Source organism: Dreissena polymorpha, chromosome 3, assembly GCF_020536995.1.
Source record: "Dreissena polymorpha isolate Duluth1 chromosome 3, UMN_Dpol_1.0, whole genome shotgun sequence".
NCBI lineage: Eukaryota > Metazoa > Mollusca > Bivalvia > Myida > Dreissenidae > Dreissena > Dreissena polymorpha.
Window position 1 is genome coordinate 68386909 of NC_068357.1, and position 144179 is coordinate 68531087.

A 144179-nucleotide genomic window follows, 5' to 3' on the forward strand; every position below is an offset into this window, starting at 1 on the left:
GCACCAGTACTGTGTTTAAAGTCGTTTATTTTAGTTGTAGTTCGATTTCATTGAGCTGTTGCTACTTAAATAATTATTTGTTTCCATATGAGATCTCATACACTTATTAATAATATCTACATTTGACGAAACTCAATACGCAACCTCGCTAAATGTTTGACATACGAAACAAATTCACTTCGTTCCGCTCCAGTGATTATTCAGGGACTTATTTCCTCTTCATATTGCTTAAACATTGTCTTTTTTAAATTTCCGCTGGAAATAACATATTATCCGAATTGTGCTGGAATTTATAAATGCATTTTAGTATTTCATTCCGTATCATTGCTTTAATAGAGAGTAATTCATATTTGAATTATAATTAGTTTCTTTGTGAGTTCTCGGGCACTGTGATCAAATTTGAAAACGTTTCTGCAGCACATGATGGACATGCACACTTTTTACATCATTCAGCTCTCATGACGGGCCTGTTTAGTGGTTTTGATCCGAGGATCTAACAACGAGTTATTGGCTAAAGTCCTTGTTCCCACAATATATACATAGATGGTGACGTCACTACGTAATTGTCACCTCTATACTAATACGCATCACATTCCCCTGGTTTAGGGAATTATGCTTCCGCCAAAGTAGTTCTGCGATGGAATGAAAATGTTTATAATGAAAGAAAAATAGTTTTTGTATTGTGTGTTAAAAACGGAATGTTGTTTAACCCATTAATGCCTAATGGACTCTCCCATCCTTCTAAATTGTATCAATTTATTTTCAAAATTAGGGATGTCTTGTATATTTAATTCTATATTTAGAACAATTCTTAAAGAAATTCCTTTAAGCAAGCAGCGTAGACCCAGATGAGACGTCGCATCATGCGGCGTCTCATCTGGATGTACGCTGTTTGCAATGTCCTTTTTTCAGGACTCTAGGCATAAATGGGTTTAAGAAATGTTATTTAATTAGGTTTAAATGTGATTTTGAATCTCTATCAAGACTGATAGCGATTATCAGATGCACGATAACCTGACCTACTTTCGCTTTCACTTTTACTCGTAAAAGAAGTGCTACCCACAATTCCTTTCGCGTTAGTACACAGGTCAGTAAGACCGATGTGTACACAGTGCTTGTTAATCCCATGCTTTCAATGAGCCCGTACATTTACGAACAGTTCTATCGGGGAACATTCATCGGTTTCACCGATGTTTTTGTTATAATTGTTACTATACTTTAATTCGTTTTTGTTTCAGATGGCAAACTAAGGACAACATAAATTTATTAACTGTGAATATGTATATCCAACTGAAAATCGTACTCTGAAATAAATATAGCTATGAGTAATGGTATCTTTCTCGACATAAACACTTCAATAGATTTCGACAAAAAAACGTATACCAATGATTATAAAGAAGTATACAGTATACAAAGAAATTTATTTGAATTATTCGACATATGACACAAACATGTCCCCTACCGTTATTTTAAACAAGTTTATTATGGGTTTCCATTCGGCCTAATGTCCGTCCATCTGATCGTCCGTCCGTCTGCCTGTCCGTTTGTACAAAAAATGACCGGATGTGTTTGGTTTTGTGCACTTATAAAGAGCAATTTTACTATTATGAAATCGTTCGTTTTTAACAAAGGTCAAAATTGTATATGACTGTTACTGCAAAAACCTGAATAACTTGAATAAAAAATATATTTCAATACAAATGTGGGTACAAATATTAAAAAAATATAAACAGTTGTTTTTCATGACACTTAATTTATTTAAAGGTAATGGTTAGATAACTGCTTCAATACTAAATACTGCAATTACTAAAAAATGTTCACAACAACAAGTGTTCGTGTCATAAATGCAAATATCCGTTCGATAAAAATTTAACAATTTCAGTGTTTGCCACGGAGCACTACGATGATCTTTTCTTGTGTGCCTTCGACACATGCGATAGGAATAATGACTATTTACAGAGTCAATTTGCCTAGGCTACCAGTCAATGCATTTTGGAAGTGTTGCGTTAAATAATCCGAGCCATTAACGCCAGTGGGGTATTATCGACTTGGTCGGTAAAATTAAATTGAGATAAAATTTGAACAATATTTTGCATATCCGTTAATTAAGTGTCGAGTAAGTAACGACTAATTGTCATTCTTGAAAGAAGTTGACATTAGTATTCATGGAGTTTAGAACATATCTGCCCAGATTAGTATTTCATGAATTGAACAACTTAATAATACTGTGCGTGACTTCATTTTTTTTCTTCTTAACATTTTGTTTAATTTATATTGAAAAATATGTATAATACGTTTTTTTCCACATTTTATGTAAATTCATAAATATGGGACAAAATCGTACAAACCCACTTTAAACATGATAGATATGTTCCATCATGAAACTTTTACCTATTAAACCATTTCTTAAGAGTGTCTTTTATATTAAAGTTGATTTGGAAATATTCCAAGTCGTCAATAATAAAAGTTGGAAAAACAATTCATAACGAATTTATAAATTTAAATGTGGATGTCACGCCTGGAAATGCAGTCCTATATTGTTAAAGAATTAATTTGTTAAATAAAACCGGAACCAGTTTAAGAGAGATTATTGCCATATGATCATATTGTATTATCTCTTGGGTGACCTTGGCGACAACTCGTCCGAATACCTGGACCGATTGGATATTTGGACGTAGATATGGACGTACGGATGGACTTCAGAGATGATTATCATAACGTAGAACAACACATCCACATATTGTGTTTAGCTTCTTATCGAATAGAAAACCACATGTATATAAAGAAAAAATGGACGTAACCATCTATACCAGTGAGTTATGACTAAATAGCTTTTGAACTAAAAAAGATAAATTAACGCGTTTTTACTCCCACGTTCGTCAATACATGTACATACAATCTCCGTACCTCACATCTGCCATGTCTTCAACTCAGGTTGGTGAACAAATATTGCGCATATTTCTAGTAATGTTTACTGTACGAATTAAAAGTTGTGTTGTCAATCAGTTTATGACAAACTCTATTTCCAATGTTTTAACATGTCTTCAGTTTTATTTCTGTATTTTCACATTCTTTTGTTGTTATTTTGAGTGTTATGAACTCTTAAATACAAATATTTTTTTGCATATCAGATTTCTGCCTCATGTTTTGAAGGGGCAAATCTGACGATTCTTAAACACGCCTACCAATCATTGGCTCACGCATGCAATATTTTTTCAATATACAATTTATATATTGTTTATGTATTGATATATTTCAATGCATAAGTATATTTTAATGTGCTGTTTGGACGAAATGATTATTGTACGCGTTCGATATAACGGCACTTCACACAAGTGTACAAGAATTAAGACTTGTACAAACGATAAATGCGAAAACAGCTCTAGTATTATATGTCACATTATGTTTTATAATTTATAATTCCTAATTTAATTGTCCCCAAATCGTATTTTGAGTTAACCATGTATCCCCAGATTTACAGAGTGTCAGAAATATATCGACGAATTTCAAAGTTTAGTCGCAAATGTATTATTATTTTATTTTTGATAGTTTTGATGTTTCATAACGAATACATGTATTACGTTTCCTATGTTTAGTAATATCACAAATAGTTTTTGTACAACCGGATGCTATATAGGTTAGTCAATCTAGCCGTAAATAGCATCAAACCTCGAACTAATTGCAAAAGAAATGTTTTTTTTTGCATTTTGATTAAGGATAATATCTAAATAACCACAGGAAAAAAGTTGCAGTCTGAAATATGGTGGGAAATGTCGTAAAATTGTGTTTTAGTATACCCCGTGGCTGCAAAATATGGCAACATTTTCTGATGGACACGAGGTAATCCACCATTGTCAAGCAATGAAGAAGGGATACTGCATAGCTCGTGTTTGAATATTGATGACAGATATTCCACATATCTATCAGCCACTACAGTTAGTCTTTGAAAAAGAAGCTGAGGATCTATTTGTATTGTGCCATCGGTGACCTTCAGGGACATTTTATCACGCATCGTTATTGCTTGTTTCGATCTTTTGTATTTTTTTCTGTCATATTGCTAACGATGTCTTGCCCTATCCTATTTGCAGTTTCAACGTTCACTCTTCCGTCAGCCGTAACACCAGTTTCGATGTTTCTTAAGTTTGAGTCCGATTCATCAAACGGTTAATGATTATTCAGAAAGCGTACTATTTCTTTAGAATCCCGTTCATCTCTGGTGGACCTTGACTTTCCCTCTTCTTTATGTGTATCACTAGTCTCATAGTCAGTCTTCGAGAATTGCTGTATTGCATTGTTCATTTCGGCGTTTGCTGGCATTGACATAACCCACAACGCTCTTTGTTCTTCTGTCATACCCCGTCCTCTTGTTAAGCCTCCTGAGGTTTTCAACGATTTTAACACTTGTTCTATTGTTAGATCTGTTGACACCAGCCCAATATCTGTCACTACGGATAATGCAATGGAATCCATCGAGATATTGCTGATAAACATCAGGATTCACCTCTTCCAGTTTCATCATTTTCTGTAGGTAAATATCAGCCGATTTTGAATACAAATTATTGCCCGTGGCTGCAAAATATGGCAACATTTTCCTAAAGTGTTTTGAGATGACATATCCAATCCCCTGTCCTTTCGGCACTTATGAATTGTTGCATGATAGAAACCATATCCATGTATTGGAACCACAATGCTGATGTCTTGTTGTGATTCAATTTCATCCTGACAGCCATCAAGTTCTCTTGAATCTCTTTGATCATGGATCTCTTTTAAACTATCACTTTTGAACACATCGTCTTTCGATATTTGATGACTTTGAAGTGTTCATCATACAGGTCATCCAGATGGTCTAGTAATTCGGCTTTGTGAGAAACGCCTGGTAGCTCGGAAAGGATAAGATCTGTATCCGAATGCATTGGTTGTTCCTCATCACATCTCTTTGTTTCATTAATCTTCAGTTGATTTGGGAAAATTGTAATTTCATCAGATGATTTTCTTTCTAAAATTAAGTCTACTCCAAATGATTTTGAAATTAGTAGCGCATGAAGTGCATTGTCGACAAGAAAGTGTCCCCTGGTTGCTCTACTAACAGCCTTTCCCGTCATCATGTGGGTGACAGCATATCCAGCATAAACAGTTTGTAAATCATCTTCTAGCCCTGAGCCGGACATAAAATTACCAATACAGCCGAGAAAACTCATCTGGGTGCTTTCACAACCTTAGAACTACGTGCTTCAATCTACTTTTGCTGTCACCGCATTCTACTATGTGAGTTGCCTTTTGAAATAATGGTTGGTCAAAAGTGAGTACTGGAATAACATTGTACCTATGAGCTTGATCTGTGACGAAATGTAAAGTAGAATGTATGCATAATATATAACTTGCATCCATGTCAATCATAGGCAGGAAAGTGATTTCCCGGGGTATGTGCAATTTCCAGGTCGGTCAAACAAGTGCATTAAACCAGACCAACTAGGTCTTGATGGTTTCAATGTCTAAATAACTTTTGAAAATGCATCAAATTGTCCATGATGATCATCACTGGCACTTTTTAATTCGAGAGTTTCTATGTTCTGAAATTGCATTTTTTCAAGTTCATTATTTCAGGAACTTTGAAATATTTTATGTCAATCTGTCCCAGCCTCTTTAATTCTTTTAAAGATATATCTGATCTTGGAATCGGCATACACAGCTTTGAGCCTGGCGTGGTGCAAGCTATGATACCCATCCCGTGAAAAGTACCACTGCCATCTTATGTTGCTGTGATATGGTCCACATTATCTGCAACAAATTGGAGGAATTTCTCTGGAAAGTACGTTTGTATGCTCGTATTAATAGAGGCTGCCGCAGAGGATTCAAAATTTTTTACTTCAGAATATGATGCACAAAATCATAGATTACACAATAGGTTGACCAAGAACCGTGTAGCGAAATGATGGTGCAGTTGAACTGCTAATCCTAATTGTAAAGGAGCAATAATAGTCCGTGGTCTACATGACTGCATTACAGCTTGTCCTATTGAGGATAACTTCATCTCAACTTCTTTTCAACATAACATTGTAATCAGGATAAGGCGGAGACTTTCCGGAACAAAATTCTTGTTTTCCTCAGAAGAAGTTAAAGCTGAAAATGTTGGATACAATTTCTTGTTTGGTTGTACAAGATCAATGTCATTTTTGATAATTTTAGCTGCAGCTATAAGCACCTTTTGTCTTTTTGCCTGCTCTGAAACTTGGGATCCTGATTTTGCTGTTTCATATAAAATTTCGTCTGCAGTTTGTTCAAGCGTCAAAGTGTCCTCTTTTCCAGTAATAGTATTTATTGGTAGCTAGCTTTTCCCCAAAATGGTCAATTAATTTCTTCTTTAAATGTTTACTTGAATAGGTTCTTTCTCCACATTGCTCTTCCATAACGCAAACAGAATCTCCAAGGGAAAATACACATCCAACATTTTCCTCTATAAAGGAAACAACTGTTTTAAAACCCTCATCCGTATCTATACAGTCTGGTCTACTTGCAAACTTTTTACTTGGACTTGCCATGCAATCTGCAAACCGTTTAGGAATAGCGCGGTTAGTTCTGAAATTTACATTACAGTTTTGAAGATACAATGCATCTGCTGCTGGTAGGTCAATCACTGATGCAGTTCTATGGATTATTTCCCGTGACCACTCATCATCTCTTTCAGCACATTTTTCCTTTATTTTTTGAAAGTCAAAAGTGCGAACGGCATAAACATCAATGCTTCTTTTTTGTTTGTGATTTTTGCATCTTTCCCACAAAACAGACATTTGTTCTTTAAATCAAATGAATAGGAGGACCTTGTTCATGCAGAAGTCTTATTATTAGTTGGTTCTTGTTGTTTTACATTTCGTGTATGAATGTATTGTCTACGGCACTCCGTATGTACTACACACCCTTCAATAACATAAACGTTACATTCTTTTCTTCTTAAACAGGCTTGGTTTACACTTGTAGCTCCTTTTTCTCCAAGTTTTACAGTTGATGCTCCATCCAAATGCAGGTCACAAATAGCGCAATTGGGAATCTCCATCTGAAATGTAAAATATGTATTTGTGTAATAACAGATTCATCTAAACGCAGTTTGTACACATATCCACATATTTACACGTGTTTCAATTGTCAATGAAATTCTTTCAGTTGCAGCAATATTGTTTGCTCAATAATGAAGAAATTTGTGATAATCACAAAAATCTCATATGACATTATGTTTTAAGTGCACCCTATTGACATAATGTTTTCAAATGGTGTATGGTACTTGGCGAATACAATTTTATGCAGGGTAAAAATAAATTAAATCACCAAAACTGTTTTTTAAAAACTCACTTGTATTTCCTTTGATTTAGAAGTCCATGACTTGAAGAGCAATGAAAACCCACACAGACCAGGCATGCCATCTACCTGTAAAGGATAAATTAACACAGAATAAATAAATAAAGCTAAAAAAATAAAAACATATTTATACCAAAATAATCTTTATTTTATGTACATTTTGGTACTTCGACGCTTCCGTACTTTTATGCTGCAAAATATCCGTGTGACGTCATTGATTTAAGCGAACATATTTTCTTTAATGAAACACAGTTTATCTCGCATTTTTTTTCCGGCGTAAGCTGTATTAAGCCAGCTTTTCACCTTACCTGACCTTTGTAAGTGCCCAATAAAATTCAAATAAAATTTCCCGCGGCTAGGTACGAATGAATACACTTCATTTATTCCATTGGCTGATTTGAGTATACCACCAGAACATTGGAAACATATCCGCGTCTTTGTAACACTGTTGTACTGCATGAAACAATTTTATTTCTAATGAAAAGGCTTAATAGATAGAACAGTTTTACACTCAATTCTCGACATCAATACAGTTTGTGCGTGCACCTTTTATTTTCAGAGAATTACCAGCGCAACGCGTTTATACTTAAAGGCTATGTTCTCATATTTAGTACTTACTTTCATATTCTTGTCAACATGTTAACATGTAAAAGTATAAAGAGCAGTGGAAGCGAGGCCTCACTTTAATACATTGCATTTCAACCCGCGAGGTATCGGGTCAATTCGCGGCCAGTGTACGAATGTCAGAGTTTATATACAGGTCATCACCGGAGTTCGCGGCCAGTAAAATAATAGTTATATAATAAATACGATATCCGTGAACCAGAAATATGTAGATTCTTAATGTGTTTTCAACAATACAATGATAAATATTATTTTTGATTAATTTAACAATAATTATTCCACCATATTGACCAATGTATTAAGCATGAGCGCGATGATTATCGATACTGTTAATAATCGAATCAAATAGCAATGCCCGACAAACCACTAAAACAGGTTTGTTCGAAGAACGCGCCTATAAATACGGATACTTCTCGTGTGGCCGGTTGACTCGTATGTTTTAATTTCACTTCCATTCTTCTTTTGGTTTTCTGTTTTGTATCTATAGGTTTATGACCAGCAATATGTAATAATGTAAAATAAGCCGCGAAAACTCCGCGTAACATCCCGTACTGCGTGTGATGCAGCTAAGAACTGCACAGAAAAAAGACATTCGCTATCCTTGATCTCATTCATTGAACTATCAACGCCGTATATCTTTTTTAAAGATATTTCTTGTTAAATACTACAAATGTTTCCTTTCATAGTATATGCAAGCAAGATTCATGTTAAATATGGGTTTATATCTATATTTGCTCTTTGTCATAAAATCAATATCGGCGAAAATATAATAATATTCACCAAATATAATCGCTAATATCTCATTTAGCCCAACGTTCTCAAGTTTCTTTTTTTTCATAGTTCATAATACATAGGTAAGCTATCGTTAAGAGGCAAATATTAATTATTTTGCAATTAGTTCGAGGTATAGTTGTAGATTGCCTAGCCTATTAGGACATCGGATATATTTAAGCAAAATCATTTACCAACATAATTGCAGTTGTACGTATATTTTCAAATATGACCCCGATATTCTGAGCATATTGCACCCACTCCGTGTACATCGAAGCTGTATGTGCTTGTCTTACAAGAGAATATCTGCATCATATTAGTTGTATTAACATATTTCTGAAACTAATGCACCATACATTATAATTTTAGTATGAAAATAGTCGTACACTCGACTTCATTCGGGAACACGTCCGTTGTACGTATTCGGCTCAGATAACCATTCTCCATCCACGTCACCAACCTATTATTCTATTTATCATGTCACATTTACATTTACTGACGGATATTCGATGAGATCACGTGGTAAACAACCCTTATAACTTTTGGTTATTAGGTAACCTAGTTATTCTATTTATCATGTCACATGTACATTTACTGACGGATATTCGAGGTCACGTGATTGACTTGCCTAATAACTGTTTGGTTATTAGGTAACGTTGTTACTTTAGGTTACCTCATAAAAAGTAGTCCGTCACCGGAGAGCGACTGACCGATATTCGAGGTCATGCGGTCAACTAGCCTAATAACTGTTGGGTTACCTGGTTATCAAGCTGACTTAAAGGCATGTGACAGGATAAATTCCAATACGACCCCAATATTCTGAGCCTGAGTGTGTCTGTCTAATAAGATAATATAATCAAACTATCTTAATCATTTAAGTTGTATTTACATATTTCTTAAACTAAGGCAAACACATATAAAAATGATTATTTATCATGTATTAAATCAGTTATTTTCTTTATGAGCACACGACTTCTTTCGGGAGCATGTTTTTGGATACAATGACATGAAGTATATTGTTATATTCTCAGACAAATACAATATGTAACATGTATCAAATCTCGGTTTTTACTCGTGCCGAAAACATATAATTTATACTCGATGCTATAATCAAAAGACTTCCAACAAGAGACAAAGTCTTATTAACAATATAACAACTTCGTTACGCGCAGAACTGGTTGATGCTGCAAACAAAACATATGAGCGGTTTTAGGTCACGCAATTGGAAAATGTGCAGTGTATTTGTTGTCATATTTTTTTATTAGCCAGAGTTGGATGGCATCAATACTAAAACCCTAGAATCATTTTCATTATTAAGTTTAAGAAAACAGACTATTCTTAAAAACTGAAGTATTCATGAACTAAGTTAATTTTAATTACAACTTGGTATATACCGTTTCGGTTTACATAATTCGATAGATATAACATGTTCTCAATGACATTATTAACAGTGGAAGCCGGTAAACATTCGAACGATGAACGTTATTTGTCTTGAACCCGAGTTTAAGGAATTAATGTGCAAACGGCACTTTGAACCCGAGTTCAAAGTCTCTTAACTATATAGTTTAACTGTTAAACCGTGGTTTAGGGAAATAATGTGCATTTCGCTCGCCATATAACTTAAGGAAAGATGGGCAAGCGGGTGTCAAACGTCAACCACCAGCATCAGCCTTACCACTTAAGTTGCAAATTGCAGAACAAGACTGACTTGAGCTCCTGAAAATAAATTGATTGTGGGAACAAAATACTATTTGCAGGTAGAAACATTCGTAACACGCAGCTTTGCACAATGACTTAATTGATTAACACTTCATTGTTACAAGTCTTTTGACAACTAAACAAGTAAGGCTATAATTACGGTAAAAAAGTAAGTGAGGAATTCCTGATATATTAAACAACATGTTTATTCATTCGACAGCTTAATTTCTTGAGTTTTGTTACGCTGATGTGAAAGAAAGATATATAATATTTATATTAAGTTTGACAATTTTTCATGGATCGATCGTTTGAGTCATAATATGTAAATAGACTGGTTTAATTTACTTAAATAGAATCGTCGCTCTGATGACCAAGATTCTAGACTGCTAACTCTGCAAATTAATTTGAGGTGCTGCCTGTCATGAACATTTTCCATTTGGAAATTCTTACTGTAAATGTAAGAAAAACCTTGCACCCGTGAGGTAAAATATACTTTCGGTGACAGGTACTATAATAACGGTAGAGTAGTTTCGTGTTACACTTACAAGAAATAACTAAATTATGTGTATTATGTACGTTATTACTTATTTGGATATATATTTGTACAATATAAATGGAAAACTGATATGGATTTCACTTGGAGATTTTCTTAACCAAATCTTTTCAACTAGACATGGGCTTTTTGGTAAAGGGTCTTTATGACTTAACATGCCGATTGCACAGTTTCACTCCTTAATATAATTCGGGCAATATCGTTTGGGTTGAGTATTTTTTTTTCTTGTGTAAGAACCAGCCTCAAATGCTGTAATTTAAATATGTATATACGTATATCGCGGTTTCACCATTTGCACATGCAAAAAGATGAAAACATACCTACCTGACATATAAAAACGTCCAATCGCCACTGAATTGTGTTATCGTGAGCTTGCACAAAGTGTAGTCAAATGATCCAAGCTCAGTTTTTCTTCAAACCATTTACTAACAGCCGATATATGCATTGCGTTGTGAAGGAAAAGTCACCAAGAGTACAGCATTAGGACGACCTTCCAAAAACAAAAGTAACACGACTTTTATTAGACATTAAATATGTGTTCGATGAATATGCAACTGGCATGTTTGTAACGTTAACCATCAAATAATTAGAGAATATCCAGTAAACTTTGAAAGATACGTTTCTTATATTACTACATTGGCCTTCTCTCATAACAAGAAATCCGTTTAGTTAAGCAGATCGGATAGTAATTATGCCCAAAGTAACTCAAATAACATTGAATGCGTCTTTTCTGATGCGGACGGCGTCTCAATAAAGACGTAGCAAATCACTGCTAATAACTGTATTCATCTCACAATATGTTTGAACATTTACTTAACATTTGTTCTTTTTGGGCAAAATGCATTTTGCTGTTAAGGACCAGAGTGCGAATTGCTTGATAATATTGGATCACTTCAAAATAATTATCAAGAAGGTACACTGACCATAGTTGAAGAACAGTGAAAACTATCTATCAAATGCAAGTACATTGCACTATTTAATATCTTTATTGAGAATAGTAACTGATGAATACTTTTGTCGAAAGTAAAATCACATATTTTGGACTCATTCTTGTCACAATAACCATATATCGTCAACACTACAAACTAAGTTGTGCTAAAATAACTTGGTAATAAATGTTCGCGAAATTTAGACTCCAGTTTCTGAAAAGTGCAATTCTCTTTCGGAGTAATATTACCGTGGAAGCTGTTAGATAACCATCATTAACCATCATACCCTGCTTAATTGAGCGGCAAAACCATCACTATAAGATATGCCGGGAGTTGTATTGCTGGTTGGAGTGCGACAGTCAACACAATATCATACGACAGCTTGATATACTGGACACTCTGATTAATCTAATCTTTTACTCGTATAGCACTGTGGGTATGTTTTTATACAGTTCTATTCCAATGGTAGAGTAATTTCCATGTTTTTCGTCTTTTTAAGTATTAATAATGCTCTTTTGTATTCTCTGATTTTGTATTTAATAACCAACATCATTTACTGAAAATAACCCAGAACAAAATCAAATTAGCTTGAAAAATGTCAAATGCTTTTTGTCGAAGTTTTTACTTCTTAGATGTAATTGGGTACAATGCAATAGTATTTTGATGTGGCGCAAAAACTGGTAGCATCCCAAGGCTATCGTTACAACGTTTTACCAACCTGAAAGCTTTATCATTCAAACAAAGGTGCTTAAAAGCTTATATTTAAAGGGGCCTTTTCACAGATTTTGGCATTTTTAAAACTTTTTCATTAAATGCTTTATACTGATAAATGTAAACATTGGATCGTAAAAGCTCCAGTAAAAAATCAAAAAAAAAATAAAAAAAGGAAAAGAACATTGCCCGGAGCAGGTTTCGAACCAGTGACCCCTGGAGTCCTGCCAGAGTCCTGAAGTAAAAACGCTGTAGCCTACTGAGCTATTCCGCCGAGTACACATTCTTGACGTATTGTATACCTTATATAAGCAATCTTCGTAGTTTCACAAAATTTAACGACAAAAACAGAACTCTCCAAATTATTCAATCGTTTCGCGTTGCAACGCTTTATATTTTTTAGGTTTTAAAATCGTCAAAAGATGCATATAATGGCTATATTAGAGCATGGTTAATGTTCAGTATTACTTTTTCCTCACAAATATCATAACTAAAACGAAAACTTACGAATCTGAAACAACTTTTTTCAATTTTGTCAATTTACCAAAGCGTGAAAAGATCCCTTTAACACATTTAAATAACCTTACAACTTAACGATTTCCGTTTATTTATTATGAATACATGCATAAAATAACACATTTAATTATACGAATTGAACTTTTTTTTACTATAACTCGCAATCATTGGATTATTTAACTATGAACACAAATAAATATAGCCATAGTCTGTGTATAACATTGCTACTTAAGGATAATATAAGAAAACTACAGAATACCGGTAGGGCCATCGTGATTACACATTAAAATCCAGAGGGCGATAATGCGATAGTACAATGGCGACGATGAGACAATATGACGACCGTGCGACAATGAGATGACGACAATGCGATAGTAAATTTGCGAGAATGCGAGAACGCGATAGTACGATGACGACACTGCGAAAGTGCGACAATACGATGGCGACAGTGGGATAGTACGATGGCGATAGTCATATCGCACTGTCGCCATCGTATTGCCGCATTGACGCCATCGTACTTTCGCATTGTCACCATCGTATTGTCGCATTGTCGCCATCGGACTATCGCGTTCTCGGATTCTCGCCCTTTGGATTTTAATGTGCAATCACGAGGGCACTCACGGTATTCCGTAGAAAACTCCATTTTTGCAACGTTGACCAGATACAACGTAACTTTGATGAGTCATTCTTAACAAGTGAGACAACTCGAACCATCTGGGAAAATTCAGTCTTACTAAGCGCTCATTCAACTTTCAGAATTACTATCCGACCAGTTATGTTGTATTTCCCATTTAAGATCAGGAACTTAAACTTCTGGGGACCGTCTTAGTTACACAAGTCTGTGTGTATTTGGGAGGTCTTTTTCGTGGTTTCGCGTTCCATTAGTGTTTTGTTTGTAATTCGTCAGATGAGGCAAAATACTGAGACGTCGTCTATAATGCTAAAGCGATCATTAGTCTGTGCAATGACGCTAAACTACTTTTTTTGCAAATAAGTTGTTACACATGCGCTAAATATAAAGCTTGTCTTTTATTTTATACACGAGTTTCTGTAAACGTTTATTAAATACTTCTCATAGTTTTGTTATTCAATTCGCACAATTCATCTGTCATAATTATATTAAATCATATTTTGGTGACTTTAAGTGTTATTTTAAACGTGTTTAAATGTAGACCGACTTGAATATTTTGTCGTATAACGAAAAACGAACGTCAGATGAACAAATACAGTGTGTCCAACCTTATAACTTATTTCAGAATGTGTTCTCCTATTTAAATGTCAGTGACTCTCTTCTGACAAAGCAGCATAATAATGGTCGTTCCTGTGATGTTATACCAATAATAAATCAAAACATATTTACGAAAGTAACACCAAATATAAAATATTCCAATCGCGAAGTTGTGTACTCGATACATAGGGAACGTGTCATGTTGTTGCACAATAATTAATATGAAAAAAATGCAACGATAACGTATAAGACTTTCAGGATCCATGCACGATAGCAAACAAATGTTGACAATCATATACACACACTTATAAACACTATTGAATTTAAAATGGAACGAACATAGGTCGCAATAATGACCGTGGTTACGTGACGTAGTCTTCCTTCTGTTTTAACGAAAATTAAAAACGACCCAATATACACAGTGAAGTTTATTTACAGGGACGGCATTTGTTTGGCGGCTGAATATAGACGTTACCAATACGTACTAATAACTTTATCGGTCTGGCAATGGTTATGTACGTTAAAATGACTGAATATAATCCGTTTGGACGATAGTGCGACTAGAATTGCTTCAGAAACTTTACGTGACACATTACCTATCCATGTCAAGCTTGATTTGGAAAACACGGTTGACAAAAAGGAAATTTAATTTCACCTTTCAAAAAATTAACCAACACAAATATTTAGTGAAATTAGAACATAATTTAAATAATAAGGTACTGTTATGTATTTGATTTTGATATGTCCAATGAGCCTGGCCAAATGGTTTCGTTTAAAACTCTTTTTTTTCACTTATTGAGCGATTTTCTATTATGAATAAACGCATATATGGACCTTTCTACTTCGTGTAAATACATATATCAGATGTTATTTAATATTCAAATAGTATCATATAGTGCAAGATGCATTTATTTCATGTGTCGACCAAATTAAAATATATATAACAATGAGTTCATATGAAATAGAATACAATAACTTAAATTTGGAAGCCGATAATGTTACAAAAGTCAAAGTAAGGAAGCAAACTTAATGGATCTCGTTTACAATGGGCTAATAAATAATGCAACATAATACACTGACAACACATAAGTAATGTTGCACGTAACGGCTTACATCGAAATATACATCCAAACACACGATTATCTTCGTTTTAATCATCTTGCACAGACACAAAACAGGCGTCAATTGTTTGATTCAAAGACATCAAAGCAAAACTTGTGTTATTGAATTTTTCGAATATCAATCAGCCCCTTAATTTGCCAAAGGAGAAAACCAGAGAACTGTTGACTACTATTCCAATAAATAACTTACAAGTTTCGTTATGCACTGTCCTATATTGCTCCACTGTGTTGCAAGGTTGCGATAGGGGCAACAGTTAATTCAATAAATATTTATGTGTATTGGTTACCACGCGCATGACATTCATCTATACCATATATTAAGATATGGAGCAGCAATGAATTGCATCCAGCCACTTAAATGAACTAATTTGTTAATGACTGACTCAGTCGACAGTACCGCTGGGCAGTTGGTATCCATCGAATTGTTGCAGTAACTTGATTTGCCTGTATTCGCCTAGCATAAAATTAATTGATGACGGTACTAAAAAGTTCTCAAGACAAATAATTATTTCACTTGGGTTTGATTAGATGATATATGTTTGAGGTGTGTTATCGGACATATAGTGGTGGTGTCCAAAGCATTTGTAATAGACTCTTTAATTCAGTTTAGATGTATCCTGCTTTATGTGTCTGAACTATTGTATACGTCACGATAACAATCTCTTGTGGTTGGGGGTAATATTATATCGATGTGTATGATATATCTTACATATTAAATGTAATTCTGATTTAGTATACAATGTAGGATGTATTAATTAATTTATTTAAATGATTTCATTTAAACAAACTATATACAGGAATAAAAGACTAGCATATGTTAATACGAATATTGTTTTGCTTTTTACGTTTCTTTAGTTAAATTGTTCCTATATTTACAGTTTTTTTTAGTGTCGCTAAAATGTTTATTTTGTTTGTTTGTTTTTGATATTCTTTCCAGCCGGTGAGAAAATCCTAGAATACAAAGAATTTACTGTATCTTTTTGTAACCCGCGATTTCGCGGTATGCAACATGCTTTCATGAAACGAAATGAAAATTGTTTAGCGGAATGAACCTTGTTTAAGAAGATCGAATAATCATATAAACCAAAGAGCGAATATGGATGCCTTTGTTATCAAGATTGCTTCAATATAGATATACATATCACATATATGACTATACATATAATTTCATCTGTTGACCAAGACGCGTCTTTAATAACACATTGCTTGTTCTCAATAGGCACAAAAGGATTTGATCTTTTGCGCAAACACCACGTTTATCAACGTTGAATAATATTTCACAATGCGAAACAATTCGACAGCACAATTTATATTAATCTCTTAAGTTTCATTTGGAAGTTATTAATGATATTATTGAAGAGCATGTTAAACTGAAACTATAATTTGCAAATTTCAATATTGCTTTTTCGATATTTTTTCATTTTATTGCGAAAAAGATTTTTTACAGTATATATATGCAGTACATTAAACACCAGAATTGAAAGAAATATAGCTGGTCGTTATTTTTAAAAGTAACGGATTAGCATTTAGTTTAAATCTATGTTTTAAGTTCGATTGCATCAAAAGCCGTAGGCTTATTGAAACGCTCTCGAGTCCGTATCCTGGGCCTAGCCTAGAACCAGTACTTGGTGTCTTTGTTGGGAAATCTTAAGAACGCTCCCTCAGTGGGGATCAAACCCATGACCTCCCGATCGCTAAGCAGGCACCTCATCCATAACACCATGGCGACCTCAATTGGCATTTACAAGAGGGATAACTAAGACGTGTGTCTTTTAATTAATTCTGTCTTTCTTTCATATTTACACTTTATGTTTTAAAACTATGAAACTCAGTTTTATACATTAAAAAATAATGAAAATCTAAAAGATTTCCACAGGTTTTTCTTTTTTTTCGAAAGACTGTGTGTATTTACCTGCTTTGTATTAAGCCCAATAAGTATATGTATGTGGACCTAGCATCATATGTTAAAATTGCAAAATACAAACACCGACACATTTGAAGAATGCTTTTGAAATGCGGTATGTGTAAAAATTTATTTAAACAAGATAAATGATATGAGGAAAGGAAATCAAATAAATAGATGTACCAAAGTCACAAATCCCTAAATATAGGCAATCCGAAGGGCATGGTTTTCATAATTTGCTTGGTGGCTGCTGCACTGTCATGGTTTAAGAACTTATTCATTATTCTGCTTTATTCGCCAGCCAGCCATTAAAAAATCCTGAGCAAGTTTATGATGATGGTTCTGGCAATTAAACGTTATATGATGACTAATTATTAGCTTCTACAGTGAATTGCTCTGATATGGAATTACATTTTATCAGACACTGGGGTCTTAGTAAGTGAATGGGAAATACTTAATGTCATTTGATGCCACGTGCTTTTGGCGCAACCGCTTTGAATGCAAGTTAAAAGAATCGAATGTTTTGTTTTGTTGTTACGTTTTTATTCTGAAAACATACAGTTTATTGTCATACAGACAAACATACCAGTTACTTCTTTGTGTTAACAAACAAAGCAAAAAAATACGACCGAACATACGTCATATAATATCTTTTCAGTCAGGTGAAATTTTCTTTCCGCATATTCTTCTAAAATCATAACACAAATTCCATAAAAATTCATTCCTCAAATTCATAGATCGGGTGATAAATATCTGTTCGTCCATGAACGACATCGTACTAAATTTGCACTGTATACAAAAAATATGTCATTCATTACACCAATTGTTATAATTTTTTGTGCTGAACAAAATCGATGTTTAATATAGATAGTGATCTTGAGATGTCTTTTTATTTGTCGTTTGATCTGTTCATTCGTTTGGGAATGAGTTTGTTCTTCACAAATGACGTGTCAATAAATATCTTTAACAAAATGTATGCTCAAATGCTGTTATCTTTGATGACTGTAGCATTATGTTTTCTAAGTAAAATTCTCATCTGTAAAATTATAAGATTATCATCGAACTAAAATGGAAATAGCCTTTTTCCAATGTAATTTCGAAACTTCATTTTTTATTTATTATGACCATGGAATGTCAATACAGTGTTTGTTGTAACATCAAAAGGCATCGAAGCTTGGACTCCGTGTAACGCCTCAGTAAACGTTTTCTTGCTTAATGAAATATTAATTTGAAACATTCCATTTTTTTTTACAAATATGCAAGCATACATAAAATGGTTCGAAAATGACAGGATCTCTGAAAGTTACTTTACGTTCTAAAATATTTCAGCAACAAAACGTTTATATAATCATAGTGAAATGTGAACAACACCCAAAACACCTTTGTAAAGCATAAAATAAAAGGCCGGCCCTTTTTTACTTTGTTTATTTTTCACAATTAAATACTTTTTCCATGAACGATACCGTTTTGAAACACATTGGAAGTCATTACCAAATGCCATCGCTAAGACAATGTTTTGATTCCAACATTATGTTTAAATATGTTGTGTGAAGAACGCAATTTCTGACTCCGATTGATGCTTGAATTTAAGAAACCACGACGTAAGTCTACTTGCTTTGAATGAGTAACAGCTTAGTATTATGATACTCTTAATGTTGACGTGTGTAACAACTACCTTGTATTGTGAATAAACGTTTTACTTAGAAAGCGTAAACTTCCGTTTCACCAAACCTTACAGCCGGGACAACGGTATATATTCCGTGGGTTCCGTGGGTTCCGTGGGTTCGGAACATTTAGCCGGATGTTCTGTTCATATCAGATTGGTATCCTGGTGGAATTTTATTTAATACACGTTTGTATGTGGGGTTTTATTTTTTATGATATTCATTAAGAATTTTTTTGACAAGACGTTAAGACATATCCTTGTCTCAAGAGTATTTTAATCATACCAGATGGGTATTTAAAACAATTCATTTAATAGAAAATCACGAGTATATGCAGATCAACTAACTAGATGTGAAGACCAGTGGTTCTTGCTTGTAAGATCTTTAAATGTAAATGTATATTTATAAATTCATAATAGTTTATTATATTTCAATGGTTTTTGTAATGCATATTTTTCTTTTTTCACTGGTTTCCATTTATACCCTGCTATCCCCATTTATCTTAATCAACTGATTTCGATTGATGTGTTTTTCATCCCAGTTATAGCAAACCTGTTCTTCAACTAGTTTCATTACATGTTATAGCATAATTGCTCTTGTAGCGCAGACAACAGACGATAAATGCAGCAAATTAAATAATAATGCGTTTTGGTTAAAACACTTCGTTTAGGAACGGAAAGTGTCGATCGAAAGCATAACTTTTTTTAGAGATTCGAAGTTTTATAAATACTCAGGATTTAGTAAAAATTGTTACTGGAGTTTATTCCCCGCCTTCGCACTTAATGCTTTGCTTGAAGAAAATGCAATGTATTACATATACCGACTGTTTTTAAATGTTTTGATTTGTCACTCTTTTAACTTCCCTATTAAGCCTTACTGACATGAATTCTTGGCTCGCTACAAGATGTGAAACAACCCCTATAAGAATCTCAATTATTCACTTACAAAATTAAACATCGATTTTCAATTCTGCGTGTGCTGCATACGTTTTGTGGTTTTATTGTGCGGCGTAGTTTGTGTGCATTCTAATTGAGAAGTTGTGTCCCTTAGTAATAACATTGTAATTTATAAACACAGTTTTTCCCGGGTTGTTAAAGTCAACGAAATTTGTTCAAAGTGCTTCTCCCTCACGATGTAAGTGCATTTTACAATATGTGTATTGTTGTGGCATTGATTTCGTACATTTTCTATGCTGTTATTTTGGAAATTGATTCACAACAGGTCAGTTCCATTTGTTCGTTTGCTAAAAGTACGGAAGGCCATATGGGTCACTTAAAACGTTATGCGAATTACATGTGTCTTATTTTCACGATGATAATGATGTTATGGTGAAACATTAAGTACATCTTATGATATATTCAGGTCATTGAATGTCTTTTTTATTTCTGTTGTAGCTTTTTACCCTTTATGACGTGGAAATACACTACCAAAGCGACTTGCGTGTGTTGTTTTTGTCAACGGGTTAATCTGTCTGCATTGCGGCAGAACAGTGAAAAGATCGTTGAAGCAAGCAAGTTCATACGACACCATGAGTACTGGAGAAACAGAACAAATAGAGACATTGAAACAAGAAGCTTTAGAAAAACTAACAGTTGGTTCAAATGCCTCAGGAAAATCCAGTCGAACAAGTGATAGTAGTTCTGTGGCCCAGAGGAAAAGTGCACAACGAGTGAAACTTCAATATATAAAGAAACAAGCGGAAATATTGATGAAGCAGGCAGAACTTGAAGCCAATATGATAGTGTTACAACAAGAAGGTAGCCACTGCTGAGGCAGAGGCAGAGGCACTTGCAAATCTGAGTCACTTGGGGCTTCATTTTGAAGTTGATGATCAAAAAGAACCAGATCGGACAGAGATGTACGTCAACGAACAAGCAAGATCTGTAATAAACTCTGGTTCATGTACGCCGATGCCTCGTCCTCCCTGTGCGCCCACAACACCAAGACAATATCACAATACTGGTGAACATGAAAAAGACAAAGTTGTTACATCATTGACTCAGTTCTTACTACGAAAGGATTTGATATTATCCAGACTTACAAACTTTAGTGATTCGCCGGAACATTTCGCCACCTGGAAAGCAAGTTTTGTAAGTGTTTCGAATGAACTTAAACTAAGCTCTTTTGAGGAAATGGACTTGTTAGTGAAGTTTTTAGGCCCCATATTATCAGGCTATGCAAGTTCGATTAGGGCATAAAACATCAATAACCCTGGAAGAGGAGTCATTAAGATATGGGAACGACTTGAAAACAGATTCGGGCAACCGGAGATGGTTGAAAGTGCACTGAAAATACGTCTCCAACGTTTTCCAAAGTTGACTGATAGTGACCATCGGAAGCTCTACAAGCTTAGCGATCTGCTGTCTGAAATCGAGTCGCTGAAAGATAATCTAAAGTATGCAACTCTTCTGTCATACTTCGACACATCAGCAGGCGTGATACCGATCGTAAGGAAACTTCCTGGATCAATCCAGGGGAAATGGACATCTCGTGCATCAAGATATAAACAGGACATACATGTGGCATTCCCCCCATTTAGCTTCTTCGTGAGCTTCATTGACGAAATGAGTAAGATGTTTAATGATCCAGGATTTGTCTACGATGAGCCGACGTTTAGAAAACATCCTAACTCGGTCGATCACCCGGTCAAAGTGTCTGTGAAGAAAAGTAAAGTGTTTGCCCAGAGTAAAGGTTGCAATCCCGAAATGGTGTGTCCTTTTCATAATTCATCGAAACACCCTTTAAGCAAGTGCAAGGCATTTACGTCAGCTTCTTTGGAAGCAAGAAGACAATTGTTGAAGGACAACAATATCTGTTTCAAGTGTTGTAAGAGCACCTCACACATCGCTCGTCTTTGTATAGAACATATCGAGTGAACGTATTGCGGTAGCAGCAGACATGCTTCGCCAATGCATGTTGATACGTACCACGACCTGAGTGAGACCTCCCCATGGCGGGGAGCAGGCCAAAGCCGAAGAAGTGTCAGCTAGATGCACAAAGTTATGTGGATATGGATTCACAGGAAGATCATGTTCTAAGACATTACTAGTAAGGGTGTTACCATCAAATCATCCAGAACAAGCGGTTAATGTGTATGCCACAATCGACGATCAAAGTAACCGGACATTAGTGAAAGGCGGTCTATTAGATACATTTAGAGACTGCAGTGATTCAGTGCCATACACCTTGGCGTCGTGTTCCGGGAGTGTACATTCGTCTGGCAGACGCGCGAAAGGATACACAGTTCAGTCATGGGACAAAACGTATACTTTGGCACTACCAACTATGATAGAGTGCGAAGAAATGCCAAACGAAAGATCCGAAATTGTGACTCTTGAAGTGGCAAAGTGTTACCCACACTTGAAAAGGATAGCCGAACACATACCCGTGTTGGATGACGAAGCGAATATCCAACTCCTTATTGTTCGTGATCTCATTGAGGCGCATCAGATTCAAGACCAAATTGTAGGACCGCCGGACACCCCAATGGCTCAGAAATTGAAGCTTGGTTGGGCTATTGTTGGGGAGGTTTGCCTTGGCAGGGTCCACAAACCTACCATGCTAAATGTGAAGAAAAATCATGTGCTTACAGAGGTCGGTCAACCATATTTGAGCCGTGTAGAAACAATTTTAAGATATGTGACACGAAGAATGGCGTGGATGATGAGATCTTTAAGAGAACTAAGGATGATAAAAAGATCGGATTTTCGGTGGAAGATAGAAAGTTTGTTCAACTGATGGACAGTGGATTCGAAAAAGCTCCTAATGGACATTGGGTAGCACCTTTACCTTTTCGTAATCCAAGACCCGAGTTGCCAAACAACCGAGACATAGCAATGAAACGCGCCCAGTCTCTCCATCGTTCCCTTGGTACCGATCCTACGAAGAAGGATCATATGATCACGTTCATGGGGAAGATCCTTGACAGCGGTGTTGCCGAAAAAGCCCCTACTCTCGCTGAAACTTCAGAGTGTTGGTACTTGCCACTCTTCGGAGTGTACCATCCGAAAAAACCAGATCAGATTAGGGGAGTTTTCGACATGTCAGCGCCTTATAAGGGTTTATCCCTCAACGACGTTCTTTTGTCAGGTCCAGATTTAGTGAACAGTCTGTTGGGTATATTGATGCGCTTCCGAAGGAATGCATATGCGATCACTGCTGACATAGAACAAATGTTCTACCAGTTTCTCGTGAAACCAGAACACAGAGACTACCTAAGGTTCTTCTGGTATGAAGATAACGAACCAGAACGTCCTATTATTGAATACCGCATGTGCGTACACGTCTTCGGAAATAAACCGTCGCCCGCAGTAGCGACGTATTGACTAAGAAAGACAGTAGAGAAATACGATGGATCTTCTGAGGTCAAGCAGTTCGTGTGCAGAGATTTCTATGTCGACGACGGATTTACGTCTCTGCCCACTGCTAACGCAGCAATTGATCTGTTGCGAAGAACACAGAAGGTCTAACAAGAAGAAGGAAAGCTTCACCTGCACAAAATAGCTTCTAACAGCAAAGAAGTCATGGAAGTTTTCAAGCCAGAAGACCTTGGAAAATAGTTCAAAGCACTTGATCTCGAGACTGACACCCTACCAATCACAAGAAGTTTGGGACTAGGGTTGAATCTTCAAACTGACTCATTTGTGTTTGACGTAACAGAACTTGACAAACCGTTCACTCATGGAGGATTGTTATCAACGGTCAATAGCATTTATGACCCTCTGGGTTTCTTGGTTCCTTTCACCATCATGGGTAAGATATTGCTCCGTGAGACCACGACCAATGTGACTGATTGGGATTCGCCATTGTCACCAGACCATAAGGAAGCCTGGCAACAATGGGCACAGTCACTGACGTCGTTCAGAAACATTCAAGTACCACGTTTGTACCTGGATAGATCCCTTGACCTTTCAGAAGATATCGAATTACATATCTTCAGCGATGCGTCAGAAAAGGCCATTTCAGCTGTGACCTACCTCTGTGACAAAACAACGGATGGCTGTTCGCGGTTTGCCTTTGTTCTTGGAAAGGCAAAGCTTGCGCCTACATTGGGACACACCATACCTCGGCTGGAACTCTGTGGAGCGGTCCTTGCGGTTGAGTTATGGGAATTAGTGACAGAAAACTTGGATGTAAAGCCATCTGTTGTAAAGTTCTATACCGACAGCAAGGTAACCTTGGGCTACATAGCGAATGACACTCGACGCTTTTACACCTACGTAGCGAACCGAGTAGAACGTATTCGCAGTTGCACAAATCCCGCGCAATGGAACTACGTACCAACTCACCTCAATCTTGCTGACAGTGCTACGCGCTACGCACTTGCAGATATTGAGGCGCGACTAGATGTCTGGCTTCACGCTTCACCAGAAGTAGAAGAGATGTGTATGCGAGGCGTTGAACCGAAGATGTTTCCTATGGTAGACCCGGACTTCGACAAGGAGGTTAGATGTGAAGTCCATGTGAAGGCTACTATCATTTCGGGGTTGGACACTAAGCGCTATGAAAGGTTTTCGAGTTGGAGTGTGTTTGTGAAACGTAACTCATTCCTTACACACATTGCAAAGAGCTTCAAAAGAGAAGGCTCATGCTATGGCTGGCATTATTGCGAGTCCTACAAGACAATTGACCGCCATCGTGAGTCGGAAATGATCTTACTGAAACAAGTACAACATGAAAGCTTTGAACGGGAAATCAAATGTCATCAACGACAAACGCCTTTGCCTACAGATAGCACGATACTTACCCTGTCACCTTTCATAGATGATTACGGTCTTCTGAGGGTTGGTGGTCGGCTGAACAAGGCCACTAAACTTCTCAGTGTGTCTGAAACCAACCCAATTATTGTACCTAAAGGTCACATCGCGATATTGCTTGTACGTGACTTTCACGAGAAAGTGAAGCACCAGGGTAGACTGATCACAGAAGGTGCCCTTCGAGGAAATGGTTATTGGATAATGGGGAGCAAACGAACTGTCTCCGCAGTCATTCATGGTTGTGTGAAGTGTAGAAGACTTCGAGGACCGATGCTACACCAACAAATGGCTGACTTACCACTTGATCGAGTAACCCCAGGCCCACCCTTTTCAGAGGTTGGCGTGGATACATTTGGGCCTTGGGAGATTGTCACCAGGAAGACACGCGGTGGTGCTGCCAACAGCAAGAGATGGGCTATCCTCTTCACATGCCTTACCACCCGGGCTGTGCACATCGAGGTAGTAGAAGAGATCAGTAGCTCAGCGTTTATCAATGCGCTACGCCGCTTTGTCTCGATCCGTGGACCTGTTAAGGTGTATCGCTCTGACAGAGGCACCGACTTTGTTGGCGCAGCGGACGAATTGAAAATTGAGACGATCAATGTTGAGGATCCTATCATGAAGAAACACTTGTACGACAGTGTGTCAACATGGATCTTCAACGCCCCGCACTCTTCTCACATGGGAGGGGTTTGGGAACGTATGATTGGAATCACGCGAAGGATTTTGGATGCGATGTTCCTGGAAGAGAAAAAGGGTTTGACACACGATGTCTTAACGACATTTTGGCTGAAGCATGCGCAATCATCAACTCCAGGCCAATCACGACTGTGTCCACCGATCCTAATGATCCTACTATTCTCACACCGGCCTCGCTCTTGACTTGGAAGCAGGACAACGAGACAGTAAACTTTGATAGCTTCAATTTGAAGGACATGTACAGAGCGTCATGGAAACATGTTCAATGCCTATCTGACATTTTCTGGAAACGTTTGCGCGAGGGTTATCTCCAGAATATGCAGACTCGTCGTAAGTGGCACAAACATCAACCGAACTTAAAGGAAGGTGACGTCGTCCTGATGAAGAACCAACAGTCCCATAGGAACAATTGGCCTCTTGCAGTTATCGTGAATGCGATTAAAAGTGAAGATGGACTTGCTCGCAAAGCAGAAGTTCGCGCTTGTATTGACGATAAGATTGTGACCTATACTCGTCCCATTTGTGAATTAGTTCTACTTGTGGAATAGTTCAGTTGATACACACGTTTTGTATTACATAACGTGAATAGAAGTTTGAACCAACGTAACTGTTTTGCCCAATATGACATTATTTGTGCCCATTTCATACAAAGTGCCTTTTCGTATATCGTTGTTATTGGCTGGATGTTCATGTTTTGTTTGAATGTATTTTTGTAATGCTGTTTGTAATCATTTTTAAACATTCCTGCAATGTTTGAACTTGATTTGATTTGCTATACTATTTTGTAGTAAGTAAATAGTGATGTCAGGTAGACATCAGACGGGGAGTGTGCTGCATACGTTTTGTGGTTTTATTGTGCGGCGTAGTTTGTGTGCATTCTAATTGAGAAGTTGTGTCCCTTAGTAGTAATATTGTCATTATAAACACAGTTTTTCCCGGGTTGTTAAAGTCAACGAAACTTGTTCAAACTGCTTCTCACTCACGATGTAAGTGCATTTTACAATATGTGTATTGTTGTGGCATTGATTTCGTTCATTTTCTATGCTGTAATTTTGGAAATTGATTCACAATAGGCCAGTTCCATTTGTTCGTTTGCTAAAACTACGGAAGGCCATATGGGTCACTTAAAACGTTATGCGAATTACATGTGTCTTATTTTTACGATGATAATGATGTTATGGTGAAACATTAAGTACATCTTATGATATATTCAGGTCGTTGAATGTCTTTTTTATTTCTGTTACCCTTTATGACGTGGAAATACACTAACAAAGCGACTTGCGTGTGTTGTTTTTGTCAACGGGTTAATCTGTCTGCATTGCGGCAGAACACTGCGCTTTGCATAATATACAAAAGAATAACACTTACCTTGCTTACAGGCAAGTTAAATCCAAATAATATTATTAGCACCAAGCTAACATCGGTATTTACATGTATTGAAGTCTTGTTTGTTGCTACAAAGATGCCATGGCCATTTTTGATAAAAGGGGAGTAATAAGTCAGCTCATTGAAATTAAAAGGTCAATATCAACTGTTTGGTTCATAGACAAGTCTATCTATGGTCAGTCTATGCCGATTATTATATCACTTAAATACAGTACCGGTAAAATAACAGAAAACATCAGGCAATTTCATCCAAATTAAGCGCAAGTTTATCTACGTCATTTCAAATGTTTTTTTTTCAATATGACACTTGCCGAATTAGCACCAAAAGTCTCAGAACACACCACATATTATTATCAAGGCTGGAATAATATTGATGTGCACACCAAACATTGTCGCCACATATTCCACGAGACCGGCAGGAAGTTTTTTTAGAAGTACGTGTGACCCCGAGACCGACGCGACATTTGTTAAGAGAAAAATACCTGTGATACCAAACGACTTACACGTTATTTGGTCACACATGCCAGTCAGACACACATGATGCTTGCGCCGTCGACCTGTGATTGTAAACCAATTGACCATCGCTTTGTTAAGGCGGTGTTATGTAAGCCCCAACGGCCAATTGAGGTCCGTAAAAAACGAGATAAATGTAATACAAAAGAAATACGGAAAGTATAGCAGTTGGTTTTTGGACCATGTAACATATCTATATTTGTTTCGCCCAAACGGCGTGATATTAATGTGTACACATTATTCACGTATCAATTGACAGTGGGCTAGGGCCTTCGTTGATGTTTGTATGAAAATGGTATGGATGTCGTCATGCTTCAACATAATAATCAGCCCATTGCCAACCCATGTGATCGTTTACATTCACGGGTTATTCAGTTTATCACTGTTTTTATACTAATTTCTAAATTTGATAAGTAATTATCCAACATTTACCGTCGGCAGTTTAAATGTTTTTCTTATATGCGATCATATATTGTTAAAATCGTTAACCGTTGCAACGTACCTGACGTACGCTGGAACAATGTTTGATGTCGTTCCTCCCTCCATCACAGTCTACGGTTTTGCAGACGACCACACCGCAAACAAACGATTCAAACCTACATCTTCTTTTGTTGAAAGAACTGCCATTCAAGAACTTGAAAGTTGTGCACTCGTTATTAACAACTGGATGAACGAGAATAAACTGAAAATGAACGCATCAAAAACTGAATTCATCATGTTCGACAATTAAATTAATGTCAATCTAAAGAAATAGATATTGCTGGTGACACTGTTAAAGCAGAAAAATGCATACGATATTTGGGTGCATATTTAGACGAAACACATCAAAATTAAGTGCCGTACAGCCATGTACAACTACCTTAAAATCAAAAACATAAGGAAATACTTAACAAAAGAAGCAACAGAAATACTCGTTTTGTCTTTGGTAATATCCCATCTGGATTATTGTAATCTCATCTTGTATGGAACAGCTCAATGCGAAATAAACAAAATGCAACGTATCCAAAACATGTGTGCCAAATTGGTACTCGGCCGATAGAAATATGACAGTTCAAAAGATGCCTTGTATGAACAACACCGGCTACCAGTAAAGGCTAATATAACATTCAAATTACTGAACTTCGTGTATAATTGTTCTGTTGGTAACGCGCCAAAATACCTTACAGAACTTTAAAAAGAAAAAGTACCAGCACGTAACCTACGATCTACCGTCTCGTATGACGGATGTTATGATGTGAAACGAACAAAGAGAAAAACTTTCATGGACAGGAGTTTCGGAGTTGTTGGTCCGAAACTGTGGAATGACCTTCCATCAAGCATCCGGACTTCCGCATCAATAAACATTTTCAAAAGATATTTGAAAACATTCCTCTTCAGAGACTTTTACAACCTATTTTAATTTGAATACCTGTGATTAAAAAATAATAATCGAGACTCAGTTGTACGGGCTTATTTGTCACTAGGACTCATAGGACCAAGCATTTAAAGAATTGTGCGGGCTTCTTTGCTCGAAAAGGATATTTATTGTAAAAGTGACTGGTAACCAAGAATCATTAGGGCTTCTTTGCTCAATGATTGAATTACATCAACCAGCTGTCTTTTAGTCATGCTTAGGCCTTCTAGCTGTGTCTTATAGTCACACTGTAATTTTAACCTTCAAGTTGTGTCTTGTAGTCACACTTGGTCAGTCTATTTGTGACTTGTAGTCACGATAGTTCAAATAAGGTTAAACCCAAAAGAAGTGTCCTTAAGTATGACAGGTGACCGGTAGCTGTGGGATCCGACAGCCAGTGTGCAGAAATATCCTTTTACGTATCCTTTTAGTAAATGAAAAACAGTGTCTTTATGTTGATAAATATTTGCTCATATTATCATTATAATTATTGTCTTTTCTTAAGTTGCTTACATAATTCTTATTTATATCACACATTTTAAGATCATTAATCCTTTAATTAATGCTGCATAATATTATCAATACCTCTTATTTTTTATCAATTTTATGTACATATATATGTTTTGTACAACGCCATTGAATATAATTATATAAATAGGCGTTTCATCAAATTAGCAAGTTTCAAGTTTTCAAGTTAACGAATTACTGATTTTATTATTGCAAGTTTTAAATGAATCCGAGAGCTTGTTACACAAAGCCAACTGTAACAAGATACGTATTGCGTATTATCAAGTGTGTTTGTTAACAGTCAATCACTGACTAACCAATACACCAATTGATGTGTTATTAAACATAATAACTGGCTAAGGTGTTTCTACAGTTGTTATTCAATCTAAGTTCTAAAGCTATAAACAACTATTTAACAAATAGTGCTTTCAAACAATACCAAGTCTGTGTATGCATAAGTAAAAGAAGTCTTCTTGGTAATGAAGCGATCACTAGTCTTCGCGTTGACGCTCATCTGTTTTTCTCAACCGCGCAATATAGTATATGTCTTTTAGTCCATAGATTAGAATCTGAGAATTTTCGTTCGAGGCTCCTCATTCACAATGTTTACATACATTGGAGACGAATTTCATAAAATGCAGCAAAAACTAATTAGCGCCCCGAGCCGATTGTGACGAAGATAGTTCGTACATATGTTGTGTGTTGTATGAATCGATATCGTTGCAGGAAATTAAAATGATCCATAAAACTGAATTTTTTTATTCACATCGTACATGCATGATGCACATGCTGGCGAATTCGACTGTACATACATTTTCGATTTCAGAATTAAATATCTGGCTTATTTAGCATTTTGCGACACATGTTCTTCTTAACTTTTATTTTAATTTATATTGAAATATATGTATAATAAGTTTTTAACACATTTTATATAAATTCATAAATATTTGACAAAATCGTGTACCCTCACTTTAACCGCATGGATTAAGCCTGTTTTTTCCAGGGCGCGGTCAACATACACGTGCTCGTTAAGAACCCAATAACACAATTGCAAAAACTTCCAATCGTTAAGTCTGTCTGCCAGTGTGCATCAACTTCCAAGATGAGCCGAACATGGCAGCTAAGTGTATACGCAACAACCAAATTGGCGGTATTATCATCGTGTCAATAGATGTGCGAGTCGAACTATATAATGGTATTCAATTTGATTCGAGATATAATGTTGTCAAAATTAAAATAAGCTATGAAAACTTATATTCAAATAATTATCAAAGAATCGTTATATTAATGGCTATTGGGGCATTGTTTTGAACATTACATGTTTCAAATAGTTTAGCTTATTCACTTAAAAAACTTTTAACATTGACCCAGATGTGGCGAGCGAAAAACAACGCTATAATTTAAGTCGACAAATGGAACATAAATATTCTGGAGATAAACATTCTGGAGATTATTCTATAAACCTGATTCAGCGAGAGCACATGTATAGCAACAAACGAAGTCGTGCTAAATAACTAGGCATAAAATAAATAGTAAATGGTATTGGTCTCCAAATAGACCTCTAGTTTCAGCATAATGCTGCATTAATAGATTCTCTGTGATAAAAATACACGTTTTGGTCTTGAACGTTAAACATGTATACTTTCAAAAATTAACAAAACCATCTCAAATGTGATATGTATTATAAAAAAATCAAACAATAAAATTCAAATATATTCATATTATGTATTAAATATACATGTTCAGTATATCAAAATACGTTTACGTACATGTGAAAACAGTGAATATTAACAATATCAACCCAATTGACATACAATCAAATCGATCTTGTGTAAACATTTACAAAAATCAACTAAATATTGCATTCAGCATAAAATTCTGGTCACACCAATGAATGTGAAGAATTATTTCATTTATGATCCGAATTCTTTATCATCCTGATTGAAAACCGGTTGGCATCAAATGCGCGAGTCAGACCCGTACTATTGTTCTTGGTCTGTCTTTATCCTTAGGTATCAAACATGCGCGTGACCTGTATGTAAAATGTTACCGCTGATCATACTATACTGGCTGTTATCGCTACAATGCTGACCGGGGCATAAAAAAATATTTGTTGCAAGTAGGGCAGTAAATATTTACATTAGGTAGTAGCTTTTATTCCGTACATGAGCTTGAGAGATCATTTGAATAGCTGCTACTTTTAATTTTCGTCTGGATTCTCTATTTACATTAGATAGTGTATCACTTGCCTAAAGAACGACCACCGTTCGTGAGTTTTGTTATTCCCGTACCTGTTTAAGGCTGTCAATCTCGACTTTGTAATGTTATGCTTCAATTTGTTAAGGAAAACATCACGTGTTGCGAAAGCTATTAATTAAATCACATACGCTATGATACACTATGTATATGTGAATGTTTTGTTTTGCTTTTGGGCTAGCATCGTAAAATATTTTCTCCGTAATGTGAGAACATTTACATATTTTCAATCGCGCAAACGCTCATAAATAGTGTATTTCTCGATTTACGGAGAAATCCTTTCGTTGTAGTATCCCAAAAGAACAGAAATATACACTAGGCCTATATTTGTTATTTTAACACTTAAAAGCTGGAAACGACAGTTAAGGCTGTTTTCCTATGAAATCCATTATGAAAGAGTATACAAGTGATGGATGGTCTAGTAAATAGAATTACGCTTGATAGTGGGCATCTAGCGAATTATCGTTGTATTGATATTCCTGTATTCATATAACGTAATTTTGATTGATAAAGGTTATATTAGGCACACTCCCATAATTTGTGTACTTGGGCAAGATGATTGTTGTCGATGGCTTGCTTTGGGATAAATAATAGTGGCGATACAATAATTTTGGTGCTTCAGTTACATTTTTCTTAGTATATGTCTCCGAATTAAAGGATCCAGTACGTTGGATGCCCTTGTGCTCTCGATTCAAATTGCATATTGAACTGCTTATATTTTACAATAAATATTGCCCTATTGACATTGTCGTACAAGGTGATTATTTTTATATTAGAATATGAGATCTTAATAAAACTGACTTCGCCTCAAAATGCCCATATTTATAAAAAAAATCTTTTAGAAACAATCTAGGAACAGCTTTTTGCGCTACCAGACCAAAGCCATTCAATTACATCAATTGTTATACTTATCTTTATACAGCTGCGTGATTGATGAGTCTTAACAGCAATATTAATTATGTGTTGTATAGTTGAATTGCACAGCATTCATAACTCTTGTTATTGCTCTTTCAACTTTATTATAATGGATTTAATGAGCTGGCCATACAATGTCTTCGTGCAAGCGTGTAAGCGTATAATAGCGTTACATCTTTTATTTGCCCCCAGCCACGTATCGTTCGCCCAATATCACATTTTGGTTTCCACTTACCTATTTTGTCGTTTACCCATGTCATCATTATGGCTGCTCCTTTCCACCCATACCACCTTACGGTAGCCAATTTCCACAAATTGAATGCCCCTTGCACCTTATCGGTATTATTGTAGTCTTTGCCATAGTGTTGGTTGATTCTTGCCATCTCTTAGCAATTTTTGGTTGACCTTTAGTTTTAACATATTTATTCAAACGAGAATGCATATACATATATACGAAACATACAACAATTGTTTACAAACAAGTTTGATTAGGATAAGAACGGAAGACTACGTCTTATAGAGTTCTTCTCCATAATGCTTATTTTAGTTGCATGTTTTAAAGTGATAGTATGGTTTTAAAGTGATATTATGGGCATTTTTCACTGTTGAATTGAGCTGAAAAGAATTAACATGTCAAAAGAGTTAGTTAAAATGTGGTTACTGACCAATTTTCGGCAACTCATCTTGCTACCAGTTGTTTATAAAAATATATTTTATATTCGATATATTACGTGACTCACCCAGTCCTCTAAGCCGAAATGATCCGTAAAATAAAAGTGTGTCTTTGTGTCGTTTGAACGAATCTGCACTAAAACTAAATTTAGGTTCACATCGTACATGCATGATCAGTCGTCAAACGAAAGAACGGTCGATATTCAAATGCATTATTTTTCTCTTTCCGGGATATTGTTTTAGTATGTTGATGCTGCATTAACAAATATAAGTGTATATGAACTGAAAACACCAAAAATAAACAACGTTCGCGATAGACACCTATAAACTGTTAGATGCCCATAATATCACTTTAAGCGAACATAATTGGTTAACTAATAAGTCGAATAAAATTGGATAAGTGCGATAAGAGGAAAAAAAGTAGTAGAGTAGATAAAGAGAAGACTTAGTCAAAGAAAAGGACTTATAGAGACGTTCTGAGGCAAAACTATGTTTCCAATCGTTTGCTATTGATAATATATGTGTTTACTGCATCAGCAATATTGGTATTAGTTTGATAGTTTTTCCTACCTTTAGACATTTAATTGCATCTATGACTTCTTCTTGAGTGATATCAATTGAATTTAAGATGTTATTGTAAGCGGTATGATGAGTATTAAGATCATGATTTGTAACATCGATTAAGGATTGATTTGCAAAATGTTTATTAATGATTTCAGCTGTGCATGTTTCATTTGTCTCAAATGTGTCTGAATGTTCATCGTATAGGGGTGGAATCGGTTTATTTGTGTTTGTAAACATAAAAGTGCGTAATGTTTTTCACCAGTCCTTAGCGCCGAGCTCAGGCGACTTAAGTTTATGCGCAATGTTCTTAAAGTATTCCAATTTAGAATTTCCTAAGAATAAGATAACTTCATTTCTCGCACGACGAAAATTTGACCAGTGCAGTTCGGTGTTAACTTTTTGAGATTTCGATATAATCTTTTTCGATGTCGATTTTTTTTCTTAATTTGAGTATTCATCCATGGTAGATCACGTGGACGTACGCATATTGTTTTGTTTGGGATGCACGACTTTGCTGTTTGTAAAATAGCATTAGTTATATTTTCAGAATATTTATCAATATCATCACATTTCAAAAGATGACATTGTGTTTCAGTAAAAAGGAGTCGTAACTTGTCGTAATCACCAATGTCATAACGCAAATATGCCGGTAGTAAGATTTTACTAATGGTCTTTTCAATTTCAAAATTCGAAAATGGGACAATGATACCGAATATTTTGGTCAAGCAAAGGTTCTCCAATTCCAGAGAATATTACATTGCTCTGGTCACTTGCAAAAATTAAATGAATAATTGAATATGTTTGCTCTGTGTGGTGAGTGTGTATTAGTTGTGTGAGATTAAATTGTTGACAAAGGTTTTCTAATTTTGATGATAACGTTGGTGCAAGGAGATTCAAGTTAAAGTCTCCTGTAATAATAACATCATTTATACATGAATCGCATGCTAACCGAAAAGAATCTTCAATTGCTTTCATATACGCTGAATCTGCACTTGGTGGCCTGTACAATACTCCAAAAAGAATTGATTTGTGTTAAGAGTAGTACGAGTATCTCAATTAATATTTTTGAAATATTCAAACATGTGCTTACATAACAAATTTAAAATAAACTCATGTTATTTTCATTTATCACGTACATTTACTACACTTTTTCGATCAACATCTCAATGTAATGAGTTATTTACCAACCTATAAGAGCGTTTATAGACAGCAATAAGTAAAGATTCTGCCGAAATGCATAGTTCTAAATGCAATCTAAAATGGTGATTTGTTGAACTGTATCAACGGATTGGCTCATAAGAAATGTTCTACCAACCGTACCAATTATTAGTATGCTATCTTTATTATTTATGAGCCCTTCAAAAGGGAAGCATATCTATAGAAGCCGCTTTTTAACTCCATCATAACTCTTATTTAAATGGAATTGAGTCTTCGTGAGTCCGATACAAATTTAACAAATAATTGTTTCCGTCCAGTACAATGTTTAAACCTACGTCCTTCCGTCCATCACACTGTTCGTGTCCTCGCGATATCATAAACTTAAATAATTCGAATATGATTTGACTTTATATGCATGTTTGTTTTAGGGTGGATTTGCGTACAGTATCAAGTCATTACGTTTAATAATATATTGCCTTTTTAATAATAAATTCTGATGCGGTTGATCTCGAAAAGACGGAAACCAATGATCCTAAGTTTATGACACTTTATATGCAGCATCTCTATTGTGTCGACGTGAGCATATTTTAAGTTTGTCTCATTCAGTGAGTTTTCATTATGTTATTTCCATTGAATGACCGTTTGTATCCTGATAAGACCTGGAGCAAAGATGAGCTTAGTTTGACGACACTTAATACGCAGCACACATATACATTTGATATACGCAAAGTGTCACGTCGTTGCGCGTTAGTTATTTCTCCTTCATAATAATATAACATTGTCTATTGAAATTTAACGTTTAAGCGAGAGATGCCAAGAAATAATGATCCGAATGTGATGACAATTTATATGCGCATATTGTCAGGTCATTCCGCATCAACGACTTTCGAGAGAGCCATCTATATTTGCATCTATATTTAGTGCGTCTTCGGCTTTCGGACACTAGTGATCCATATTTCTAGAACATTTAGAACGATAAGAAATAGAACGATCGTGACCAAGGAGCTGTACACTTTAAAGGGGCCTTTTCACAGATTTTGGCATGTTTTGAAGTTTGTCATTTATATTGATAAATGTTAACATTGGATACAAAAAGCTCCAGTACACAAACAAGAATAAAATTTAAAAAAGAAAAAAGGTAACCCTCAGCAGGGCTCGAACTACTGACCCCTGGAGTCCTGGAGTAAAAAGTCTAACATTTAGACCACTTGGCCATTCATCCGAATGCAATGCCAGAAGTATTTTATACTTTATATAAGCAATCCTCGTAGTTTCACAAAATATAACGACAACAACAGAACTCGCCAAATTATTAATTCGTTTCGCGTTGCAACGCTTTATAATTTTCTGGTTTTTAAATCGTCAAACGATGCATATAATGGCTATTTTAGAGCATGGTAAATGTTCAGTATTACTGTTTCCTCACAAATATCATAACTAAAACGAAAATTTGCGAATCTGAAACAACTTTTTTCAATTTTGTCAATTTACCCAAACGTGAAAAGGCCCTTTTAATGAAGGCCGTTTACAAGCAGAAACCGGGTGACAATATGCTTGAACAGAACCCGAATGACAAAATGATCGAGCAGAAAACGTCGTCCTTCCTTTCGGAACTTCGACACATGATATAGGAATGATGACTCGCTGCAGAATCGATTTGTCTGCACTACCAATTGAACACTGGCTGACGGATTAAATGATCAGCGTATCGTATTGTATTGTTGTGCTATGCATATTGCGCATTTGAGTCGCCTTCTGAAAAAACTGGGCATATTGCATGTGCAAGTGTCGTAAGATTAGTCTGTTTAGTCCGCACAGGCTAATCAGGGACGACACTTTCCGCCTAAATTGGATTTTTGCCAACAAGAGAATTCAATTTAACGAAAAATGTCCTAAAAACGGAAAGTGTCGTCCCTGAGTGGACTGCACAGGCTAATCTGGGACGACACTTTACGCACATGCATTATGCCCAGTTCTCTCAGAACGCGAGTCCTTTATATATGAGTCTCGCCTTAGGAAAATCGGGCTTAATTCATGAGCGTTAATTGTCGCCTCAGAGTAGACTTTGCCTTCCACACAGGCCTTTCAGGGACGACACTTTCAACTGTCATGTAATTTTCTGTTTAAGTGAAGTGTCTTCTAAACGAAAAGCCAGTGTAGACGGAAAGAAAGTGTCGTTCGCACGTGGGTTAAACAAGGTTTTGTCAGAGCGCGGCTCATTTGCTTATTCTGATCACACTACTTATTTTGTTATCAAAATTAAGTGGTTTTTCAAAGTGTAAGCATTAGTTCCTTGTCGTACTTCGTAACTGTCTATTTTACTTAAGATCGTATTCTTTGTTATGTGCAATGTTTTCTTAATATATGTATGCATATAATCATACGCATATATCTATTGGTATATCTGAAACTTACTTTTTGAATAGTGTCTTTTACACCCATTATTGCTACTTCTTCCTGTATTTGTGCGATGATGATCTGAAATATAAACTTAATGATGCTATATTCTTAAATCTTTTTCTATAAAGAAGGAATGTAGTTGACACTTGTTCATAGTTTCATTTCATCGTTCCTCAAAAAATTGTAACTCTTTTTCTCTGGTATCTTCAATATCATTGAGTAATTAAATGGTAATTAAATTGAATGCGTTTTAATTTCCTTTTATTATTGTTTAATTTTAGTTACAATGCTATGAGGTTTAATTTTATTTACACGTTCATGTATTATGAATATTGCTGGGCCAAGTGTGAGGTTGAGCGCTCCAAAACCGGTTTAAACCCCCAATGCTTTGCATTGACCGTTCCAAGGCGGTGACCCCAGCTTTATTCTTATTTGTGTTTATGTTGTTTTGTATTGTGCTGTATTGTCCGGTTTTGTACTGTTTTGGCAATCGGTCACTTGCCTTAAATAAAGGACCTACTAATTGTTTATAATAATAATTCAATACTACTCCAGCAGCTGGAGTTTCACTTCTTTATTTTGTTACCTGTAACCGATAGTGCATTTAAAATTGTATTTGTATTATTAAATCACATCTAACTTTCATAGCTCTTGATCACTAAAAATAGAAGGTATTGTGTTTACATTGTATTATTGTCTTAATTACTAACACATCAAATTTACTTGCTACTTATATATCTTGTTTACAGTGAAAAACAATATGGCGTCTTACTGGACTTACAGGAACATGTAGGAAGTTAAACACATGTGAATGGTATTAAGAAACGTATTTTATATAAAAGCATTTCCTGTTATTATTGGCTAATGTGAACATTGTTTCATAGTTACATTTTCTATGTCTGTTAATTCCGAAACACGCAAGAAAACCATTTCGATGGGATATTGCTTGTAAGTTGGTGAACAAAAATCCTATTTTAAATACCTGGACAATACTTAATCGAACACGTTAGAAATTGTTTATTTATATTTGTCCCAACATACGTTTTGCATTCATCATGTATCAAAACATGAGTGAAAATTATTGAATAATTAAATGCCGGATAATCACTATCATATACATTATTCCGATAAATATGAGTATCATAAATATATAGTTAGTATTATTATACCATCTCATGTTAGAAATCCGTTTTTCGTTGACACTAAAATGTTTACATATTTTGAAGAATTATATGTAATCAGACTGATGAGGTAAGACACAACAAATCGGCTTATCATTTATTTTCACTTATCATATAATCATATAATATAACTAATCGAACATTGTTTCAAATCATGTACATGATTCAAAAAAGCGTAACCATCAGAAGATTATTTAGTTATCATTTTGCAAATCTGACACGAAAATGTAGTTTTTAATCATGATTTTTTTCTCCAAATATTTGTAATTAATGTTTTTCTAGTAACATTGCGGTGGACGAAGTGTGCGATGTGAACAATGGTGACGAACAGCTTCTAACAAAATAACCCGAGTCGAATGTTTGGATGAAAAGACAGTTACTGTATTAAGTTGTGTTTTGTTTGCATTACGTCTTCAGAAACAGTTTAGCGTCAAGGCGAAAACTTATGATCGCTTTTTTAACTCAGTGACTTCTTTTCTCATACATAAAACAGATGTGTTATACAATTATACAATTGTTATATACAATTAAGAACACACACACGCGCGGACACATACATGCACTGCTATTTTTTGTTACATACATAGACACACCCACCGAAAATAGGCCATTATGGCTGTCTTAACTTTCAATTTCGTGTTTTAGACGGCCAAAGAATGGCAGCTCTTACTTCATACTAAATAGTTCATATCAATTTTCTTGTTTTGTTGGGTAACCGTAGCGGCAATCTAGCTTGCACTAGGTTGCCACAATGTACGTTTTGTTTTTTTATTAATGAAAAAAAAGTTACGCACACATGTATACACACACGAACATACAAGCATGCACGGGAGCAAGCATATACGCATAGACCAGAATCTTAAACAATAAATTCTCCTAAAATTGTTCCAAAAATTATGGCTAATGTAATTGCACTTTTTATGACCATTTATATGACGATCATCATTTAATTGTAGTTTGTTCAAACTGCGCTTGTTTGTTTGTCTTACTAATGGTTATCGAATAGAAAAGAATATTATATTTATATATGTATCGTTTAGATGTAGGCTAGCCAAACTGATTTGTGTTATGTACGTTTTTTTGCTTTTACAGTTGTGGCCGGTTAGGCAAAAAAACAACACTTTGTCACTTATTTTTGATGTTCCTCATGTACAAAACACAACACACATGCGCGCACCCACACACGCGCACACACACCCCCCTACACACACACGCACACACACACGCACGCACGCACGCACGCACGCACGCACGCACGCACGCACGCACGCACGCACGCACGCACGCACGCACGCACACACACACACACACACACACACACACACACACACACGCGCGCAAATACACACACAGACACGCACACATGCACGCTCTATTTTGTTCTTTTAAAATGTATTCTTTCATTTTCTTATTGAGATTGTTTGTCATACTAACTTACCTGTTGTGGCAAAAACCACTTCTTATTGTAATTGTTAACAGTTTCATTATTTATTATGTGTACCTGTTTTTTTTTGGAGTGTAAACATAATATTTTGTTTAAGAGTTACTTCCATACGTACATTACACACACACTAACACACACGCACACACACGCACGCACATACACACGCTTTATTTTGTTTCTTTCAAAATGTACTCTTTCTTTTTTTCTATTGAAAGTGTTTGTCATACCAACTAACCTGTTATGGCGAAACCCATTCCTTTTTGAAATTGTTAACTTTTTTATTATTCATTATGTGTACCTGTTGATTTGTGGGATGTAAACATAATATATTGTTAAGGGTTACGTTCCAAATCTTACAACACATTGGTAGCTAAAAAGATAAACATGACAACGAGCACACCTACTTGAAAAATGACAGTTAACATATGCAGTTATAACACAAAAGGCTTAGCATCATCAGCAAAACGTTCCATTATGTTTCAATGGCTTAAAGAAAACAAATTCAATATATGCTTTCTTAAAGAATTACATTGTAATACAGAGGTAGATAACGCAACTTGGGGTTATCAATGGGGAGGAGACCTTTTTTAAGCGGCAACAGCTCTAACTCTCTAGGTATAGGCATTTTTATCAAGAAAGATTTAGATTTTCAATACACTATCTTAGAATATCAGGAAATAATTACGGGCAGGCTTCAAATATTGAAAATAGAAATTCAAAGAAAATTAATTGTTATGTTTAATATTTACGGTCCCAACACAGAAAATACAGAGTTTTTTAATAGCTTGGATAGACATAGATGTATAATGACCACTCACTAATCCTGGAAGGGGATTTTAACACTGTTATTAACTATAATTTAGATAAATTAAACGGTCGATAAGATACAAAAAAAAATGTAACGTAAAAATAAATGAAATAATAGAAAACAATGATCTATGTGATATATGGCGTTTAAAAAATCCACATTAAAAAGTATTCCCATGGCATTCAAACACTCAACCACCTATATTTTGGCGATAAGATTATTTCCTTCTATCTCATGACATTGCAAATTTTCTCGCAGAATGCAACATTTCTCCAGGGTTTAAATCGGACCACTCTTTAATATCAATTCAATTCGACATACATTCCAATTGCAGAGGTCCAGGGTATTTTAAAGTGAACAACTAATATTTATTTGAACAGGAATATCAAAGATGTATCCGTACGTCTTTATTGGAAATTACACATATTAATCGCGAAGCTAATCCAAATACACTATGGGAAATAATGAAAGGGAGCATTCGAGACGAAACTATTTAATAGGCCAGTAAAATAAAAGGAAAGAAAAAAGAGCAGGAAGAAACACTTAAATCAAGAATTGCAGAATTAGAACAATAACCAACAATAAATAGTAACGATTTAGAAAAATACAAACAACTGAACGACTCAAAAAGCGAATTAAATTATGTAATTGAACATAATATAAAAGGAATTATGATGCGAGCTAAGGCACAATGGATTGAAGGCTCCGAAAAAAACACTAAATATTTTGCAAATCTTGAAAAAAAGATCAGAAGCTAAAACTATACAACAACTAAAAACTAATAATAATGCCGTAATACAAGATCAAAACGAAATACTTAAACACTCTGCCAAATTTTATGAAAATCTGTATAAAAAAGACAACACTATAGATAATAACAATCATGAACGTTTCTATACTAATATCTGCAATCAAATAAACCAAGAACAAACGCAAAATGAACAAAAATACCTATCAGAGTATGAATGCGCTAAAGCACTGCTTGACATGAAAAACAATAAAAGTCCTGGATCAGATGGCATATCTGCAGAATTTTACAAAATATTTTGGAATGATATAAAGCAAAGACACCAAAAACCTTACAGAATTGCAAAAACAAAGCATAATTACTTTACTACCTAAGACCGGAAAGGACACCCTTTTGATCGATAACTGGAGAACCTATCTCGCTTCTTAACGTTGATTACATAATAGCAACAAAATCCATTGCCAATCGTATAAAACCTTATTTAAATAATATAATCAGTATTAATCAAACATGATTTATCAAAGGAAGATATTTTGGCGAAAACTTAAGACTTTTGCATGAAATTATTGAACTAATGGATGAAAGTAATTAAAATGGTCTCCTATTTTTTTCACATATTTATAAAGCCTTCGACAGTCTGAATCATGGATTTATGTTTAAATACCTCCGGAATTTCGGATTTAGTGAGCATACCTTACAGTGGGTAGTGCTATTTTATAAAGATGCAACATCACGCGTTACAAATAATAGTCATGTTTCAGATTTTTTCAGTATACAAAGAGGGGTCAGACAAGGATGTCCTTTATCTACTTACCTTTTCATTATTTGCATTGAATTGATGTCGATAGACATTGAACTTAACACACAAGTCAAAGGAATAACAATTAATAATGTAGAATTAAAACAGTCGCTTTTTGCTGATGATGCCTCTTTCATACTTGATGGTTCTCGAACATCATTCGAAACATTAATAAAAATCATAGAAGAATTTGCAGTAATATCCGGACTAACATTAAACAGGCATAAATGTAAAATCCTTAAGCTAGGAGCACTTAAAAATAGTCAAATTGAATTTTGCAAACAGAATGAATTTATCTGGAGCTCCAACCAGGCTTCAACTTTAGGAATAGAATTTAGCAACGATCCGTAGAAATAATGTCATAAAATATTCCGGGAAAAATTCATGCATTGGAAAAATTACAGTTTTAAAAACTTTTGCAATACCCAAGCTTGTATATGCATAAACAGTTTTATCAAACTCATCTCAAGACATAATCTCAAATATAAAATCGCTATGTTACAAATTGTTGTGGGACGAAAAACCAGTTAAAGTTGCCAGAAAGCGAATTACACAAGATTATGCCGAAGTTGGTTTAAAAATGTTAGATATTGACATATTCTTAAAATACCTCAAAGCCAGTTGGATAAAAAGATTTATATTTAAACAAGATTCAAAACCGATTTAAATATACACCAATATGCTAAAAAGCTATGGTGGAACGTTGATTTTTAAATCAAACTATCATGAAAAAGAAGTTAAAGACCTTAACATAAAATCCGTATTCTTAAAAAACATTCTGAGTGGTTGGCTCAGCATTGCGTTAGAAAAAGATGAAATATCTGTACAAAAACAACTTATCTGGAATAATTCATTTATAAAAATAGAAAATAAAACTTTCTTTATAAAAACATAGTGCGACAGAGGTATTCAATTTATTGAACATATATATGATTTCAGGAAAATATCTTTTTACAGGTTTCAAGATAAAATAAACCTTTATGAAATAGATAAAGCAGACTTTATAAAATACCATCAAATTGTAAAAAGCATACCTGTTGAATGGAAACATAGACTAAAAGAAAACGATATTATTTATACCACACTGCAATACGAGCTTAACGAAATAACAGAAAAAACAAAAGCTTGCAAAATGGTATATAAATCACTTAAACTAAAACAAAAACCAGAAGTGTTCAAATAATTTGATAAATGGAAAGAAACTCTAAATAATCAAAACATTAACCAAAGAACCATCTTCAACTAAACAATCAAATTAACTATTGACACCAAACTTAGAAACTTCCAATATAAATACCTCATGCACATTTTATCAAACAATTCTTTCCTCCTTAAATGCAATCTCGTTCCATCAACATTATGTGACTTTTGTAATATGCACACAGAAACGAATATTCACTTATTCTGGGATTGTCATCCTATTCAAAAGTTTGGATGGGTATAACAAACTTTATTAACGACAAGTTAGACAGGTTAGAAAACTTGGAGCTAAATTGTGCAACTATATCTTTTTGTAATTTGACCCCAGCTGATGCTAACAATTCACATGTCATTAACTTCATAATATTGTTGGCTAAATATTTTATCTTTAAATGCAAACAGGAGAAAACAACACCATTATTAGAATATTGTGTACCATTTTTTAATACTAGAATTAAACTCGAGGAAGTAATCGCAACAACACAAAACAAACTACATATATTTAATACTAGCTGGGCGCATTTTTTGCCCAATTAATACACCTACCCTAAAAACATCTTTACACATTCTCAATTAAATAAGAACACCTACCTTAAAACAACAAACACCCCTTTTTCATTCTTTTTTGTATATTTGTATTTTAACCTTTATCTGTGTAACATTACACCATTTTTGCAAACTTTTAAATATTGTTTGAAACTAATTCAAACATATTCATTTCACACCAAACATTGTCCTCACAGATGCTATGTATCACAAGTAATATAAAAAACTTTGTGAAACATTTTGCTCAATGTATGTATTTTCTACTAATCTGTAATAGGCAAAATACACATGCTTTATCTATAACAATCATAGTCTTCAAAAATGCTATCTACCATAATATAGTAATACATTGTGAAACAAACATACTAATTGTGTGTTTATTTGACATATTATGTATTATGTTATATGCTAAGTGTATTATTTTTACGAAGGAAAAAAATGGAATAAAAAATTAAAAAAAAAACAAAAAAAAACAGATTTGTTATTGTTTGAAGGCTGTCTTTGTGAAATAGTTATTGAAAGCTTACGCAAGAATTATTTATTAACATTTATTACTCGGATGTACAAACCTGTTTCACCTGCACATGGATTCATCTTACAATTGAAATACTCAAATCAGTAATTTGGTTCAACAGTTCACGAATTAACCAATCTTTGTTTGCACAAGAGGTAACATATGAAATGATGTTGACGGCACTGTTACACGACACAACCGACGGGAAATGTATTATCAAATATAGAAGCAGTATGATTAGCAGTGATATTTTGAAGTATTTAACAACAGTGAATATGTTTTTAAACGAGAGCATAGGCTGGTAAAAAACCGGTCACCACGTTGAAGCATGAACACACTTCTTATTTTTAATTGGCTTTTGAGTGGAATGTCTACCAAGAAATCAGGAAATATAAAAACATCATGATTTTAATACAACGTTTGAAAACTGAAAAACCATTTCATTTAGCACATACAAAAATTACCGGTATAAAACCACGTTGATACTATATTTGTATATTTGCTTTTACGTAACATCGTCAATATCCACTACATAAACATATTTTAAGGCATTATTGATTATTACCAACAACTTCGATACTAGTCCCATAATAGTTTAATTGTTAAATAAAAAATTGTCAAAAATATGTAACATTCTGGTGACGTTATTTAATTTTTGAGATTTGTGGCGACATTTGCAGATCATAAAGACGTGTTATTACAGTTAATGAAAATACTATGAATGTTTATTGAAATGACTGTTGGACATGAGGAAAGAAGCAATGCCTATGGTGGTGATGGTCTCTGTTGTTTAGAAATACAATAATACTTCTGTTGTTAAGACATAACTACCTTAATCAACGCAAACAAAATGTTTTATTTTAAAGTTAAACGAAACTTACAAGCCATTTACATAGACGTACCAACAGTTACAGATAAGAATTGTCGGGCTGAAGTATTTTAACTTGTGTAATGTCACACAAACTTGTTTCTAGTTGGTGTCGATTCCGAGTCAATAGCGGCTATTTGCTATTTCCCCTTGCCCCAGCCCAAATTGTTAGTAAACAATACTGTGAGTTGTGTTGTATTTCAGTTATCTCGTGTTCATATTAGTAGCTATTCACCGTCAATTATGGGATGGACCGCTTGAACAGAGAGATGGTCTGATGGTTTAGAATGACAGGTCGACGGCAAAGGGATCATATATGATACAATATACTAGGTCTAGGTGACATAATAACGTTGTTTAATTCGTTTGTTGTCAAAGGCATAGTTCTCTTAGCACACGTCTCATCGGTCACGGGAAACACACGTATTGCAGATTAAATCTTTCTACCAGTCTTTTGGGACAATGTGTCGGAGACTATTGCTTGTAATAATCAAATTATTCCAGCCTAGACAATACTATAACAAACGCATAACGCATAATGATATTATTGTCCCCTACCGGTTTCACCGGAGGGGACCTATGGTAATGCTTTGTGCGTCTGTGAGTCTGTCTGTCTGTCTGTCAAACTTTTCTGGATCCTGCGATAACTTCAAAAGTTCTTCATATTTTTTCATGAAACTTGAAACATGGATAGATGACAATATTGACATTATGCACGTCATTTCATTTTGTTCCTACGTCAAAAATTCTGGTTGCTATGGCAACAAATAGACTAGAAATACTGCTGAAAATGGTGGTTTTCGGGATCCTGCGATTACTTTAAAAGTTCTTAATATTTTTCCTTGAAACTTGCAACATGGATTGATGGCAATATGGACATTATGCACGTCATTTCATTTTGTTCTTACGTCAAAAATTGTGGTTGCTATGGCAACGAAAAATAAATAAATTTTGAAAATGGTGGAATTTCTGACAATAGTGGAGCCGGTAGGGGACCATATTGCTTGACAATAGCCGTGTTTATTAATTATGTGATGTGTCAACTCTTGTAGTGAACACAAATATTCACGTCAGCCAGGCGTTTTTAGGCAAGATGATATGACTTACAAATCTGAACAGTTAGACAGGTCGATCTGTGAAATATATTGCGTTTTTATCAAGCTATCTATTTGATTCGAAGGCGATATAAAGCCATAGAAAGAATCTTCATCAAATCCTGAAGCATGTATAAAGCTTTGAAACTATCTCAAAACTGCGCTTTTGACCGAAAATTTCCTCCGTTCAAAAAAAATGTTCAAACCAAAAAGCATTAGTAAATTAATTCGTTATGCTGGCAGTCTGCTGTAAGCTCCAGGAGCAATTATTATTATTAAGTTGTAGTGACAACAGTTAATTCAGATAAATGGAAAATGTAGGATAGATTTGGAAGCATGGGCTAACTTAATATAAATCTTTTGACAAGTAATAAACTAGTATTTACAAATATGAGACACGGTAATGTCAGATGTCCCGATCAAAACATGCAACAATTTCCATATGATAAATTACAGACAACATGACAGACAGGCTGAACAGCATACATAAGAAATTGCCATACACCAATGCACTTCTATCAACTACATGGTCTCAAGAGGAAACAATCCTGATTCTTTAAAAGCTCTTTAACCATCAAAAGCAATAACTATTTCACACAATACTACGAACAAATAAAATTAACACAAAAACAATGCTCCTTATAGCAATACCCACAATTTCAACGCTAGATGTGGTATGGTGACTTCTCAAATTCGTACTTTAAACTACTATGTAATGCAAACAATTTGCGTTGCTTTATCATTTATTATATTTTGCTTACTTTGAGCCAAGTATCATTAAACTCACTGAATAAAGTGATGCCTGCATATGTGACCAATGAGGACGTTTGCTTGAATAGAACGCAATACGTCGATTGCGCAGGATTGTTTATATGGTAAAAAAGTAGCGGTCTGATTTTCCGAATTTAAGAACACATGTATGGCATCGATGTCATTGAAATGATCAATTGATGTCAACTTGTTTTCAGTCAATGATGATTCAAACGAAGATAAAATAGTTTGTATGAGTACCATATTTGATAGATTTCGATCTAAGTCGTTACGTTCAATATTGCATTTGGTTTCCAAGTATATAATGTTTCATTCTTTATAAGAGCGTTGTAAACGCGGTCTATTAAGTTTGCTTAAAACTCGTTTTACCTTGTTAACCACGCGGCTTTTACATGGATGTTAACCTGCTCTATTAAAAATATATATAACATAGAAATATATAAAGATGTATTTTTTTAATATATATATATATATATATATATATATATATATATATATATATATATATATATATATATATATATATTGTTTGAGACGATTAATTATTTAAAAACATATTGCACGCTTTTTGAATATTTAATAAAATAAATAACATTTAAGATCTGTATTTGAAACTACATTAATTGTTTTTTTGAAACGGCCATATATGCGGTTTTAAAAAAGAGAGACTCGTTCAATATGGGTTTTAAACGAAACAATTAGCGTTGCTCATTTGACATAAAAAATTGAACGGCAAATATCAATATCGTATAATACATTATTGGTTCTTTAATGTCAATGTCCATTATATTAACCTTTTTATGTTGTAATTAATATAATTGAATTATTTCTATATTTGATTACCGAACATCAAGTCTGTTTTGTTTTGATACTCGCCATCACATGGTGAATTTAATTCCTATTCATTTGGGTTAATAAAGCAATAGTTTTTCTTTAAATATAATTTGTAATAAATAATCGTTTAGGCAAATAGTATATACATGTACGTGTGTTAGTGTGTTAGAAGCTAAATGTAATTAGTGTTGTTTAGAAATAGATAAAGTAAATATGTTCTTCAAAATAATTCGTAATGTATCATCACTACAGCAAAACGTAAGTTTTTTTTAAAGACGAATATAAGTTTCCTGTTTGGCAACCATGCCTTACAAATCAAACTAAACATGTATAGATAATTACTCATATAATTCATGTCATTACTCTAAACTCACTGTCTTCGGAACTGATGCCGTTGAGCCTTTGCATCGTCAAATAAATGCCACATTGGTTAAAAATATATATATCAATTGTGTAAATGTACATGACCATTGCCAGACAGATAAAGTGATTAGTAGTCTTTAGCCTCGTCTCTGTTCAGCCGCCAGAAAAAGCATTACTTGAAAATGTAGGTAAGTTTGTACCTCTTGTCATCATGACTTTTCGGTTACATGGAATTCGGCAATTCCGGTACTTAAAAAACGGACGTTATGGTCACATAGGACCGTTCCTTTCAATTCATCGAATAGCTCCTAATTGTTTAAGAGTTTTTATAAATACTCTTTTTGAAAATGTGAAAATACAACTGTGCATAGATCCTTAAAGGCTTAATTGTAAGTGTTGCTATTTTTTATTAATAAGAATTGCTCACAAACATTACAAGTGTTGTATTTAGAGAGTATACAAATGCAAATTTCCTTTTTGAGATACTGTTATACTTATATTTCGACTTATAATTGGTAAAACATCAACTTCATGTAACAGACCATCACGTTCTTGTTTTGATGGAATGGGAGACGCTTTAAAATAGAAGAACACATTTTGAAAATGCTATCAGAACTGTTTTCATTCGTACGTTTTTATAAAGTTATAATTCAAAATATTTCGTTTCGTAAAGACACACCTTCGCGTATATGTATATATATATTATATCTTATTTAATAGTGAACAAATCTTTTCAGAGAAGTTGATTGTTCGTTTTAATTTGATTATTTTGTATTCCAAATGATGTGTTCACTAATTATTATCATAGCCACACGCTAACTACCTGTGGATAATATCAAATAAATCGACTTAAAGCGCACTTAAAACGTAGATAAATTGAAATATTATGGCGTACTTGATTCAGTGTTACAGTTAACTTACAACAACTGAGATGCAAAAATAAAATAAATAATGATTTATCCCTCTCAAAGAAAACCTTTTAGAAACAAGACATTATATTGTTTTTGTATGAAACTAGTTCAATTTCAGATCAATGTTTTTCATGAATTAAAAAAATATTTAATAAACTTATTTTCATGTTGCTCTAAATGGCACTAAATTCTTAAAGGAAATAAAGTTACATGTAATTATCAGTTTGCATTTAAACCACATATATTTATATTCTATTATAGTCTCATCAATGTACACATTATAACATTGCATACACACTTCAAATTAAAATACAGTACATTGCCAATCTAAAAGATTTACAAAAGACCTAAAGAACATGACATACTCATTAATCTCAATAATGCATATTGATCCATAGGTTTCGATTTATATACATACATATATCATACAGATCAAATTAAAAAGTTTCCTTGTTAATCGTGTAGTTAAAAGCTGCCTTAAAATGGTTTGTTAAGACACTGAATTTGAATAGTGGGGCTAATGCCTTACATTCTCAAAATGGGGGTAAAATAATGAAAAGTGTTTGATCAGATCATAACACAATTCGATAAACACGGTAACTTAAGGCAAGAGCTTAAACAAGTACATCAGTAAAACAATTTAGCATTTACACTTAAAAACTAGGCATAGCTGTTAAAAATACAATACTACAAGTTATATACAAAACTAAAAATGGAGTCAATAATTATCATTTACTAAGAGTTAATTTTCTTTTATTTAAGACATTTTAGCAGGTTTTGGCACACAATTTTGCTATGTCTGCAATAGATAATATAAATCCAACTTTATAAACATCAGGTAAATTATCAAAATAATTATTAATTCTAGTTGCAGATTGCAGAAGTTCTACTCTTAATGAGTTATACAGAGGAAAGTGTAATAATACATGAACCTCATCCCCAACAGTATTTTTTCGGTGGAAAAATAATCTTTGCTCTAATCGTAAACCATTATTTTCCAAGTGCAATGCCTATTGGTGCTGTTCCACTTCTAAATTTTGGAAGGGCACCTCTAGAAGATCTATTATTAAGAATTCTAACATACTGTTCTGTTTCAAATTAGTTTTAAAAGTTGTGTATGTGCGGAGTTTATTACCACCTGCGCCAGTTCGAGAAGAATCTCGATTTACATCACTTTTCCAGTTTCAAACAAAGTCATCATAAATATTTGGCAGCATATTTCTAAGTACAATTTCTTTTGCATAAGATGCCATAATATTACAAAATCTGTCTAAATTACACAGTCTGAACTTCTGACAAACCTCAAAATTCCATTAAATTCACATATAGTCAAAGAGTCTTTCCAACACATAACAGCAAACAACTAAACTAGAACGCTCATTTGAAAAGCACGAGCAAGAGCTCCATAATACACAAACGTTTTTTACCAAAACTTAAATTGAAACAACACAGACGATAGTTAGTTTTCATGAACGTTGAAAGAAGGTTAGAAAGACTGAATAATTCCCAGTTTGTTTGTGTTTCCCCACGTGTTTATAATTTCTCATGAAAATTTCGTTGATTCCGTTAAAAGTTGCAAAAATGTAGAGTTTTCTACCTTTATGTTCCTTTAGTAACACTGTTGTATACTAACTAGAGCCAATATTATCTTTGTTCATTTTTCAATAATCAATTTCTGGAGTGGTAGTGTCAAGATTATATTCTCGGAAGTACGAGTTTGTTTGATGAATGTACATGCATTCATAAAAAAATCAAGAAACGTATTGTATTTCAGTTTATTTTAATGTACAATTTAGAAGTTGTTAAAGCACTTTCGTTTGAACTGTGAAGCTTTCAGCTTTATGAAACGGTGAAACGATAAGATTGGCCTGTTACCATATTTGTGCCACCTGAAAATAACTAAATTCTATGTAATTGTACCTGATAACAACTAACTACTGAAACTTCGACACATAGCATTTAGCTTTTTCAAATTTAATTTTAGAATTTGTTCAGGGCGATGCTCATTAAAGCACGTTGATTATTTTTAAACAAAAAGCGAAGAATAAATACTAACCGATTTGATAAATACTTAAATTAAACAAATTTACGGAACACACCATACCAGTGTTATCGAACTGTAAGAATTTGACAAACACTGTTTCTTACGACTTAAATTATTAAAATATATTTGGTAATTATTTCTAAGTGTGCCAAAGTTATCCAGCAGTATGCAGTATAGTCGTTACCTAAATAACCAAATGTATGTCGGCCCATTTAAAACAGATATAAAGAAAATGTTCAAACAAATAGCTAGACGAAAACAGTTATGTTCAGTTGTTTATCATGTATTTATTCAGCAGAAGTCCACATAAAAACGTACCCGTTGTTATTTGAGTTAATTTGATCATTCTGACCAATGGGTCTTCTTTATTTAACGGATTTCAAGTAACGAAAGGTCATTTTAGTAGATGAGAACGCCTCTTTTGAAATTTACTGGATGTTTCCAAATCATTTGAAGGTTAGCTTTGCAATATAACAATTTTCATATTCATCGAAGTCGTAACTGAACAATTTTCATGTCTGATAAAATGTGTGTATACATTCTGTACACGCTCACGATTTTATAAGTCATCCGTGACGATCAGCCGCTCTAGCAAGTAGGGTTGGAATGGTTTCATCTTTGTGCATGTGGTAAAAACGCGATTATTGTTATTATTCTAGGTGGGTTCTTCTTACACCAGGAAATAATACAATAAATAAATCGAAAGAAATGACTTCGTTAGAATATTCATGAGCGCAACCGCACAATTGCACTTCTGTAGGCAAACCATTCATAAAGACGTTACGCCATTTCCGCATGCACACATATAAAACCAAACCTAGTTTGAAAGGGGCTGCGTTTTAAAAATTTACACGAGTAGACCCATGTCGGCTTTCCATTTAAATTGTGCAAACACATACCCAAATACATAATAAAAACGTACATAATAAACACAATTAAGTTATCTCGTATTAGTGTATCACGATACCACTCTACCATTATTATAATCATATATACTATTATTGAGAGTGTATCGACATCGAGAGAGAGAGAGAGACAAATATCAAACTTAGTGACTATAAAGGGTCGCCACTAAAACTTTACATAGGCGTTCCATTCAAGATGGGACACGAATCTGTCACAGAAAGCGTATTCCACCCCGCGGTAGCAATGCCATCCACATGGTACAGTAAACATTTCCAATTTAAGTAATTCCCCTGATCACGAATGAATACCGCACGTCGAAGAATAAGTAATGCTTATATGGTCACTCTAAACTGTGCTGTTGATCGGCCATTTCCAGTACAAATCGGAAATGATCAGACAGCGCGTCAAATTCATTAGCGAAGTAGCAGTCTAGAATATGGGTCAATACATCGTCGGGTCTATTACAGTTAATGAAGCAAGTCTTTATACATACTAAGTCTCGGCGGAAAATGACATATCAATGAAAATAGGTTAATTTATGCTTATATTATGGGATGAATGAACATTGTTTCAATATGGCTTTATTTCTTCTCTAACATTGTTAACCTCAATTGAAGTATTGACTTGTTTAGATATCAATATACTTGCTGCAAAGAAATATTTAATCAATTACGTCATTTTGAAAAGCTACTTGGTACTCAGTTAACTCAGAATGAATGGAGGAAAACAAATGGTAGATGAGTTTATATTCATAAATGTGAACGCTTCAGTTACAAACTAATGCATTCTAATTCAACTTACTAATATGATTATCTTTATATTGAATGTATTAAACTAAGTTAAAGAAAACGTTGCGATCACGTTGCCTTCAAACAAAAACAAATCCGAGAACGCGAGTGTTTTTGCCACATACATGTACGCCAAGTTAACCCAAATAGTTGCCATAGTATCATGTGTTTAAACAGGCAACATAAATATAAGCATTAATCTGAAATGTACAACAAAAATATAGATAAATCAAATCATGTCTGATTAAGAAAGTACCGAAAATCCTCTTCTTCTTGGCTCGTCGGATGCAGTCAAACAATGAATTGTATTTAACAATGTTTTAGTTTGTTATCTGTTAATAAGGCTTGCTATGTTGGTCTTTCTCAAAACACAAATGTCGAATTTATGCAATCGAGTTGCCTCTTTGTACAAAGAAAATAGGATAATATATTGTAAACCTTCCAATTTCTTTCAGTTTCCTTTATTTATTTTCAACAACTTATGTCAGTCGGTTTCTGAAATGAGCAACTTAACTTTTAAGGCAAATACACGCAGTTAATATTAGATGCCCAATTACCAGATGTGGCATTATTACCCATTCATTGTGTTTTCGCTTGCCTTTCTTTTGGTTTAACATTTGCCTTGAAGTACATTCTGTTAGGAACGTGAATATATTGCACGACAATCTGCTGTACCGGCGACTGAAATAAGCTTGTACTAATTGACTTATTAGAATAAATACATCATCGAACACAATTGTAATTATAGACGAAAATTGCGTTTATATGTAGGCATATATTCCAAATATAAAAATATGACTGCGAGAAAGTGAAACTTTTGTCGACAACAAGACAATGATCTATTTCATAATCGAATTAGTTGGCGTCTAGTCATTGCATTAAATACTAAATCCAACATATTCATGTCAGGCAACCTCATGCGGCTAACTTTAATTCCCTATACATACATCATTTTTGAAATTCATTGTGGAATTCAATACTTTCTGATTGATGAGCTGTGTTAATTATAATTACTTTGGAACTATTCAAACATGCGCCTAATTGAAGTTTCTACTGTTTTGTTCCATTTGAAATCCAAGTAAAACGTCAACATTTAATAATGCATGGGACGCTTTAGACTTTTTGCAAAGTGGTGGTCGGCGATGCTTGATAATTCTCATTGATTTCACTGTTAAATTCATAATATGTGTTTGTTCTCCAAGAGAATACAACCTTACTAAGAAACTATTCAAGCAACCTTATCCAAATATTTGCAATCAAAATACATGTCTCCTTGCTGATTTGCATATTTTAAAGAATCGAAGCTATAGAAATACACAATTACATAATTCGAGCAGAGTTTGTTCGATTGGTATTTATAAAAAGAATTATTACGAAGAAGAAATACAGGTTTGTGCAGAAGGATTTGTACAAGTACATTTGTAAATTTGAAAACTATTTGAATAAAATGCATTAATTATGTGCAATATTCAGTGATTTAAAAAAAATACATTAATGTTTCATTCGATTTTCGTTTAATTGAATGCATTTCAATACTCACACCGCCTAGATGCATTGGATTAAAACGACGAATAACCAATTTAAGTCTCTTAATAATAATTTACTTCGTTCATCATTTAAGATTAATAAAGGAATAATGCGTTTCAAGTTGTTTCTGTTTCCCATTTCCTAACTTGACAAGACCGTTAATGTGTCATAATTCTGAAAATAAATCGCTACAGCGACTTGCATAAACACACGAATCTTCTTCACGGTCCTTGCCACGAACATAACAAGAACATGTTTTACAAACGGAATGATATTCACATTGGTGGTAAATGTCCAGTTTTACTCAAATTTAACCAGTTCTTGAATACTCCTGTTTAAATAAAAGTCTTTTTTTTCTTAAAATTAATGATGATAATGAGTATGTTGTTGCAGGAATGAAATATTACTGACATCAAACTCTTGCTTACATAAAATATAATAGTTCATATATTGTAAATGTTCTAATAGCGTGACCTAAAACCACTAATATATTTATTGCGTCAATTCACATTTTATGATTGCATCTATTCGCGGTTCACGTGTTACGATTTCGATTTCGATAATGTCTGTTTACAGTGTCAACCAGTGCTGTGCGTAGCAAAGTCATAACATTGTTAATTAGAGTTTGTGACTTGTTGGAAATGTACTGATGATTTCATCGTGTATAAATAATATAACTATTGGCACAACTCAAAACCTTTGGCGTACGCACTGTCATGTTAATGACGTAAACAAAAGCAACTTAATATGTTCATATTGATTGGTTTTCTTCTCCTACTCCTTCTTCTTATTATTATTTTTATCATATTTGTTTCAAAATTACTCGAACTCAAATATGTTTAAACACACAATCCTCATGTTCATTAACACTACAATTGTTTCACTATGACGAAGGTATGCCGTCTTCTTTCATGATACTTTGCGGCCTTCCGAATCAAACTTACATGTGGGAACATATTTGATACACGTTGCATATTCTCTAAGTCTGGAACACTAGTCATACACCTCGAGACTTGTTTTATCCCAGAAGACGTGTTCCCGAAGGAAGTCATGTGTACATGAAATACATGCCAGGTTTCATACATTGAATTCTATAATAATTATGCTTGTTGCATTAGCTTAAGACAAAGTTTAATAAAACTGATATGCTGCAGACATTAAGATTAAATTATCTTATTAGAAAGACACACACAGCTTGAGGTGAAGTTAGATTTACAAGGAGTGTGTGTACTACGTTCAGGATATTGATGTCACACGGGGATATACGTACACTTGTTAAAATGATGGTTAATTATGTTGTTCCGATGTTAAAGCATCCCGTTATACAAAATCATATCCATCATGGGCAACATAACCAAATTTTAACTTTAAACAATTGATACGAAAAAATTATCTTCTGATCAGTAGAATTAGTTCTTACTACCGTTCGTATTTGACACAATAAAACTCCTCTGAAGTGAAATTTCATTTGAGCCAATCTCCGGTCTTTAATTTGTGCCGGTAAAAAACAGGTCTTAAAGAAAACGCCTACACTGCATATTTGTAAATAAGAGTTCATTAAAAGGAATAATTGCATCAAAGTGTCGACTTTGATTAGCCTGTATGGACGTTATGGAGTACATGTTCATGGATCCCGGTTTTTCTAGTGCTCTGTATATTCCCGTGTGGCATGTTTATTCGATGAAATTGTTATCTGACTGAAGATTATTGGACCTCTTGGACTTCGTTCCTTTTAAAATTTATTCAATAGACATAGAATAAAAAAGTGTGTGATTCTACAATTTATTTCCTATATAGAGTCTTTTGAAACACGCAGTATATTCTGTGCCAAAGAAAATAATAATAAAAGCTATAAACTTCAGTTGTATAAAAGAATGATACACTATAAACGTTACCGAAATTCTTACTGACATTATAATTGCTTAATAAATAACTCAAGATGGTATAGTTGTAATGTGACAAAATTAAGTGTTTGAATATACCGAATATCGTAATATAGATAGTAGGCCTCTTTAATAAATGTAATCATTATAAAACATTATCAACCATCAAAACAGTCAAAATTAAATAATTATAACACTATATATAGAGTATTTTGTAACAAGCAGTAGTATATATATATGTGTATATTCTTTGCAAAGGAAAACAACAATAAAAGCCTAAAACTTCAGGTGTATAAAATAATGATACACTATAAACGTTACAGAAATTCTCACTGATATTATAATTGCTTAATACATAAAACACTGTTGATATTTGTTAAAGATTGAATAGCCGTAATGTGGCAAAATTAAAAGTTTAAATATACTTCATATCTATATATGAATATTAGGCCTCTTCAATAAATGTATGCATTATAAAACATCAACCATCAAAACAGTCAAAAATAAAATAATTGTAACACTGTCACTAAATATTGCAACTATATCTCTGACACTTTGTAAATTTAGAGATACATTTATTACTCAAAATACTATTTGGGGGCGATTGAACTAGATTCATAAAATATTACAAGGTGACATATTATAAGGGAATTTGTTTTGCACTACTTGGTTATCTGTGATTTATAAATTCATTATCTGCCGTTTATCGAACGTTTGATTCTTTATCACGTTATCCAAACATCACATCAAAATACAATTACGCATACACATATATTTAGATACATACAAAATATGAAATATGTATAATATATAATGACAAAATATTGCTTGAGCGAGGCAATCACTGGTAGCCGTGTTTACGAATCATCAGATATGCTCCTTCCAAACATGAGACAGAACTCTGAAATGCGGAACACACTGTTTTGGTTAAGATGTTTTAACAACAACACATACAACAGCATCAACATCATAATCTTTTTATACAGAGTTGACATATAATTATTGATATGTACACACATATATGAAACAGTGTGTCTACAATTCTTTGAAAAGATGTCATATAATTCGGCCAGTCAAAACTACCAAAAATATGTACTAAGATCCTATTACTCTGGCTGATTTGCAGACGCAGGAGATGTCCGGAGATTGTATGTATTGACGAACGCGAGAGTTCATATTATTCGCTTTATCATATTTCAAGATCAACTTTAACTACTATGTGATGAGTCACATTGTTAAATGTAAACCTACATTATATATATATATAACCATGTATAACCGCATATAAACGTGTATAACAATTTATAACCTTGTTAAACTACATATATATATATATATATATATATATATATATATATATATATATATATATATATATATATATGTAGTTTAACAAGGTTATAAATTGTTATACACGTTTATATGCGGTTATACATGGTTATACATACCTCTGAAGTCCACCCGGCCATCCCTATCTACGTCCACTTCGTCCATCAATTTCCGGACCAAGTCATCGGGCGAGTTGTCTCCAAGGTCACTCAAGAACGACTTCACCTCCCTAGTTAAACAATAAGCACTGTTAAAGGCAGATAATACTCTGTTATTGCATGCATTTTATGTTCTTGCTCGGTTAAAACTCGTCGCCGCAATGCATATTCAAATACATCTTTGACCCTTGTATTACTCTCCTTTATGATAAGTGTAATGTTGTATCCTTCTTATGTGTTGTTACTGTAATTGGTGATTGTGGGTTACAACAATTTATATGTCAACATTATAATGATTCAATGCAGGTATATGATAAATGTAGGATATTTTTATGTTGAAGAAAGCACACACATTTAATTAGCAAAGCTATTAGGGCATTAGTTTCCTAACGTGTTGCATATCTCTTAAGAATTAAAGATACAATAGTGGCGTTAGATAAGCGTATCTGTTTGAATGTTATTCCTAAATTGAACAACACTATGATTGTAATCCACAACTGCCGTGCATGTCCAAATCACACTATTGTTTAATATCAAATTCCTTTAAGGCTTACGGCTTACAGACAGTAATAATTAGCATAGAACACGAAATAGGAATAATGAAGGTCTAGAAACATAAGCAAGAGAGTTAGTATTGGTTACACTCGACATGAAAGGAAAGTGACAAAAATTAATGATTTCATTTCATAGGACAGTATAAAATGACAACACACGCAATAATCTCACTCAAAGCTCAGATCCCCGTCTCCGTTTTTGTCGTAGGTGGTGAAGAGATCCTTCAGCGTCCGCCCCTGTGGCTTTACCGGCATGGCACGGTACATTTGCTTGAACTCGTCGAGATCAATGGTCCCGCTTCCTGCAACGTGCACAAAAATGTCTCAATTATGTTCAATGTGATATTGATATCAACCTAAAAGAACAATGGACGGTTGGAAGTTTAACTGATTCAGCTGGTTATCAACACATTCTGGATTCTGAACTAATTTTAGACTTCTTTTTCAGTCTAGATGTAACAGCTAACACATACAATTAAATATATATGTAATATATGTATATGTGTATGTCAATTATCACATGTGTACGTATGTCTGTATGAAGCTTATTTTATTATTAATATGTCGTTTGAAAAAAAAAATCTTGGTTCAGAGGGGATATTGTTTGCGCATGAATGTTTTTTTTCAGAAGCAAGCCAAATATCAATACATCTTAAAGATTGAACTTCATTCTCTCATTAAAAGCAACATTGATGGGAATGTTGGTTTGAAAAAAAAGCAAATTATGTTTTACTTTCTCGACAGTTATCTCACATATGAAATGCAGAAAAAATCTATGTATTTTTTGGCATGTCGATTGTATCGACCAAGTCAGTAAAACCCCACTTCCTGTGATGAATTTGTTTTATGCTTATGTAAGTACTCAAGTTCAAAAATGCATTGCAAAGTAGTCGAAACAAGTCGACTCTGCAGAGAGGCAAGACACGAATGTATTGTTAATGTCAAATCACTTAAATAACACTCGGCCAATGTCAACGTATTGAAAGGAACGCTCGGTAATGGCAGTGTCTAAATGCATGTACTGTTCATAGCAATCCAAGTTACAGACTCAGCAAACCAACCGTCAGTGTCGAAGTCTTTTAAGAACTGTTCGACCATGTTGTCATCCGGGTTCTGCTTGTAAACGACCTTCAGCAGGGTTTTGAGCTCCTTTCGCTCGATTGTTCTGTTTCCGTCCTTGTCAAACATCATGAAGTATTCGGTGATCACTGTTGACATGGATTGAAATATTATAGCGTACAACAAGAACGGGCACACATTGTATTACTTATATACTTACATATACTTATATTTTGTTTTCCATGTTTCGTTATGACAAATAGAATTTTAAATGTCAGTTATTCAGTTTTGTGCAGTAACAATCATTTGCAATTTTAACTTTTGACAAAAACAAAACATGTTCTGTAGTATTAACATTTGTAATAATAAGTTTACCGAACACAAATAATAAGGGTATAATTTTGCGTTCAAACGGACAGACAGACAGACAGACAGACAGACTGACTTATGGACGGAATGACAATATTACTGATAGAAATCCATAGTCACTTTCCAAAAAAAACCGGTTATGAACTAATACATTATTTGATGTAATTCTTTAAAACAATTTAATAATTGTTACATTATACACGCATTATATACGTCTTTATAAGAATTGATGTACGAGTGATAATTGTCGTGAACGTTTCAGACAAGTGTGCTAATTATATAACTGTGGTATGCAATACTTCGTCTAATATAATGGATGTTTCTTGGCGAAAAATATATACCAGTGTAATACAAATATGCACATTAGATAAAACTTACGTTGGTCTTCGTTTGCCATCTGAAACAAAAAAGTATATTTTAATACCAATAATATACAATAATAATAGTGAAACTGATGAATGCTCCCTGATGAAAATATTAGTCTATGGGTTTATTGAGAGCATGGTAAAAAGGAGCTGAACCAATCACTCATTTACAGATCAACACACTAGGACAATTTTATTGCCGGTGATAAGAGCATAATTATGTAACAAATGTTCATGTCAAGCCTTTACTACATAACCTATATTTGATTTTCATGAAGAAACAAATTAATATGCAAATATTGATGACTATCTCGAAAATCAGATACATAATGACCTAACAATATTCGAATATATATAATGATGAAATTAAAATAACTCCCTGAATAATAACTTGCGCAGGACGATGTGACAGTGTGTGCATGTCAAACCATCAGGGATTCTGATTATTAAGTTTCGTAAAACTTAGATTAATATATGTATTCCAGATTTATCTTGGAAGCAGACTTCTAATCAAGGTGCAATTACTCCATAAAACTCATATGCACAATAATTAACGAAATGTCAACCGAAAAGTGATGCTGTATACGAAGTGTAAAATAAGTACGAACTTAAATTTCCGAGATCACACGCGAAAAGGGTTTATTATTCAAAGGGCAATATTTCATTCGGAAATCAACGGAGCAAAACGACCTAACACAATACGCAAGTCCATCCTAAAACAATGTGCATATAAAGCTCGCTGAAGTTCGGATGATTATAGCCTGTAACACATAAGTTATAGGACTAAATGAATAATCAGGGGCGCAACGGCGCATTTGGCATTGTGCAAGCATGCAAATCATAAAGACGGTTTTATCCATTACCGCGTGCAAAAAGATATAACCATACCTAGGTCGTAAAGTGTTGCGTTTAAAAAGTGTCAAAACCATGTCGGTTTTCTATTTATGTTGGGCAAACATATACCCAAAATGAATAATAACAGTGTACGTAAGTTTTTTTGAAAGTGTAACACGACACTACTCTACCGTTATTATAATCATATTTGATATAATTGAGAGCGTTTCGACATCGCGGGAGACAAATTAACTATTTAAAGTCTCTAGCAAAACTTCCCATAGGCTTTTCCTTCAATATGGAACAAGAATCTGTCTTAGAAAGCGTATTCCACCCCGCGGATGAATTGCCGACCAAAGGGAACAGTAAGAATTTCCAATTTAGTTAATTCTCCTGATCAAAAAAAACGTACGTTCAATAATAAGCAATGCTAGGAGGGTCACTCCATACTGCTATTTCCAGTACAAAAATCAAATGTTGATTACAGACAGCAGCTCAAATTCATTAGCAAAGTAAGCAGTCTGGAATGAGGGAAATACGAGCGATGGTTCTATCAACGTTAATGAAGTCAGTCTATAAAAAGACAATAACAGTTCAATGTAAAATAATTCATTAATTAAATATTATAATTTTCTAGCACGTCAGCTTACAAGTGAAAGATAAAACAACAAATAAAGCTATCGGGATGAATTGAAATGTTGTTTTACTATGTCTGGATTTCTCTAAAATTTCTAACCTTACTTGAAGTCTTCATTTGCTGAGTTATCAAAACGCTTAAGTATTAAATCAATAACGGCAGTTTGCAAAGCTACCTGTTACTGAATTAACAGACTATCTTTCATTCTATTGTCCCGTGGAAAAGTGTATTAAATTCGCGAAAGTGAACGATGTAAAACAAACGGTACACGAATATATATTTAAAAATGCGAATGCTTATATATTTCGATGAAGTTATACACTAATGCTTTTGTATTCAGCTGAAATATTCTCATTACGTTTAATGTTAAGATTAAGACTGAGTGATTCAAAACCTTTTGATCAGTTTACCTTAAAAAATCAAATCTATGAACGCGAGCGTTTTCTTAACATAAGCAAACTTTCCCGCAATAGTTCCAATAAGGTTATTTGTTTTATCAGACAACATAAACATGAACGTTTATCAGTAATGCACAACGAGAAATGCCCATAAATCAAATATTGTCTAATCAAGAAAGTCCAACAATCTTCTCATTGTGGCTTAGTCGGATGCATTCTTTTGTGTCAGCATTGAATAGCATTATACAATGTGTTTCTTTTATAGCTGTTGACCTTGCTTCCAAGTTTGGTCTTAAAAAAAAGCAATGTGGAACGTATGCCAGCAAAATGCTTGTTTTACATACGAAAACACGAAAACGAATTTTCTTCCTTCAAATTTCATTCAGTTTCCGCACTTTGTTTTCAGAGACATACGTCAGTCTTATTCTGATTTTTTTAACTTAAGTGGTTAGGCGGTACTTGTGATACTAGTGATTAAAGTTTGATACCCTATCACTTGATGTTGAAATAATATCCATTTTTAAAGAAAGCAATTTCGAACGTCTTCAAACAAAATGCTATTTTTTAAGACGATAAGACGAAAACACGTAAAGGAATTTTCTACCTTCAAGTTTCGATCAGTTTCCTCAATTTATTTACAGACACTTAAGTCAGTACTATTTCTGAATTTTCTAACTTAAGTGGTAAGGCGGTACTTGTGATACTAGTAGTTAAAGTTTATTTAGATTGCTCCTATTACTTGATGTTAAATTTATATCCATTTAGTTTTTGCTTGCCTTTCTTCTAGTTTTTCGCCGGCTGTCCGGTTGTTGGCCTTGAACCTTGACTAAAATTGTGTTAGAAACATGTATACATAGCAGGACAACCTGCTATGCCGGCGATTGATATAAGCTTCGACGAATCGTCTAAATCGATCAGGTTTGCAAAAGCAACAACAGAATTGGCGTTTGTTATGTAATCATAGGATCGGAAGTTGTTTTCCATTTATAACATATGACTCTCAGACAATGGTACTATTGTCTACAACAAGACAATTGTCAACCATACAATCGAATTATTTTGCATCTAGCCCATGATTTGAATAGAAAAACAAATATGTTTATGTAAGGAAACTTTATGCATCTAACTTCAATTCGATTTTCACAAACCATTTTAGAAATTGCGTATGGAATTGAACGCTTTCAGATCGATGAGTCGTGGATATGATAATATCCTTTGCAAGTTAGCGCCTTTTTGATGTTACTTCTGTTTTGTACCCAATGTAATTCATGTAAAACGGCGACATTTAAGTATGCATGAGACGTTTAGTACTTTTTATATATTGGCCGTCAGGGATTCCCAATATAATATAATATTGATTTCACTAATAAATTAATGATATGGGATAGTTTTAAAGGATAAAACAACCTTAAAGATTAACTATTTCATCAACATTTTCCTGATATTTACAATAACAATGAATGTGTTCTTGCTGATTTGAATATGTTAAAGAATTGAAGCCACAAAGATCAATATATAACATAATTCGAGTATCCTTTTTAGTGAGCTTTTTATTCCTAATTAAAAGAATTATATCGGAAAAGGAAGAACGATTTGTGCAGGAGACGGATTTGCACATTCAAATCAAATCAAACACTTTAACATTATTTAAACACATCTGCAGGGCGGACACATATACGGGAGGACTGAAACAAAATGGTGGTGCTGGAAGGGACAACCTAAAATAAAGCCTGGCAATGAACAATAAACTTCTTAGGGAATACTTGAAAACTGCAAGGGACATTCAAATGGCAAGATGCAACAACAAAAGTGGAAATTAGGAACCAAAAAGTGGCAAGGAGCGATCTGTTACAATGATTGTAAGAAGCAACCATAAAGATGGCAATGGAGAAAACGAACAGGCTAATGGAACCAACGAGTTACATGGGAAATCAAAAGAGGCAAGGTAAAACAACACAGATGGCAAAGGGCATTCAAACCGTAACAAGGGCAACAAAAAATGGCAAGGAGAAACACAATGATATGAAATGGCAACCAAAACGTGACAAGAGGAGATAAAATTGGCATGGGCAATCAAAACGAGGCAAGAAAAAGCACTAAGGTGAACATGTTCAATCAAACAAGGGTCATACATAGGTGACAAGGAAAAACCAACAAATTAAGAGGGAACCCAAATGTGACAAAGGGAAAACTATACGAGCCGTGGTAAGAGGCAACTGAAATGTGTCAAGGGAAACCCAAAGATGCAAAGCGCTCAACTATGCCGTTTCATAAGGATATACAATCAGGATACATAAAACACTTACATCTTGTACAAAAACACATTGAATGACACACTTTATAAATTCATTATGATTAACTTGAACTTGCTGGCAAATACAACTACACAAACCATTATCCATATTGCTATTGGGACAAATCGATCAATCAGTTGAAAAGCAAATAAAAATAACAATTGATCTTATTGAATGGATTTGCTCTGGTAACAAACCAAAATGACACCGATATAATTAGGTTATTTTCTGCAAAAAATTGATAAGTCGGTTATGTTTATATCTGATATCCTTATATAAAAATTAACAACTTATTCCGCAATATTGTATGTACATGTAACATAAACGAGCAATATGAAACTATATTTCGGACAAATATGGTAAGATAAATGTAAACTGAAACATGCAGATTCTTTTGTCAATGGTATGAATACCAATCCTTTTTATTTCATATCAAGACGTCTACAACTATCATCAAATCCAATAATTATGTGGTTTGAGTGTCATATATAATCGTTATCAGCAAACCTCACATTAAATACATACAGCCATATCAATACACCGATACTTCGGTAGATGTCGACTGTTCGGCGTAATATAAGCGACCAAGTCAACTACCACTTTATCTCTCAATAATTAATTTCATAGGAAACCAACTTTCATTTCCAACTTTGATCAAAAAAGGAGATGATGATAGACTCTATGTGAGTGATTTATCGTATTGAATACCTTATTAAAATATCTTAAACATTTTTAAACATTTAAAAATACATATAACATTCGAGATTTCTTAATTGAAAGTTCAAACATGTTGCAATATAAGTGCAATTAAGTAATTTTAATCAAGGAGAATCAGTAAATAAATATTTTACGCATATTTTGAAAGCGGAACAATTTGTCCGAGTGAATTTCACTACCACTTTTATAGTATATATATTGAATACCGATTACTTATTTTCCATGTTCACGCATATTTGCACTATTATCAAATTTAAAATGCAATATTAAAGCCAACAATAATCACAATGGATGATGTATGACGCAATTTGTTCTTATAATTTAATATACATATCATGATTGCCATTTAATAGCTTTTACGGAGTAACTGCTCACATACAGAATTACAATGTTGTAAAATTGAAAGTCTAATTAGTGAACAAGACCATTTAATGTCTATTTTATAACATGCTTTTTAGCGTAACTTCATTTGTTTGATCCACTGTAGATCTCTCTTGATTCACGCTCGAGTGTTAACGCCGTGTCTTTGGATTGATCACATGATCTCTAGAATGTTTCTGTGTAATTAACCAACGTGAAGTATGTGCTTTGTACGCTCGCAACAACACAGGGTACCCTTTATCTGTATTTTAAAGTCGGACAGCATTATCTCGCGGGACTTGTGGCGACATTTGCAGATTATGAAGATGTGTTGTTACAATAAATGAAAATGTTTGCATGTTTATTGTAATGTCTGTTGGACACGACACCGAGGAAAAACAAGATAGAGCCCATGTTTTTGTCCGTAATTAAGAAACAGTATTAACATGTTTATTCAAGAATAAACACTAAACTAAGAAATTTTACGCTCTTTTTTTTCTGAATTGCCGTAGATGCACTCATTATACACACAGTTACGATTGGAATCGTCCGATGACGTTTTTAAACTTGTGTTAGGTCAGGATATTTATTTTCAAATAGGATTCGAATCCTTATAAAAAGTGACCTAGCGCTTTTTCTAACATTCCTAAATCGCATTGTTTATACCGCGATAATATACGGATTTGAGTATAATTTCAGTCATCTCGTGTCTTTCGGATATAGTCAACACCGTTCACCCCCATCCCCACCCCCCTTTTCACCGTAACAAACAAATTCACCACTAATCACCTTCAAGGCTGGGATTTTACCACGTTAAATACATGTAGTTAACAATGATAGGTTCGCAAGGATCATGTGATTTGGTGTCCTGCAAATGTGTTTCTAGTATTCATCAATATTCATCCAACATTGACAATACTACGCCCAACGTAGTACGTAATAAAATCGATATTTTTAATTTCTTTGGTTATTGTCGCTGGATAATCGATGTTATTTATAGGTTTTTTTTCAACTCATATAGTGAAATATTCGCGTCAGTCAGGCGTATTAAGGTCATATATTTAAGTAACAAATCACGACAATTTAAAAATCGATCTGTATAAAATATTGCGTTTTCATCAAGCAATCAATTTGTGCAAAGGCGATAAACAATCCTGAAAAGTATCTTCATAAAATCATGAAGCATGAATAAAGCTTCGAAATGCTCTCAAAGCTGTGATTTCGATCGACAATATCCGTCCAGAACGGAACCAACAAGCACATTCTTTCATTTGCTAAGTTTGCCGTATGTTGCGAGCTATTGGCGCTATGATTGAATGAATTTTTATGAAACCAACCGAAGAACAGGTTTGGTGTTAATAGAGATGGACGAACTAATCGACAACAGTTGACTAAGATAAATAGGAATTTCATAGTACGCACGAAACCCTGTGTAAAAGTAGAGTTAATAACATGTTTGAAAGATATTATTACATAATAAACTAATATGTCTGCATTTCCACTTAAATAACTAAAACGCTTAACACACTCTTTGGTTAAAATAATTAGTTGTTTAACATATAGACTCGTAACTCTATATAAGGAATAATTTTAACTACCTACCCATTTTCATAATCAAACTGGTCCTGAGACACGGTCGTGTCACATGTTCTTATTAAAACATGCACTTTTATCCAACAATTCCCATATGATAAAATGATAGACGACGTAACGGACACGTTCGCTTAAAAGCATAAACAAGAAATCCACATACTACAACAAGCTAGTTTCAAACATTGTCCTTATATGATTCCATTCTGAATCTGAAATGTAAATTACATTACATCCGTCTGTATTGTCGGAACACAATGTAAATATTCCGTTGCAAATAACTATTAAGAGGCGTAGTTCATTTTACTTTACGATTGACCGACTGTTACATTAGATGAAATTACAATAAACGCATTCAAAGTATTACGTTAACTAACAATTGATTTACACTTTCATTCTTTTTTGAAGAAATATGTGTTAACTAAACGTAGTTGTTACAATCCCCATAATAAGGAGTATACTAATGACATGTTATTTCCAAGTGGTCTTACAGTGTGGTATATTAAATGCATTGAATTAGTTGAGCATGTATACTCATAAAATACGTGCTTAGAAAAACTATTTAGAACTCAAGTTGAAATCGTAACATTGTCAGACCGATGAAATTTGCTAGCGACAGCAAAGGAATGTAAAGATTTGTGTGCTCATGGAAATAGTATTGTAGTGTACCATATAATATCAATCGGAAAAATGTTGTTTTTTCCATTTAATTATGATGATAGTATTTTCTTGATAATATTATTTTTCTATGGATGTAATAGTGATTGCGAACCGAAGCCACAGTCATCAAAGATAACATTTGTGAACATATATTTTGTTGAATATATGTTCCGGTAATTCATTTGGGTAAAAACGACACACTCATCAAAAATAAATAAACAAATACAAAACAAATAGGAACGATATGAGGAATGGAAAGCGGGCAAACACATGTTTAATGATACAATAGTCCTAACTAATTGCACCCCTTTGTGAATACTTTTTATATTTGCTTGTTGACTGTTCTGCTTTCTAATTTAAGAACTCTTGAATTATTCTGCAATATGCGCAAGCCAGACAATAAGGATCCTGGGCAATTTTATTATGACGGTTCTTCCTTTAATTAAACATTTATGATGACTATTTAATAGCTTATACGATGAAACGCTCCGATATGGAATTACATTTTATCCAACACTGGGGTCTTTATTAGTGAATTGGAAATATTAAATGTCATTTTATGGCGAGTGATTTTACGGCAATTGCTTCTAATGTGAGTAGAGCGACTCGAATGCCTTGTTTTGTTGCAATATGTATCTTTCTGAAAACATACATAAAACACACAGAAAGGTTCAATACTTTTTATGTCTACAAACATAACGGAACAAAAACGTGATTTTATTATCAAACGTGTGAAGGAAGAAGACATAAATATATGGTAAAGCGTCCCAGGCATCCATCATTTAAATTCCAATGTGTATCATTTTTATGTTTTTACTTTCGCTAAATTACGATCAATCAAATTTCATTTCATTCTAGTTTATAGTACATACTGTCAAAAGAATGTTTCGCAAAAACAGAAGTAAAGCTATCGAACAAATACAATTATTTAAAATTGTGATATAGTTTCAATTTGAACTGCTTTACAACAATTGTAATCATACCATTGAAATGAAAATCAAAATATAGCCATACAACTTGTCTAGTCGAATTATTTTATCAAGTAATGTTGTGGTTGTGCTAAAGATATATTCCGTTTGGCCGACAAAGAACAAGCGTTTTATAATTTCGTGAAAAGGGGATTTATTGCATATGCGTAGAGTGTAGTCACAGATTAGCCTGTGCAGTCGACTTTATGATATTTTCTGGTAAAAGAAAGTTTCTTCTAAACAAAAATCCAGTTTAGGAGGAAAGTGCTGACCAGAGATAGACACAGCTGGCGAACAAGGAATATTTAACTCTTAAATATCAGCGGTTCATCAAAAACTCTAAAAAGCTGAAAAGCGTTTTACCTCCTCTACCGCAAAACCCATCATGTAGAAACAAACATTTTGCAGTAGAAATGGCAGTGTTTACTAACATAGTATCTTTGAAAACATATTGACTTATTAAACGTAAAAAGCAGAAGATACAAATCATTTGTATTGATCTTGAAAAACACCGAATCAGTAACTTCAATGCATTACGGGTCTTTATCGTATACAAGAATGTCCAAAAAGAAACTGATCACGTATTCTCCCACAAAGTATACCTTTGAGCGAGACTTTAAAAGGACTGTCAACCACGAATGATGAAAAAAGAAAAGTTCTAAAATACCGTTTTTTTATAATTGTTAGTTTATTTTGATTAAAATATCACGACTGGTATATTACATTACTTGAAAAAAGTTCACATTTTCAGTATATTTGGTAATACAATTTCGCGATGTGAAATCGAAAGTACATCGCGAAAATAGGTGACATAACGATTTACACGCCATAAATAACGCAAGTAGATTGATAATTATATATATATATATATATATATATATATATATATATATATATATATATATATATATATAATATACAATTCACTACGCATGAACAATTTGCGTTTCTGTGTTTACCACGTGTCGATGATGATCAATCTACTGGTGTTATTTATAGTTTACTGGTTGTTATCTGGTAGACACACCCAGTAAAATGTATTACCAAATATACTGAAAATATGAAAACTAAACAACTTTTTTTCAAGTAATAAAATTTACCAGTCGTGATATTTTAATCAATATAGACTAAAAATTGTAATAAAATACGGTATTTTACATCTTTTCTTTTCTTCGTCGTCATGGTTGACAGTCCCTTTAACACAACATTTGACACAGGTGTACTCCAACTCAAGAAACAGTATCAGTAGGGACACATTTGCATTAACATCCGGTAGTCTTTTATATATGTAGGGCAGTAGTGTATTTTTCAACAGAAGTCTGTACAGTATGGGCTGTGCTCTGTATAAAGGGGGTTTAATACAAGTGCGTTAAGTGTCGTCTAAGATTAGCCCGTGGAGTCCACACAGGCTAATCAGGATCGACACATTTCGCTTTTATGGTATTTTTCGTTTAAAGAAAGTCTCTTCTTATAAAAAAATCCAGGTTAGGCGGAAAGTGTCGTCCCCGATTAGCCTGTGCAAACTGCACAGGATAACCTGGGACGACACTTAACGCATATGCTATAATCCCCTTTTCACAGAGCTTCACCAATATCTAAAAAAATGCCCATTGATCAATGGATCAATGGTTTACATAATGTTTACCGTTTGTTCCAAGAATGCAATTTAATACTTCGTTGAACAAAAGTAACTTTATACCTACTCATTTTTACAATTAACAAACGTTAGATGCATTTCGGACATAGATATAATATCACCCCAAACAGTGAAGCTTTTCTTACGTGACCGATGAAACAATTTGGACAAAGCTAGCAGGATGCATGATATCTGATTCAACATGATTAAATTAACAATGCTAAGGCAACCAGCCATTTTAGAAAAAAACACACGCAAAACAAACAAACACCAAAAACATAAATCATCCGACCCAAGTGAAATTAAAATGTGTCTTGAACACTTCTTAAACCGTTATTATCCAATTTTTACGCGAGATAAATACGGCAAAACCAAGTTACCACAATAATTTGCTAGATACCGACTGTCCAACGTAACTATTGACCAAGGCATTCATCAATACATGAGGTTATTTAGAACTGGACACAATTCACTAATGTACCAGATCTTGTAATATAATAAAGATAAATTACATGCGCTTGGAGTGAAGAAGCAACAGAACGAGTCTTTATTAAATTATCTGCTTCCTTAAGGGCCATCGGCACCATAGTGGAACAATATAAATGCAATAAGGCAGTGCATAGCGAAACTAGTAATTTATTTATATTGACATAATATAATGAAACATTGCACTTGCAGCTTCGCTAGAATGTAATAAAACTCTGACATTCCAATAGCACTTTCACGCTACCAAACACAAGCCATATCATGTTTACCTTGAATGCATACCAGATAAGTTCTGAATGTATACCACATAAGTTCTGAATGCATACCAGGTAAGTTCTGAATGCATACCAGGTAAGTTCTGAATGCATACCAGATAAGTTCTGAATGGATACCAGATAAGTTCTGAATGCATACCAGGTAAGTTCTGAATGCATACCAGATAAGTTCTGAATGCATACCAGATAAGTTCTGAATGTATACCACATAAGTTCTGAATGCATACCAGGTAAGTTCTGAATGCATACCAGATAAGTTCTGAATGCATACCAGGTAAGTTCTGAATGCATACCAGATAAGTTCTGAATGCATACCAGGTAAGTTCTGAATGCATACCAGGTAAGTTCTGAATGCATACCAGGTAAGTTCTGAATGCATACCAGGTAAGTTCTGAATGCATACCAGGTAAGTTCTGAATGCATACCAGGTAAGTTCTGAATGCATACCAGGTAAGTTCTGAATGCATACCAGATAAGTTCTGAATGCATACCAGATAAGTTCTGATTCAAAAGTTTGTCATGCATATTTACGTTAAATGCATACCTGATAAGTTCTGATTCGAAAGTTAATCGTGCATTTTTAAGCTGCTTTATATTTATATTTTATTTTGTATACAATGCACCGAATGGAACGGCGAGCGTTTGCAAGAGGGCAGGTCGATGACTTGACATGTCGATTGAGAAACCTAAAAATGCAAGAAAATGTATTCGGCTTTGAAGCCTTTGAATCGAAAATTGATGTCAGCCGGTTGTCAGTCCAGGGTGATGTAAAACAAGATTAACTAATTTGTATGTGTTATAGAAATGTTCGATCGATGCTGTTAAATATAAGATCTAATTTGGGTTTTCAGTATATTATGTTTCATTATTAATTAGAACTGAGCAAACGATTTAGTCTGCTAAACACCTGTTTGGTCGCGGTGATCCATGCGGCTTCCACAAGCATGTTAACATACTCATTGCATTTAAACCTTTTATTATATATTTTCTTTTTGGGACGATTAATAATTTAAATACAGTTAACACTATATAACACCATTTGAATATTTAATTAAAAATAGCATTCGAGGTCTGAAGTTGAAAGCACATAAATGTTCTATTAGAATTTTCAAATCTCAGTTTTTAAATAAAAGATAATCGCTCGATATGATTGTGTGCTGCTTTAAACGGAACAATTTGCGTGGCGCATTTGACGTAGCAAATTGAAAGACACATCATGTAAAAATATATAGCATTACTTTATATATATAAAGGTATTACATGTATACATTTTGATTCCGCAATGCCAATTTCCGCGATATTCGTCTGTTTATATTAAACTACAATATAAGCTAGAATTCAACTAATGGAATTATTGATATTTTGAATCAACAAGCAGCAATCATGTTGATTTTGTATACTCGCATCGACATTGTGAAATAAATTCCTGTACATTCTCGTCAATTAAGCAATAGTTTTGTTTAAATATTAATTGTAATATATCATCTCTATATAAGAGTATCGTAGTCTATTGATTTGTTTGAAGTTAAGTTTCATGTTTAGCAAAAAGTGAAGCAATAGGTTTCGTCACATATAAAACGTAATACCTGATCACTATACTATAGCAAAAAGTATTTAAGTTTATTGGGTTGTTTGATATGTGAATGTGGGAATGTAAGTTTTATGTTTAACAATAAAGAAAGCAACGGTTTTCGTCACAAATTCGTTAAAGATCATCACTATAGAAACACGTATTGTAACATCACGTATCGTAGTTTGTTGGTTTGTTTGAGAGGTTAATTTAAATTTCCTGTTTCGCAACCATGCCTTCAAAATCAAACTTAATAAGTAAAGATAATTCCTCATATTATTCGTTGTTTTATTCTTATCTCACTATTTACCGAACCGGTGCAGGTCAGTCATTGCGCAGAGAAATAAATGCCTTATTGGTAAAAAGAACCATCAGTTATATTATAAAACCATTGTCAGACAAATAAAGTGATTAGAACTTATTAGCCACGTCTATATTCAGCCACCAGAAAAAGAATTCACTGTCAATGTAGTTTAGTTTGTTACTTGTGTCATAATGACTTTTCGGCTGGCGGCCATTCCGTTACTTAAAAACGGTCATTACTGACACATATGGATTTTTCTTTTGAATTCATTTAATGGTTTCAAGTTGTTTCAGATCAGATGTGCAAATGCAACTGTGCATGGAGTCGTTAAGGTAGAGATGTTATTTATGATATTTTTAATTATTAATAATTGCTCACCAACACGACTCATACATTTAAGCAAGTACAAACGTTTAAGGTGCTTACATTTATATTTGGTGTTACTAACGTGAACTTATTATTGTTTAAACATCAACTAACATACCATTCTTTTGATTCTTTGTTGGAATGACATCCAGTGACATCTTAACATAGAAGATCATGTTTTAAAAGAGTTAACAGGACTGTATTAATTCGTTTTAAGTCTTAAGTTATACGACAAACAATCATGTCGGCTTTCATTTCAACACGTATACAAAAAGCGTAACTGGCACCAACATATTTTGTAATATAAAACCGGCAAATGAAGTGCGCGATTGAAATAATTTAACAATGAAAAGTCTCGAATATAACTGCCCAATGACTCGTGTATGAAATAAAAGACAAATACTATAGTAATGTGCTGTGTGGCGACTAATGTGCCATGACAATTTAGCGTCAATGCCAATACAATAATCCATTTATTAACAAGACAACGTCTTATTTATTTGTGTCATATGACGAATGTTCTTGTTATAAAACTTCAGTGAATACGTTGTTTCAAGTCCCCGAAGGTATGATTTATCACCAAGCAGTAATTGCTACTGTAAATTTACTATTGTAAATAGGTTTACTTAACGAATAGGAATTGTCACAGCCAGTGACAACACACGGATATATGTAAATAGTTAAAATAAACAAAAGATATCACGCTCATGATCGGATTCAAATATTGACATAGTTGGCTACAAATTCAGCAGGAGATACATAGTCTCATCAATTAAATATCCGTTATTTCAAACAAGTAACCATGCAAGTATAAACAAGCATGGTTAATGTATTAAAATAATGATTCAATCTATTGGAACGGTCAATACAAAACCGTCGGCGTTGAAACGGGTTTATCTACAATAAATACAGACGTAACGAAACGATACTACATAAACACGGCTTATCGCTTCCTTCAAACATTCACGCGAATTTATCATGTTTTAAGCATATATGAGTGATTGATTGTACCAGTAAACGGCAAATAAAATTCGTTTGGCATTGACACAATCTAATGGAGAAGAATGTTATTTGTAGTTATGGCCTATTGTTTTAGTACAGCAATAACTAAAAATCATAGGAATCTGATAACGAATCTTAAACATTCCATCTAGTGTTAATACAACTCAAATGTCCATCAAACCTATCCTTTTTGATTGCCAATTTCTATACTAGCAGTGCTTAAAAACTTACACAAAAACAAACTCAAACTTAAACAAACACTATTGTTACGTAGACAGTTAAATGTATGTGTTGGCCCATACAAGGAACCTGTTCACAGTAGGGTAAATTTAAAAAATGGAAAGCAATATTTCAGATGTTTAAATGTTCGTTCTATTATCGTTATATTTTGTGACATCACCTGTATGCTTTATAAAGTGAAAAATATATCTATGAAATGTAACAGCACGGATGGCCGTTAGCTTTGAGTTAAACTTTTACTTCAAGGGTCCATGGTTTAATCTCAGGTATGGGTAACGTTTTGCTTTTTTTAAATGTTATTCTAGCTTTATCCTGGAGCGTTTTAATTATGATATGTAGATTTTTTTCAATGTAAAGCATTTACTGACACATTTCAAAACATGCCAAAATCTGTGATCAAGTCGAGTTAAGAACACATGTCATGAAAGTTTTCAAACCTATTGCTAGACGAGGTTATTGGCCATATCTTTATTGAGAAGCCGCATAAACAACCATCACGAATTGTGTAAGTACAGTTACTATACGTTTCCCAATTATTTGAAAGCTGACGTTTTGCTAATGTTTAACATGTTGTTCTTATTCCTAACTCACAACATGAACATTTACATATTCATCGAACATATGACTGATTATTTGTAATGTTTGGTAACAGTCACGTTTGTTCGGAAAACAGTTTAAACGATGCAGATACATGCCGGTTTTCCATTTATTTTTTTATATGTTGCAAAGATAGTATCTATATAAAGAATAATAGCGCATCGTTATAATAATGTGTAACACGATACTGCTCTACCGTTAAGAATGTTAATCATATTTTCTATAATCGAGAGCGTATCGACATTTCGGAAGACTTATTGCGATATCAGACTGATTAACTATTCATAGTCTCTGCCTGAACTCTCCTGAGGCTTCCCCTTCAATGTGGAACAAGAACAGTGTCACCGACAGTGTATCCTTCGTCACGAATGCATTGTTTTTCCTAAGGGTGCAGTAAGAATTTTTAATATGATTTGTGAATAAAAACCTGTATACACAAGGTCCCAATGTCTTTGTATAGTAGAAATGGTTAAACGATCTGTACTGAGCCTGTAGCATTTAGATTTAATTATTCAGTAGCAGTATGACGAAAATGCCATGCCATAAATATATATATATATATAACAAATGCATGTAACAACATGCCTGGAAGCACGCATGTCCACGTGCAGCATGTACGATAATCTTAATACGACCAATTATCATGTTGATCCCCATTCGAAGGCGAAGTAACTACAAACTCTTAGTGTTACATGTATCTATTAAATGTTCAATTCTATTTTCGATAAAAATATTAATGCTACTAAATGGCTGTTCATGGAGCTTTCTGGTCGTGCTACAAATTGTGCAAACATAAAATAGGATTCAGTTCTTTTTCTAAAATTGATCAAACATCAAACTTAACATTTAAATCAGTTTCATTAAGCATTCTTCATGCGGTGCTCATAACGGCATGATTGACTGCTGACGTTGAGGTTTTCTTCAACGTAATCATTTTGCAACTAATTGCATTTTGCGTCAGTTGGATGCCGTTAACAGTGTTTTAAATATGAGCACACATGCAAGGCATTCCACTTTAAGCAAAAGCAGTTTACTGGGTCTTTCCGTCCATTAAAGAATATTCAATATTCATGACTGCGTAACTTGTGATAATCATTCAAAGTCGATAGTGCCAAAGCAAGCATCAACAAAAGACGTACCAACAATAAGCAACTTTGGAATAATACGCGTATATACACGACACTATGCATTTGCAGCCAATATACAATCTCACTAAGAATCGCTACAAAACCATGAGGAATTTATAATGCTTAAATGGTCTCTGAAAACCTTTTTTCAAGCTATTTATTCATAGAATTTTCTTTAAAACGAACGACACATTCATTCACATGATAGATTAGCCATTTTGTGGTATTATAAACAATATTAACATGAAAATTCGCCACGCTAATTGTTTTCATGTTATTGGATTGAAACCGATGTCACACACGCACAGACGTGATTGATGAAATACATACAGGCAAAACTTGCATATCTGAACATATTTTAGAAAATGATTTAAAATAATAACAGTACACGTTTTGTTTCAGCAACAACATTATTTTCATAATTTGGAACATAAATTTCTAGAGCGACAATATTATTCTTTAAGGAACTCCCAGATATACCGACAACTGCACCCCAATTCAATAGGAGATAGTGTGCAAAAGTTACGTCGGCGTTTATTTAACAGGAAAGCGGAGCATCTGTGTCTCAAACCAGTAATTTAGATAATGACAACTTACGAATGTGGAAGATAATCAAAAGTATTGATGGTCAAAGCTACGCCAGGCATGTAAGTTTGAAACAACCATTAAAAGCGAAAACCAATTAACATGCCTGTAACACGATAAGTCCGATGCAGTGGACGAGAGGTTTAATTCGGAAGTAATTAAGCTTATGAACGAATGGTTCTGATTCAATTACACGTATCATTATATATCAACCAACACGATGGTCGTACATGAAAAGCATTTTAATATTTGTGTCGATCAATTATTTGTTGAGAATCTTTGAAAAAGGTAAAAATGATCGCAAAATAATAAATTATGAAGAAGTAGATGTTGAATTAAAAAACAAACTGATACTAATTTACCAGTTAAATCAGACAAAATATGGGAATCGAATGCATTATATAAGTGATTGTGAAAAGCATTTTACCACCTGACAATTCGCTTATTGCATCACGAAAAACTGCTTTATTGAAACATTGCTTTTTTGCGACACTGTTATATTGAAAACACTGCTTACAGATAATATCATTCTCATATTGTTTGTACCAAATAAACGAAGAACCTAATCTATAAATCACTAAGGTTTGTCGATAATATAAACAAAGCATTCAACCACAATGAAAGCATTCATGCTATAAAAATTGATAAAAACGGAATTCTTACATAAAACGATGTATTTTAATTAAATGAAATGTTAAATGTAATGAAGAAAGCGTACCACACGTTAAAGTATAAGTAATGATTCGATGTTCACTACAAACTGTGCGTTTGAGAGGCCATTTCTGTTCCAAATGTCAAATATTTATACAGACAACAATTCAAATGAATTAGCATGGAACGCAGTCTGTATACTGGGTCATACAGAGCGAAGAATCTATTAAGTTAATGAAACCAGTCTATCACTAGAATATACCTCAGTGGTAGTTAATGAGACCAGTCTATCACCAGATATGCCTCAGTGGTAGTAAATGAGACCAGTCTATCACCAGAATATGCCTCAGTGTTAGTAAATGAAACCATTATTTCACCACAATATGCCTCAGTGGTAGTTAATGCAACCAGTCTATCACCAGAAAATACCTCTTGTTGACTCATACTAAAACTTGAAACAAATCCGCTTGTTTCACAATAAACGTACTATCTGAATTTAAAATTGTCTTTGAAAGGTATGTTACATTTTTGAACGTGAATGAATTAAAACAAAGGGTAGACATGCTTATGTTAAGACATTGTATGCTTATATATTTCGATTTAGTTATTTTTAATGCATTCTAATGAAGCTTAATTCTGTTCTTGTCAATATGGTGACTGTTTTAGACTGAGTAATAGCACACATTTAATCAGTTTGCCTGTAAGACAAAGAATCTTAACAGAATGTGGCTGAATTTGGCAGAAACGCGCTGATGCCTCCGATAATGACAAAAGGGTTATTTGTTTAACCCATTTATGCCTAGCGTCTAGAAAAAAGGCCTTGACAAACAGCGTAGACCCTGATGAGACGCCGCATCATGCGGCGTCTCATCAGGGTCTGCGCTGTTTGCTAAAAGGAATTTCTATAAAAATATTCTAAATATAGAAATAAATATACTAGACATCCCTAATTTTGGAAATAAGTTGATCCAGTTTAGAAGGATGGGAGAGTCCACTAGACATAAATGGATTAACAGACAACATAAACGTGGACGTTTGTAAAATATAAATCGTATTCAACTGTATCTGATCTAGACAGATTTTGGCGGCTGATGCATAAATTATATTGAGAAACACACATTTTGTCGTCAAGAAACGTACTGACTGCAGCTAACTTCATTTTGGGTTACACTATCATTTTAGAAATTCCGTATGGAATTCAACGCTTCCATATCGAAGAGCTGTGTTAATGATAATAGCGTAGAAACGTTTAAGTGTTCCTAATGGACGTTACTTCTGTGTTGTAATCAATCACATTATAGAAAAAATGTCGAAACTAAATTATTCATAGGACATTAAGGATTGTTTTGCAACGAGATCTCCGGTGATTCTCAATGATTCACATTGATTTTACTGTTAAATTAATTATCTTTGTTGGTTCCGAAAGAGATTACATTTTAACTAACCAACTAATGAGTCAACTTTTTTCCAGACGCGAACGATTAAAATGAATGTTAACTCGCTGATTAGAATGTCTTCAAGAATGGTATTTACCGATTTTAAAAGATAATATAATTTGAATATACTTATTTTCTGGTAGCTTTATTTTTAAAGAATAATGTTGTAATCAGAAGCAGAAATGTTGAAGATATTTAGATAAAACTGCATCACTGGCGTAACATTCAGTGTACTTAAGCAGTGCGCGGATGTATCATTCTTATTTTTCCGCTAGTATGATATCTTTCCTTTAAAGAAATTCTCTTCTTAGCAAAAATCCAGTTTACGTGGAAAGTGACGTTGCTGATAAGCCTGTGAGGACTGCACAGGCTTATCTGTGACTTCACTTTTCGCATATGCATTTAAACCCCTTTTCACAGAGCGCGGCTTCCTGATGGTATACAACTACGCATCGATTTAAGACTAATCATTATGATTTACATGATCGTCATTAATTCACTTTTTTTCAGTCTCATTCCCTACAATAGCATTTATTTGTCATGATTTTGCAAACTAGTTTCTGCAGCAACGTACTGGAACATACGAAACACGGCCGGCCGTGCTATCACAACCACAACCACAGAGCATTCATCTCAAGAGAGATATATTATAGCGAGGACAGTGTAAAGCTAATTTATGCCTTTATAGTTCAGGGGAACGGAAACATTTGTGTCTCGAACCGGTCATTTGGAAGAATAACACTAACGAATGTCGAACATAAATATCTTGTAATGACTGTTAACATCAATAAAAATTGTCAGGAAAAAGACAGAAATGAAAGAGATACAATTATAAAAAAATATCTTCATAAATGTTTGTTAGAAATACACACGAATATTTACTGGCGTACGCAAAAATCAAAATATACACCGCTGTTTATATCAATTATTTTTCAATCTGAAGAATTATACGTAAAACGGTTTTACTTTGTCTAAAAGTACCTCTAGCTATATTTGATTTCTTTTTTTGAGTGCACTTGTAAAGTTATCGATCATACGCTATTTTAATGTTAATGTTCACACGTAATTTGCTGTTTGATATGACATAAAATACTACATAATGCGGCTGAAAATTTGGACAGTTGAACATACTATTATGTAATTATATCAAATTATATATATTTAAGACAGGAAATGTGTACATTATATAAATAGGCAGAAAAAAGAAGAAAATTCAAGGTATATTTGTTTAGTATGTACCAGTATATAAAGCTACAAAACAGCTGTCAAATTAACATGTCGAATTATCTTTTCATAACCAATTAAACATAACCATATACATATAATATATTAACAAAGCTTTGGCAATAAAATAAAAGTCTTACCGTTTATGTTGTGTGTTGTATCTCTTACACGCCAAAATAAATTCTCGTTCAGAGAAAATAATGCCCGCTCTTGTACAAAAACCGTTCACCAATAGCCGCAAATGGCAAGCAAGCCTCCTATAAATGGATTCTCTCGGGCCCGCGGCGCTTTAAAAACGTTTCTAGTGTTATAATAAAAGATGTTACAGAGTCCCGGACGTGTTCGGTTCCGTATTGTTCACAACTTCGATCAATACTATTATCGCTCTATTGATGCATTCCGCTTGTGAGAGGCTTATTGATTATAAAAATGTTGATAATAACGTCCCGGAAACAAATGAACCATAACATAATTATATCGTATAGACAATGCGGTATTCTCTTTGATGGCAGCAGTGGTGAAGTTGTGGTACTGTAAAAAATCGCAAATCACACTAACTTTCATTTATTATACAAAACAGCATGAATTATATCTGTACCCCATCAGACGTTTGCTTGTAGGGGTAGTGTAAATAACTACACAAGTATATTTTTATTTTGATGCATGTATTGCATATAAGTTTGTCCCTTTGTTTCATTTCGTCAATTCAAACGTTTAAAAATGTTGTAAAGCTTTGTAAATTTAAGAAGGTGCAATTTAATTAAGATATACAATTTCACATAATAATAAATAGAAAAAAGGAAGTATTTAAGTACATATACTAAAAATTCTTATAAATGATGAACACTTATCAATATTGAAAGCAATTTCATGATATGGCAGCTGAATAATAACACAAGATATACATGTAATGTTTAATCATGACAGTCACTAACATACATTTTAAACTCTGTGCTTCGAATGTAATCGATTTGTACTGTTTCACTGACAATGCTCATAGGTGAGTGTTATTAAAAAAGTTGTTTGTACTTATATGTTCAAATACTCATATGCAATTTATAAATGTTAGTTCGACTGTAAATAATTGAAAGTAAATAAAGAACAATAACTTGTTACTGTAAACGCGTGCATGTTTGGACGAGTCGAACATATGATTTTCCATATATACCCAAATTGTGCAAAAATAGATAAAACAGCCAACGTTGTTAACGTCATATGTTGACGTCATATTGTTAAGTAGTATAACATGATACACGCCAGTGACGGTTCCACACCAAGTCGCTAAACTTCATGTCATTTAAAAGATGGAACACGAATTGAGTTTGTATTTTTTGCAAGCTATAGAACGAATGCCATTATTTCGTTTTTAAATGAAGATTCAGTCAAATAACTGCTAATACATTTCTTTCCTTGACTTCGGATGGTTTTGCCATTTAAATTATTTACTGCAATCCCATAGGATTTCAGTATCGTATTAGATCGCCATAGTTGGTCGGGCATGGTCAATGTGCGAAACATACGCTGTTATGATCAATGAACCCAAGAGAATAATAAGGCTTCAGGCAATACACCAGGAAATCATTCAACTGCCAAAGTAGCAAGTATTGACTTAACAGAATGATTCGATAAGTTCGCACAGGTAATAAGGTCTTTAAAATAAGTTTATAGAGAAAATAACACCACCTGGAAACTTACTTTTAAAGTACACTGAGGGTACACATTTATTGTGAGATATCTTGAATTAGTTCGATTAGTCAATATGTATGATATTACAACTGCGAAACTTATATAAACGTGTAAAGAAACAATATCAAAACATTTGCCACACGCCTGATACATCTACTTTATAAGTAATAAGAAAACAAACGTATTAAACATAAGCCTCAATACGAGGTCGAGAGTATCTCCCTCCTACACACGTTAACAAAATATTAACTGCAAGTACATTAAATCATTTTTTTATTTGTATGTACACTTAACTAAACATATTAACAGTCAAGACATAGTAAAGTTTTTCTTCTAACTAAGAAGAGGTAGAATAGCCCTGTTTGTTATTCACGTTCAATCCGTTAAAGTAATTTGTTTATTTCCATACATTATATTGGGCATAAGAATAAACCTTTGCCGTATTTAATGTAGGACTTTTTTGTCAACTGTACACTTGTGAATGATCTAAAAACTGTGAATACACAGCTCTTTCGATCTTTGAACATGATTGCATATGCAACCAACATATAGTCAATGGTGTTGCACATATTCTTACATGAGGGCAATTTAAGGGTTAATGCAATGGATATTAAAGCACGAATAAGTCCTTAGAAATGTGTGTATAATTCAATATCAGAACCACCGTACAGTAGAATCCTTGGTAAAACGAACAAGCCACGAACAGTTTTTTTTAGTTTTTTTTATAATGATATCATACAATGTGATCGACAATTTCTTATTCAGACTCATTTTTTTAATATATCAGTAAAGCGCCGAGTTATTTTAGAAGTTGTTCTTTTTATTGTAACGAAAGTCAAGCAAACGTTTTGTCAAATTGAGGTTGTACTTAATTTATTCTTAAGTTGATATGTTTAAATGAACTTATCGATATTGTTTGCCTTTCTAAGCTTAGTCTAAATAGACTTGAATTAATGGTCTATAGTTACAACCTATGTTTTTTTTGTCACGTTTGTTATACTTGTGTCGGAAATGTATATTTACCCTTTAGTGAGTTATTGTATTTTAAGCTATGTGACGCTCGCATAGTAACAAAATGATTGGCATCGACCAATCTCATGAGATGACACTAGAAATGTTGTTTTTATAAAGACTGGTAGGCACCAACACATTCCAAGAAATCATGAGGTGCTTATACTGTTGTGTTCTGTTATATAATAATTTATATTAGTAGTGCTCTATTTTTTGTCCTGCATTTTTCTAAGCAATTGGTCATTTGCATTACATAAAAAAGCAAAGTATCAATTATGTATCTCTTCATATTTTGTGTAATGTCCAGCATTCGTCTCGCATCGCACACAAAACGAGGATCCTAAGGCGAGTGTGGTCCAATCACCTGCGTGGTAACGTCCAATTGTAAAGTACTTAGGTTTTGGTGAAATAACGGCTTTTGGTAATGTTTGATTTAACATGCAAGCATGCTTATAAGAGACGTTGAAGTATTCAATTCACTCACGCATTTGTAAATATATGTTTCAATTTCAAAAGTGAGAAGCAATGCGCTATAGATGTCACCGTGCTTCATTACAAAACATCTTATAACTCAAGTTTGTTTTGTAATGAGATTTAGCATTTTCAAGCTGTGGACTAACAATCTACGTGTTTTTTATACCGATAAATATGATAGTTTGCCAGGTTTTCCCGTCAAGCGAAGGCTCAATAAGCGTTTATTATTGCTATAACTACTTGCAAAGTTGCCAGTTGACGATGGAATGAGGTTATTCAGACAGCATAAGAAAATTAATTTCAAAGTGTCCAATGCAACGGTTCCACTAATCGGAGTTCAAGTTTACACATTATAAATAATATCAACTATTGTTATATTAAACATACATTTCAATATTATTGACTTTCCGTTTTAGTATTATCACGCTTTAGTACTATAAGTATTTGAAATGTGAATAATCACAACTTTGATAACATTCGAATAAATATTAAGTTCGCGATGTACCCACATACTTAAACTGTTTCAAAGTTCGGTATACTTCGACTTCAAGTTGCCATCATGTCTTCATTTATATGTTTTGGTTGCAACATTTTATTTCTTTGCTAATTTGTTAACTCTTGCTCACGATTGCTTTATTATGTGGAGTACGCGTTATTTGTCATACAATGTCCAAATTCCACCGAATTAAAAGCATAGACTTCTTCGCCAAGGGGAGCTATGCACTTTATATTGATGTTCTGCATCAACGGTTGCTATCAGAGTTACATGACTTTGTTGATTGCATAACAACGAGTTAGGGTATAGTTTCTCCCCATCCAATATAGCGAATTAGAAAATAATTTCTTAGTTACAATTTGTTGATACTCGTTCCATGTTGCGATTGTGCTACAGGCAAATAAAGATTAAAACATAGTTTTCAAGGGAACTTTTCAACAAAGCAAAAGGTGGTAATTTATTTTACGCCAGTATTAATACTACTAGAGCATTATTAAAATATCCAGACAAATATTAAATTGAAAATTATAACGCATGGGTACGAATGTATGACTTAACTTATGTATGCTAATGCGTTCTGTATTTCACGTATATGTATTTTCCACATAATAAAAGCAATATTTACCGTCAAGTTTGATAATTATCTCCATTCGAAACAAAATTTCAAGTTAATTGTTTGATATCAATATATGTCCCATATAAAAAGTCATTAATGTTTATAATTTGTTTGATGTTAAAAAACTGTTTATTTTTGTTGCGGACAATCCCAAACAAATTGAAATTGCGCAGTTTCAATCTGTGAACATTTATAAGTTATTATAACAATACGCTGTCTTTGCGGATTGCTATTACTTTCAGTTTGGAGTGATCATTAGTTCCACTGCTACTTCAGTGACGCTGAGGCATAAGTCTCATTGTCAAGTGCATACAGCAGCGATACAATCATCTTATCAGCCTCATTATCAGGTTTATCGCCGTGAATTTCACCATCATCAATAACAGGTATGCTTAAATGAATGTATTTATAGTTTACGTTACAAACGTTTTGCTCAATTTAATACTTATGCGAAGTATTTTTCGTTAGCACGGTGCTGTAATATTGATGAAATGTAAATGCAGATACACAACATCTTATATCAATAATAGAACTGATAAATGCTCAGCTAACAGCAGGCCCAAATTGCTCGAGAAACTCTGGAAAATTATAAAGCCTTTTTAGGTCGCCTTTTCCATATTTCAATAAAATGTTCAGAATTCTTTAAACAAATTAAACCCTTGATTGAACCTTATATAATACCTGTAACAAACTACTTTGTACATAATTATCTTACATGAAAACATGACGTAAGTAACTTTACTATCTTGCTACAAATCGGGGTAAGATGGCGCGATACCTCGTATTTTAATAGTGTTATAGCAGACGGGGGCAATATGACAGGTTGTCGGGTAAGCAGTATCCTGTTTTGTTTTAAACGCTACTTGTTGTGGCGAATGTGATTTGTATAACGTTGACACACTATATATAATTATATACGCGTGTTTCAAACTTACTCCAGCATAAAAGTTGAAACGTATTTTCTGTTTTGTCACAATCCGATCATGATAACCTTTACTATATCACAGGTACACGCCGTAAAACTTTATAGAAATGACGTTACAAGTCGTTTTGAATTAAATGGTTTTCTAACTGTACATACGTTACTACACCGTATAGGTATAACGATATTTAAATGCAGCATAATTCACTTTCTTAATGTGCATGCCTACATTTATAGTCGAATGTGAGCATTTAATGTACATCATTTCGGTTCTTTCGACGACATAAACAAAAGCGTTTTGCGTTTGATAAATATTTAAAAATAAATGAATTGAAATCATCTAAAATTTACGATCCTTATGTGACATATTTTAACACCCTCTGTGGATTTAATTGTATACGTGCGGTCGGTGTGGCATATGTCGTAGATACAACGACGGATTGCTCCTCTGAGCGATATAATAAACGAAATATATGCATGATTAACATCACACACTAGGAAATAACAGTATGAACAGTGTATATGTCAGTATAACCATTGCGAAAAATAAGCACAATCAAATAGAGAATATACAAAGTGTTATTATTATATGCACGTTTTGACGACTAGCTATATACTTGATAAGTCGAATTAAAGTCATAATGTTTCTATTCTCGGTAAAAGTGTCCTGCATTTATAATTTCGTTTTATACATACAATTAAAATCTAAAGCATATCGCACACAATTGTTTAACGGTATTAACATGTGTGTGTAAAAATAGACAACCAACCATACAGAGCCATTCTGGCTTAGTGTAAGGGCTAGGTTTATTCTAATAAAGAAATTCAAGACATTTTGTAAACTTCTTAATAAATAAACTCGAAGTGATGAAAATATACAATCATGAATTCTGACGATGCAACATTTTAAGTTGTTTTACTATTTCGCATATGTGCTTGAACCGTCTAGGTTAATGAATATTTCATCAGAGGACTAGTTTCCCTAACGAGACAAAGGCGGGAAAGTAGCGATAATTGCATAATCGGATACGTCTTGTACTATTTCCAGCACAGTATTGACAGCCATTCGTTTTGGTTTCCGTGTACAATGGCATGTGAGCTGGGATTTCAGACAACATAATTCAGTAGGGGAATGATAACCATATGTTGCATAGACCAAAAACACGCAAAGATAATAAAATGCAGTTCTAACAAGTTCAGTGCTTACCACTTTGATACGTCAAGTGGCGAATGTAAACGCTGCGCGCGATTGGACCTAGTAACCCACATGTTTATGTCGATCTAATAGAGCCTAAAGTTCAAACAGATCCATTTGTCTAAGGTCTGAAAGCATAAATTACTTCGCGTTGTTTAAATAATTTATTAATTAATTTAAATTATTTATAGCCTTGACAATTCGACGGGGTTCCCATATCGGGTATGCTACTTAATGATATGCGAGTAGGGCTTGTCATACAGCAGTATGTAATCAGGTTGTGATTTAGAATACGAATATTTAAATGTTTTAATGTTTGTCACCATAACCTACTACGTCAGTAAATACTTATTTCTCTTCGTTATGCATACCTTGAAAGAATAAGACAGTCTGCTAAATCAGTCAATACTTTCTACTCTGTCAAATTCGACCAGAATTGAATGTGCCTACCTTGAAAGAATGAAGAAGTCTCCTAATTCAGTGAATACTTAATACTCTGTCATATACGAACAGAATTCAATGTGCCTACCTTGAAAACATGAGACAGTCTGATAAATCAGTCAATACTTTATACTTTGTCAAATGCAAACAGAATTCAATGTGACTACCTTGAAAGAATGAGACAGTCTGCTTAATCAGTGAATACTTTCTACTCTGTCAAATGCAAACAGAATTCAATCTGACTACCTTGAAAGAATGAGACAGTCTGCTTAATCAGTCCATACTTACTTCTCTCTCAAATGCAAACAGAATTCAATGTGCCTACCTTGAAAGAATGATACAGTCTGCTAGATCAGTTTATACTTTTCTACTCTGTCAAATGCGAACAGAATTCGATGTGCCTACCTTGTAAGAATGAGACAGTCTGCTACGCCAGTCAATACGTACTAATCTGGCAGGTTTAAATTCATTCGATTTGCATAACATGTACAATAAGACAGGCGGCAACGTAAGTGAACAGAAACTGCTCAGCCATATTAGCAAGCATTTGTCATGCCTGCCCTGTTGGAATACACAGTTTAAATCGTCCGTCCATACTTACTACATGAACAGATTGGAGTGCTTTTGCTTTTTTCCACTCAATCTTTTCTCCAGGGTAAGCGGAACCTTACAGCTTACGAGACCTAGGTGGTTCAGATCAATAGCAAAAACAATTACAGTCTTCTAGATTAGGTCTCCCACGGACACTGGGATCTCAGGACATGGCAATAAATTATTCAATGGGGCAAAATCATTCCATGTCATGGAAAGCAAAAAGCGAACCTGACTGGTTTTATGATGAATAACCGCTTTTGATCAAAGAATCGCTCACTTTAATTATAGAAACACGATGAGTATTACTTGTGTTAAAAACCTGATTAGCTTTGACACCTCTGTTGGATACTAAATGATTTATCATCAGTATTGCTTTTGCTTTCTTCAGCTCCTTAAAGTAGACACGTCTTATTGTTAATCATTGTTTTAGAGGTTTGATTTTTGCCTGCCATACTTTCACCGTAATTTTAGAATAAATATTAATTTAAACGAAAAGATAATACGGAAGCATGATTATAAAAACTGATGGTCAATTATACAGTCAACTGATGTTTAGTTGCGTGCATTTTTAAACAAATGCAATTAAGAATATAATAATGTAATTGCAGGCTACCGGAAGCAACAGTAACATGTTTTTTGCACAGAATTGCCAAGTTCTTACTGATTTGCCCACTTGTTACGTACGCAGTGGGACCTTGATGGAGGAACATAATCGATCGTGATAGTTTACCTTCCCAAATGGCATGAAGCTTATTCGTCCACTTTAAATTGTTCCTGCATTCTGTTACTATTAGCTTTCAAACACTGTGAACACTGTTGTTTCTAACACTGCACAAGGTTTAAGGAAACAATAAAAGGAGCGTAGTGCTACTTATTGCCATCCACCCATGAAACACTGAAATATTTTTTATAATTAAACGAAATCCGACAAAACAAACAACAACGGCTGCGCATATCTTTGTTCTTGTATGTCATGTATGTATGTTAAGTTGTTTTCATGATGTTACATATAGTTTCTGAATACCTTTACTGTTACTAACAAATCTTAACAAATATAAATGTGTATGTCTTGACAAGTAAATACGGAATAAATTACACACGTTTCATGTCGATGAAATATTTCCAATAATTTAAAAAGTTACATATATTCAGAATACACATTATTCAATATTCCCTTTTTTGATGTCAAAGTTCATTTAAATGACATTTAAATTAAATACTACAGGTTGCAGTGTAAGTATAGCACGCTCCCTGTAGTTGACTGTATGTTTCGAGGTAGTGGACCATTATTTTAATAAACTGTTACTGTATATTAGAAGATCCTTCTATATAAATATAGTATTTATATAATGCGGATCATGCACATTAACCATTTAATAAGAATGATGGTGATAAAATTAATATTCTTGAGTGTTTAAGTATTTGCGTAGCTATTTTTTTAAAAGCACGGAGTTTATAAATCAATTGTCTAGTCTTAGTTGTCGGATAATTGCGTTTATCTTATTTCACAGAGAGGCACAACTTAAGAGCTATATAGACCTGAACACTTTACAAATAGTTATACGTCGATGTGCACAGCTCGAAACTTTAAATGTATTTATAATCACCAAAAATATATTTTACGCGTAGTTTAAAACGACTTAAAAATAACTATAAATTATTACAAATTGATATTTATAACTCAAATTCATGCTTAAGTGATTTGCAACAACACGCACAGCAACACAGCAAATTTAGCGTGTGATGTGTTGTCAACACATTATTAATTAGTTATTTTTCAAATAGAATATTTAAAAAACCAGAAACTTAGCAATCGTTCTGATTATAAATACTCATAAAAGTCTTTTTATGTATGCCGTCCCTTTGTCATTTTGGCATGTATTATGTTCATCCTTTTAGATTGAGTGTACAATGTATGTTTTGATAATTTGTATTGCTGTGTCCTATGCTTTTTCATGCTGTTAATGATTTTACACAAAGGCGTTGCCTCACTGTTAGCGGTTGCTGGTATATTCTTGACTTTAAATTTGTAATTCGGTTAAAAAAGGACCATATACGGAAATTGTAATTAAATATGGGTTCTATTACCATTCTATTTGCAGTGTGTTCATACTTCAAAACTCGCGAGTGATGTATGTACTTGAAATAAATTGATAATTTTTTCTTGGAATAATTATATACATTTACTATAAAGAACATATGTGTGCACATGGCGAAAACTAGACACAACATTTCAGGTAATTTTCGAATTTTGTTTGATATACTTGTCATACCATTAATAACTTAACACTGGTTTATAGACACTTCTGCGAGATGAAGCCGAACATCCGGCAATTTTCAGACGGAAGCCTAAAAGGGTCTTAACTCACAATCATACGTATTCAAACAAATTTAATGTATGTCATGTGGCTTCTGTTTTTATCCTTAGCGGCGAGTAATATTTGCAGAATTAAAGGAATGCCATGTAGGGGACGACTAGCTCAGAGAACGATGTATTGGTTACTGGTGATGTTTGTTTGTTCAGTAATGACTTCCATAAATGTTCCTGATTTAGTAAGATAATTTAAACTGCATGTTATAGTTTACACGCCTTGACAAAATCATGCCAAACTTAGTTTAAATAAATACTCAAATGTTTGTGAGTTAGTGTTGCACTCGTGTCTCGTCTTTAGTATATTCAATATATAACTTTGGGTCAAAGGTTGTTTCCCTTGAACTGTTGTTAGAAGTGGCGGATACATGAAATGAAGTATTTTTTAAGACCAGATCAGCAAAGATAAGCACTTAAATCGTACATAAATATCAGTTTTATTTTCAAACATGATGGCATACAACTAACATTCAATGCTTAAACAAGCTCATTTAAGACACGTTAGTTTCCATGAACAATAAAAAGCAATTCATTTGAAACTCTTTGCATAAGTATATTGAAACATACTCCTATTTAATAATTAACATTGTAACAATAATCCTTGTATTATCCAGAAAAGGATTATTTCAGATGTCATTTTCAGACATACTTCAAGCAAATGACGATGCTCTCTTATCTTATTGACTTGGTGTGGGTTCATCCTTCGTAAGCGGGATTCTTGTAGCTTCTGTATAACATGAAAGACATTTTCAATGTAGCGCTCAAATGTATTGATATGTTGTTGCCCTTTAAACGTACTGATTAAGCACAGGAACAGCGAACTATGCTCACACGCACGATGCGAATATGAAATGTATGTAAAAAGTACGTGTTTCTTGAATGTCTATTGAAACATGTGAATCTAAAAAAACATCATTACATGTGTTTTATAAAATCATCTTTGAATATGTTTTTATCAGCACATTAATCGCAATAAAGTCTGCTTTAAAACTTTAACTTATTTGTAAATACATCCGATATTTCAACCCACCGTTTTAACAGCTTTATGAGGACCCGAGCATAAAGTTGAACATCGCTGTATCTGGTTATTTAAATGATACGCAATTTCAAAACGTTTCTATGATAAAGTCTTACGGTGAATAACTATATAACTGAATAAGTGCAGTCGAGCTTGAACAACCATATTACACTAGGTTTCCTTTGCCGGCGGAACCTTCGGTGAAGTCAGCAACAGGTGTGAAGCTTTTGGCTCAATGATGTACGCCAAGACGCAGCGGTTCCCTCATTTCTAAATCAGTTTTCGCTCTGTCCTCAACCCAATTGACATCTGTAGGAATATAAAAAGTGTGCTACCCATGATAAGAAATCACAATGTTTTGAGCTTTGTCTGTGACACCTGATGTAGAAATCTAAGATGCTTATCACAAAGGATAAGCGGTGTTTATTTTGACAACAAAATTTGTAACCTGCATACCCCTCCGTAACAATATTTAGCTTCTTTCACATTTGGAATTGTAAAAAATGCATTAAATCGCTAGACGTCACGGTATGAATCTAATTGAAGTATGTTTATTTGTATGAAATGCAATATATATATATATATATATATATATATATATATATATATATATATATATATATATATATATATATACTTTAAATAAATTGTGTCATATGATTATATAAACGACTCATGTACCCTGTCCATAGTGGTAATTCGACATTTGTAAAAGGCGAAGGGTTTGATATAGAGAATAATAGGTTAGTGTTGATTATAGATCAGGTTTATCATGCGAGGCTTAGAAATCAAAAAGCACGAGCCTTGGCGAGTGCTTTTTCGTTTTCGTGCCGAGCATGATTAACCTGATCTATTATCAACACTAACCAATTATTCTATTTATCCCACTTTTTATTCAGTAAACTATTTTTATTTAAACAAAAGTTTTCATGAGTGTTTGTCGTACTTTGATAATGGCTGTAGTGTAACCAAGGTCAGTGTATTACTCCGCGTTCCAAAAATAACCGCTGATCAAATAATCATTTTTTTTTAATCAGAATATCGTTCTGTAACAAAGTGTCGAGCGTTATTTATTACAATTTTAATCATATTGAATTGCAAATCTTTAAGTTTTATGATATCAATATGACATTAAGTTGTTATATACAAGGAACTACATTTGTTTACAACGTAGCCTAACACCACACACAATTCACTTTCGATATCAAACTATCGAGTCGATCACGAGGTGCACAATATTTCCTTCTTTGTTATACAATGTGGTTATTTCGTGACAAAATAACAAAGATTACTTGGATTTAAGCTAATTATATACATTAACATTTTGAATGTTGAAAGTGGCACCAAAGAATTGTGAGGCAAAGTTGTTCGAACTAGAGAAAGACATTTGCAAGTGAAGTGACTGGGTGGGGCGAACATCAAGATCAACTTGTTTGACGGTAGACATCGGTTGTCTAGGCTGCATTTCGACCATAGTTTCAGTGCGTGAAGGTGAACAAGAGGAATCTGTTGGATTGTTACATTTACTGGACTGAGCAAGAATGAACACTTTTGCTGCTGTTCAACAGATATGTTGGAATAATTGGTTATGTACTGGACATTTTTGTGCCCTGTTATGGCCATGGTTTCAGTGGGTGGAATGTTTGCATTTCGAAGTTTTTGGACCAGGAATTTGCGAACTGAGTGGTTCGTTATTCTCTTGTGCTTGAGAAAGCCGGCGTCTTTTGCCATGGCCTTCAGCATCTGACCTAACTTGTTGACACCCAATTGTTGACGCAAGAATCACCGGGATGCAGTGTCATTTGTGCGTATTGCCAGGTAGAAAAGATGCTTTAAAGAAAAATCAGATGGACGCATATCCGAGTACATCTTGTAAATGAACACAGGATTTCTTGGCCCAGAAGATTGTTTTCTACGGTCAAAGGGGAGCAACTCGAACTGACTTCTTCAAAGGGGAGCAACAACAACAGAACCTATTTGCATAGTGTTAAATTTACCTAATACTAGGTTTTAATGACAATAAATGACAAAAAACTCGTTTTTTGCTACTTTCCTTTGTTTTAAGGTCATTAAGATTGACAAACATTTGAGATTGTTTTTATTATTGATGCACTTGGCAAATACAGGTGACGAGGTGCGTGGGAAAAAGTAGTCCCGGTTCGGCAGTTGATGACGTCATTTCGTGCCATTGATTATAGCCTTGCCGTTGATTATAGATGAAATTTAATCAACGGGGCTTTAATCAACCGATTTCGCTGTAAAAGTGGGATAAAAGACGTTATTGTCAACGCACTCATTACGGTACCTTTTATATTTAAACTCTACATAATGAGAGCAATAGCGACCCATACTTAAACAACCATTTTTGGACATGGCTCTTCAGTGGTTTTAGCGGATGAATTTTAATCAAATGGTTATTTTGTTTCTCACAATTGTTCGTTGCTTTTATTACAATTGTATTTCATACAAACATCGACCAGTTATATTTAAAAGGTGTGAATTAAGAATTTACTTTCCTCCCGATCTATGCAATAAACCATATGACATCTATTTTTTAACTTTAAGACGAATAGTGTACGTTTATTTTACCGCTTTTTATTCATGTTTATTCAAATCATATATATATATATATCTAATTGTGCATGTTCTTAGACAAAGTAAATATATTCGTATTAATGTAATCGATCTTTATTGATTAAGTTACCTAGATTTGATATGCTTAGCTGTGTTTTGTGCTTATTCCGATATTCTCATTTGGAGTTTATAACATATATATTCGAAAAATACTGTTCATATTTAAATTACACTTTTAATACATAATTACATGTCATTAAGCTAGAATTTACATTTTTCAAATATCTGGTCTAAGACAAGTAAAGGTTTGATTTGTTTCCTTCCATTTCTTCCAAACGTGTTTTTCCATCAAACAACATGTATACATGACTTACCATATGTATGTATAGATATCTAACATGACGTAGAATGCCTCACCACCAATCGGATATATATTTCTTTGTCTTGTGTTATATGTGGAATGATGCCTTTGTCTGAATAAAGCATAACATGTCATATTACCTAATGTGTACTTTTGGAAAGTATCACACACATTTACTGGTTAATTCTTTCGAAAAATGGGATCTAAAAATGAAAAATGACACGCATATAAGTAGAACATTGAGTTGTACACATTAACGCAGAAAATACCTGATGTAAACAAAAACAATAAGACCGTTGGGATAGCATTTTTTGTGAAATTGATTATCAGCAGCAAGCAATAGTAAGGCGTTGACAATATTTAAATAGTCACAAAAGATCGGTGAACATCCCTTTTAAATACATCATTATTAAAGTATTACCTAGATGTTCATCGCATATGATCTAATTATCACTGGCAGAAAGGCATAGTCAACGCGGAGCAACACAATCTCTTAATTAGTACTCCGCGTTACATCGTATAGCGGAGTACTTTTGTCCTGACAGACATGAGAAAATAAACCGGTTTTGCAAGTTTGTTTGTGTATGGCTATTTATAGCAGAAAATAGCGTTCGATTTCAGTTCTAGCGAAGTCGTCAACGTGCAAAATTGCGAGAACATTGTATTCCAAATAGATTCACACCCAAAGAGAAATTGCACAATTGCAAGTGCGTTTTTAACTCCGCCCACGAAGGGTTAGAGTTAGGGTTAGGGGTAGGGTTAGGTTAGGGGTGAGGGGTAGGGGTAGGGTTAGGGTTAGGGGTTAATTGATGTGTAATATCTATTTGGTATCTGTTATTTGTTTCGTATCTGTCTGGAAAACAATGCCACCCGGCAACATCGTGAACCAAAAATGGAGGGGCAAATAAATCTAATTAGCGAAATCGTTAATGAAAAGTTGAAATCTTCTTTTGCAGAGCACAAGAATTCGCTGATTCATGACATAGAACGCATTGTAGAAAATTCAAATTTTGAGGATTGTATCTGGTGTACTATCATTTATAACAAAATCAAATGAAGAGCAATTTAAGCACAATGCGAAAGTAAATTTTGCGCTCGAGGAAGTAGAAAATTTGTTGTCAAATCGAAATTTCGAAGAAACGCGACACAAAGTCGCAGAAGGTCAGTTTTTGACGAAAATGTATATCTTACTTACTAGAAAGAAATTTTCTATTCTTTATTGCGTTGTATTCATAACATATGTTTATGTATAACCGTTTGACGAACGTAATGACATTCATTTTTTTGCAGTAAAGCTCGGGTTGTTCACCGCCAGAAATTAATAAGATTAGCTGATGAATCAGAGTTGGGTTGAAGATTCCTGAGCGAATACAAGTCAAACCCGCTAGCCTCTGACTCCGAAGACGAAAAGCGGATGTACAGGGCAGAGGCGCGGACAAACAAGAAGTTGAAAGCGAAGATATCGAAAATTCACAAGGCGCGCGCAACTGGCCATACTGGAAGCCGGTAGTTGCAACCATCAATGCAACCCAAGGGGTGTCGATGAAACAGCCATTGAGACGCCCAGGGCTATGTTTCGCTTGTGGAAAGCCGGGTCATTGGAAAGGAGCAGCTGAATGTTCAGCAAACAGCTCAAACAATAAGATAAGTATTTTTATGTTTGGAACACCGCTATCCAAAAGATGGGTAGTTCCGATTCCTTTGTAAAACGGTAACGGACATAAAGCTATACAAACTGAAATGGATCAAAAGGATCCTAGTATTGCGATTGATACCGGAATTTCGCCGGTTAGTAGACTGAAGGTAAGTGGCAAGAAGCTACTGATAGTAAGTACAGTTTGATGTAGTACGTGGAGGATACAAGCTTCCTTTTAAAACTGTTCCCGTAAATTCTCATTTGAGAAACAATTTCTCTGCGAGAGTAAATTCAGTATTTGTAGAAAGCGAAATAAAAGCTTTACTAGAGAAAGGTGTTGTTTCGAGATGTAACGGTATTCCACATATTGTTAATACGCTTACAGTAGCATTTAACAAAAAAGCGAAACCACGATTAGTTCTTGATTGTAGGTATATTAATTCACACTTGCACCAGTTTAAAGTAAAATTTGAAGATATTAAAGTTGCTTACGCTTTGTTTGAGAAAAATTCCTTTTTATTTACTTTCGGTATTAAAGGAGCATATAATCACATTGATATATTCAATGAACATAGAACATATATAGGATTTAGCTATCAAGACAATAATGAACAGTGTTATTATATGATTAATTCGCTTCCATTCGGGAATAAAAACAACCGGTCATATATTTACTAAACTTCTTAGAGTTGTAGTAGCATTCCTTAGGTCAAAAATACTGAAAATAGCTATGTTTTTGGATGATGGTATTAATGGAAATTTAGAATATGATAGTGCATTATCTACCAGTTAATTGACAAGAAATACCCTGGTAGAGTTTGGATTTGTATTGGTCGAAGATAAATGTAATTGGATTCCTTCTCATAGAGTAGAATGGTTAGGATATGTGCTTGATATGCAAACAAATCGGCTGTTCGTTACTGAAACAGAGTGGCGAGACTGGAGAAAAGTATTAATTCTATGATCTATCAAATTTGTCAAACGAGCAAAAAAATATTGCCAGTAAGATTCGTAGCTAGCATTTCATTTCAGAGTGTTATTGGAAATAAATTTAGGTTGCTAACAAGACATTTATAGAAGTGCATAAATGCCAGGGCTAGATGGAGAGCTCTCGTTATTGTAACAGAACAAGCTATTTCCGAACTTACGTTCTGCAAAGAAAATGCTAGGGAATTAAAAAGCAGTGGAAAATATTTCAAACACAATAAAGTCTGTTTGTTTAGCAAATTTGCTGATGTAAGTAGCACAGGTTATGGAAGTTTTATGGAAAGTAGTAGTTTTTCTGTAGATAGGCAAAATGATAGTTAAGTCTACGACTTTGATGGAAATCAAAGAACAAATTTTAACAACAATTAGTTTATTTCACTTGATGAACAGAGTAAAGGTACGGACGTACGGTCTCTGAGAAAAGGTATGTTATCGATCTCGGAAGTGAGCAGAAAGAGTAAGCTATGGTCCCCGAAAGTGGACATAATGCCCAGTAGATTGCTTCCGGAAGTCAGCAGATAGAGTATGCTATGGTCCGCGGAAGTCGTACATAAGCCCAGTAGATTGCTCCCGGAAGTGAGCAGAGAGAGTATGCTATAGTCCCCGGAAGTCGACATAGAGCCTATGCTATGGTCCCCGGAAGTCGACATAGAGCCTATGCTATTGTTCCCGGAAGTGGACATAGAGCCCAGTAGATTACTCCCGGAAGTGAGCAGAAATTGTATGCTATGATCCCCGGAAGTGGACATAGTGCCTATAAGATTGTTCCCAGAAGTGAGCAGAAATTGTATGCTATGATCCCCGGAAGTGGACAAAGAGCCCAGTAGATCGCTCCCGAAAGAGAGCAGAAAAGGTATGCTATAGTTCCCGGAAGTGGACCTAGAGCCCAGTAGATTGCTCCCGGAAGTGAGTAAAAAGTATATGCTTTGGTCCCCGGAAGTGGAAATAGATTCCGTAAGATGTCTCTCGAAAGTGAGCAAAAAAGGTATGCTTTTGTCCCCGGAAGTGGGCAAAGACTCCATTACATAGCTCCCGCAAATGAGGCGTATATGGTAATTCCGCGGAAGACGACGTGAATTATATTAGACGGTTGTTAGAGATGGGTTGTAGATTATATGGTAAGTCGGCGGAAGGTGACGAGTTTAATCCTTTGTGTATAAAGGATGATGATTATACGGTAAAATATGTTGAAGTAATTGGCATCTGTTCTGATATAGAACAGATACGCAGCTTAACTTTGCGAGAAGCGGAAGTAGTTAACAGAATGGTTTAAACTTTTGTGAATGTTTAACAAAATTCCTACATAAAAGTGAATTCAGACAATAAAAATGTAAAATAAATATAACTGAATAGTAGTCGAAAAATGGATATTAATGAAATAGCTTTAGATTTAAATATGTTTTGCGATCAAAATAATATATCAATATGTCCGGAATAGATTCCACGAACAAAAAATGAACAGAGCGACTATTTGAGTAGATGTTTCGATTAAGATGACTGACAGATAAAGCCATATTATTTAATAACATTAGATACCGCATGGTGTGAACATTCAGTTGATAGATTCGCATCGCATTTAAATAATGCATGCAGGAGAACTAATTTCCGATGGTGGAATCCACAAACAGTGGCAGTGTGTGCCTTAGTTCAATATTGGGGAGACGATGTAAACTGGTTAGTTCCGCCACCTAGGTTGGTTCCGAAATGCAACGCTAAGATGATATCGGAGAAAGCAAAATGCACACTTGTTATCACAAAATGAGTCAGTTCGCCTTATTGGCCAATGCAGATTTCGTCTGACGGCATATTTAGAGATTTTGTAAAAGATTGTAAATTTTTTGGTAGAGATTGTACGATTCCTGAAAAGGGAAATGCCGGTTGTTTTGGTAAAAATAGATTATCATTTGATATGATAGCATTAATATGCAAACCATTATTCATGTATTGATGCATATATCACATATGTTTGACAGGTATTGGTTTGAGAGAAACTCTAAATGAGCGATTAGAGGACGCGGGCTTGCATGGGCAACACATAGATCAGATGGCGGACATAATGGCTGGATATTTGATACAATCAACAGCAGACAATACGGTGAAAAAATATTATTCTTCATTTGAACATTTCAAAACATATGGCGAAGAAAATTCGTTAGTTGCAAAGCTAGCCTTTCCTTTATCAGTAGCTATGTACATGTCTCAATTGACGTATCAAGGACAATCTAACAACGTATCAAATGGGTTCATTCCATAAATGTTGTAAATGATCCAACGGAAAACAACATTGTTACACAATAAGTAGAAGCTAAAAAACGTGGTTGTTCAAAACCAGTTCAACAGAAAGATGTACTTTCTTCAGAAATGATACAGTCATTATGTTTGATGTATAAATATTCTACGGATGTTATTGATGTAAGAGATTAAGCTATGATCATTTAGGATATGCTGGTTTCATGCATATGAACGAAGTAAGTGAACTTCGTTGTAAAGACATTCAATTCAAATCTGATCATTTAGTTATTAACGTGCGCCATAGCAAAACTGACATTTATAGCGATGGTTCGGAGATTGTTATTACAAAAGGTACAACTACAGCTTGCCCAAATGGTATTTTAAATAAATATATGTCATTAGCACGTTCTAAAACTGAATCATCTTTAATGAAAAAAGACAAGAAATTAAGTTACACAAGAGCAACAGAATGCATTGTTAAAAAATTGAAATTAGTTGGTCCCGAACATAACCTTGGTACACACTCATTACGAGATAGTGGAGCCACTAATGTGGCAAATGCTTAGAGCGTTTCTGAAAGATGTCTTAAGAGGCATGGGAGATGGAAAACGGACATAGCAAAAGACGGTTATGTTAAAGATTCTTTAGATAATAGATTATCGGTTACACAAACTTTAAACTTGTAATTTGCTAGATATTGTAAATTCGTGTATCCTACTGATGAAACTATGTGTATGAATTTGAATTTGGTGTTTGTTTATCCTACTATACTTTGCATTGCCTATATGCGTCTCTCGCAAATCGCACAACATAGTTGTTGTTTATGTTTGTCTGAAGCAAAGTTAGGACTTATTAGTACTCCGCGTTACGGACATGAGAAAACAACCCTGTTTTGCAAGTTAAGTTGATAAGTGCTATTTATAGAAATAAATAGCGTTCTATTTCAGTTCTAGCGAAGTCGTCAACGTGGCAACATCGAATTCAAATTCATTGTTGTTGTTGTTGTATACAAGATTATGTGTTATTATACGATTTTTTATTTTACGAAAATGCTCGGATAAAGACCTTCATTCCTATATTCTGACGAATGGACTAAGTGCATGGCTACGGTTCACACGTTTCATCCTTGGTTGGGTGTTCCCACTAGAGGAAAGTAAAGGGAGTTTTTCATGGGCGACTACCATTCTTATGATGAATATATGGTTTAATTTGTAGAAAATCGGACAAGAAAATTACTTTATGGTAATGCGGTTCAATTTTAAGCTTGAACCAGTCAAAATGTACAAAAACATTACTACAGAGTTTACATGAGCATACACTTGTGCACAGGATACAAAATATTTATATATTAAAAGAATATTTATACGTGTCAGTATGGAGTAGAAGTTGTGTACATGCTTTATAAAAAGCAAGTTTGTATTGAAGCTTTGTGAACATGTTGCTACAATATATGCGTCTCTCGCAAATCGCACAACACAGTAAGTTGGTGTCTATGTTTGTTTGAAGCAAAGTTAGGACTAAAAAGTCGGTGGAGGGTGTAAAGGCGTCAGACGGTAGTTAATTATTAATTATCTCCTGTCTGACGCCTTTACACCCTCCACTGACTTGTTCTGATAACGTTGCATCTGATTTCACATTTAGATAAATTTGAATTACCAATCACATACCCGCCTACAAAAGTTATACTAATTTGATAACTCGATTATAAAAAGAAGTCAACATATTTGCATGATGAGATTTTTATTAGTTTCAAAAGAATACATATTGTACTGAAAGGTAAACTGAACGTGATAAGCGGCTGTCACATAATCAGAACAGCGATCATTAGGATTTCATTTAACCAATTTATGCCTAGTGATCTCTCCTATCCTTCTTAATTGGATCATTTATTTCCAAAATTAGGGATGTCTAGTATATTTATTTCTATATTTAGAACATTTCTTAAATAAATTCATTTGATGCAACGCCGCATCATGCGTTTTACATAAGGGCACATAAGCTTCACAGCTAGGATTGTATGTATTTTCATTTTTCATGGTTTTAGATTATTGAAAGACAGATCGAAACATAATGTTTGTTACAATATACAGCACCAACATTTAGGGTTTAACAAGGTCATTGTGCAACTATTTCCCATATAATGCGTGTTTGGCCTCGTCCACCAGGAGCGTTGCGAATTAAACAGCGATTTCTGCGCGAGTGTAGCATTGTTTATTGTAACATTATTAATATCTTTTCTATAGGCTCTTGCTAAGGGTTCAATTGTTTATTTTTCAACTTTAGTAGGTCTTTCAACTTCAAATTGAAGCGCATCATTTCATATATATGAACGTTACAAAATTGTTATAGCCGATCAATGTTCAGAATGCTTAATGTTTCACTATGAGCACTTCTTCAAATCTTTAAAAGTTATTTTACGCTGCTATGATATCATTCTTTACACAGAAGTACGTTTTTGTTCCATGCGGTGTAGCACCAGCAATCTATTTGTTCTGTAGTGGTTAATAAAAAAGTAATCAGATCATCAGATACATGAATCATCTTAGTGATCATTTCTGAGAAAGTACAAATATCATAACATTAGTTGAATAGTTGTAAGAATATACCTGTGCATAGATTTTCTTGTATTGTTTTTGTTACAAAATGACATAACATTTGATAGAACTTGAAATAAAGAGTGTTGCTTAAAATGTTTTTTTTATAATTTGTAAAAAGGTTTATCAATGAATTTGCCTTATTTGACAGCTTTTGAACCACAAGACTCAACAAGGTATACATAATTGATTTCAACCAAGTTTGATAAATATCCACCCATCCAACAGGGTGACCTAGTAGGATATTTAACAAGGTTAAATATGAGATCCACCCATCTAACACTGTTAAAAAATTTCCGGATAAAGATTTTGTCACCCATCACTTTAGTGGTTTGAGAGACATTTGATTTACCCCTGTGTGTCTGTCTGTCTGTGTGTCTGTCACACTTGATGTCTGAACTCAAGTTCTTGTTTCTTTTACATGCACTTTATCATGCAAAATGATGATTAGATAGCAGGAAATTGCATCATTTCAAGGTGCCATTAAAAAAAATTCGACCACAGGAGGAGACACCCCTCCCGCACCCTCCCCAGTTGAGCCCCCCCCCCCCCCCTCTAAAACATTTCTGGATACGCTTCTGAGATGATACGTACATGTACACATACTAGACGAAATAAATTAACATGAAAGTATTTGATTTTGCCAAAGCGGATTTTCGTTCAATAATAAATTGCAATATCACTACGAACAGTACATGAATTACCGCTTGGATTTAACTATACGCACCTTATAATATTAATGTGAAACGATTTGTGTATGTAACATGTGCTAAAAAATATACAATATCAAACATTATACATCTTGGACAATAAATTAATCATATTTAATAAAATGGCGTATTAATAAATTTAAATCAAACATAGAAAATCTTAAAAGGTGATGATAACAAGTCATTTAGAAAATACATTTATATAAATTTCATTGTAATTGGTGCAAACTGCGTTAAAAAAATACAATGACGCAATTTTCTTTTGAAATTACTAATTTTTGATAAAGTATTAAATGAAATAAATGGTGTGTAACTTTAAATTAAGGGACTTGTTCAGAGACGCTTCAGACCCGTGTAGGTATATTAAAGTGATTTCATCTTGACTTATTTGCTACTCCAGTTATCTCTACGACGCCAATGGAAGAAGGAAATGAAGTATACATATAAACAAATATCCAGAAAGCACAATAATGCAAATTTATATTATCGAATTAATTAAAAGCATGCAATCCATGGTTTGCATTTTTGAAATTGAATAACAGATACATTTTAATCAGTGCACATAGGCTAAATTGCATATTGTTTAATTAACTGTCAGCGGAGAGGGAGCATAAGACAGGGCTACTACATCCAAGGAAGGCAGCAGACGTGAAAAATACTCAATCACGACACGGAGAAGTAGTGAAGGTAACAAAATAAAACAAAATGTCAGTGCCACGCGCAATAATATTTGAGTTTTTCCATCCAAGAACCAATAATGGACATGTTTCCAACATTGATGGGTTTATTTTCATTATGGTAGAAACGGACGGGTTTTATATTTGTTTATATGTTTAAATCAGTTCTGTAGTGGCTGATTATAAGTCAATCATAACTCGTAAACGAACTCGTTATATAATTATAGCCAGCATTGTTACAACCTGAATTGTAATAACGACCTGAATTGTAATAAACTTTATTACATTATTACAATTGTGTGACAACCTGAATTGTAATAACGCCCGAAAGTGTAATAAAGTTTTTTATTTGTTTAATATTGCATCTGATCGCATTTTCAAGCACAAATTATTGCAAAATATAATGCATACATGTATATAAAATGTATCTTAATTGGGCAATACGACCTATGATTGGCAGAAAAGTTGGTCTCATACAACCTTAATTGTAATAAAGTTATTACATTATTACAATTGCTTGACAACCTGAATTGTAATTACGCCCGAAAGTGTAATAAACTTTTTTTCTTGGTTTAAAATTGTATCTGATCGCATTTTCAAACACAAATTTTTGCCAAATATAATGCATAGATGTATATAAAATGTATCTTAATAGGGCAATACGACCTATGAATGACAGAAAAGTTGGTCTCATACAACCTTTATTGTAATAAAGTTATTACATTATTACAATTGCTTGACATCCTGAGTTGTAATAACGCTCGAAATTGTAATAAACTTTTTTCTTGGTTTAAAATTGCATCTTATCGCATTTTCAAACACAAATTATTGCAAACTATAGTGTATACATGTATATAAAAGTGTATCTTAAAAAGGAAATACGACTAGGTTGACAAAAAATGTGTTCTCATACAACCTCAATCGTAATAAAGTTATTACATTATTACAGTTGCTTGACAACGTGAATTGTAATAACGCCCGAAAGTGGAATAAACTTATTTCTTGGTTTAAAATTTCATCTGATCGCATTTTCAAACACAGATTGTTGCAAAATACAATGCATACATGTATATTAAATTTATATTAATATGGCAATACGACATATGCATGACAAAAAAGTGTTGTCATACAAACACAATTGTAATAAACCCATTACATTATTACAATCGCTTGTCGCCCTGAAATATAAGAACGCCCGAAAGTGTAATAAACTCATTTCTTGGTTTAAAATTGCATCTGATCGCATTTTCAAACACAGATTATTGCAAAATATAATGCAAACATGTATATAAAATGTATCTTAATAGGGCAATACGACCTATGAATGACAAAAAGGTTGGTCTCATACAACCTCAATTGTAATAAAGTTATTACATTATTACAATTGACCAGTCGCCAAACTATCGATCGCTCCGCCCACATAGTCACGTGGTCTAGTGATTAGAAAACTCCGACAAGCAGATCGCAATTATAGCGCAATACGTGAGTGAAATACTATACTTGTAACGATGTATCATGCTCTTTTTATTAAAGCCGCACACTAAACTAAACTGCTTTGTACAACTTTAATACAATCATAAATGCTTTAAAGAGAAATGGCGTAATCAAAATAAATGAGTTAACTATCAGAAACGTTTCTTATACATATTATAGGAAGTTGATGAAAAATCAGTGGTAAAAATGAGCATTTATTTCATATTGATTTTGAACTTGTATTAAAACCGTCTGGCAGTGAATCCGCTTGCTATTCATATATGTTTTTGAAAATATTTTTATTAAATTCAAATGACACATCAATGTCATGATGGGTTTTTTGTTTATTAAAAATGTTGAGATCTTTGTTTTATTGCGTTATTTTTAAAAAGACACCGATTTTTTTAAATTTAGATATAAATTAAATTTTGATTGTAACCATAATATAATACAGGCCTAATTTCGTGGTTTCATTAACAGATCTAATATGCATTTTATTTCATTTATGTTAAATGGTAACCTGCTACATTTCACTATCGAAAAATGAAATTTTGGTATAACGGTGCTGTTCACGAACATTCGAATTGAATACATTTAGCATATTATGCATTTGTTTATTTATAGCAAGATGACCCTTATATATTAATTGCAATTTTCACATTTCTCCCCGTATCAATAAATGTTGTATTAGAAATGTTGTTGTTGTTGTTGTATTATAAGCCTTACATTCTACACTTGAAGTCGCTTAAAGCTAGATAAGCCGCGTTGAAATCACCTTTTTGTTGTTTTAACTTTAGTTAAAACAATATTTAAGTTAACAATGTTTAATGATTTCCATTGTTTATGATCCACAGAAAATAAATATATAATTGGAAATCATTTAAGTAATTAAATATTTCTTTTCTTGTGTACAGTACCTAACAATGCCTTAATGTTCATTCATTCTGAGATCCACGCAACATACTGTCATTTATTAATCATCGACAATTACGCTGAGATTAATAAGCACGTGTGGCAATTATTATGTTGCCCAAATTGCTTAATAATATTGTGCATCAAACGGTATAACACGTTTTATAGAACACACAACTGGTGTGGTTACACTATTTATTGTGTTTGTTTTCTCATTACTCGTTCATATGTTCAAGAAATAAAGATAAAATTATAACCTTTTATAAAGTATGTATAGCACCTACAATTTGAATAATGATCGAACAGTAATGATCATGCATTTGATATAAAATCTGTGTAAACTCTTAAAAATTACGTCCATTCCCTATGTACGATACGCTTTGTTTGTCGGACAAAATGGCGGCCAGATAAGCGTTGCTGAGGGGTGTGTGAAAATCGATATCTGATTGGCTCATCGAAGAATGTGGGCGGAGCGATCGATACTTTGGCGACTGGTCAATTGCTTGACAACCTGAATTGTAATAACGCCCGAAAGTGTAATAAACAACTTTTTTCTTGGCTTAAAATTGCATCTGATCGAATTTTCGAACACAAATTATTGCAAAATATAGTGTATACATGTATTTAAAATTAATATTAATATGGGAATACTACCTATGAATGACAAAAATGTGTTTTCATACAAACTCAATTGTAATAAAGTTTTACATTATTACAATCGCTTGTCGCCCTGAATTATTATAACGACCGAAAGTGTAATAAACTCATTTCTTGGTTTAAAATTGCATCTGATCGCATTTTCAAACACATGTTATTGCAAAATGTTATGCCTACATGTATATAAAATGTATCCTAATAGGGCAAAACGACCAATGAATGACAAAAAGGTGTACTCATACAAACTCGATTGTAATAAAGTTATTACATTATTACAATTGAGTGACAACCTGAATTGTAATAACGCCCGAAAGTGTAATAAACTTATTTATTGGTTTAAAATTGCATCTGATCGCATTTTCAAACACAAATTATTGCAAAATATAGTGTATACATGTACATAAAAGTGTATCTCAAAAAGGTAATACGACCTATGAATGACAAAAAGGTTGGTCTCATACAACATCAATTGTAAAAAAGTTATTACATTATTACAATCGCTGTCGCCATAAATTTTGATAACACCCGAAAGTGTAATCAACTCATTTCTTGGTTTAAAAATTAATCTGATCGCATGTTCAAACAAAGATTATTGCTAAATATAATGCATACATGTATATAAAATGTATCTTTATAAGTCAAAACAACATATGAATGACAAAAAGGTTGGTCTCATACATGTACAACCCCAATTGTAATAAAGTTATTACATTATTACAATTGCTTGACAACGTGAATTGTAATAGCGCCCGAAAGTGGAATAAACTTATTTCTTGGCTTAAAATTGTATCTGATCGCATTTTCAAACACAGATTATTGCCAAATACAGTGTATACATGTTAATGAAAGTGTACCTTAATAAGGTAATACTAATAGTAATGAAAAAAGGTGTTCTCATACAACCTTAATTGTAATAAAGTTATTACATTATTACAATTGCTTGACAACCTGAATTGTAATAACACCGAAAGTGTAATAAACTTTTTTCTTGGTTTAAAATTGCATCTGATCGCATTTTTTTCATTAAACCATAAGTAGACATAAGTGATACTCTAACATATGATCACAGAGTATCATTTTGCATTTGTGGTTTATTTGTCGAAACAAATTCACTCATATATATATTCCCAGACAGAAACTAAATGATTCACTACAACGCGTTATGGAGTGGACGAAATGCAGTTCTTGTGTTGTTTCTTTAAAAAGTATCCTAGTTTCTCGTCAGCTTATGTAAGATTTAATAACGGCAATTGATATAAATCAAAAAATCTTTTAGCTGTAAATTGCATCGTTGTTTATTGATGTGCAATGATTTTGTAATTGTAGTTTTGGCACTTAATACGTTAAATTGTAGTTTTCAAAACATATTACCTAACACGGCGTACAACTTTCCTAGACACAACAAAATCATGCATTAAAATGATTGTCAATTAAATATATTCGTTATATGTTACATGTATACTAGTTACACGGACACATAATATACATCAATCGTTAAATTGACACTATATTAAGAGACCTATAAATCACATATTTCATGCAATTTCTGCATTGTCCTGCATAATGTTATGTGACTAATTGGTCGCTTAATGTTTTGGATTTTTTACAATTAAAACGGACGCGAGTTTTAAGTGTATTGTTAACATTATTATATTATGACGCCAACACTTTCTCAAATGTTCCATTACTGAAAAAGGACGCGTGAACATCCAAATGATGTTCCGTTTCTGTATTTTTCTTGAGTTAGACTTAACACATTGCTGAAACTTGTGCTGTCAAGTAATATTCTATTCAATTTTTGCGTTGCTCTTCATCAGCGATGTTCCATACATTTGTGCAAAATCGTTGATGCAGGGCTATGCAGATATTGTATGCAAGATATAAGTCATGCGTTCTTGTGTTACATGATTAATTGTTCTTTTTTGACAACGTCACCATTAAAATGAATTGCTTCAAATTTTCAAGACTGACTAAAATTGAACAATACAGCAAATGAGCAGACTGCATAAACGACTCTTTTCATCATTTTGTTTAACGGATTAACAAACCATATCAACCACCAATATTGATCCAAAACCAACAAAAGGCAAGAAGAGGATTTAATCGTACAGTATATTGGACCGTTTTCGCCTCCTGTGAGACATAAATGGTCCGCGAGTGCTGTGCGGTTCAATACGAATGTGGAGAGAATAGCGTATATTGAAGTAATGAGGTGCCTCCGAGCCTGAGTCTGCATTATGTGTTCACTCGGAGTGTGCCCCATCAATCCTCCAAATTTAAGTTTCTAGGCTCACGAAGGTCGGGAGTTATTATAATCTTGCTGCAATTTCCAGTTAATTGTTACTGAAATATTTTCAATATAAACATAAATGTATATAAAAGAAGCATTACACAAAGGTTTGGTCAGGTTGAGAGATCAACCTTTACACAGTCTTTAATGAACCTGTATCAACGGATATGCAACCTAATTTAAATATATATTTTTGCAATTTCATATTAAAATACGACATAAAACAGTAGAGGATGATATAGAGAATCTCTAAATGTTGTATTAACCACCACAATGTCAGCAAAAGTAATACATATTGTCTAACGCTCATAACTTCATCAATATTGAGAAATTATGAACGATGCAAGCGTTCCGACGGATTGTTAATGGTACTGTTCCACAACGTTATGGCTTTCGCTAGATTAATATCTATTAAATCATTTGTAGATAATTATACGATACATATAATTTTCCAGACAAATTCTAACCGAATAACAACCTACTGAAAACCACGTTATACGGTTGATTTTTTTAACAAATTGTGTATTTAATTACAACGTTCTGTTTTTAATCAAACTTAATACCCAAAAAAGCACAATTAAATACAATAAATCGAGAAATAACGTTCAGTATATAAAAGTTTGTTCTTTGTTTATATGTAATATTCGCACATGTTAACGTGTGTTTTTTATTAATTGCATCGATACACTGTCTACTTTGGCTGTTAGTGGATATAATATTTGATGCATGAAGACAACTCAACTCTCTAGGGTTGAAAATGGCAGCGTACGTATCGCAAATGGTCCGGATCAATGGTGGAAACAATCAATAAATAACAACTACTCTCCCACGATAATATTATATCAAGATATGATAGTCAATTATTTAAAGGGAAAAAAACTCCTAAGCATTGGAAAGGGAAAAGATCGATGTTCGCATACATAATAATTATATTATTGATAGTACAATTAGATTTGCATTATTGTAGAACAACAAGAATTTAAGCTACCAGCGTTTCAGTTGGTGTTTTTGTTAAACATTTCTGTTGGTACATATCACCGGTAATAGTTTTCAGGTTAAGTCACTTGTCAAGTTCTGAATATGTTAACATGTTCATACATTTGCCAATATGAATATTTTTTTTAGGTTGTCCGATATTTGTTGTTTTATACTATATTATGATCTACTTAGCTATATTTTATTAGATTTTTTAGGTGTCCGTAACTGTAATCGAAAACTATATCACATATCTTACTGAACACCTGTTTCTTGACAAATTAAGTTATTTCAACTCGAATTTAAGGCACTCAGGCTATGGTTTTGTTCTCTGATCATTTACCAGAAAAACGATTCATTATGTACGCACTAAAAGCGCATGTTTGTAATGTATTGTAACGACGTTTGCTTAGTGACTTACACAAACATAATGATTGGCTTCACCATGAGGCTGCTGCCTCACCGACCTTTCTAACTTAATTTCCCAAGCGGTTTTCTATCAATATTAAAGATACATTTTTGATTGGGAATTTAAATTGTATGTCAAATAAAAAGAATACAAAAAATGTGTGTAATACGGAAAATGTTCATGTTTATTTTGTGCGCAAGAATATAATTCCTTGCTAAAACCGAACTGGCATTTTCTTCGTCGAATACTAAATATCATCATCATCATCAGCAGCAGCAGCAGCAGCAGCAGTAGCACCATCATCATCATCATCACCATCATCATCATCATCATCATCATCATCATCATCATCATCATCATCATCATCATCATCATCATCATCATCATCATCATCATCCTAATCCTCCTCCTCTTCCTCCTCCTCATCATCTTTTTCTTCTTCTTCTTCTTCATCAGCATCATCATTATCAATCCCTTGATCGGTTAGGTCGTTGGGGGTAAGTGAGGGACGGGCGATACAGAAATCCTCCTCCAATTAGGTCTGTTGTGTGCTGCTCGAATTAATTCATCCATGGGAAGGGATGTCCACTCTTTACATAATCCATCCAGCTTTCGTCTTTCAACGTCGCCACCTTCCTCTAGCGTGCCCTGGTGAATCTTCCACAGAAAGTAGTTCCTGGTGACGTGTCCAAACCAAGCTAACATTCGTAATTTGACCGTCGCCAGTAGGGGCTCTTTATGTTCAAATGCGTGTATCCTGCGTTCTGTGTCCAAGCGTCCAGGTCGCCTACAAGGGACTTATAGAGCCTGTTCTTGGTGAGGAAGATGATGGAACGGCTTGTCCACATCTTACTCAGTCTGGCAATCGCTGCGGTCTTTTTTTCTCTAGCTTTTAGCCGTTCATGGTGATGTCTACACTAGTCTTAGTCGTGCTGTACATCATGAACTTCTCCGTGCTGACCTCCATCCCATATGTTATTGCTCTTTCAAAGAGTATAATGGTGAGATCTTGAAGTTCACTGCTGTTCCACTCATGAGGTCAATGTCATCAGCGAATCTCAAGTTGGAGATGGGTCTTTCACCGATGGAGATAGAGTCGTGGTTGTCATGGAGAGTCTCCTGCATAATCTTCTCAAGGAAAACATAAAACAGGACGGGAGAGCATACATCTCTGACGGACGCCTACTGATGTCCTGAAGAATTTACCTTTCTGTAAGTTGAGAAGTACTGCACTGCTGTCGTTTCCGTACAGTTCTTGAATGAATTTCACCAACCCTTGATCAATTTTAAATCATCTCATAAAATGCCAAAGGCCATCATGGCACCGCGGTTGAAAGCTTTTTTTAAAGTCAAGGAAGTTGTGAAAGAGGCAACGTTGGTATTGCATGGGTTTCGCAATCATGATTCTGCAATTGAAAATCTGTTCCGCTGCGCTCCGCGAAGTTTTGAATCCAGCCTGCTATTCGGCCAGCTGTTTCGCGGCCTTACTTTTCAATCGATCAATTATGATGCGTATCATGACTTTGCTGGGATTACTGATTAAATTGATGGTGCGGTAATTCTCACACGACTTGAGGTTGCCTTTTTTGGTAGGGGTATGACCAGTGACCTGCAGTCGTTGCCTCTCATCCGTACTGAACCAACTCAGAAGGGACGTTGTCCACTAAAGATGTCGTTTAAACTGTTCAGCTTGCTGACACCTACAGAATAAGTTATAGCCGATAAAACGTGTATTCATATTTAAATAAAACAAATAACACAGAATAGACTACGAGATGTAAAGATGAAAAGAATAATCCGTTCAAAGCTTTGCAATGTCCACTACGTTTTGATACCACAGTGGCACAAGAGATATACCTACTATATGAAAAACGATGTTACATTACTTTTTACATACTGGTATGCACGAGTAAGACTTTCTGAGATGAGTCGGATAAATTGACACTGACATTAAAATGGTGTTCTTTAAATCTTTAATTTTTATAGAAACAATTGTTTAATTGCTTAAAAAAATAGCAAAAACAGACTTAATTATTTCGGGTTTAGAAGCGGTCTCGCCGTAATGGTGACTACGATTACGCCATACGGACGCCAACGTTGTCCGAAATATTAGCATTCTGTACAAAGCTTACAGTTGCGCTATTTCGACATAGGACATGAAACCATTTCGACCAAGGCCGTTTTGTAGTTGCCAAAGTTGAAGGTTACCGGATCTACGATTGGTCTTGACGACCTTCAAAACAGCACTTGTCTCTCTAGAAAGTAGTAATATACATAACATTGACTAAGTGCGGTGTCACTTACTTCATCATAAAGGTTAGACTGCACTGATAGCAGCGGTTCGGATGCCTTCTGTGTAGTGGAATGTTTTATCGTAATACCTATTTATTTTAAAATTTCATAAACATAGGTGCATAACGTTACAGCGTGTTTGTCTAATATATTGTTTACGTCTTACAACGCGTTTTTGTTATCGTATTCTTCAATGGTTTATCAGATGACCTAAATCCTTGGCACACGAAGATGAACCTTCAAAAGGGCAATGGTGGTAATCAGTTCTACGACACACTTAATACTATTCATTCTAGCTTCTATATAAAGCGCGAAAAAGAAACTTGGTTATTGTAAAAAACACTTAGTAGTGTATGTATTTAAATTAATATTATAAATATCCAACGTATAAATACATTGAATTTCATGTTTACGATGCACACAGTTTAAATTTGAGGTCATTATATAAATAAAAAATTGTAATTACCTTATTCGGCTTTAATAAGGAATAAGATTTGGTTTCTTTTTCCTTATTAAGCTGCGAACAAAAACACTGGGTCATCATTAAGTAAAATTCTTTTTTGGCTTACATTATTAATGAGGCATTTCAGTCATCATCATAATTGTATATACATCCTAATAAATTGTGTTCTTTAGACAGTTTACGTAATACACATATATACATCCCTTTTAATTCGACTGCATATATCTTAGGTCAAATAACTCAAATTGTTCCAATATCTTAAACACTAGTAAAGGAACATTGTGTTTTTAAACTGTGGGTCCTTTTTCTTGATATTCAAACACTTTTTGCCATAAAAGACGTTCAGGTCAGTAAACTTTCTTAAAAACTATTAAAATGCAAGAAAACAATTACCCCCTACTCTTATATTTGCGTTATTATACAGCTATACCTTACATCAAGGGATATCAAAGGGAAAAGTAGTTTACATACGCGTTGTATTTAGCTTATTGAGCCGTCAAAATACCTCGTAATATTTTTCATTCACCATATGATAATAAATTAATGACTTTATTTTTTAACCATTAGTTGCAGCGTGATATTAAAGTTTTGGTACTCCAGTCGCATAAGCATCCACGCAGTTGAATGATCACTACGGCATAATTTATTAATTAATGTGAGTGGCCGATTACTTGTAATTTGACAGGCATTATCATCATAGTGATGTTTTTGCCGGCGTTCGTCCCTTTCCTGTCATTTATTTTAACAATACTTACTATTATGAGAAATCGTTTTCGGGACATTTCATATATCAGATCTTTTTTTAGTGTGTAAACAACGTTAATATAGTAATACTTTTTTATTTATTTTTTCATGTTCTATAAACAGTTTCATAGTTCAAATATATGTCTAATGTTTGGTGAAAATACATTGAAAATATGGGCTTTATTGTACAGGTAGAGGATAAATCGCCTTGCGTCGAGAACTGGCGGATGGTTACAATGATAATGTTGTTTCAATATACCTTTTCGTACATTTGCTATTTGATAATTGATCCACATTTATCCACATTTATGTCGGTGTTCGGGTACAAATTTAGAAAATGTACGTTTAAACAATTGGTTAGGAATATGGTTCAGAGGAAACATGCATAATTTCCACCCCAAACCACCCGCACTAATACAACTAAAATTTATACAGACGCTTACAAAAAAAGCGTACAAAAGCAACGCATCTGACCCATACGGAGTCTGATTTTGGTATGATAACCCATGATTATGACCGATTTCTGTTTTTTACAAGTAAAAAAGTCGTATTGTTATAGACCTGGTAGAAGAAACAGTTTGGTTCCTCAGCGAGGTATTTCACTCGGTTTATCCACCATAACATAGATTATTATGGTCAATATCTTTCCTTGCAGGTGACTTTTCAATGGTTGACTGCACTGTCTCGGTATCAGAGTTTTGAATTCCGCTCGGTATATTGATTAACCATAACCTATACTATATTTTTAAATAATATTTTCCCTCAGGCTGCTTTTCAGTTGTTTGTTGCTCTGTTGCTTGGTAACAGTGTTTTGATTTTCGATCGTAAGGGTTAGTTCGCGGTCACCACATTGTCGTACCGGTACAATGGGTTATACTAAACCGGATATGACAGGATCAAAGAATTAAATGTTAAACCATGCTTGAAACAACGTTGACGATGACGGAGGCGAACGTGCATATATTGCATGCTTTCACTCCGAATGAGTATAAGAAAAGGCATGTATATTGTTACGCAGCTATGTGCATATTGCTTGCATATATCTTAAAGTATAAAATGCGCAGCGGGTTACCCTAATTTCATACCAAAATGAAGAGTAGTATTATGTTTTCCAATAAGGTAACCGGCATGAAATAATATGCAATTAAGTTCATCTTTGCAACATTACAACTAATGTCAAACGTTGCATTTGATTTATATAATGAATTATTATTGAGCTGTTGTGTGCTATTGATCAGATCTATGATAAAGCTATTCAAGAAAAACTAAAAACTAGCAGTGTGATCACATATTGTAGCAATTTAGTTAACATCTTTAGCAATAATACATTTATGCGTGGCTAGTTGTTTGTTTGAACATATTGCTGGGTGGTTGCTTTACAAACATTATCTAGAAACTTTCTTAATGATGATTTGTCCATAAAACTAGTATATTTTGTAAATAAGTGGTCACATAAATACTGGTATTCCTCATTTCTTTGAACTACTTACCAAAAAAACAACAACAATTCACACACCCATTTACTAAGTTCATATTTATTTTATGTTTTTTTTTGTTTATCTTCGTTTTAAGAAAAACCTTCTAAATAAAGTAATCACAGTCTAAATAATAGGTTTAAGAGAAATATAATTTTACCTGCGATATTCATAGGAACGGTTCATAATGCTTATGTTAAGTTGACAATTTCTGAAAATATCAAAGTCGTACAAATTACCAGTTAAGCTATGACAGTACTTGTTTTTCGAAAATACAATTTGGCAAATATTTAAGTTTACAACGAAAGATCAATCGAATTGATGTAAAGTGCTTAGCACATTTTTGCAAATGTCGAAATGTTTAAGACGTTTAACACATTTTTTTGTATAAATTATTTAGCAAATTAATATACAACAATGTGTAACAAAACAAAAAAAACTAGAAAAAGAATATGAACCGCGAAAAAAACATTCACTTAGTATGCTACACATTACCGAATGAATTAAAAGCATACAATCTATGCCTTGCCTTTGTGTAACGCCCATTATTGAACACAGTCTGTATTGCGTACTGAATGTACAGCATTATGCGCACTAATATTTGCGTGTTTCCTTCCAGTAAACCAGCATATGAAAGTTTCGAAGATTGATTCTTTAAGAACTTTGTAAGAGACTGAACGGTTTTATATAAGTCTAGCTGGTCGACTACGTACAGTATTGACTGATTTCATGTCAATAATAACTCATACACGCACTTGTAATATAATTACAGCCAGTTTTCATTTTTCAGAGAGCTTCTTACTGATTTTCCTTTAGCAATAATTAAAAAGGAAAGCTACGTGAATGTAAAACAAACGACCATGCGATACGACTTAAACTGTTATTTAAACGATGAAAACGGGACGATATATTGTGTATGCAAAGGTTTAGCACCCTAGGCTAGAAATTAATAATTGTGAATCAAGAGAATATGATATGAATGATACAATAAATCAGCACAATTGACATCAGCAAGACACATTGATTTGATGTATAACTTATACGGATAATACACAAACAATTATAATAAGCAGAAAGCGTTAACACTATTTCTTAAGTGTTCTTTTCATTTAAATATGGTTTTATAAGACCTTTGTTATCATTAAGTACGGTCAACCGTATATGCACACAGACAGTGATAATATGTGAGATTGTATCTCCATATATATGTGTAAATCGTTGATTAGGGGTACATGTTTATATCGATAAGCAATCAAAACTTGTAAACATATCAATGATATTTGCTTAAAAGATGTTCATACAAAAGTCAACATGTTAACTTCCCAGCGTAATTGATCGACCGGAATGGAATACTGCGTTTTTTGATATACCCAACCAACCAATAATTTTGGTTTCTTGTCAGTCATAACAATATGCAAGTATAAGACTACTATACATAACAAATCTTCAAGGTAAAATTTGTCCCTGGCCTTTATTGATATGCGATGGTCTGTAAGGCATTTACACATTATTATTTTACAACGAGCAGTCAACAAAGGATTGCAGCATAAAATTATATTTAATTTAGTATGTAAAAAATGATGTTTTTGAAAGTTTTAATATCGATAACGAAACTTTAATACTGTGACAACCTATTATGAACTCGGAAATTGAAATTAAATTATGACATGACGTGCATTATTACATCCGTTTGCACCAGTGTCGGTACTTGACAGATGATCTTGTAAAAAGGATGCTACTACATGACAGAGCGGTAGTTCAAGTAGTTAACAAAATAGATTATATTAGTATTTCATCTTTACATTACGACTAAATGCGCACCAACTTGTTTGTTTCAGATGCATTTTGGAATTTCCTGTAAGAGGCTATTCTTCTTGTATAGCGCAAACACGTTTCGGTTTGTTTGAACGTTCCTACAAACTGTCTGTCGTAGTGTATTAAATAACCAAATTCCAATAAAAAAATCGATGGATGCTTCCAAGCAATAAGAATGAAAACAATAAAGTGACTGCGTACATTTAATACAACCAAACAAAATGACACACGTCCGTCTTATATATATAAAAGATCGATGCCATATTAAAAGTTTTGTCCTTTCATGGATGAATATTAATCATGTAAATTGCTATGAAGAACTGAAAATCGTTATTCTGGTTCGTCATATTTCTGCAAACGCTTTTAAAACTCTAAATAGAACAAATATTTATAAGGTATGAACACCCCCTTCCTCGCGCCGGTAGTTATAATTTGTCCTAACAAGTTCGGGCTTTAATCCTGAAAAAATGTGTTTTGTTTCTTTGTGTTAGATTCTCTAGATATTGTTACTTTGGTAGAAAATACTTTTCATTGCAGTTTTCAAAACAGAAAATTGAAAACTGTGTCGCATTCATTGTAAACACAACAAAATCAACCATTTAAATGATTACCAACGAACTGTACACGTTACATGTTATACTAGGTGCAAGTTAATAGCCTTTGCAATAATGTTGAACTAGCCACTACGTTTAGCGATCCATAAGTCAAATAATTCTATGGAAAATCGCTGATGAAGGGCGATGCAGAAAGTGAAGGGAACACGACGTTGACATCACGAATTGCAGAAATACAACGCGCGTCCGTGTGCTACATGATAAGTTGTTTCTAGAAATGGTAGCATCGTCAAAGCACTACATCTCTTTTCTTAGCGTGACTGACAATTCTAACAATACTGCTATTAATCGGAATTATTAAAAGTTTTTGTTTTATCATCAATTTAAAAACTTTAACCATACACCAATATTTAACAAACTATCAACAAAATTCACCAATTTGATGTAAACGTACAGAAAATTGCACCGCACTCGCCTCCTGCGAGCCATAAATGTACCGCGTTTTATCATAACCATTAAATGACGTTAAGCTCATTTAATATTAAGTTATGTGTTAATATCTTTATTTCGCAAAACTTAATTAAGAATTGAAAAGCATTTTTCTGCATTTCATCGGTGTAAGAACTGTCGGGAAAATTACGCCTAAATTAGGCCGATGAAACATACACCGATGAAATGCAGAAAAATGCTATTCAATTTTAATTATTACAACACAAAATGATCTTAAAGCTGAAATTCTATCCAGGTAAGGGTCATAAAAGTCCTTTTTAATCTAGCGTATGAATCTATTTTCAGTTTCGGTTTCATCTCCGTCAAATGGGTATATTGTTGAAGTTCGCGCAAAAATATAGGCGTAATTTCGCTATTGACCAATAAAAAGTAACGCCATTAAGTTTCGCGCAAAATATGACGTCATTTTGGCATATTGTTTATGATCAGAAAGTAGCGTCATGAATATTCATGTTTAAATTTGCATACGAAGTGGGTTCATCGGAAAATGAAAAACCGGTCACGTGAGCAAATTATCCAATCAGAATGCAGCATTCATATGAAAGTGACAGAAGTTGTAATTATTGTGCGTATGTATGTAGTTTGATCGATAAATTTTCTTAATTTTTTTTATTGAGTTGATACTGTTTTCATGTCTGACGCTAAACATTAATCTTCATACTTTTGTTTCGTGTTGGTGTTCCTTTCTCTTAAAAGTCTTGTTTGAATCACCTTACTGTATATTCGGGACGAACTAATATCTTTAACCCATTTATGCCTAGCGTATAGAAAAAAAGGCCTAGGCAAACAGCGAAGACCCAGAGGAGACGCCGCATGATGCGGCGTCTCATCAGGTTCTGCGCTGTTTGCTTAAAGGAATGTACTGTATGTAAGAAATATTCTAAATATAAAAATAAATATACTAGACATCCCTAATTTTTGAAATAAATTGATCCAATTTAGAAGGATAGGAGAGTCCACTAGGCATAAATGGGTTAAATAAGGTCAGTACTCGCTACTTTGACAGTTTGTGGGTATAATATCTGGTGCATGAAGAAAGCACTATTCTCTAGGGATGAACATGGAAGCGTAGGCATCGCAAATGGTGCGGATCGATGGTGGAAACAATCCATAGTATCCCATGATACTGATATATCATGAGATGGCAATAAATTATTCAAAGTTGAAAACACCCAAGCGTTGGAAAGAGAAACGATCGGCTGTACCATATAATCGTGTTTAAAACAACAAAGTGATCGCATACATATGATAATAATGTGATTCAAAAGTTAAATAATTCATGATTACACTTTTTTGGAGCGTTAGAGTTTAAGCTTCCAGTGTTTACGATTAGTTTTTTTTTTAAATATTATAATTAAAGTTAACATATTGTCGGTTTTAGTCCGTTATATAGTTATACATGGGTCTATATAAATATATATAGGTGGACATGATTGCTTTAACTTGAGGGAGAGTTGTACTTTTATTAAAACAAATATAGTATACCCTATACAGCTATAATTCTTAATTTCTCAGTCCCTTGAAAGTTAAACTAGCTTTTCTTGCTGAAAATATGTTTCTTAACCATTCGTATTGTTGCTAATTGGGATATATGCTTTTCTCTTTTAAAAAAATTATACCATTTTCCAGAAGTATGAATCATTTACTATACATGTACAATGTATACTCGTAATATATAAAACTCTTCGTAAATAACTTCAAATCAAATATAGTTTGGTTGTATTATGACGTTGCCTTCATAGACATGTTATTTTCATTTTAAAGACTTAAATTCTCGGAAAGTTGCTCCAACTATTGATATATACACATACGGAAATGTTAGTTTAAATCTTTTAAATTAGTTTTACTTGCAATCTCAATATGTTATTGCTTTCCGAGACATTTTATTTTAATCAAAGTAATGAAACATTTCTTAAGAGTATTATCAATTTTGAGTACATGTGAAGGGTGGACAAACAAATTTGGAAATAGCTAACGATTGACATGTTGTTTGGTATTTTTCTGGTTTTGTAGCATTTTATTGCCGTTTTGAATCATCGTCAAGTATTTACCAGCTTCATTGATATTGTTAATGCACAACACAAATTGATTGGTAAATACATACAAGAAACATCGATACTTTAAAATAAGAATTCGATAAAACAAACTGTTACCCACCTTTGTCTCGAGATATCTTCCATCTATTACATTTTTAATTAATCATCAAGGTTTGATGAATTGTAAGTGGTTTTCACCATATTTTGCATACACAAATGTAGGTAAGTTGAACGAACAATACGATGAAAACGTGTAGGCGCGCACGCAGGAAAAGTATCGTCAAGACTTCGGTAACGACGTTCTGTAGCTGCATTTAATTATTTTTAAACAACACCAACACATTGTGTTTGCAATTATTTAGATGTGTATTGTTTGGTTCTTGAAATGTCATTATTGTGCCCGTTGCAACCTATTTATGTTTTTCTTGAACATCATTTTTGCACAGCGATATCATAACGTCTATTGTTGTGAAGGTCACATGGCGAAGTAGTTTACGTACCTGCTGCAATTAACTCATAATATAGTTTATATAAAACCTTTGATGAGAACTTAAAAACGACTTCCTCTTTCATTAAAAAAGTTGCAGCCAAAAATTCACGTGTGGGTACTTTTTATTGGTGACAGTTGACAATAAGTGACATATAAACCCTGTAAAACTCTAGTTGCATTAGCACAAAATATATAGGTAATATTTGGTTATATATTGCCCTAAATTATTAAGGTAGTTGATGAATTGCCTCGCGTGGAACTGGCGGACGCTCACAATATGCTGATAATCTTGTTAAAGTTCAATAATGAATATTCGTTTAACTCCTATTTGATGCTTTTTTGCACATTTATGTCGGCGGTTCGGATAAAAAATGTAGGAGAGGTCTGCCATTTAACCAGTATTTATGTATATAGTACAGAGAAAACATTCATTATGGCAAATATCAACCACGTCAAAACCACCGGCACTAATACAATTATATAGAGACAGACGCGTTCAATAGGATAAGAAGTGTTCTAAGCGTGGCCTGAATTTGACATGAAAGCCAAATGTAGGTTTTCCGGTTTTCACTAGGTGAACAGTTTTATTAGGTTACGCATCCCCAATTAATTTCCTTCTTTGTAATATATAAAATTCGCAATCTTTGATCTCAAATTTCACCATGACCGAGCGTAAAGTCAATATATCACTATACATGACTGGAAAGGTGGTTTCATAAGCTTACAATGAATCTGCATTAGAAAAACAATCTATGTGTTGTAACTCAAAATAATTACCTTAAAACGTATGCACCGGTTTTGACAAACACCGGCCCGGCCATCTTGTATGCAAACATCACGCCCTACTATTGAGGCTGGCAACCACCAACGTACAAATAAATGCACAAATCAGGCCTTTTGCCCTGTGACTTACACATGTACCTTTAAAATGATAACAAAACTTATCATTTGAAATTTTTAAAATCATATGCACCAGGACCTGCATCATATGTACTTAGTAGCAGACTGACTGCATGTAACCCCCCAAATTCCACTTCTTTGTAGGGGTATTAAAAACCTGGTTTAAGAAACGTCCAATTCATCTGCGAGGCTTTCGACTCGGTGTATCGATCCAGCATAAAATATATTTTTATCCCACTTTTACAGCGATTTCGGTTGATTAAAGCCCCATTGATTAAATATCACCTATAATCAACGGCAGGAAATGACGTCAATATTTCGACGAAATGGCGTCATAAATCCAGCGAAATTATCCAGTCAAACTAATTTTTCTTTAAATAAAAAGGTTTACAAAATAAAAAGTGGGATAAATAGAATAATAGATTAGTGTTGATTAAAGATCAGGTTTATCATGCTCGGCACGAAAACGAAAAAGCACTCGCCAAGGCTCGTGCTTTTTGTTTTCTAAGCCTCGCATGATAAACCTGATCTATAATCAACACTAACCTATTATTCTCTATATCTTTATACAAACATTATTTCCCCTCTAGTGACTTTCTATTGTTTACTAGACTGAATCAGATTTTTGCTTATCGCTGATAAGTGTAAGAACACGATCACCACGATGTGGTTAAAGTACACATGGATATAATACGCCGACTTTGGCAGAATCAACGAAAGGATTGTTAAAATATGCTTTTAAATCAACGTTGCCGATAATGGGAGCGAACATATTAAGCAAACAATCCATGCCTTGCATTTGTGAAAAAACGTATAAATCAGTACATAAAGGTTTATGTATGTATAACTCAATTTATGTGCAACATTATGCACAATTCTATTTGCGTGTTTGCTTACAGAAAAACGGATTTCTCCAAGAGAGTTGGCTAAATCAGCACTCTGGTAGAAACGGACCGGTTTTATATACATTTTATTGTTCAACTCTGTACTGTATTGGCTGATTGCAAGTCAATAAATTCTCGTACAGGCACTCGTATTATAATTAAATCCAGCATTCATTTTCCAGAGAACCTCTAGAGCTGATTGTTCTTCGGTGCAAATTTCCAGGAAAGCAATATGGCACCAAGTGAAACAATTTTTTGTAAGATAGAAACGAGGATGAAATTTTATGTGCAAACGTTAAGCTCACTATGCCAGCCTTCATTAACTGTAAATCATAAGTATATGATATGAACGCTTTGCAAGTCTGTTTACCTTTAACGGATGATACATAACCGAACTATATAATAACCATAAGCTTTTTTTTGCCGAATGTCGATGTCAGAGCTGGCTCGAAATTCGCCTCAGCTCGATATTCGGGACTTTAGCCAAATGTCGATGACAGAGCTGGCTCGACATTCGCCCCAGCTCGATATTCGGGAAGAGTGCCGAATGTCAATATAACAGCTGGCTCAACATTCGCTCCAGCTCGATATTCGAGACTAGTGCCAAATGTCGATGTCAAAGCTGGCTCGACATTCACTCAATCTCGATTTTCGGGACTAGTGCTGAATGTCGATGTCAGACCTGGCTCGACATTCGCCCCAGCTCGATATTCGTGACTTTGGCCAAATGTCGATGTCAGACCTGGTCGACATTCGCCCCAGCTCGATATTCGGGACTTTTTCCAAATGTCAATGTCAGAGCTGGTTCGACATTCGTTCCAGCTCGATATTCGGGACTTTTGCCGAATGTCGATGTCAGAGCTGGCTGGATATTCGCCAAAGCTCGATATTCGAATGTCGATTGTCGATGTCAGTGCCAACTTCACGCACTTTTAAATTGATGTATAATTTATACGGATAATGCACAAAGCATTATAATAAGCAGAAAGCGTACACAAGATTTCTAAAGTTTTCTTTTCATTAACAAATGGTTTTATTAGACCTTTCTCATCATTAAGTACGGTCAACCGTATACACACACATACAGTCATATGTGAGATTGTATCTCCATATATAGATGTGTAAATCGTTGATAAGGGGTTCATTTTTCTATAGATAAGCAATCAAAACATATGAACGATATTTGCTTAAAAGATGTCCATACACATGCCAATATGTTAACATCCCAGCGTAATTTATCGACCGGAATGGAATACTGCATTTTTTATATACCCAAACCAAACAAACATTCGGGTTTCTTGTCAGTCATAACAATATTTAAATGTAAGACTACTATACATAACAAATCTTGAATGTAAAATTTGTCCCTGTCCTTTATTAATATGCGATGATCTGTAACACATTTACACGTTCTCATTTTACAACGACCAGCCAACGAAGGATTTCAACATAAAATTATATTTCATTTAGTTAGTAAAAAATTCTGTCCTTGAAAATGTTAATATCGATAACGAAACTTTAATACTGTGACAACACATAATAAACGCGGATATTGAAAAGAAACATTCTTTTGAACTGTGTCATAACGTGCATTATTTCAGCCGTTTGCACCAGTGTAGGTACCTGCCAGATGATCTGGAAAGCAGGATGCTACTAAATGAATATTAATCATGTAAAATGCTATGAGGAACTGAAAATCGTTATTCTGGTTCGTTATATTTCTGCAAACGCTTTTATCACTCTAAATAGAACAAATATTTATGAGGTCTGAATGACCCCTTCTTCGCGCCGGTAGTTATAATTTGTCCTTACTAGTTCGGGCTTTAATTCTCACAAAATGTGTTTGTTTCTTTGTTTCTTTGTGTTAGATTCTTCTAGATATTGGTATTTTGGTAGTAAATACGTTTAATTGCAGTGCTCAAAAAAGAAAATTGAAAACTGTGTTGCATTCACCGTAAACACAACACAATCACCCATTTAAAATGAGCATCAATGAATTGTACACCTTACATGTTATACTAGTTGCAAAGAAATAGCCTGTGCAATAATGTTGAACTAGCCACTACGTTAGGCGATCCATAAGTCAAATAACTGTATAAAAAATCGCTGATGGAGGGCGATGCAGACAGAGAAGGGCACACGACGTTGACATCACGAATTACAGAAATACAACGCGCGTCCATGTGCTACATGATAAATTGTTTCTAGAAATTGTAGCATCGTCAAAGCACTACATCTCTTATCTAAGAGCGACTGACAATTCTAACAATACTGCTATTGATCGGAATTATTAGACGTTTTTTTCTTATCAATTTAATTTTTTTATCAGACACCAATATTGATCAAACAATCAACAAAATTCACCAATTTGATGTAAACGTACAGAAAATTGGACCACAGTAGACATAAATGTACCGCGTTTGATCATAATCATACAATGACGTTAAGCTTATTTAATATTTAGTTATGTTTTAACATCTTTATTTCGCAAAACTTAATGTGCGTATGTACGAAGTTTGATCGATAAATTTCCTTAAACTTTTTTATCGGGTAAATACCGTTTTCATGTTACACGCTTAACATTAATCTTCATATTATGGTGATGATCTTTCGTTTCGTGCTGGTGTTCCTTTCTCTTAAAAGTCTTGCTTTAATCACTTTATATTTGGAACGAACTAATATATTTAACCCATTTATGCCTAGCGTATAGAAAAAAATGCATAGGCAAACAGCGTAGATCCAGATGAGACGCCGCATGATACGGCGTCTCATCAGGGTCTGCGCTGTTTGCTTAACGGATTTTTTGTAAGAAATATTCTAAATATAGAAATAAATATACTAGACATCCCTAATTTTGGAAATAAATTGATCCAATTTAGAAGGATGGGAGAGACCACTAGGCATAAATGGGTTAAATAAGGTCAGTACTCGCTACTTTGTCAGTTAGTGGACATAATATTTGATGCATGAAGATAACACTATTCTCTAGGGATGAACATGGAAGCGTAGGCATCGCAAATGGTGCGGATCGATGGCGGAAACAATCGATATTATCCCATGATACTGGAATAACATGAGATGGCAATAAAATATTCAAAGTGAAACCCCTCCAAGCGTTGGAAAGCGAAACGATCGGTTGTACCATATAATCGTGTTTTAAACAACAAAGTGATCGCATACATGATAAAAGTGTGATTGACAGTACAATTAACGTTTACACTTTTTTTTTGGAGCGTTTGAGTTTCAGCTTCCAGTGGTGTTAATATTATAATTAACGTTAACAAAGTGTCGGTTTTAGTCCGTTATATAGTTATAAATGGGTCGATATAAATATATATAGGTGAATACGGTTGCTTTAATATGAAGAGGAGTTGTAGTTTTATTTAAAACAAATAATGCCTTATAAAGCTATAATTTAACATATTGTTATTTTCTCAGACTCTTGCAAGTTAAACTAGCATATCTTGCTGAAAATGTGTTTCTTGACCATTCGTATTGTTGCTTCTTGGGATATTTGCTTTTCTCTGTAAAAAAATAAACCATTTTCCAGAAGTACTGATCATTTACTATACATGTACAATGTATATTCGTAACATATTGTGAAGACTCTTCGTAAATGACTTCAAATCAACTTTAGTTTGGTTGTATTATGACGTTGACTAGATATGTATTCTACATTTTAAAGACTTAAATTCGCGGAAAATTGCTTCAACTGTTGATATACATGTATACACATGCGGAAAGGTTAGTTTAAATCTTTTGAATTAGTTTTACTTGCGATCTCAATATGTTATTGCTTTCCGAGACATTTTATTTTAATCAAAGTAATAAAACATTGCTAAAAGCATGCAAAAACTAAAAACTATAACTATTGAGTACATTTGAAGGGTGAACAAACAAACTTGGAAGGAGCCATAGAATGCCATGTTGTTGTTTTTTTCTGGTTTTTGCAGCATTTTATTGTTTAAGCCATACAAGAAACATCGATACTTTGAAACAAGAAATCGATAAAACAAACAGTTACCCACCAGCTTTTGTCTCGAGATATCATCCATCTAATACATTTTTCATTAATCATCAAGGTTTGATGAATTGTAAGTGGTTTTCATCATATTTTGCATACACAAATGTATGTAAGTTGAACTAAAAATACGATGAAAACGTGTAGGCGCGCACGCAGGAAAAGTATCGTCAAGACTTCGGTAACGACGTTCTGTAGCTGCATTTAAATAGATTATTTTTAAACAACACCAACACATTGTGTTTGCAAGTATTTCGATTGATTATGTCAGGAAAAATATGTTTTTTATAACAACACCATTGTTATCTACCTACCAAACAACACTAGGCGAATTTGTCAATACAGTGTGATTTTGTCTGATTGCTGTCTCAAGTCTTTAACGTGGTCAGATTATATCCAATATGTAGGTTGATTTGTTTGTATATTGGTATATAACATTGTAAATAATCGGTTTTTGAAAATGGTATAATGTAAAATTATCATACCAGAATAACATTATTTTTTTAGACCTCAATATTTATTCTAATATTATTACAGCTGCACACAGGAAAGATATATGCCAAAACTTTTCATAAGAACATAATTTCTTTTAGCATACATTCCCCAACATCCACAATGTTATTATGTTATAGATATTTTGTTTTCCTTTTCATAAAAACATAATTTATACTAAATACTGTATGTCCTATTTGTTTTTGCAGCAGAGCAGGGTTTTTGTGTATATTTTTGGTGGTGCAGACATGTTTGTCTGTGTTCTTTGCTTTTTGTTCCTTGTTTTAAATTCCTGTTTACATGCTTTTATATCTTTCATAAGTGTATTGTTAAAATTTTGTCTGCTTTATATGCCACTGAAAATTTACCATATTCTATATTATGATCGAATACCGATACTATGTTTTTGTACCTACTGGACATGTTTTAAAATAGAAACTTACTGGACAAATCCACACAATAATATTTACACACCCTCCCTTTCTTTAAATGATTAAATTATGCACTCTGAATGTAAAAGGGCTAATCAATAAAGACAAACGCATTAAAATCTTCAAATGGTTAGACGAAAAAAAATATAATATATGCCTACTACAAGAAAGTCACTTGACACATACTTTAACACAAACCTTAAAAGATGAATGGGACGGGGACATCTACCTCAGTGGACAATATACAAATAAACAAGGCATTGCCTTTCTGATAAAAAGTAACATAGGGATCACAGTTGATAATTTTAACGAAATAATAATTGGCAGACTAGCAAGTATAGATATCAAAATACATGAAACACAACTAACATTAATTAACGTTTACGGTCCTAACATAGATGATATCACATTTTACGAAACATTACAATCTTTTATAATTAATAACCAAGATAAAAATATTATAATCGGTGGTGATTTCAATACTGTCCTGAACCCATTATTAGATAAAAAGAATGGAAACCTTTATACTCATTCTAAAAATAGAAATATTTTAAATAACATAATTGAAAACTACAATATGATAGATATCTGGCGCACAGTATACCCAAACGAAAGCAAATTCACCTGGCACTCAAACACAAAACCAACAATATTTTGTAGACTTGACTATTTTTTAATATCTGAATCTCTTTGCAACATTATTGACACATGTAACATAAAACCAGGATTTATGACTGATCACTCTCTAGTTGAACTTAAACTGCATAATATACAACCTGAAAGAGGCCCAGGATACTTTAAAATTAACAACAGCATCTTATTGGATACACAATATCAAACACAAATAAAACAGGAAATATTAAATACAGTTCAAAATAATAAAGATGCAAACCCAAACACCTTATGGGAAGTAATTAAAGGAAATATACGTAACACAACAATTAGATACACATCATTTAAACAAAAAGAAACACACAAACTTGAAACTGAAACCATCAAAACCATTGAAACACTTGAAAAACAATTGCATCAAACAAACACAAATGATACCACCGACATTGAAAATGAAATAACATTAAAAAAACAAATATTAGATGGAATCTATCATACACGTCTCAATGGAATAATACTAAGAGCGCGTGCACAGCATGTTGAACACAATGAAAAAAATACAAAATACTTCGCAAACATTGAAAAACGTAGAAGTGAACAAAAAACTGTACACAAATTAGTAGTCAATGGCAAAGATATAACAAACATGACTCAAATACTAGAAGAACAACGTTTATTTTTCGAAACCCTCTATAAACGAAAAAATGTTGAAAATAACACCCTTTTTAAAAATACACATCACGCTTTAAACGAAGAGGAAAAACAACTGTGCGACGGATTGCTTAATGAATATGAATGTGGATTAGCCCTAAAAGATATGCAAAATAACAAAAGCCCAGGATCTGATGGCATCACAATCGAATTTTATAAAATATTCTGGAATGATATAAAAACACATCTAATTAATTCACTAAACTATTCATTTAACAACGAAAACTTAACTACGCTACAAAAACAAGGTATTATATCACTTATTCCAAAACCTGGAAAAAACTTAGAATCCTTATCAAACTGGCGCCCGATTAGTTTACTAAACAATGATTATAAAATTGCAACTAAAAGTATAGCAAACAGAATAAAAAAAATATTACCAGCAATCATTTCAAGATCTCAATCTGGTTTCATAAAAGGACGTTACATTGGTGAAAACGTTCGTCTTATCCAAGAATGCATAAACTATTTCAACAATTCAAATAATCCTGGTCTAATTTTCTTTGCAGACCTCGAAAAGGCATTCGATTCGCTTGATCATTCATTTATGTTCTCTTGCTTAGAAAATATGAACTTTGGTGAAAGTCTCATTCAATGGGTCAAACTATTTTATACCGATATTAACAGTTTAATCATTAACAATGGCTTCTTTTCAAACAGTTTTAACATCGAACGAGGGGTTCGACAAGGATGTCCACTCTCATCATCGCTATTTATTATCTGCATCGAGTATCTATCACATCACATCCAATCAAATAAACACATAAAAGGCATATCACTAGAACCTGACGAAGAAATCAAACAGTCCCTATTTGCTGACGATGCAACTTATTTTTTAAACGACACTTACGATTCTTTCCATAACCTAATAGAATCGCTAACCCTTTACGGAATGACATCGGGTCTGAAACTAAACAAAAGTAAATGTACTGTGCTACGAGTAGGTAAATTAAAACAAAATAATGTCCAATATAAAAAAGAAATGAAATTTAATTGGACATCCGATGAAGCCACAACGTTAGGAATTACTTTCACAAATAATGAAAAAGATACAGTTCTTAAAAACATACTACCTAAATTACAGAATTTTAAAAACTGCTTAAAATCATGGCATCACCGTAAACTTACACTTATCGGAAAAAACACAGTATTGAAAACGTTTGCACTTCCTAAATTAATTTATGTATTAACAGTCCTCCCAAATCCACCAAATGATATTATTAACGATATAAAATCAGCAATATTTAATTTCATATGGGACGGTAAGCCTGATAAAATAAAACGAACTCAGTTAATTCAATCTGTAGAAAATGGAGGTATCCAATTAACGAACATTGACTCATTCTTGAATGCAATCAAATGCAGCTGGGTTAAAAGATACCTAGATAATGCCAATACAAGTAAATGGAAATTATTCTATCAGAAAATTCTAAAAAAATATGGTGACTCCTTACTCTTTGAATGTAACATCAGCAATACTATCTTACATGAAATTGCAAACGAAAACATTTTTCTGTCTGATGTTCTATCAGCATGGAGTGATGTCACTCATAACCTAGAAACCCAAACAAGCAGCAAAACTATTCTATGGAACAATAAAGACATAACTTCAAACAATAAGACGTTTTTCTATAAAGATTGGTTTGAACGAAGCATTAAATATGTCGACCAATTATATGACTACAGAATTAAGGATTTCTACTCTTTTAATGATATATGCTACATATACGGAATACCTTCAAATAATTTTTTGAAGTACTACACATTAATCAAAAGCATACCCATACATATTAAATCTAAAATCAATACATATAATACACCATGTACTCAAACAACATTCGTAGAAAATATACTTGGAAGAAAAAACAAAACAAATAAAATATTTTACACACTACAAATTAAAAACCCTACAGAAAACTCAAAAACCCAAAATAAATGGCAAGTCCTTTTCGGAGTACATGAACTTAATTGGAAACACATATTTACCATGCCATATAAAGCAACTATTGAAAGCACTCTGAGAAATTTTCAATATAAATACATTCATAGAATTATAGCTACAAATAAATATCTCTTTAAATGCAAATTAACTAATTCAAATCTGTGTGACTTCTGCAGTGAAAACATCGAAACTATAGAACACCTGTTTTGGGAGTGCAAACACATCCAGCCTATTTGGAATCAATTAACATCTTTTCTTGAACAACAGCAACTAAACGTTAAACTATCTTTCTTAAATGTAAGTTTCGGAATTTACTCATTGAAATCAAAAGATTGTAATAATATTGTGAATTTTATTCTTATAATGATGAAATTGTTCATCTTTAACATGAAGTTCAAAAAACAAGTACCAAATTTTAATTGTTTTATCTATAGTCTCAAACTTAAAGTCCAGATTGAGAAAGAAATAGCCCTCAGTAATGACACATTACAAAACTTTGAACAAAAATGGAATCGGATTAAATTCTCATGATGTTTGTCCACTTATATACTTTTCACACTAATGTAAGTTTATCTTTCTAAAATATTTTTGTATGTTTTTTTTTTTTCAATCTTATAAGATCATTTTGAATATACAACGAAACACACAAGTCCAGTATGCTTTCTTCCGACTTAATACAACTCATCATTTATCATAACAATTCTTCTATTATTTTTTTCTTTTCTCTTTAAAAAAAATACATATTAGCATATCTTGTATAACATGTCTGAACTTTATTGCTTTGTACAATCACTATGTTGTATATATTCATGTATACATTGTATGTATTATATTGAATAAAAAAAAAAAAAAAAAAAAAAAAAAAAAAAAAAAAAGTATTTCGATTTGTATTGTTTGGTTCTTGAAATGTCATTATTGTGCCCGTTGCAACCTATTTATGTTTTTCTTGAACATCATTTTTGCACAGCGATATCATAACATATATTGTTGTGAAGATCACATGGCGAAGTAGTTTACGTACCTGCTGCATTTAACTCATAATATTTTTTTATAAAACCTTTGATGAGAACTTAAAAACGACTTCCTTTTTCATTAAAAATGCTGCAGCCAAAAATTAACGTTGATGTACTTTTTATTGGTGACTGTTGAGTGTAACATAGACGCATATGCATTTGACAATAAATCACATATAAACCCTGTGAAACTCTAGTTGCATTAGCACAAACTATATAGGTAATATTTGGTTATATATTGTCCTAAATAATTAAGGTAGATGATGAATTGCCTTGTGTGGAGAACTAGCGAACGCTCACAATATGCGGATAATATTGTTAAAGTTCAATAATAAATATTCGTTTAACTGCTATTTGGTAATTCTTTTTTACACATTTATGTCGGTGGTTCGGATACAAAATGTAGAAGAGGTCTTGCATTTTACCAGTATTTATGTATAAAGTACAGAGGAAACGTTCATTATTGCAAATACCACCCACGCCAAAACCACCGGCACTAATACAATTATATAGAGACAGACGCGTTCAATAGGATAAGAAGTGTTCTAGGCGTGGCCTGAATTTGACATGAAAGCCAAATGTAGGTTTTCCGGTTTTAACAAGTGAACCTTTTTATTAAAGACCTGGTTTGAGAAACGTCTGGTTTATCCTTGAGGCTTTCGACTCGGTGTATCGATCAAATATAAACTATATTAAAATATATATTATCTTTATACACAAATTATTTCCCCGCTGGTGACTTTGTACTGTTTACTGCACTGTATTAGATTTTTGCTTATCGCTGGTAAATGTAAGAACGCGAGCATCACATCGTGGTGAAAGTCCACTTGGATATAATAAGCCGTATTTGGCAGGATCAACGAATGGATTGTTAAAATATTCTTTTAAATCAACGTTGACGATGATGGAACCAAGCATATTAAGCATACAATCCATTGCATTTTTGGAAAACCTATTTATCAGTAAATAAATGTGTATGTATGAATAACGCAAATTCTTTGCAATATTATGCATAATGCTATTTGCTTGTTTGCTACCAGAAAACTATCATATGGATTTCTCCAAGAGAGTTGGCTAAATCAGCACTCTGGTAGAAACGGACCGGTTTTTATACGCACTATTATTATAATTAAATCCAGCATTCATTTTCCAGAGAACCTCTAGCTGATTGTTCTTTGGTGCACATTTCCAGGAAAGCAATATGGCACCAAGTGAAACAATATTTTTGTAAGATAGAAACGAGGATGAAATTTTATTTGCAAACGTGTAGCTCAATATCCCAGCCTTCATTAACTGTAAATCATAAGGATATTATATGAACGCTTTGCATTTCTGTTTACGTTTAACGGATGATACATAACCGAACTATATGTGTCTTGTTCTGAGAAAACCGGGCTTAATTCATGTGCGTGAAGTGTCGTCCCAGATTAGCCTGTGCAGTCCGCACAGGCTAATCAGGGACGACACTTTCCGCTTTTATGGTATTTTTAGTTTCAAGGAAGTCCCTCCTTACCGAAAATCAAGTTTAGGCGGAAAGTGTCGTCACTGATTAGCCTGTGCGGACTGCACAGGCTAATCTGGGACGACACTTTACGCACATGAATTATGCCCAGTTTTATCAGAACACGACACATATTATAATCATAAGCTTTCTTGCTGAGCAGTTCTTTGTCATTATTATGTTCGGTCAACCTTTAAAACATACACAAAGTCATGTTTGAGCATAATCATTTTGTTCACACATTTTGTGTCAGATACAAAATCACTAATACAAATACATCTTTGTTAACTGTTGATTACGATTACATGTTTATAACAATAAGTAATTAAAACGTATGAACGTGTTAATGACATCTGCTTTAAAATATACCCATACACCCGCTTGTTTATTGACTTCCCAGCGTAATGGATTGGCCGGAATGTAATACTGTATTTTTCCGGAAAAAATTCACTATCCAAGTTTCCCTTCAGCTTTTACAAGATTTCAATACGCTCTCATTTTACAATCACAAGCCACAAAAGAACTTAAGGTTTATTTAGTAAAACATATTTTCTTTTAAAGGGGCTGTCAACCAGATTGACGAAAAAAGGAAAAGTTCTAAAATACCGTTTGTTTTTAAGAATTAGTAGTTTTAATTGATTAAAAAATCACGACTGGTATATAACATTACTTTAAAAAAGTTGTTAGATTTCCATATTTTCAGTATAGTCGGTAATAAAATTTTACTAGGTATGTCTACCAGGTAACTACCAGTTACCTTATAAATAACGCAAGTAGATTGATCATCATCGTCACGTGGTAAACCCAGGAATGCAAATTGCGCATGCGTAGAGACTTATTTATATTTTATACATAAAATGATCAATCTACTTGCGTTATTTATAGTGTGTGTATCGATATGCCACCTATTTTTGCGATGTACTTTCGATTTCACATCGCGAAAATTTATTACCGAATATAGATCTACTGAAAATATGAAAACATAACTTTTTTCAAGTAATGTAATATATCAGTCGTGATATTTTAATCAATGTAAACCAATAATTGTAAAAAAATACGGTATTTTAGAACTTTTCTTTTTTCTTCAATCTGGTTAACAGCCCTTTTAAAGCTTGTTTATCGACAATGACACTGTAATATAGCAACAAACGAAGAATGAACTGGAATCTTAACATTAACCGTTGAACTCAGTCATAAAGTACACTATTTTATCCGTTTTCAACCGTGTAGAAATTAGAAAGATAACGCCAGTATTGGCACATGGTTGAAAAACAAAACAATGATACTTTATAACAATGATGTAATTCAATTAATGTATAACAAAGATTTGATTGCAAAAATGCGCACCAGCATGTCTTTTTCTGCTGAATCTGAAATAACCTGTGGATAGCTTGTCTACTAGAATGTTGTTAATGAATTTCGGTTTTGAATGAATGAACGTGACAACAAAATGTCCGTCGTATAGTACTGCATACCAAAATACCAATCAGACTGATGGATGCTCCCAAACATTTAGAATGATAAAACGCAAAGTAAAAGTATACACTTTATACAAACATGCGTACTGACACTTGTGGCTCGTATGTTCTTGTATTATAAAAAGATCGATGATATAGAATGTAGTTTGATGGTGCTCCGTTTATGAATAAGTATTGACCTATTTTAATGGATAAATACTATATTTATCAATAAGTATAATGTCCACGAGTTTTTGTCCAAATACGGAAAATACTTGTTCCTCTTACATAGCGTTAAAATAAACAAATGGTTGCTATAGTCAGAATCCCTCTCCAATACATAGCGAGGTATCATTTGCACCTTTATACCCAATGCTCGATTCCTGAAAAATCTTTTTAAATTTATGTTCATGTAAGAACGTTATAGATATTGGTGTGTTGGAAGAAAATATGTTCAGTTGCAGCTTTCAAGACAATTTTTTAAAACTGCGTTCAAACATTTCTCAATCAAAAACAAGCGCACATTTAAATTGAGTTTTATCAATAAATTGACACATTATATTTTATAATATTGTTACAGAGACAGCCAGTGCAAGAATTGTGAACTAGCTTTAATTTTGAGTCATAACTATAATGTAAGTTTTCAGATACATAACATGTATTGAACATTGCGTTTACATCACGAGTTGCATACAGTCATATGATCTAAAAGCCAAATACAAAAACAGAAAGGCATTTTGTTTTTAACATGAGTACTTTTCAATACTTGAATGTGAAACTAAAAGTGTCATTAAATGCTAGACATATTTCACGTAAAATAATAAATGTCAACAATAAACACGCGGTCGTGTGCTGAATTATTAACTCTTTTAGACAACGTTACATCGAAAAAGTAGTTCTTTTTAATACTGACTGAAAATTTGAACAGTATGCTACTTCAAATGGGAAGAATGCGTTAATGTTTCTTTTAATCTATTTTACCAAACGATACCAAACACTATTGAACCAAAACCCAACACAAGTCAACACTTGGATCTCATCGTTCAGGAAATTCGACCGTTTTCGCCTCCTGTGAGACATTAATGTTCCGTGTTTTGTTTGCGGTTCCAGACGAATGTCGAACGAATAGATTATTAAGTGTAAGAGGTCTTTCCACGCTTGAGACTGCATTACGTGTTGCCTCGGAACAAGGACCAGCACTCGGACGTAATTAGACGCATAACAGTTGGGACGCATTTGAATATAGCCGCAATGTCCAGTTTGTTAGTTGTTGCTGAAATGTTTTCTATTTTAATGTATAGACTCCTGTCCATATAAACGAAGCATAACACAAAATATAAGTATTGTCATTTTGATTCAATAAATACATAGATTAGAAATTGTACTAGATTGATATCTATCAACGCACTTGTAATATAATTATAATATATATTTCAATTTCCACATAGATTCTTACCAATATACCAACTCATATAGGACAATGTTTAACTATTTTAAACCCCAAAATGGCGTTAAGAATTTGCTTTCGCACAAGTAAATGTACATATGTGGCTTCTTCGATTAATGTTCTGAAACTTTTACGCATCTGGCAAATATCGTTGTCATTTTCCATATAGATATTAATCGTTATATTTATATGACGTTTTGTTCCGTGTTGGTGTTCTTTTCTCTAAAAAGTCTTGTTATTTGTGAGCGTTAGCTCACAAATAATGCAGACCGAATTTGACAAATCAGTATGACATAGCTACGCTAGGAACCGTAACCCGTGACTGCCTGTGTGGTTAACTCCAGTACAATTTAGCAGACGACAGAATGCTAAAAGCGTCTACTCTAACCACCGCATCTGCCTGTTCTCACTGGTACAGTACATAGAGTGTATTTAACAGCTTGTAAGACAACGTTGGCCAGTCTAGTGTTTATCATTGAAATCTGTACATATTGGCTGCTTTCAGGGAAAACGGGGCTTTATGCATGTCAAATAAGATTAGCCTGTGCACACTGATTATCTGTATCAATGATTTGGAAAAAACACACACACACACATCGCGACCTGTGTTTTAAGGATGTTCGATCGTTTCCACTTTACGGTAATTGATTCTCTATATCGTGAAAATTAAAAACCTTTATATATTTTCACGGTTTCAAAAGATTAGGTTGGAATAAACGAGTGAAAATTCTAGTTTTACTGTTTTGATTATACGCCTATAAATTTTCGGCATTTACATATTTTCTGCAATGAAACCAAGCGTTCGATTGCTTGACGTCACTTCGTGATCGACATCGATGAAACGCTTGCTTACGCTGTAGATGTTATTTTCTGTGCAAATACAAGCGTCTATTGATAACGAAACGATAATGTGTCAACAATGAGAATCAGATACTTGGCTCAATAATTTTCATTTAAAATGTCTAATTTTGATATAATTCGGAATACAAAACGAAACTTAAAAGTTTTTTTTAAACGTAACAAAGAACAATATGGATTTCAATAGAAATACTATTTCCACCGACAATCAAGATTTCCGGTATGACCACTGTTATTTTGACGATTTTTCTATCGGATCGTCGGTAAGCGTGACCACATGTGACAACAGCGATGCCAGTTGGAAAATTAGTAGACGTGTCGTTGAACTCGACACATTGGCCGAATCGCTTTCAGCATGCAGTTCTTGCCAAGTGCCCATGAATTTACTTAACACAGTAGGAAGCAGGGATTTCGGACAGGCATGTGTTAATGTGAAATTATGTATTTCTACTATTATAACCGAGACTATTCAGAGTTAAAATACCAATTTATTTACACTATTTACAAGATAAGAGCAATTGATGTTTCTCGCTTCGTCTCGGTCCTTCGAATGCCAGAGTTGAACCCGCATCGTCTGTCGTCACTACCGGTACGCACTTAAAACCCGCACTACTCGTCTGGTCTACGTCCCGTCTTCTCTCGGCTCGGTACGGATCGGGGGCAAAGTCACAACACTCCCCCCGACTTTATTGAAGAAGGCCGCTGGACAGGATAGTTGACTAGTAACGAGATGATACCGGTATACTAAAACAGACGATTATCTTCAAACATTTAGGCATTCTATACGGAATCAATTCACTTTAGGACTGAAAAGCCCCAAGCACCACACTTTAAGCTAAAAATTCTTAAAAATTCAAAAAAACTTATTGGGACCGGATAAGCCCCAGTATAAGTTAAATTGAAACTTTATAGTAAAAAAGAAACTTATTAGGACAGAAAAGCCCCAGTATAAGTTTTTTTCACTGCTGGGATCAATAAACCCCACTCTTACTTTTTTATTGCCCTGTTGGGGTCAATAAACCCCAATTTTTCTTCAATGCTGGGATCGATAAACCCCAATTTTTCTTCAATGCTGGGATCGATAAACCCCAATTTTTCTTCTTCAATGCTAGGATTGATAAACCCCAATTTTTCTTCTTCACTGCCACCTGGATCCCAGACCTTGCTCTGTATTCCACCGAAATCTAACTCCTTGGGGCATAAAAACCCCAATCTAAAGTTATTTTCAGCGCTGGGATCTATAAACCCCAATTTTTCTTTTCCTCCTGGATCCCAAACCTTCCTGTCGGTTTCACCATGCAGCCCTGCGCAGCTGTCCATCTGTGACTCCTGACTTTTCTGAACCTGACATAGTTCATCTCCATCTGCTGCGTCTTCATTGTGCAAATGGTCAACTTCATCTTCTAGATTAGGCGCTAAACTTGCACTCCCCTCAACCGTTTTGTTTACACGTATGTTTGTCCAACTACCTGTTGCAAGAGTAACTGCCTCGTCCACCTCTTCAATGAACTGACCCCACTGCTTTTCCGCCCTGGTGCAATAAAGACATCCATCACAGGGTAAGTCACTTAGCTTTATCCCGGATAGATACGAAAAACACGGCGATAACCCATCTGGAACCCGCGAAAGTGCATCCGCATTCCTATGTTTCGCCCCCGGTCTATGCTGAACCACCATATGGTACTGCGATAGTTCTTCTATCCACCTAGCTATCTGTCCCTGAGGATCTTTAAAACGCAGCAACCAGGTAAGGCTTAAGTGGTCTGTTCTCACCGTGAACACTCTTCCAAGTAGGTAGTATTTATACTGTCTTGTAAAACGGACTATTGCCAATAATTCTTTACGAGTGGTGCAATATTTCCTCTGTTCGGGAGTCAAAGTAAAGCTGCTGTAGGAAATTACTTTCTCTTTCCCTTCCTGCACTTGACTTAGCACTCCTCCTATTCCTGTATCAGACGCATCTGTATCAAGAATAAAGTGATCAATGCCATTGGGAAGTGACAGTACCGGAGGTTGCGTCAGCGCCTCTTTCAACGCGTCAAACGCCAACTGATGCTCTACATTCCATTTGAATGTATTCTTCCCGGTAAGGTTGTACAAAGGTTGAGCCATGTCTGCAAAACCCTTTACAAATGATCGATGGTAATTGACAAATCCCAAAAAGCGCTCTACATCTTTTGAACATGTCGGTATCGCCCAATTTGCAACAACTTCAGTGTCCTTCGACGCCATACAAAGTGTGTTCCCAGTGACAATTCTGCCCAGGAACTCTACTTCTTCTTGAAAGAAGATACATTTCTTTGGTTTCAATTTTAAACCATGTTTCCTTAATCGGTCAAAAACTTCTCTTAGATGTGTAAGATGTTCAAGGAATGACTTTCCCAACACCAGAATGTCGTCAAGGAACGCCAGTACAGTTTTCCAGGTCAACCCTCTCAATACTAAGTTTACAACTCTTGAAAATGTTGCTGGGGCGTTCGTAAGGCCAAAACCAATCCTCACATGTTCAAAGAGACCATACTTGGTAATGAAAGCGGTTTTCTTTTGATCTTCTGCTTTAACCTTTACTTGCCAGTATGCTGAATTTGCATCAAGCTACGAAAACCAGATGTTTCCCGAGAGCGTGTCCAGACAATCTTCAACCAATGGCAACGGAAAGGTATCCTTGACTGTGACGTTGTTCAATTCCCTGTAATCAATACACCACCTTACAGTTCCATCACGCTTCCGTATTAAACCAGGTGCAGATGCCCACTCTGACGTAGACTCATGTATCACGCCTGCGTCGAGCATCTTCTGAAGATGTGCCTCCTCCTCCCCTGCAAAACATGCTGGAGTCCTGCGTATTCTTTGCTTCACAGGCTTAGCATCACCAGTGTCAATAGTGTGCTCGATTTTTGTGAAATTTCCCAAGTCGAATTCATTCATTGCAAAAACATCTTGGTACTCAATCAAAAGATCTGCAAGTTGTTTCTGTTCTTCAATGTTCAGCTTGGAAATGGACGCCTGATACACATCTTTCAAGTGATCTGGAACTGTTGGTGTATTATCTGTTTTTTTCATGTGACTGGCTTACCTTGGGATTATAAACCCCATTCTTCTGTAATCTGTCAACGCTGGGATTGTAAACCCCATTCTTCTGTGATCTGTCAACGCTGGGATTGTAAACCCCATTCTTCTGTGAACTATCAACGCTGGGATTGTAAACCCCATTCTTTTCTCCAAGGTCTTCTTCAACAACACAACACTCAAAAACATTGCCAATGATTTTGCCTTTCTTGAGTGTCTGATAATGTTCTGAAGGATTCAAAAGACAGATGACTGGTTCTTGTCCCTTTGATCGTACCACCCTAGGTGCTAAAAGTTCCAACTCCTCGTTCTTTTGAAAGTAAAAGTCTGCATTCATTTCTGATGACAAGGTGCATTTAACTCTCAGTACTGAATTAGGTGGTATTACAGTTCTTCGAGGAATGATTACCCTGGCAACCTTTGGTGTACTTTCCTTAAAAGAAGTAAGAACGGGTATACGTTCACCGTTGAGAAGTAGAGTATCAGAAGCCATGTCATGAAGAATTCCCAAATGATGTAAAATATCATGGCCTAGCAGCATATCATCATTAATTGGAGCTACATAGACACGTTCTTTAAAAGTCTGATTTCCTAATGTAAGTCCAATTGGTTTGATTATAAAACCCTTTAAGATTGAATCCTTATCAGCCAATTGCATTTGAACATCTTTGACTTTGGATGGTTTTCTTTCCAATTTGTCATACACATTGGTTGATATAATAGTTATTTCAGCACCGGAGTCTATTTTCGCCAAAACCGGAATGTTACCAACTATTATTTTTACTGCAGATGACCCTCCTGTTACTATTCGTATGGAACCTTCGCTTATTTCTGATGGTGTTTCCTGTTTTAAAGGAGTGACACACGCAGCATCTGATGTTTGAGTAGTTTTTAAGAATTCACTTTCATGTACATGTTCAATTTCATTCATTTGGATTGTACTTGATGGTGTTTCCATACTTTGGTTCGAACATTGTGAGCCTTGATCTACTTTTGGCAGGGTGGCTGGCTCGATACCTCCTGCCCCTTCAAGTTTAAAGTCTGTTGACGGGTTGGCTGGTTAGATGCCTCCTGCCTCTTCCAGTTAAAGTTCTGTGGGCCTCTTTCTTTAGGAACATTTAATTTTCCTTCTTTTCCAACTCGTGCTTGTTCTTCTTTAAAGTGTATGCACTCGCGCTGCATGTGCCCTCGTTTGTTGCAGAAATAGCAAAAACCTCTGAACGCTTCTTTAGGTTTGGAGCTGTTAGATGGTTCTGCTTTAACCAACTTTTCCATCAAAAGGTCCAATTTCTTTTCCAATCTTGAAATCTTGTCTTCTGAACTGCTAACTGCATTCACGGAGTTATTTTTCTGGCGCGACACCTTACCGTCAACTGCTGTACTGATGTACTGATGGTGGCGAACCAGGTCTATTGCCCCTTGCATCGATTTTGGTCGATTTAAGCACGCATGTTTCCCTGCTTCTTTATCCAGACATCCCTGGCAGAATCTTGAAATAACCTCTTCCGTACAATATTGTTCTGGAAGGTCACGAAAGGCTGGCATTGCCAAGGAGAGGACTCTATCTGCTCAGTCTTCCAACGATTCATTTTGATTCTGGGTTGCCTGTTGAAATTTGGCTTTGCTCGTTTCTGGTAACTCTTTGGCCCCAAAACGGCACTCAAGCTTGGCCATCATGTCAATGAAGGTAATGTTTGGTCCTTGCTGCCGATGAATGGAGAAGAAGTCCAATGCTTTTCCTTCTAAGCACCAGTTCAAGTAGTCCAAGCTTTCACTGGCTGACCATTTGTTGACAGTGCGATAGCTCTCAAATTTCTGTCTGAAGGATAGCCATCTGGTGGAACCATCGTACTTGAGGTTTTTGGGCAAGTCTTTCGGATTACCTCTCCTCACTGGGCTTCTTTCATATGATGGAGATCGATCCTCCCTTCTATGTCCCGCATCGACGACTTCTTGTTTGGGACCATACGCCCCAGTATAGAATTCTTGTTTGGGACAATACGCCCCAGTATTGAATTCTGGTTTGGGACAACACGCCCCAGTATAGAATTCTGGTTTGGGACAATACGCCCCAGTATAGAATTCTTGGTTCGGACGATACGCTCTAGCATCGACATCTTGCTTGGAATGGTACACCCCTGCATCGACGACTTCTTGTTTGGGACAATAGGCCCCAGGATAAACTGCTCTGTGATGATTCGCCTCAGCAAAGACTTCTGGTTTGGGACAATACGCCCCAGTATTGAATTCTTTTTTGGAGCTATAAGCCCCAGTATAGAATTCTTGTTTGGGACAATACGCCCCAGTATTGAATTCTGGTTTGGGACAACACGCCCCAGTATAGAATTCTGGTTTGGGACAATACGCCCCAGTATAGAATTCTTGGTTCGGACGATACGCTCTAGCATCGACATCTTGCTTGGAATGGTACACCCCTGCATCGACGACTTCTTGTTTGGGACAATAGGCCCCAGGATAAACTGCTCTGTGATGATTCGCCTCAGCAAAGACTTCTGGTTTGGGACAATACGCCCCAGTATTGAATTCTTTTTTGGAGCTATAAGCCCCAGTATAGAATTCTCGTTTGAAAACAGCATCGACTGCTGGTTTAGGGCGATACGCCCCAGTATCTACTTCTTGATAGGGACGTCTTTTTCTGTAGGTAATGAAGTCTATATCTTCATCTTCTGACTTCGGACTAGAGGTTCTAAACCTTGTAGGCCCTTCAAACTGCAACCTTACTGCAGGGTTTGAAACACTGATTGCTGATTTGGATCCATCAACATCTGGTCTACCCCTCTTGATTGACGGAGTGAGTGCTGGTCTTCTCAACCCACTTGAAATAACATCAGTAAGGCGTGAAATCTCGAGGTCGAGTTCTTCCTGCTGTCGATCCAACTGCGTCCTCCAGGCACTCAAATCAGCATCAGTGGGACTTCTCATGGTTGTTCTTGCATATAGTTCTGCCTGCTGACGATCCAATTGTCTCATCCAGGCGCTCAACTCAGCCCCAGTTGGACTTTTTATTGTTCTTTGTGAAGCTGTTGAGGATGCCCTTTTCCTACTGTCCGTTGGGTCAAGATGTGCCATTGTGTCAAACTTAAATGCTCAATTTAGTAAGATTTAGATTTAATTCAATCAATGAAAAACTTAAACAAATGAGTCAATTATATGTACAAAAATATTTACAAAATCCCTAAATGTTTTATGAATGAATGAATTAATTCTAAATTGTGAAAGATTTGTACTAAAAAGATTTGTCAGCACACAAAAAATTATTCAAAATAACTCAAAACAAACTAAAATTAAAGTTTGAATAATTCTAAATGCATCTACAAAAAAGTGACAATCAATATATGACACAAATTGCCCACCATAGATTTGTAAGGCTTAATATTACATCAACAGCCCACCATAGATTTGAAAAATCTAATGTAGACAACAATAACCCACCATAGAGTTGTAAAGTCTTATGATGACTTCAATAGCCCACCATAGATTCGTAAAGTCTTATGATGACTTCAATAGCCCACCATAGAGTTGTAGTCTAATGAAGACTTCAATAGCCCACCATAGAGTTATAAAGTCTTAAGATGACATCAATAGCCCACCATATAGTTGTAAACGCACAATTTATGTGGGACGACGTACGACGGACAAAATGCAATCACACAAGAATTTGGAAATATGCAAGGTACGACGGACGACGTACGACGGACAAAATCCAATCACACAAGGATTTGGAAATATGCAAGGTACGACGGACGGCGTTCGACGGACAAAATGCAATCACACAAATATCAACAATTTCCTGTAATGGAATTGTGCCCTTTTTATGTCAATAATGACTCTCTTAAGATTTTTTCCTAATGCTTGCTTGTAAGAATATTTACTATTAATAATCTAACCCAAAATTTGGCTTTAGTGTCCCTTATGAATCTACTATCATATCCCCTATCAGATTTCATATGTTCAATTATACATTCAAAAGGCCAACCCAATTGGACAGTTAAATAAAGCTTCTTTTACCGGTACCAACTCTAATGTGTACGAAAAACCGCGAATGGCTACCAAGTACAAAAAATTACACCCTTTTAATAATTTTCATCCAGTAAATGATACCAAACCTTTTTTCGTCCTTACACCATTGAATGGCTACCAGAAATTCTTTTACCGGTACCAACTCTAATGTGTACGAAAAACCGCGAATGGCTACCAAGTACAAGAAATTATACCCTTTTAATAATTTTCATCCAGTAAATGATACCAAACCTTTTTTCGTCCTTACACCATTGAATGGCTACCAGAAATTACCTCCCCTATATAACTCCCAAATGACCTTAATGCACAATTAACATGCCCGTTCTTTCATCTGATAATCACGAAAGCCCAAATCTTGCTTAGCATTAACAACAATTTACTCTTAAGTAAACAAAGATGTTACATAAAGCTGCACAATAATTTGCAAAATAACACATCTTTCCCCTCACCTTAAAAAATGAAGACTGTGTCTTGCCGTGAACTGTCTAGTGCAGTGAAGCCCCAATCTTGACAGCCAACTGGATGAAGAAAGTTACAGGACAGAAGAAGCCCCGAAGTATTCTTCAAAACGATGACCTCACGTGCCTCGTGGTTTTTCTTGTTGACTTTCTCGTCCGAATAACGAATGTCAAATTTTCCTAAATTTGTCTGGTGCAGAAAAGCCCCAATTGCAAATTCACTACTTAAAAGTTTTCCCTCGTCGCCAATAATGTGAAATTATGTATTTCTACTATTATAACCGAGACTATTCAGAGTTAAAATACCAATTTATTTACACTATTTACAAGATAAGAGAAATTGAT

The 144179-nt window shown here is 34.1% G+C and overlaps 2 protein-coding genes across 2 annotated transcripts; one reads left to right on the forward strand and one right to left on the reverse strand.

Moving 5' to 3' along the window:
- Positions 1 to 23816: 23816 nt before the first annotated feature.
- On the forward strand, positions 23817 to 25706 carry LOC127872309 (uncharacterized). The gene has a single exon (XM_052415638.1). The coding sequence runs from the start codon at positions 23817 to 23819 to the stop codon at positions 25704 to 25706; it is 1890 nt and encodes a 629-aa protein (XP_052271598.1).
- Positions 25707 to 56653: 30947 nt separating this feature from the next.
- On the reverse strand, positions 56654 to 80662 carry LOC127873549 (calmodulin-beta-like). Its single transcript, XM_052417429.1, has 6 exons — positions 80448 to 80662; positions 60364 to 60382; positions 59619 to 59765; positions 58730 to 58859; positions 57965 to 58074; positions 56654 to 57417 (listed from the first exon to the last, which is right to left on the reverse strand). The coding sequence occupies exons 2-6, from the start codon at positions 60380 to 60382 to the stop codon at positions 57374 to 57376; spliced, it is 450 nt and encodes a 149-aa protein (XP_052273389.1). The 5' UTR covers positions 80448 to 80662; the 3' UTR covers positions 56654 to 57373.
- Positions 80663 to 144179: the final 63517 nt, after the last annotated feature.

Excerpts from the sequence above, each read along its gene's own strand:
- LOC127872309 (XM_052415638.1), top strand. The coding sequence starts at position 23,817 with ATGGGTAAGATATTGCTCCGTGAGACCACGACCAATGTGACTGATTGG.
- LOC127873549 (XM_052417429.1), bottom strand. Across the intron at positions 58,860-59,618 it reads AAAAGACTTCGACACTGACG|GAAGCGGGACCATTGATCTC; the intron begins GTTGGTTTGCTG and ends TGCACGTTGCAG. Across the intron at positions 58,075-58,729 it reads GACGGGGATCTGAGCTTTGA|GGAGGTGAAGTCGTTCTTGA; the intron begins GTGAGATTATTG and ends TTGTTTAACTAG.